At 42.2% G+C, this 127,585-nt stretch overlaps 4 protein-coding genes across 15 annotated transcripts; 1 reads left to right on the forward strand and 3 right to left on the reverse strand.

The window, feature by feature from the left end:
• Positions 1 to 2,955: 2,955 nt before the first annotated feature.
• LOC110494216 (phosphatidylinositol 5-phosphate 4-kinase type-2 gamma) lies at positions 2,956 to 20,448 on the reverse strand. Of its 3 annotated transcripts, XM_021569057.3 has the most exons (11): positions 20,198 to 20,402; positions 19,950 to 20,105; positions 19,761 to 19,858; positions 13,306 to 13,402; positions 12,604 to 12,753; positions 11,711 to 11,857; positions 10,718 to 10,756; positions 10,473 to 10,586; positions 9,982 to 10,255; positions 6,173 to 6,276; positions 2,956 to 5,980 (listed from the first exon to the last, which is right to left on the reverse strand). In XM_021569057.3, the coding sequence occupies exons 2-11, from the start codon at positions 20,097 to 20,099 to the stop codon at positions 5,900 to 5,902; spliced, it is 1,254 nt and encodes a 417-aa protein (XP_021424732.1). In that variant the 5' UTR covers positions 20,100 to 20,105; positions 20,198 to 20,402; the 3' UTR covers positions 2,956 to 5,899. The 3 variants fall into 3 exon arrangements, with proteins under 3 accessions (XP_021424732.1, XP_021424731.1, XP_090061726.1); XM_021569056.3 differs by having other exon boundaries at positions 19,950 to 20,448; XM_090205600.1 differs by lacking the exons at positions 12,604 to 12,753; positions 13,306 to 13,402; positions 19,761 to 19,858; positions 19,950 to 20,105; positions 20,198 to 20,402 and adding an exon at positions 12,012 to 12,113.
• Positions 20,449 to 24,570: 4,122 nt separating this feature from the next.
• LOC110494217 (insulin-like growth factor-binding protein 6) lies at positions 24,571 to 27,856 on the reverse strand. Its single transcript, XM_021569058.3, has 4 exons — positions 27,120 to 27,856; positions 26,372 to 26,406; positions 26,069 to 26,191; positions 24,571 to 25,829 (listed from the first exon to the last, which is right to left on the reverse strand). The coding sequence occupies exons 1-4, from the start codon at positions 27,460 to 27,462 to the stop codon at positions 25,716 to 25,718; spliced, it is 615 nt and encodes a 204-aa protein (XP_021424733.2). The 5' UTR covers positions 27,463 to 27,856; the 3' UTR covers positions 24,571 to 25,715.
• A 784-nt stretch (positions 27,857 to 28,640) lies between these two features.
• On the forward strand, positions 28,641 to 88,093 carry LOC110494218 (SPRY domain-containing protein 3). 2 transcript variants are annotated; one of them, XM_021569059.3, is made up of 11 exons: positions 28,641 to 29,206; positions 29,720 to 29,854; positions 33,013 to 33,088; positions 34,742 to 34,866; positions 38,032 to 38,167; positions 38,490 to 38,675; positions 62,329 to 62,478; positions 83,511 to 83,568; positions 86,369 to 86,488; positions 86,677 to 86,798; positions 87,057 to 88,093. In XM_021569059.3, exons 2-11 carry the CDS (start codon positions 29,727 to 29,729, stop codon positions 87,189 to 87,191), a joined length of 1,236 nt encoding a protein of 411 aa, XP_021424734.1. In that variant the 5' UTR covers positions 28,641 to 29,206; positions 29,720 to 29,726; the 3' UTR covers positions 87,192 to 88,093. The 2 variants fall into 2 exon arrangements, with proteins under 2 accessions (XP_021424734.1, XP_090061727.1); XM_090205601.1 differs by lacking the exon at positions 28,641 to 29,206 and adding an exon at positions 29,265 to 29,495.
• Positions 88,094 to 89,940: 1,847 nt separating this feature from the next.
• LOC110494219 (LIM domain and actin-binding protein 1) lies at positions 89,941 to 119,534 on the reverse strand. 9 transcript variants are annotated; one of them, XM_036950270.2, is made up of 11 exons: positions 119,188 to 119,534; positions 111,511 to 111,644; positions 110,413 to 110,458; positions 100,526 to 100,969; positions 94,827 to 94,881; positions 94,228 to 94,325; positions 93,410 to 93,475; positions 92,978 to 93,029; positions 92,579 to 92,661; positions 92,289 to 92,422; positions 89,941 to 91,965 (listed from the first exon to the last, which is right to left on the reverse strand). In XM_036950270.2, the coding sequence occupies exons 2-11, from the start codon at positions 111,633 to 111,635 to the stop codon at positions 90,888 to 90,890; spliced, it is 2,181 nt and encodes a 726-aa protein (XP_036806165.1). In that variant the 5' UTR covers positions 111,636 to 111,644; positions 119,188 to 119,534; the 3' UTR covers positions 89,941 to 90,887. The 9 variants fall into 9 exon arrangements, with proteins under 9 accessions (XP_036806165.1, XP_036806163.1, XP_021424739.2 ...); XM_036950268.2 differs by having other exon boundaries at positions 111,511 to 111,648; positions 119,188 to 119,457; XM_021569064.3 differs by having other exon boundaries at positions 118,980 to 119,376.
• Between the last annotated feature and the right edge of the window lie 8,051 nt (positions 119,535 to 127,585).

Genomic DNA, 127,585 nt, shown 5'->3' on the forward strand with positions numbered 1-127,585 from the left:
CTTTTATGGCTCAATGTGTGTATTCCATCCATGTGGTGCCTCCCCATTCAACACTATGCGTGGGTGGTTAATGCTTTGGGTAGGAAATGTCTGTCCATCCTTACTATCCCTGTAGTAAATCAGACTGTTACACTGTTAATCAGATTGCACTGTGATTGCCTGCCATGTGGGATTTGGTGGTTTACTGGAAGGCATTAACATGTTAATGACATCCCTAGACGTTCAATACCATTATTTTCCTCCAAACAGAATATTGTCCAGTGTTACCTAGTGTTTATTTTTCAGTATAACATTTCTATTGTTGACTCCGGAGTTAAATCAACTTTGTAAATATGAAATTAACACTCAGTGGTGTAAAATAACCCCAGTGTTGGTGTTAATAACCAGTGTTGAGTGTGAGAGTGTCAGTTTTACTCTGTGGAGAGTATAACGTTCCCATCAAAACCACGTCCACCATTATCAGCATGCTCTACTGCAGGTGGAAATGTTAAGGATTGTTCTTATATTTGTGTTTTTGAATGGACATTGATTGATTGATTAATCTTACGCTATTTTTCTAAACTAATCCAATCAGTTAGATTTATTGCAGGTGATTAAACAATTCCAACTGTCGGATGTCCTAACGCTGGCTGGATTCCAAAAGGAATTACATACAGAACAAAAATATAAACGCAACATATAAAGTCTTGGTCCCATGTTTCATGAGTTGAAATAAAAGATACCAGAATTCTTCCATATGCACAAAAAGCTTATTTCTCTTATTGTGCACAAATTTGTTTACATCCCTGTTAGTGAACATTACTCCTTTGCCAAGATATTCCATCCACCTGACAGGTGTGGCATATCAAGAAGCTGATTAAACAACATCATTACACAGGTGCACCTTGTGCTCAGGACAATAAAAGGACAAAAATGTGCAGTTTTGTCACAAAACCCAATGCCACAGTTTTGAGGGAGCGTGCAATTGGCATGCTGACTGCAGGAATGTCCACCAGAGCTGTTGCCTGAGAATTTAATGTTCATTTATATACCATAATCCGCCTCCAATGTCGTTTTAGAGAATTTGCCAGTACGTTCAACCTGCCTCACAACCTGATAGGTGAAAATTGTCTGTTAATTGAATGATTAGAATATTCCGCCCTGAAACATATAATTGTATGGAATTGATTAGAATGTATAAATCATAATCAATATATGTGTAGTCCTAGTCAGAATTAGGGTAAAACCATGTCTTTATGGTATTTTAAACACAGACTGTCTGAGCTCGGTGCCGACCTGACTAGAGATTTGTGAGAGAACGGGGAGTACGTCTCAAGGACAAGGTCACTAATCTCTGTTGGCTGGGTAGTGAGACAGTGTGTGCGTAGCAGGACATGTGTGTGCGTATGGTTGTGTGTATATGTGTGCGTATGTATGTGTGGGCGTGAGAAGTCAGTATAAAATGAATTGTTTTGTATTCTTAACTTTAGAACGTTCCCGTGAATAAACATTTGACTGTGGTAGACTGGGCCTCCGTCTGTTTTCATTTCTAGCAGTATCTTACAAATCCTGATATAGCAGACTGAGTAATTACAACTGAATTGGGTTATGTACCTGGAGAACATAATTATCTTATCACAACCGCAGACCACGTGGTACCACCTAGGACCTCCACATCCGGCTTCTACACCTGCAGGATTGTCTGAAACCAGTCACTCGGACAGCTGATGAAACTGAGTAGTATTTCTTTCTGTAATAAAGCCCTTTTCTGGGCCTGCCTCCCCAGTGGGTGCACCCATGGCTGCACCCCAGCCCAGTCATGTGAAAGATAGATTAGGACCGAATGAATTCATTTCAATTGATTGATTTCCTTACATGAACTGTAACTCAGTAAAATATTTGAAATGGTTGCATTTACATTTTTGTTCAGTATACATGACTTTGCAAGCCAGCATAATGTGGCTTGTAAGCCTGATGTGGCCTGTAAACCAGAATATTCCTAACGCCACTGTGTTACATGCTGACCAAACCGGCCACGTTACGTGCGCGAGCGTTGCAAAATAAATATACACTGTAGGAGGCTGCTGAGAGAAGAACGGCTCATAATAATGGTTGGAACGGAGGAAATGGAATCAAAACACCTGATGTATTTGATACCATTCCACTCTAGTCATTACCATGAGCCCATTCTCCCCAATTAAGGTGCCACCAACCTCCTGTGATTTACACATATTCAATAATTTCATCCAAACTGCTCGCGGGCAACTGCGTAGCCAGGTGCTAAAATAGAACTTGGTTATATGAGCCCGTTCTATTTTAGACGTTTGACTCGCTGTAAGTACTACCTCTCTTATATACTCATTCGTTTTTACGAGGATATACCTATGGGGGTGATTGAAAGATGAACGAGGTCCACACTCCAGTCCAGTTGGTAGCGGTAATGCACCTTAAATTTGGTTGCCAACCGCCATATAAAATCCAAAGAAGATGAACAAGAGATTAACCAAAGAAAACAAACTAGGTTTCCCTTTTTATCTGTGGATTAATTGTCAAAGTGGAGAACACACAATTTTTCTATGACTCAAAATTACAACGCACCCTATGCATTTTAGGTAAAAAAAATAAAAATAAAAAAAACACCCAGTGTTTCTCCCAGGACAAATTAGCTAGCAACAGCAAGATAGCTAAATGTCTATGAATGTTAATTTAACACTGAAAAGCATGGACCCGTGTAGGCACGGGCCCAGTGTTAAATTTAACACTGTCAGTGTTGATTTAACACTGTCAGTGTTGATTTAACACTGGAGAATTTGCTAGGTCTATGCTTCAAAATTACATTACTAATAAAATATGATAAGAACTTTGGGAATACTGTGACTCACCTTACTGTAGGCCTATTAGGATATCTGGATTTATGGGAGAGACAGAACTTCCGAAAATGTAACACAGATAATTTAGTAGATATCAACTCAAACATAGATTTAAAGAAACATTTAATGTCATTTGTACAAATTATATTAGCGAGTGGTTCCTAATCCGTGACCAGATCGATGGCTCCATATCCGTGAGTGTGCATAAAAAAAATGTAAGGAAGGAATTTTGAAATTATTTATACTTTAACTTTTGATACTTATGTATATTTACTTTTGATATATAAGTATATTTAAAACCAAATACTATTAGGCTTTTATACTGAAGTAATATTTTACTGGGTGACTTTCACCTGAGTCATTTTCTATTAAAAATGTATCTTGACTTTTACCCAAGTTTGACAATTGGGTACTTTTTCCACCACTGCCTGTTTGAGATTACCATGAATTGTTTGAGGTTTAACGTTTGATTTGTTACGTTAAATAATTCAGTAATGTCTCGAAGAAATTATGGTAATCATCTGTTTTATAACCAGAAAGAAACTGCTAGCCATTGGTTGCTAACAGCTGAGAACGGCTAGCTAACTGGCAAGCACAAAAACACTTTGGGAAACACAAAACCTTTGGGAACATAGACCCCTAGAAATCGTCTCTAGTGGCTAAAGTAAGAACTGCCGAAAATGCACAGCAAAGTGGAGAAAAATGATTGTCAAGTTTTTTAAAAAGTTGTATTTATAGTGGAATACTAACACAAAATAAACAAGACACCGTTTGTAAAGATAACACTGGAAGTGAATGCTGGAATTAGACAATTAACTATGCAAATTTGCAAAAACTGTGTGCATTATGGAGATAGATGCCTGGCTCAAATAGAAGCATGTTCTAATAAAAGGCACGTGTGTTCAGTGATTTAAGAAAATAAACACCCCGGCTATTAATTGAAGTTTTATGGTTTCTCATACAATTATATTTTTGTTTTAGTCAATGACAATATATGTTGCAATGTAAATACCTGCGTCATTGCATGCTAGTGCATCAATGTTTTACTTTTTTGCATAGGAAACATCAAGCTTGTGAAGGAGGGATACACAATTATGATAGCTAGTGACTGAGGATGAAAAACCTGCTGACCACGAGATGTCCTTGTATACCTATATTTACATCAAATGCACTTGATTTTTTCATCAGTACTGTGTGAATTACAAGTCCATTCAATCTATTTTGGGGCATCTATAATAATTTTTAATTGTTTATACTCAGCAGGGGCTTACTTCAAATCATTTGTCTTCATGAATGGTTTCATGTGTGCTTGGTTGCATACCCCATCTTAAAATGTTAAAAGGCATTTGATATCACAAAGCAGGCTGTATTTCCATTTGTCCTGGATTGTAATTTCTTATTTAGTTAGCCCCACCTCACCCAAGAAATACAAATCCGTTTACAGAGAAAATACATAGATGTATGTATGTCTAACAGATCCATAAGTGTCCTCCAAAATGTCCCAGATATGTCAATATACAAATCATGTGCAATAGTGATATTTTACACCAGTGCAGCAAGTTAGTGGACTCTATTAAGTACTGTTGAAATCCATTTGATCTGTGGGGATACATTGACACCTAGTAGCGGTCGTATGGTTAATTTCTCCCTAACTATAATTTCACTGTTTGTTTTGATTGGGTAGGTCCCTGAAAACGGTCTCTACTACTTTGTTGTGCAAGAACTACAAGCCAAATGTCAGAAAAATTGTGGACTAAATATGCAATATATTGAGAAATATTTCTTATTGTTATCCGATACCTGTGTATGTGCAGGAATGTTTGCGTCCCATAGGTTGTAATTTGGTTGTAATGTTGACACATCACCAGAGACGATCTACCATCTTGGACAACACTGGTCCTGCCATGCAGGCAAAGCTAGTTAACATAATAACTGGTATACCGTCTTAGCTAACTTAGCTAGCTCTTCAAACAGTATTTTATGTGCACGATGGCATTAGAGCCTTGACTCTCATATGAACCTCACTGTCACTACCGGTCATCTAGCTAGCCATGTAGCCACCAGGGTTGCATCGGTTTCCAATGGACGTGAATACAGCTTGCTAGCTAACACTAGCATGCTAACGTTAGCTAGCTAATGACGATAAACCTTCGTCATGGGTCCGCAAATCAAGCAAATGGTACTGAACTCATGACAAAATCATTGACATTGTAGTGGTTTTGTTTTTCCTTAGTGACATTGCGAATATCATATTTTTGCAATTTAATTCTGATTTAACTAGCCATGTATCTAATCTGGGTTCGGCATGAGAAAATGAATGAGACATACTGCGAGAATTTGCGCACTCACGGATACGGAGCCTCAGAAATAAAAGATCCGCTCATGGATTAGGAGCCACTCCCAATATATTAAAATACATCAGTGATTTCAAAAGACTTAAAGGCATTTCTCCACCTTGTTTTGATTTAAGGAAATCTAGGCAAAGAAGGACATCGATCAGTCTTTCTAAAATACCAGTCCAGTGTGTGTGGCCATAAATTAATAGCCATCGCTACGGTCACTCCTTCCTTTTGTGCCTCCATCCAGTCATAATCAGCTGGAAGAGCATGACACAAAGACAATGTTCTCTCTCTTCCCATCGTCACCGAAGCCATTCAAACGCACTCTGTTGTCAGACTTCCACAGCGAATAGAACTCTGCCAGGTCTCCAAAATTCCAGTCAACCAGAACTCGAGGCATGTGACGTTGTAGTTTCTCTCGTGTTCCACAGGTGGCAAAGCTAGTACCAAGAGTCTTTTTTAACTTCAATTAAATAAATAGCTTTAAAAAACGGTATATTTCTTAGTTAATATACTGTATATTTGCTCTGTAGTTATCTATATACAAAATCATCTACTTGAATTGATTCATGAAATCAAAAAGCAGTGTCGTTAAATATTAGAATCAAATACAGTGTCTGTTAGATAATGAATTGTAACAAGGTACTAAATGGGGAGTTTTTTCGTATTGAGTCGGCCATGGTACTGTAGATGTAGCTGTTTTCTGGTAAGCTAGGCAAAGATCTTAGCAATGAACTCACGGAACCTCTTTGCATACTGCTCAGGGTGAACGGTGGAGATTTCTGCTCCAGACTAGGAATCACAAAAACACAACATGTCAAATACAGATATTGATAAATCAACAACTAACTTTTCAGATAGAAAACATCTTGAAAAACAATTGAAAAATGTGGGTATTTCCTACCCCCTAAAAGGTTCTAAAGTAGAGTTCAGAATTTATACTCAACTCTATTGCAAGCATGCACACATCCGTGTGTCACTCACCCCATGTTTGACGGTCTTGGCAGCATGAGCGGCTTTCTTCTTGGTGTCATAGTGAGTCAGGACGTCAATCAGACCCATGAAGTACACCTCCCTCTGGGGTGCACCTACAGAAGCAAGACACACGGCTATCACACAGTGGATAGACAATCATCACTCCCCCACCGACTGCGAGGTATACATGTACTGTATTGTATATGGCTTAATATAGTATGAGACAAATCCTAACTGTATTTGGATGCATATGATACATTTTCACACAAATCTCTCATTGACACATTGATGCAGTATCAAGTAAGTAAGTCATGGGTATCTCAGGTTAGGATTGTGCACACAAGTTCATTATTTCTCATCATCACTATGTCTAAAGGATAATCAACAGGAGTCTATGCGTTCTATGGAAAATAATGAACGATGTAGAAGGAGCTGCATAGAGCCACAAGTTAGCTAGCAGCATACCACCCTGAATCCTACTGCTGGCTTGCTTCTGAAGCTAAGCAGGGTTAGTCCTGGTCAGTCCCTGGATGGGAGACCAGCTGCTGCTGGAAGTGGTGTTGGGGAGCCAGTAGGCACTCTTTCCTCTGGTCAAAAAAATGCCCCTTGGCATTGACTGCCCTTTGTAGGGTGCTGTCTTTCGGATGGGACGTTAAACGGGTGTCCTGACTCTCTGAGGTCATTAAAGAACCCATGGCACTTATTGTAAGAGTAGGGGTGTTAACCCCAGCGTCCTGGTTAAATTCCCAAGCTGTCCATCATGGTCATCTAATCATCCCCAGCTTACAATTGTTTAATTCATCCCCCTCATGTCCCCTGTAACTATTCCCCAGGTCATTGCTGTAAATGAGAACGTGTTCTCAGTCAACTTACCTGGTAAAATAAAAAAGTTGATTATACTATGGCTATAATATAACACATTTGCCGGGCAATTCCTACAATGCGGTGGCATTTGGACCTCAACTTTAGGAAGAAAGAATACAAAAATATGTATATTTTATCAGAAAAACATATTGGTCAAGCTCAGGCACTTAACGGTGAACATTTGAACAGGATTTTAACTTCTCTATCAAACATATTTTGTCTATAATTTAGCCTAACAGGGTGGACATTTATGAGTGGGACATACAGACTAGTTATCTAGCTTTGCACCATAGTTTTCCCACCCAATAAATTATGACACTTCTTGAATGTGGTGCCATTGTAGGAAGAGGTCGTTTTCTTAAATGGAAAATTACAACAAACTTACAGGGTGATAAGTGATATCAGACACACAGAAAATCTTAAATAAAATAATAAATACAATAATCATGAAAAAACACTAATGACGAAGAAGACTAACTAGGACTATAAAATAATGAAGAAAGATTTGAAACATTTTTCTTGTGGAAGTAAATAACATCTGGAGACATGGCAAAAATGCCTACATTCACTGACAAAAAGTGTTTCAAATGCAGAAAATTGCCTTTCAGGATCCATATTTTGGTGTTAAGGTAAAGGACACCTGATCTTATATTTAAAGCCTTTTGGAATCCAAATTTTATACTAAATAAGAACTGATATTTCCTGGGGACAGAAAAGGAGCCACATATTAGGAATGACCCTGCCGCTAGAAATGTGAAGTAGCTAGCAAGTTTACTAGTTAGCGACAGTAGTTAGTAACCAAACAGACTTGCTAGTTTAGCTAACCGAACCATCACTCCTAGTTTGCTATTATTAAAATCTAAATCAACAAGGCCAGTAATGTTTTCAATTTGACTTTTGCTTTCAAAAGCACCTCAAACATTGAACATAAGAATGAACTACAGTCACTGAATTCTACCGTGCAAATATACTGTGTGTTATTTAAGTGATAATGCCCGAGAAGCCGGTGTTTTTAGGATATATTGGCACAGGTTTTGTTAGGCCCGAGACAAAAATTGGCAATATATCCTCCAAACACCAGCTTCGAGGGCATTATCACTTTTATTCAACGAATTACCAACATATTCAAATAATGATTGCCATATTTTCATTATTTAGATTAATTTATTCATACTCTTTCATCCTTCCACAAGATATAGTCCCAACACAAATCTAGGGTTGCTACCCAAGCCAGCTGGTCGTTTGTTTTATCAGTTCGGTTTCCAGAGACGCGACCCAGTCGTTCAGTCTTTTTGTTCTCCATCTACGGATGCGACCCAGTCGTTCGTTCTAAATGTTCTATTGTCATACTGGCTGGCAACGTTCTTATCCCATGCTTGCTCACTTGTTAACTACGGCTAACTACGGCTAACTTACAGTCACGTCAAACAGTGCAGCCAGAATAACAACAGTAGCTGCATTTGCATTTGTTTAAGCTGTTTTCTAGTGACATTTATTTGGATACATCCATAACAATGAGCTAATGAGGTCTGATTTCACCTGGCATAGAACATGTGCTCTCTCATCAGGACACTGTTGTTCAGAGGAGCTAGCCAACAACACAGTTAACCCAATCACTTCAAACTGAAGCAGGAAAGACTGCAAACTTTGTTTATTTTTACCTTTTTTCAATTGATATTTCTTTGTATACATCCATAAAAATGATGCTAGCTGATTCATTATTTCAACTGGCTCAGAAACGGTGCCTGCCTGTCTGTATCTTCCCAACACGTTCATTACTATGGGATGGCTAGAGATCGAATTTGATTACTGAAACAATGTTGCAAATGTCAGAGAGACAGACAGCAAGGTTTATACAAATGTCCACTGTTGAAAACTAAATGTTAGTCTAAAAGAAATGTGAGATAATGTCTAGATGCGTTTTAAAGTGATGATCTAGTTTAGAAATTGTCTGGCTGGGCTGATGAGACAATGGATTGCGCAGTCAGATGGAACAGAATAAATAGGCATTTAATGTCATAGATGTAGCCAGTGGTAACTCATGGTATAGACACCGGCTAGAATAAGGTTAACCAATCAGCATTAGACCCACTATTTGTATAAAAGGAAATAATGCCTTTCAAGCCAATCAGAAACAAGTATTCAACAATGCCATGGTTTATATCAATGTATCCAATAGTTAGATCATCAATGACCATACAAAACATCCAAGACATCAAAAAAGAAACCATTCCTCTTTGAATCATTGTTCTGATCAGCTACAAAATTCACTTCATCCCTAAAGCCAACACCTCATTTGGCCGCCTTTCGTTCCAGTTCTCTGCTGCCTGTGATTGGAACGAATTGCAAAAATCGCTGAAGTTGGAGACTTTTATCTCCCTCACCAACTTCAAACATCTGCTATCTGAGCAGCTAACCGATCGCTGCAGCTGTACATAGTCTATTGGTAAATAGCCCACCCATTTTCACCTACCTCATCCCCATACTGTTTTTATTTATTTATTTTTCTGCTCTTTTGCACACCAATATCTCTATCTCTACCTTTACATAACCATCTGATCATTTATCACTCCAGTGTTAATCTGCATAATTGTAATTATTTGCCTACCTTCTCATGCCTTTTGCACACAATGTATATATAGACTCCCCTTTTTTCTACTGTGTTATTGACTTGTTAATTGTTTACTCCATGTGTAACTCTGTGTTGTCTGTTCACACTGCTATGCCTTATCTTGGCCAGGTCGCAGTTGCAAATGAGAACTTGTTCTCAACTAGCCTACCTGGTTAAATAAAGGTGAAATAAAAAAATTTTTAAAAAAATTAAAAAACTTGTTGGGGCTCAGAACTAAATAGAACGTAATTTGTCATCCTAGCAATATGCCTAAAAATCTGCCATCTTGGTCAGGAAAACTTTAATTCTAGAAGTTAATTATAGGATCTCTATGGGGACTCACCCACAGCACTCTGAATGGCGTAGACGTCTACATAAGGGTCAAACTCCCCGGGCCCCAGGGGTTTAAAGGAGTTCATGTAGCCAGCTATGCCCTCAGGGGAGGTGCCATAGGAGCCCACAGCAGGAGCAGGAGTCAGGCTGTTCTCCTCGTCCTCCTCGTCCTCAGCATCATAATCATCATACGACTCCTCCTCCATCTCCTCCTCCTCCACCCGGCCCACATCGTGGATCCCCAGCAGCAGGCTGTAGTCCATGATCCTCAGATGCACCAGGAACTGGAGAGAGAAAAAGAGCGAGAGAGAAAGGGAGACAGACACACACAGAAGAAAAGACAAACATAGTACAGTTAGCCAATTACAACAGCTCAGTCACATCTGTTCATCTTTCCTCCCTCTCAACCCACACTGGGGCATCCCTCTCAGCCAGCCACTCTGCACTGATGCATATTGTACTGTAGTGCAACTGATGCTGTGCCATGTCTCGGACACTCACCTCCACGTCTCTATTGAGCTTGTCCATGATCCTCTCCTTCTCCTCCTCACTCACATAAACCTTCTGCATGTTATTCCTGAAGTCCACATCTTTGTACGTGGGCAACTCTTTCTCCTGAAAACACAACGAGAAAGAGGGGAGAGGGAGCAAGTCAATAAGAGAACCAATTTGGATCTACATGTTGATCAATTTCAAAATATCCCACAACTCACTTTTGAAAATAAATCCATTTGCTATGATCTTACCTTTTCCTTTAAACTCGCTTCACGGGACACCAGAGACCCCTGATAAAAGAACACATTCTGTTTACAAACCTGCCTGTTACCAATTATCCTGCAGAGGGCGCTGTAGGACTATTTTCCAGCTTGTGTTACTTGTTTATGTCTGGCTGACACCGCAGAGACTGGCTCGCTGCAATTATTAGTGGCTATTTACTTGTTTCATATTTACTATCTATTTGATACTTGTTACTGTGTTATAACCTTCACCATCTACTGGTCGATTACAGTCGTTGTTGTGCCTTACTTTGTAATAGCCTACTATATCTATTATCATGTACAGTTATTAGCTATGGTTGCTATTGCTCATCACTGCAATGTATTATCATATACAGTCCTTCATATTGAGCTATTCCAGTTCTATGCCATTACAGTGTTGAAGCTCATTCATACCCATTTGTTACTCTGCAATATGTTTATATTCATTATTCCCTTTCTGTACCTTTCAGAACCAACCCCATGTACCTATGTTCTATTGTGTGTAAATTAAGTTTCCCTGTGTGTGTGTGTGTGTGTGTGTAACTTTGTGAGGCTGCCTTATTCTCTAACCAGGGGCGGAGAGCCGGGTTGCTTTCTTTCACTGCAAGTAATTACATCTATGGTGGAACTGAGCAAAACTACTGTGGACAGAATGGGTAACGACACCAGTATACCATCTAGTGGTCCGTCTGTGTGAGAGCATAATCTCAATATAACCACATTATTGTAATTAGACTAACTTTATCCTGAGCCCAAACCAGTAACATACCTCATATCCACTACATGGAACATCATAGAACTGATGATGAGTGACCTGAATATATGGGCTAAATGTTGTTACATCATTTGAAAAAACCCAAATGTGGTTGCACTCAAAATATCCTAAACATGTTGTATTGAAAAAGTGTATAGGGCTTTCTTTATGACTACTGCTGATGCAAAAAGGTATTTTATAAAATAATGTGATTGATTGATTGATACCTTAAGGTCGTACTTCCTGTGAACGTTGAGCCTGTGGCTGAACATGTTCCTCATAACGATGAGGTAGGTGTCCTCACTCTCCACGGTCACCCGGTACATGGCCAGAAACTGAGGCAGCAGCGTGCTGCCGTGACACGTCACTATGTGCTGGCAGAGAGGGAGAAGCAGGGACGATGTGGGTGAGGTGATCAAGAGCTTAATAAAGTATGCAGTTATTTTATTTAAGTGTGATGCTGCATCTGTATATGAGATTGCTTCTCAACTCCAGTACAGGACGTGCAGAGCATTGTTCCAGGACTACCTTGCCTGATGACTCCTTGCTTTCCCCAGTCCAGCTGGCCGTGCTGCTGCTCCAGTTTCAACTGTTCTGCCTGCGGCTTTGGAACCCTGACCTGTTCACCGGACTTGCTACCTGTCCCAGACCTGCTGTTTTCAACTCTCTAGAGACAGCAGGAGCGGTAGAGATACTCTGAATGATCAGCTATGAAAAGACAACTGACATTTACTCCTGAGGTGCTGACCTGTTGCACCCTTGACAACTACTGTGATTATTATTATTTCACCATGCTGGCCATCTATGAACATCTTGGTCATGTTCTGTTATAATCTCCACCCGGCACAGCCAGAAGAGGACTGGCCACCCCTTATAGCCTGGTTCCTCTCTAGGTTTCTTCCTAGGTTCTAGGAAAAAATGGTATCCACGAGTTCATCTAACCGGGGGAGTAGATAAAGGGCCTCATTGCTGAAATCCCGAAGTATCACTTTTAATGCTGAGTTGGAACAAAAGCTTAAAAACACCCGTCTCCAGGACCAGCTTTGCACTCTCACTGTTGCACAGTTGTGTACTAAAGGGAATAGGTTGCCAGATGGGAATAGGGTGTCAGTGTTGTTACCTGGTGATATTCAGATAGGATGTTGTGCATGTCCTCCACTTCCTCACTGGAGATCTGTTTGAGTTTCAGGGTGCGATCATATGATGTCAGCAGCAGCCCCACTCCGTGACCATCCCCGTCCTTCACCGGAGGGCTGCGTGCCAGAGAACCCTTGGTATCAGAGGGGATATGGAGTTAAGAGAAGTGCAACAGCCACCAATAATATCTAAAAACCTTTCCTTTGTTTTTGTTATGGAAAACATTTTAAATCTCGGTACATAAAGGGTATGGTTAACCACAAAATCTAACTTTGACAGATGTTTTCATGACTGAAACATAAATTAATGTGGAGTTTATGTTTTTCTAACACAGCATCAAAACAGATGGTAGATGCATCTCTTAGAAGAAAATTGGGATATGACTGATTAAACGGACATCGGACCAGTAAAATTCCATCACCTTTGAATTGCAACTCTCCCCCAAATCACACGAGTCCCTATTAATGCCACATAACCTGTGACAATGAAAATCGACAGACACCACTATGTGAGAACATGCAGTGAACACACAGACCTTACCTACCAACCAATCCATGCAAATATTATGCCAACCTCATGCAAATTTAAAACTGCCCCATTCAATCCTACCCCCTTTCTAGTAGGCCATCAAAGCCACAGAGCTTATAAAGACTCACCATGTTGGCCTGTGTGTGAGTATTCATACCTGATAATCCAGATCCTCGATTCCAAAGCGCTCTCGGAGATTGCGGAACACCTGTGGACAATACTCTTTGAACTTGAAATGTCCTGGAAGATTCTCTCTGTAGAGAAACAAATAATAGAGATCAAAAGTGTAATTATTGATGTTTATTACAGCTTTATATTATTTTTGGCGATTTCCGATCATACAAGTAGAACGAATGGGGATGCCTCTTCTACTCATTCTAATTCTAAGGGTTTTATAAGGTTAGGCCTATATGAATTCAACATTCACAAACATAAGGACTATAATTATACATCTTGTAGACAAACATGAGAAACACCAGAACCAGACTTCAACTTAATGACCTGATGCATTACACCTATTAACCACGAGGACATGGGTATCATTCTCTATTCTGCATGTTGTTTTGCATCTCCCTCTTTCCCTCTCCTCTCCCTACTCGAGGCAGGAATTTCACACTTCATTGTTCAGAAACGGGACAACACGCTTCTAATCATTCTCCCAAGTGCTTTCAGCTGTGTACTACAACTTAGGGAGGAAAGCAGAGAAGAGAACAGACTGTAAATACAAGGATCGGAATGAGCAACTTGTACAACTGAGCTCAATAACTGATTAATATTATGAATAGTGTATTGAAGAATAATCTGAGGACAAGCTCAAATCAATTATATTGTTGCAACCACCACCGTGCAATAACAATTTTGGATGAGTAGGTTTTGCAGTCCACGGGCTACTGTAAAAATAGCATTGGAATAATAATTGGATTAATAAGAGGATGGCATTTCTGAAGACATCTGATTGATATTACGATATCTGAACCACTGTGCCTATCATTCCAAAATTATTTCAAAGGACTTTCTCATTCTTGTGCAAATTAAAAAGAATCCAAACAAAGTAAAGTGGGAGCAATCCTTCACCAGGGCCTGAATTCCTGACCAGATTAAAGGATTGGAAAACTCTACCAAATCTCATTGAGGTTAATACAGTTTACGGTCTCTGCCTAAGAAACATGCAGGACCCCACTGTACAATAACAACACAAAATGAGACATCAGAGCAGCCAATCTCTGGCATTTGACAAATACAAGAATACACTTTATTTTTATTAGACTCATCACTGTCACTTGTGTGTCTCTCACACACACACACACACACTCTCTCTCTCTCTCTCTCTCTGTGTCCGATTCCTTTCACATTCCTTTCAGTGGACATGTCATCGTGAGTCTAATTGCGCTGTCTACTTAGCCATTGAGCGTCATGGTGTTTGTGTGAGCTGAGCTGCACCGAGAGATTAAACAATCCCTGCTCTGGTCCACACACAGGACATTTCTTTCTCTTTTAGAATAGTATGAGCACTTTACTGTAAATCGTCCTTCTTAAAAACCTGCAAGACTCCAAATCTCTCAATAATGCTTTAGGTAGCAGTGTTTCCCACAAACACTCCCTCTCACATCTCTGCACAGAATGCAGCTTCATAGGTAGTGCTCGCCTTTGACATTCAGATAGACAAACCTATGTTTATCTTCTAATATGCAATTATTGCTAGAACAGAAAGTTGGTTTGTGGCAAAGATCAGGGCCGGTTCCAGGCATAAGCAACATAAACGATCTCTTAATGTTTATGTAAATGTAATTTTTTTTAAACATGTTTTTTTTTTTAGGAACTCAGTCGGGGTCTCATCTTACTAAGAATAGTAGAATAAGCCGTGTGAAATTCCAAAATTTGGTTGTGCATCAGCAGTTTCTCTCTTGTTATGTCAGTCACTAACTGTCACTCAATTAGCCATGTCAGCAAACAATGTTTAGACTGGTAGTTATCTACATTTGTAGTAAATATGACCGAAAACCGACTGGACAAGCAGCACACGTGCTCCGGGGGCTCCAATTGATTTTGTTCGTCATTTTCACTCAGATATCATAATAACATGGCACAAGACTCTCTGTAGAATTGCAGGAAATTAGCTTTAGAAATGCAAAAATGTATCCCACATCATGGCAAAATTGGTATATTTGCAGGAAATTAGCAGTAACTGCAATTGTATGCTCTCTGCCCCTTGGCAAAATGTGTATAATTGGGTAAAAACTTGAGGTCCAATGCTTCTGTTTTAATTTTTTTATCTCACTATCAACTCATTTCAGGGTAACAATTAAGTACCTTACTGTGATTTTTTTTACCATTTTAATTTAAAACATTGAAAATAGCTTAGTAAAAGTCATTGAGAGCATCCTGATTGTTGCATCACTGCCTGGTATGGCAACTGCTCAGCCTCTGACCCGCAAGACTCTACAGAGGGTAGTGCGTACAGCCAAGTACATCACTGGAGCCAAGCTTCCTCCCATCCAGGACCTCTATACCAGGCGGTGTCATTTGAAGGTCCTAAAAATTGTCAAAGACTCCAGCCACCCTAATCATAGACTGTTTTCTCTGCTAACGCACGGAAAGCGGTACCGGAGCGCCAAGTCATTGTCCAAGAGGCTTCTAAACAGCTAAGCCATAAGACTCCTGAACATCTAATCAAATGGCTACACATACTTTACCACCACAGACAGCTGCTGGGACTAAGACCACACTCAGTCAGCTGTATAAGGAAATAAGCCAACAGGAAACCACTCACCCAGAGGCGGCGCTCCTAGTGGCCGGAGACATAATGCAGGGAAACTTAAAATCAGTTCTACCAAATTTCTATCAACATGTTAAATGTGCAACCAGAATAAAAAAAATCTAGATCACCTGTACTCCACACACAGAGATGCGTACAAAGCTCTCCCTCGCCCTCCATTTGGTAAATCCGACCACAATTCTATCCTCCTGATTCCTGTTTACAAGCAAATATTAAGCACCAGTGACTCGGTCTATAAAAAAAGTGGTCAGATGAAGCAGACGCTAAACTACAGGACTGTTTTGCTATCACAGACTGGAACATGTTCCGGGATTCTTCCGATGGCATTGAGGAGTACACAACATCAGTCACTGGCTTTATCAATAAGTGCATCGAGGACATTGTCCCCACAGTGACTGTACGTACATACCCCAACCAGAAGCCATGGATTACAGGCAACATTCACACTGAGCCATGTATAGAGCTTCTGCTTTCAAGGTGCGGGACTCTAACCCGGAAGCTTACAAGAAATCCTGCTATGCCCTGCGACGAACCATCAAACAGGCAAAGCGTCAATACAGGGCTAAGACTGAATCATACTACACCGGCTCCAACGCTCGTCTTATGTGGCAGGGCTTGCAAACTATTACAGACTACAAAGGCCACAAAGACGACAAAGGGAAGCCGCGAGCTGCCCAGTGACATGAGCCTACCAGACGAGCTAAATCACTTCTATGCTCGCTTCGAGGCAAGCAACACTGAGGCATGCATGAGAGCATCAGCTGTTCCGGACGACTGTGTGATCACTCTCTCCGTAGCCAACGTGACTAAGACCTTTAAAACAGGTTACACAAGGCCGCGGGGCCAGAAGGATTACCAGGACGTGTACTCCGGGCATGTGCTGACCAACTGACATTTTTAATTTTCTTTGTGTGTGTGAATTTTTACCCCCTTTTTCTCCCCAATTTCGTGGTATACAACTGTTAGTAGCTACTATCTTGTCTCATCGCTGCAACTCCCGTACGGGCTCGGGAGAGACGAAGGTTGAAAGTCATGCGTCCTCTGATACACAACCCAACCAAGCCGCACAGCTTCTTAACAGAGCGCTCATCCAACCCGGAAGCCAGCCGCACCAATGTGTCAGAGGAAACACCGTGCATCTGGCAACCTTGGTTATCGTGCACTGCGCCCAGCATGCCACAGGAGTCGCTGGTGCGTGATGAGACAAGGGTATCCCTACCGGCCAAACCCTCCCTAACCCGGACGACGCTATGCCAATTGTGCGTCGCCCCACGGACCTCCCGGTCGCAGCCGGTTACGACAGAGCCTGGGCGCGATCCCAGAGTCTCTGATTGAGTCTGTAATACCAACATGTTTCAGGCAGACCACCATAGTCCCTGTGCACAAGAACACAAAGGCAACCTGCCTAAATGACTACAGACCTATAGCACTCACGTCCGTAGCCATGAAGTGCTTTGAAAGGTTGGTCATGGCTCACATCAACACCATTATCCCAGAAACGCTAGACACACTCCAATTTGCATACCGCCCAAACAGATCCACAGATGATGCAATCTCTATTGCGCTCAACACTGCCCTTTCTCACCTGGACAAAAGGAACACTTATGTGAGAATGCTATTCATTGACTACAGTTCAGCGTTCAACACCATAGTGCCCTCAAAGCTCATCACTAAGCTAAGGATCCTGGGACTAAACACCTCCCTCTGCAACTGGATCCTGGACTTCCTGACCGTCCGCCCCCAGCTGGTGAGGGTAGGTAGCAACACATCTGCCATGCTGATCCTTAACACTGGAGCTCCACAGAGGTGCGTGCTCAGTCCCCTCCTGTACTCCCTGTTCACCCACGACTGCATAGCCAGGCACGACTCCAAAACCATCATTAAGTTTGCAGACGACACAACAGTGGTAGGCCTGATCACCGACAACGACGAGACAGCCTATAAGGAGGAGGTCAGAGACCTGGCCAGGTGGTGCCAGAATCTGTCCCTCAACGTAACTAAGACTAAGGAGATGATTGTGGACTACAGGAAAAGGAGGACCGCGCATGCCCCCATTCTCATCGACGGGGCTGTAGTGGAGCAGGTTGAGAGCGTCAAGTCCCTTGGTGTCCACATCAACAACAAACTAGAATGGTCCAAACACACCAAGACAGTCGTGAAGAGGTCACAACAAAGCCTATTCCCCCTCAGGAAATTAAAAAGATTTGGCATGGGTCCCGAGATCCTCAAAAGGTTCTACAGTTGCAACATCGAGAGCATCACTGCCTGGTACCGCAAGACACTACAGAGGGTAGTGCGTACGGCCCAGTACATCACTGGGGCTAAGCTGCCTGGCATCCAGGACCTCTACACCATGCGGTGTCAGAGGACGGCCCTAAATATTGTGAAATATCACAGCCACCCCAGTCATAGACTGTGCTCTCTACTACTGCATGGCAAACGGTACCGGAGTGCCAAGTCTAGGACAAAAAGGCTTCTCAACAGTTTCTACCCCCAAGCCATAAGACTCCTGAACAGGTAATCAAATGGCTACCCGGACTATTTGCATTGTGTGCCTCCCCCCAACCCCTCTTTTTACGCTGCTGCTACTTTTTTTTATCATATATGCATAGTCACTTTAACTATACATTCATGTATATACTACCTCAATTGGGCCTACCAACCAGTGCTCCCGCACATTAGCTAACCGGGCTATCTGCATTGTGTCCCACCACCGTCAACCCCTCTTTTACGCTACTGCTACTGTTCATCATATATGCATAGTCACTTTAACCATATCTACATGTACATACTACCTCAATCAGCCTGACTAACCAGTGTCTGTATGTAGCCTCACTACTTTTATAGCTTCGCTACTGTATATAGTCTGTCTTTTTACTGTTATTTTATTTCTTTACTTACCTATTGTTCACCTAACACCTTTTTTGCACTATTGTTTAGAGCCTGTAAGTAAGCATTTCACTGTAAGGTCTCCCTCCACCTGTTGTATTTGGCGCATGTGACAAATACAATTTGATTCTACCTACATGTTCATATTACCTCGACCCCGGGGCCCCTGCATATTGACACTGTAACGGTGCACCCTGTATATAGCCCCACTATTGTTATTTACTGCTGCTCTTTATTTGTTATTCTCATCTCTTGCTTTTGGGGGGTATTTTCTTAAAACTGCATTGTTGGTTTAGGGCTTGTAAGTAAGCATTTCACTGTAAAGTCTCCTCCACCTGTTGTATTTGGCACATGTCACAAATACAATTTGATTTGATTTGAATTTCTTAAGCATGAATTTTGCTAGGACTGTCTGGGAGTGGTCTGCATGGGGAGGGGAAAACTGAAAATTAGCTATTGTTGTCAGAGAGGTTTGGAACTCTTATTGGTCTATTAACTAATTTACCGCATGGTGCTGTCATAATGGAAGGCCAATAATCCATCCCACCAAAACAGGCTGAAATTTCAGCTGGTCTTTTCAAACAGCTGTTACACTAATAGGCCATTATCATTATGTTCTCAGTTACACAGTGTTATTCCAACCTCAGTGTGTAAAATAAAGTTTTTGATTGAGGTAGGCCTTTAAAACAACACCATTCACTCTACGCCCCATGGAAAAATGTGTACAATTCAAGGAAATGAACTTTAAAACTAAAAGGGACACCAAATCTTGCTTAGGGCCCCCGAAAGGCTAGAGCCTGCCCTGGCAGAGATTGTGTGACAAATTTGGAACAATTGAGTCAAGAAGGGGATTTATAAATCAGATTACATGATTAACTCTCCACTTGAGCAAGGATCAATATATCTATTTTTTACGGAGTTGTATGGAGTCTAGTAAAGTAGCCTACTTGTTGAAGAGATGGTTGTTGACTTTGATCTTGGTATTGGCTTTGAAGTCATCAGGAAGCAGCATGACGGGGACAGGCACCTGGACCAGGTCATTAATCTGCAGATAGTGGATACGTTACACTGTTAGAACACACACAATAATAATAATAATAATAACATCAACAAAAACATTGATTTAATCGACGTACCGAGTGATTGACTCCCCACATAAGGACGCTTAGAATAGGGTCACTGGCTCGGAACACCTCCACTTTCTGCTGTACAAAATGTTTCTTCTTTGTCTTCGTTTTGGGAGCCAGGATACTCAAAGGGCTCGAACTGGCACCCGGAGAAGCCATTGCTCGCTTAAAGTACAATAAACAATAGTCTGAGTTGGCTGCAATGAAGAGCAGCGGACAAAAAAAAAAAGTTGTTGATTTTGTTTACATGAATTCACCTTTGGTTTGGTGTTGTTATTCGGTCCCAAGTTTGTGACGCTGCCACGATAAACTCCTTCAATGACTCCCTGGTTTTATTATTTCCTTTTGCCTTCTTAAGTGACTCTGTTGCCCCAATAGTCGCCGAAAAACAAACTCAGATCACATTAAAGACACTCGCCATCATCTGGCATCACCTACCCAGTGCCCAGTTGACAGGTGCGCAACGATTTCAGCGCTCGCGCACTCCGCCCACAAATGCAGCAACATCAAATCTAATTTTATTATTCGTCACATGCCTCGTAAACAACAGGTGTGGACTAACAGTGAAAAGTTTGTTTTACGGGAACTTCCCAACCATGCAGAGAGAAGGAAACTAGAGAAAGGAAAACAAGCAATAATACATGTAATAATAGATACACCATGAGTAACAACAACTTGGATACAAGGGGTAGCTGTACCGAGTTGATGTGTCAAAACAAGTTATTGCAAAAAGGTTCACTACAGATAGTCCGAGTAGCTATTTGGCTAACTATTTAGCAGTCTTATTGCTTGGGGGTTGAAGCTGTTCAGGGTCCTGTTGGTTCCATACTTGGTGCAGTGTATGACTTGGGCGCTGGAGTTTTTATTTTATTTTTAATTTTGGGTCTTCCTCTGACACCGACTGGCAGGGAGCTCCTTCCCAGTGATGCCAAGTAGTTGCCATACCAAGCGGTGATGCAGCCAGTCATGGTACAGCTATATAACTTTTATTTTGCTTTTTTTATCCATTATTTAATTGTTTGACTTTCTTTTTTGAGGATCTGATGGTACATGCCAAATCTTTTGAGCCTCCTGAGGAGGATGAGGAGTTGTTGTGCCCTCTTCGCGACTGTGTTGGTGTGTTTGGACCATTATAGAGCCTTAGTGATGTGGACACCGAGGAACTTGAAGCTCTCAACCCGCTCCACTGCAGCCCCGATGATGTGAATTGGGGCGTGCTCGGACCTCCATTTCCTGTAGTCCACAATCAGCTCCTTTGTCTTGCTGACGTTGAGGGAGAGGTTGTTGAACATCTTGGCCATGTTCTGTTATAATCTCCACCTGGCACAGCCAGAAGAGGACTGGCCACCCCACATAGCCTGGTTCCTATCTAGGTTTCTTCCTAGGTTTTGGCCTTTCTAGGGAGTTTTTCCTAGCCACCGTGCTTCTCACCTGCATTGCTTGCTGTTTGGGGTTTTAGGCTGGGTTTCTGTACAGCACTTTGAGATATCAGATGATGTACGAAGGGCTATATGAATACATTTGATTTGATTTGATTTGTCCTGGCACCACACTGCCCTCCTCCCTATATGCTTTCTCATCATCAACTGTGAACAGGGAATACAGGATGAGACCAAGCAGGCACCCCTGAGGGGCCCCCTTGTTGAAGGTCAGTGTGGCAGATGTGTTGTTGGCTACCCTCACCACCTGGTGGCTTCCTGTCCAGGATCCAGTTGTAGAGGGAGGTGTTCAGTCCCAAGTTCCTTAGCTTAGTGATGAGCTTGGAGGGCACCATTGTTGTTTAACGCTGAGCTGTAGTCAATGAACAGCATTCTCACATAGGTTTTCCTTTTGTCCAAGTGGGAAAGGGCCGTGTGGAGTGCAATAGAGATTGCGCCATCTGTGGATCTGTTGGTGCTCTATGCAAATTGGAGTGGCTCCAGGGTGTCTGGGATGATGGTGTTGATGTGAGCCATGACCAGAATTTGAAAGCATTTCCGGGCTACAGATGTGGGTGCTACAGGGCGAAGTTACCTTTGCGTTCTTGGGCACAGCGACTGGTGGTCTGCTTGAAACAGACTGGGTAAGGGAGAGGAGGAAAATGTCAGTAAAGGCACTTGCCACCTGGTCAGCACGTGCTCTGAGTACGTGTCCTGGTAATCCGTATGGCCCTGTGGCTTTGTGAATGAGCCGGTGTAGTAGGATTCGATCTCAGTCCTCTATTGAAGCTTTTCCTGTTTGAATGTTTGACAGAGGGTGTCCCGCACAGGAGGTTGGTGGCACCTTAATTGGGTAGGATAAGCTCGTGGTAATAGCTGGAGTGGCATTGTACCAAATACAGCAAAAACATGGTTTACGTGTGTTACATGCCATTCCATACACTCCATCCCAGCCATTATTATGAGCCGCCCTCCCCTCAGCAGCCTCCACTGGTGTCCCGCTCAGCGTGGATGTTGGCTGTAATCCATGACTTCTGTTTGGGGTATATACAGTGGGGAGAACATGTATTTGATACACTGCCGATTTTGCAGGTTTTCCTACTTACAAAGCATGTAGAGGTCTGTAATTTGTATCATATGTACACTTCAACTGTGAGAGACAGAATCTAAAACAAAAATCCAGAAAATCACATTGTATTCCGTCTCTCACAGTTGAAAAATTACAGACCTCTACATGCTTTATAAGTAGGAAAACCTGCAGAATCGGCAGTGTATCAAATACTTGTTCTCCCCACTGTACGTACGATCACTGTGGGGACGTCGTCAACGATGCACTTATTAATGAAGCCGGTGACTGATGTGGTAAATTCCTCGATGCGTCCAAGAATATATGAGTCTGTGCTAGCGAAACAGTCCTGCAGCTTAGCATCTGCTTCATCGGACCACTTCCATATTGAGCGTGCCACTGGTACTTCCTGTTTGAGTTTTTGCTTGTAAGGTGGAATCAGGAGGATAGAGTATGGTCAGATTTGCCAAAAGGATGGCGAGGGAGAGCTTTGTATGCGACTCTGTGTGTGGAGTAATGGTGATCTCACTTTTTTGCCTCTAGTTGCACAGGTGACATGCTGGTAGAAATCAGTTAAAACTGATTTTTAGTTCTCCTGCATTAAAATCCCTGGCCACCAGGAGTGCCGCCTCTGGGTGAGCTATTTCTTATTTAGTTATGGCCCTATACAGCTCGTTGAGTGTGGTCTTAGTGCCAGCATCGGTTTGTGGCAGTAAATAGACAGCTAAGAAAATTATAGATATATTATAGATACTCTCTTGATAAATAGTATGGTCTACAGATTATCATGAGGTATTCTAACGCAGGCGGGCAGAACCTCAAGACTTCCTTAATATTAGAGATTGCGAACCAGCTGTTGTTAACAAAAGAGACACACACCTCCCCCTTGAGCTTACCCGACGCTGCAGTTCTGTCCTGCCGATGTATAGAAAAACCAGCTAGAATATGACCAAGTTTCCGAGAAGCATAGGATATTACAGTTCTTTAGGTCCCATCTTCAGGTCTCCAGTGATTTGTATATTTGCCAATAGAACAGATGGTTGTGGCTGTTTATTTTCTCCTCTGCGTAGTTTCATCAGGGTACCCGCACGTTGGCCTCTATTTCTCTTCCACCTGTCGGGGATTAGGCCCTGGTCTGGGGTGTGCCGCCGACTTGTTGAAATATAAATCTTCATACAAATTGAGGTTAGTGATCGCTGTTCTGATGTCCAGAAGCTTTTTAAGGTTATAGGAAACAATGGGCAGAAACATTATGTACAAGAAGTGTTAAGATCAGCGCAAACAAAACACACAAAACCGCAGAATTGGTCAGGATCCCGAAAAACGGCCTCTATACATTCCAGCGCCATTGAATATCAAAACAATCAACTTCTCATTCAACTACCTTAGATTTCTACATAATGAGTCCGTAACAATTGTTTGATATTGTTGACCTATTTTTAGATTATCATAAAATACTAGAATATGGTTCAAATGTAATTACTCCAATGAGACTTATATACAGTAGATTCCCAAAAATATAAACATTTGTTTTGTGACATTTAATTCTAATTTCCCCTTTATTCCGGAATGGAGTAGAGTTACATGAGTTCAGGTCGTCCTTTTTCAATCTCCTAATAACATTTAAATGACTAAAACAAAGCAGTCTTTGTGTGTACGTGTGTTTGTGTGTGTGTTCCATTTGTATGTAAAGTCACAAATGCCAACTAATTCACTTAACATTCTTGTCTCCTGCTGTTTGAAAAATGTGTATTGTGTATCTTTTTATAAGACTCAGATTGTGCTTTTGGAAGGTGAAGAACGTAAAAATAAAAAAAACACGCTTTAAACTTTTAAGAGCAAACTAACTCCAAAGCTCCTTGGCTTTAGATATTGTCATGGTAACTGAGAGCCAGTCCTGTTCTAAATCTTCCTGGTCATATGAGAACGATTTCTGGATTAAGGGCACACTGGCCAGCCATTACAGCCATAGCAAGGTTATTTTCAATCACAAACAGGTTTTTGTTAAACCGTAGACCACATGCTGTTATTCCAGGCTGTTATGAGGCTCACATGAAACCTCTAAAACATATATTATACAGCAGGTAAGTATCTTCACCAGACATCTGGGAAAGATACCCATCAACATAAATTTGCTTCCAGTGTGTTTCCACTCAGAGGCTTTTATTGATAAAATGTCACATTTACTTAAGTATAAAAGATTGTCAACATAAATAATTACATCAATAAAATAGGTTCAGCAGGTACAGTACAAAATACAATGTTTTGTCATGCCCAATAGAAGACAAAAAAGCACTTAAATAAAATGTACAATTTGTTATAAAAAATACATACTGAGAATTAAATAATACATCAGGTTTTAATTTATATATGTATATAAAAAGACTATATCTTATACTCTAAAAACATGTCTGCTCAGCTATAATGTCAGTAAAAAGATTGGAGGTGCTCCAGTAGTTCTTGGTCCTGGAGTTTGAACATCAGAATGTCAGATTTAAGTGCATAGTTTCAGAACTATAAGAGCGACAGTGGTAACATCATCAGAGACAATCGTCATCACTAGGCCTAGACCCCTCAAACTCAACTCTGGACTTCGAAGCAAGTTCCACTGCATTTTTTTATTGTTCCCCTATAATCAAGGATTGATTTAGACCTGGGACACCAGGTGTGTGCAATTAATTATCAGGTAGAACAGAAAACCAGCAGGCTGTCGACCTCGTAGGGTAAGAGTTGAGTACCCTGGCCTAGACTGTCATGGCACGCAGCGGGTAAATGGGATTGGGGGTGTAGTCTACTACAGGTCTACCCACTTTGAGTTAGGTTATAAAATTAACTCACAACTCTGCATATTTATAACACAGAGTACAGATATTAAAAAGTGCAATAATTCCATACCCATCCAGTCTAAACTCAGGTGAAGCCTACTTAGTAAAAATCTCTGGTTTGAACTGTATCACAACTCATCACTAGAGGGCGCTGTGAGACCAAACTAACAGGGATGGATAAAGCGAATGACCTGCCCGAGAAATACAATTGGAAAAATGTGCTTGTAGGTAGTAGTGTAGTAGGGAATGCATCTGAAATGGCACCCTATTCCCTACAAAAGGGTGCCATTTGGGATGCAGTTGGGTGAATTTTGCATTTATTGGCCATTTAGTGTCCAGCACTTTGGGCAGCTCTTCTGTTCTTCTTCTATCCCCCTCTTTTCTCCTCATCTTGCTTTTCCTCTCGATCCTCACCCATTGGTCAATATTCCAGACTTCAGGGTGTGTTGGACTGGGCAGTGCCCTCTCATACATTGTCACAGATCAGGGTGCCCTCTGGACTTGTGTGTGATGATGTTGACATGCCACTCTCATTCACACACCAGCAGTGACCGCGGTGCATGCCCCGAGACGACCGACACTGCCACACAGAGATAAAGCCTATTAGAGATGTGCAGTTTTGTATAGGACACAACAACGACACTCAAACACATACACACAAACATTTCTGACCAGGCATTGACTATCGAGTCCAGCCTGCAACTCAAGATTGAGTTGGTCCACTGAACTCCTACTTAGGCAAGGTTACTCATCATGCAAGCATAGTTTGGCGAACCACCTCTGCTATACATGCATAAACCAGTCTGCTTCTAAACATACCTGTTTCTTTCTGAAGAAACCACGCTTGTCACAGTTGGGCATATAGATATCGCCACGGTCTGACTGGAAGACCACGGGCTCAAGACCTTTAAGTACAGTGTTCAGCAGCCTACGACACGGAGCCTAGAGAGAGAAGGAGAGAAAGAGAAGGAGAGAGAGAGCGGGTTTTCATTATTAAAACCCCCGCCACTATTTCAGGTGCATGTTTTATTGTCTTTCAATTCTATCGCTCAACACAGTCCTCCACACATTTGGAAGTACAACATGTCCTCATTATGACATGTCTTAAGTAAAGGATTTTACCTTCTCCAGGTCTTCAGTCAGTGTCGGGTGTGTGGCTGGAAAAAATACATGACAACAGCTTTAGCATAGTAATGGATTACATTACCACAGTAACTGATTACTGAAATATCTGATGAATGCAGTGGCAGAGACAAACCAGTAGGTAGAGTCACATATCATGTTCACAGATTGGCATTAACAGGTTGTTGAGTAAAATTTCCAGCTGCTGGTGATTTGAGGTCAACATGACATAATTGGGATTATTTAAGAGAAGAACATTTCCCACACACAAAACAATTTAATTCCTGGTGGAGTCTGAGCATAGATTTATTTGAAAGAAATCCTAAGTCTTGTGGCTGAGTTTGGAGCACTGCATACTGATCTTGGCTCTGTCTCCAATGTAAACTACTGTCAGTGCCAATTGTGTGCTCCATTACGACCTAGCTGTATTTCTTACTTCTGATGAAGCTACACATTTTCCACTTCCACAGGCCAATACAATCTCACAATCGGGACCTTTCTTATCACAACAAAGTCATCAGAGCAACGTTTATTTAATTATCTAAGATATACAGCGCTGGCGTCATATCCATATCCTGACAAGGATCAACTCTGGGCCCTTGTTATACAGCCCATAACTAGGTCAAGTGAGCTATCTGCAAAAGCTCAATTTAGCATTGATTTTAGTTATAGTTTACAGTACCTCCTCCTCCACCCCACCAGATGTAACTGAGTGGCTTCTCCCTCTGTGCTGTAGTAGGTGTCTTACCTTTTGGCTGGGGACTCTCAGAAGGGCTGGGTTCACTGGCGTTGCCGCAGACTCCCCTGCCCTGCAGAAGGGCCTGGAGGGGGCTGGGGTCTCCCAGTGGTGGGGCGCAGCGGAGTCCTCGAGCACAGCTCAGGGTGTAGACCCCACAGGGCTCCCCCAGGAACAGGACAGTGGTGCTGAGCTCCCCAGACTGTTGCCTCTGGTTGGGGGCCCTAGCCCCCTGTAAGCCCTTACTGGAGGGACTCCTTCCTCTGAGAGGGGGCAGCCGGGAGGCTAGCGTCCACGGGCTGGAGAGGGCAAGCTGGAGGAAGAGCAGGGCCAGAAGGTCAGGGTACAGAAGCATGTTTCCCTTAAAATACACGTGGTCCACCAACAAAAGTTAAGTAATAGTCCAGGAGGTTCCTATTTGTTTCAATGCCAGATATTCAATGTCAGGGTAGGCTGTTCTCTGAGGTTTGTTCTTATTCAGCTCAGTTCCAGTTGTTGGTTGGGAGAAGCGAGGCAGAGTGGATAGGAATCCCCTCCAGCTACAACAGAGCGATAATGAAGCAGACACACACCACGGACAGCGGCTTTTAAAGAGCCAAAAGGTGGAGGGAGAGGGAGGGGGAAGGAAAGAGGGAGAGAGGAATATTAGTCTCCCCTCTCATTTCCAGATTGCTGAGCACACCCCCACTTCCCCTTGTCTCTGACACACACACCTTTCCTTTACCAGTGCCTGCTGGTGAAATAGGGATAGCCGTAACCCCATCATGAATGTGTCATTATTGCTGTTTCAAATTCGGCATTATTGTTTTTCCACCGGGAATATATTTGATTTATGTGTTTTACAAGTAAGCATTACTGACACATTTAAAATGACAGGCTGGTGATGAGAACATTTGTTTATAGAAAACATATATGTTTGATTAAGTGTCCTCTTCTGTGTATACAAACTGAGAATAACCCTTGTACATACTTCACCTGTGCTTTGATGGTTATTGATGAAGAAGCCTGATAATGAATTTGGACAGGTTCCAACAGCAATCTTGTTAAACCGTTGCATCAGGCACTGGTCTAAATCCTATTCCTTTACGACTGAACACCTGAGCTGTTTAAAACGTGGGCTAACGTCTTTGAAACTTTGGAATGTACAGTCAAACACCAAAGGAATTCTAATCAAGGCATTAGTCACTCACATCCAAAGTTTAATGACCCCATTAAATGGAATGTTTGCATTTGCAGTTGCCATGGCTTAGTTAAAAATAACAAATAATGAACACAAAAGAGTAGCTTGATGACGTAAAAGTGCACGTTCAGACTTTGATCAGACAGACATTGACGGAGAGGGTGCCGGAGTGCCACTTAACATAGGGGACTTTGGCTGACTAAGCCAAACATGATTAATTCTTCCATGACAGGAAATGCATTCCTCTGTGTGTGTGTGTGTGTGTGTCATGATAATGGACTAGTGAAGAATTTTGTAGGAGGACCACCTCTTTAAAAATGACTTATTTTAGAAAAATTAAGGGGAAAAACACTGCTGTTTAATGCTGAAGCCAATCTGGCAACGAATATGTAAAAGCAAGAAACATTTGCTGTCAGTCCTGTATTCCCAGTTCACGATCCGAACGCTGTTCGGTTCAAATGTTTCACAATCAAGATGTATTTTTATGTTTTTTTTTTAGCTATGGAAGCCCTCCCTTTCCACACCTAACAATTAGTAACCCACCCCAAAACTCAGGATTCATCCTTCTAAAAAAAAAGACACGGCTCCGCCCCATAATTAGGCTCCTTTATTATTTTACTGTCATCTCAAATTCTATCTTGCTCACTCACACACAAGTTTAATTTAAATCCTGTCAAGTGTAGCCAACTCAATTTAAATAATAATGCTCTTTGGAAAATAGCCTATAGCCTAAAATAAACAGCTACAGTAGAGTACTTTATAGATTGCCGGAAACAATGTTATTTGTGTCATGATGTCATTAGAACGCGCCATTTGCACTCAGTGGAATTTGTTTTGATGGAGCTGGAGAGCACGTACGGGAAATTTGTAAACAACAAGGAATTTGGCCACAGATGAAAGACAGTAGCTTAACAATAAGGTGTGCAACTTTTAGTCGGTGTGTGTTTTATAAATAAACAAAAAGTTACCGGGCGTGTGAGAGGATGTCCTGCGTACGGACAGAACTCTTCCTCACTGTATGTGTGGTTGAGAAGTGCTTGATGTGGATAGCTAGCTAACGTTAACCTACAGCTACAGTAGCTAACAGTTTTTATTTCCCTACAGGTGTTGGCAGCTGGAGCTAGATAGCTGGCTAGTTCGCTCTAGACTATTAACATTTGATATGTTCTTAAATTGCTAACTAACTAGGTATATTGTGTATTAATTAGGTAATACGCCGTACATTACATGCTATTATTTGACACCCTCGTACAAGCTACTTTGGGCATTTTAAATATTTTTTAGTTCGACCCAACTGAACCAAACAAATGCAAAACCGACATCCTAGTCCATAACTATTCAGCCTGCTATTCATATGCAGCTGCCATTTCAAAAAATTATATGAGAGTAGGGTAGAGGATCAACACCTCAAGGTTCCTGTTTCTGTCCTCAGGTAAGCGATGGACGACATCAACCTCCATTACCGTTTTCTGAACTGGAGACGGAGGATCCGGGAGATTCGCGAGGTAGGGGCTGTGCGGTACCGTGAGCGGTTCAAGAGGATGCTGAGAGACGGAGACGTGCTAAGGTGGGGATGAAAACCGTCAAATGTAGGATGATGAATGAGGGGTTGAATTTTATTTATTTTCCAGAAGAAATATCAGTTGTGGTAAGTCAGATAAGATCAATATACCTAGTGTATAAACATATAAACAGCAACATTCATACATAATAATATATAATGACACTAGCCAAAACAGTGTTCCTCTATCCTGGTTCTGGGCAGGGAATGTAAAGAGACGGAACAGTCAGAGCCTGGCTTCCCAACAATGGCAGAAGATGTAAAATGCATTTCCAAAAACACCACACAGAGAGAACGGTCGCTAAGTGCGTTGTTGGAGCATGTGTTGATACTGATAGAATCGAAAGAAAGGGAGCGCTGCTCTCGGATCAGCTTTATCCATTAAAATCTTACCTTAACATTCACAATACTGAAAACGGATCAGCTCCTATTACAACTTACAGCTGCAAATATTGAGGCAGCTTATTCTAATGCTTAACCAATGCAAATTCACAAAATCACTGATTTGGCACATCATTGCACACGTTAGGCCAGTGATTCCCAACCAGAGGTACTAGGACCCCTGGGGGTACATGAGAAGACTCGTGACTATAGGCTTACTGGTAAAATGCACATGAGAGGCTACTTTTACCAGAGCGAAATTCAGTTGGTATTACAGCATATATATTGAGACAAATACATATATATATATATATATATATATATATATATATATATATATATATATATCTATATATATATCTATATATATATAGAGAGAGAGAGAGAGAGGAATTACAGACTGTATCCTACAAGTAGTAAATATAATTCGATTGAACATGAAACGTATTTCAATATGATTGAAATAGGCCTATAGCCTACTGTTTAAATGCAGTCATCTTGGTTTTCATTTGAAGCATCTTTTTATACGTCCCTTGTTTGTATCATTTGCAAAGACCTTGGCAGCTGTTTATTTATTGTCAACTTTGTTCTGACGTTAGCAGCGGTCAAAGAGAGATAGAATCACATGGTGTATCAATGTTTAGCGGAGATCGTCTGTGTATAAAGGCAAAAAAGCATGTAGCGACGCACTTAGCTGTTCTACGAGGGGTCTGAGGCAGGCTTTAGATTAAGAGTTATTTCAAGTGCAACGTTAATAACGATGGTTTTGGGAATAAGCTCAGAGATTTAACAATGCTCCTACGAAGGTTCTAACGATTAACTTATCCTGAAGATGCTTTTTGGAAACCGGGCCCAGATCAGTCAGTCAGACACAATTTACCCACAATGAATCACGACCCTAATATTCTCAAACACAGCCACCCTGTGGCCCTGTCCACAGAACCAAGGAATGTAAAGAGAAAGAACAGTCAGATGCGTCATAATATCTCTATTCTTGGTTCTGGGGACCCACAGGCATGGTGGCCTTCTTCGAGAACATCAAATCTTTGATGCAATGTGGGTAAATTGTGACTGACTGATCTGCAAATAATAATAGGTAGTTATTATTCAAGGTGAATTGTAGATCAGGCAGTCGATGACTGCAAGGCAGTCGAAGCCAAACAAGCCCACTGTGAGTGAAGTCTTTTGTTGCAGCCAAGTAGTAACACCGGATTCAAGTCCTCGATGAGCTGACTCAGGTGTGTTTGTTTGTCCTGGGTCCTAGGCTGTATCCTCAAAGCATCTCATAAAATGTCCTAGGAATCCTGTTAAAACCTATTTTAAGACTTAAAAAGCTCCCAGCTTAGGTTGATGTTAAGACACTGCTCAGACATACTCTTAACCAGGAGTAAAATCCACTCATAAAAGTTTATCTCAGCTGGTAATCACAATCACGACAGTTTGAGGTACCGCAAAGGAAAGATAGTGATGACACTTATTGACATGGTTGCAAATGATGGGGAATAACCATGAGGCATCGCCAGCTGTGAATGGGACTGTACATCAAATGTTGAAATGGTAAAACGTTTGATATCATTTTCGCCTGACACGATCACTTTGCCTAGGCCTACTATTAATTATTGCTTAATATATATATATATATATATATATATATATTTTTTTTTAACCAATCCTGATGGTTGTTAAAAGCAGAATTTTAACAATATAATCGTTATATCAACACACTCGCAATCCCGTTTAACATCTCTAAATAGCTTTTGCAAAGTAGGTATCAAGTCACTCGACGATAATGTTGCATACAACATTGTATACTTTTGAAAAGTCTATCATTTTCATTGAAAACAATCAAAGTTAACATAAGCCAGCTCTTCCAACACCTTACACTTGCTTACAGCTGCACTACACATTTCTCATCCCTACACATTTCTCATCCCTGGATTGAGGTACGTTTTCCAAGCCATATCTTGCGCCGGCCCGCAGTTTCTTAATACATTTTTTGGGTTAACTGTAGCCAAGCATAGGGTGTCGGATCAGCTGGCTAAAACCCTAGATGCTTTCAATTGCCAAATTTATATGCGTGCAGAATAGATCTGTTCTATGCGAGCTATTTCTATGCTTCCCATTTAAGATTTGTTTTTGAGTCTTTTACTTTCGGTTTTGTACACCAGCTTCAAACAGCAGAAACAACAATATTTTTGGTTATGGAAAATATATTTCAGAGCTGTTTAGATGGTATAATGGTATACTAGCTTCTTTTGTCACATAAACTGAAATTAGGCGAACTATTAGAGTATTAGCAAACAGGAAATGGCAGAGCGATTTTTGCATAGTGCAACTTTAACAACTGCAATTTCATGTGGTGCAGGAACCACTGACTCACTGCATTTTTCTATTATCAAGACACCTGCTGGTAATTCTTAACTGGTTAGGACAGCTCATGAGGTCTCCTAAATATATGTTGACTAGGAGGGACTAAAGAGGCTTTGGCAATAGTTTTCAATTTTTACCCATAAGAGTAAGAGTAAAATGTATATTCTCAGCACTTATGACTCATTTTCTACTTGCTTTGTGGATACGACCCCTAGATTGTTTACTTTTAGACTCATACTGTCTTTCACACTGTCCTCCTAGCCTCTCACTGTCTTGGATGACCAGTACCATCCACAAGTTAAAAAACTACTGTATGCTGTGTAGCATACGCTTGTATGTTCGTTGCATACTTTCAAATACTTTTGCAAATACGATACGATTAATATAAAGTCATTTCTGAAATTCTTTTACAGTTACCAAGGGAACTCGGATGAGGTTGGCTGCTACGTGGCTCCAAGGCCATTATCCAAAGGAAACTGCTACTTTGAGGTAAGCTCCAATACAGATTTAGTTAGGTATCCCTGACTCAGGCACTGGTGGTCTTGTAGTTAATTTTCGTCCATTTATTTAACATTACCAAGCTATTAATCAAATTTGACAGACATATCACACAAGTTGTCAAGTCAAGATGTCTCTTGCCTCTATTATGTTCCCACACTGTTGTACCCTGTTGTTCCCACACTGTTGCCTACTGTTGTATAGGCGAGTCTTTTGACAGTTCAAGTCAAGAGCATCGTAATTCTGAGCCCATCGCCAGTCACACCCTGTAGATTAACTGCTGTCTGCCCTCAGAGAACTGCACAGCTGCTAAATTTAGCTGACACATTTAAGTAAAAATAGTTTTCAGACCAACCCAAACTGTTATTTTTGGACCCTTCTTTTTTTTTTAAACAAATGATCTGACAAATGGATCAAACATGGTCGTTTTTCCAGTGTAAAAGTATGCAGTGTGTAACATAACTCCCCAGTTATTCACCAGTACCTTTTTTTAATAGGAGTCCCTCCAGACTAAATCATAAAGACAGCAGACTCGTAAAAAAGCATCCTGGGTTTTGGTAAAGCTCAGGAAAGGAGGACTTGGCTGTACATTCTGGGATAGGGAGAGGTCTGGTTCTGGTGTTTAGTGTTGGCTTCCTGAGCCTACTGTATGCTATGCCAGGGCAGTGAGTGGGTAAGTAGAGTGATTCCTGAAGGAGTCCTGCTGGTGTCCATATGTGAGTCCCAAATGGCACACTATTCCCTTTATAATGCACTACTCTTGACTAGTGCCCATAGTAGTCCACTATATAGGGGAATAGCGTGCCATTTGGGATGCACACTATGGCGTTGGAGGATTGACTGGGCAGACATAATGAGTGTCTGACTGAACGCCCGCTCCTGCTTTAACTTTCATGGAAGGGAAATCATATCCCGCTTTTCATTAACGGACACACCTTAGAGTGAATTAAACACAACCTTGTTTATGGAAACAGAAGACTGAAGCCATGTAATTATTTTTCTTATTGTCTTATCTACTTTTTGACACATGCACTGAAATATTCCCGTTTTCAGGATGATCATTGCCAAAACACAGATTTTATTAATCAATCATGTAACTGCAAGACCATTTAGCAGTGGGCAGGGGGTGCTTTCCCAACCACCTATCAGTCAGTTGTCACCTCAGTCGATCATCAGCAGACCTGTGTCCATCTCAGTTCAAGTGTCTTTATGTCCCAAATGGCACCCTATTCCTTTTAGAGTGCACTACTTTTGACTAGGGCCCATAGGTGCCATTTGTGACGCAGCCCATACCAGTATGACTGAGGATTAAGGAGCTCTGAAAGGGATTAAGAATGTGATACAGAGAAACAGACTGCTGCGTATTCCAGGGGCCGTGCTAGTGAGGTCATGGGGAAGGACTTAATGGTTTCCCCTTTTCAGCCCTCTCGATCTTTCAGTGTTCTGATTGCACTTCTTCTACTTAAGCGGCCCTCAGGTATGATGTCATAATTAATTGCTGTTGGTAGGAAAGTGTGTAGTTGCAGGTTGCTCGTGAACAGCTGTCTGACTGCCACCCCCACAGGGAAATATGAACTTTTGAGCATGTTAGGACCTCTTGCTCATGCTATGGTTTTTAAGTGAAGTGGTCTGTGATGTTTTCAGGTGACCATCGTTGACACAGGGGTGAGGGGGATGATTGCTGTTGGCCTGGTGCCTCAATACTACAAGCTGGACCATCAGCCTGGCTGGCTCCCGCACTCAGTGGCCTACCACGCTGATGATGGCAAGTAAGTTAATTGAATTTAACTTTAATTGATGTTCGACAAATCAGACTCACGATGCATGTGGCACGAACAAGAGACTATCACAGACTACAAAGGCAAATCCAGCTGTGTGGTGCCCATCGAAGCCTCCCTACCAGACGAGCTTAACATATTCTACCCTCGATACCACCTCCTCCACACTGACTCTTAACAGAGGGGCCCCCCAGGGGTGTGTCCTCAGGCCTCTTCTATTATTATTATTATTATTATTATTATTATTATTATACCTTTATTTCAACAAGAAACACAGACTGAGACCAATGTCTCTTTTACAGCTGGGCCCTGCGTATACATGTTTACACATACAGTTTAGTTACAATGATAAAAAAACTAAAACAAGACAAACAAAACGATCACAGACAATAAAAAAATACAGCAACAGTTTTCATTTACACACAGGTTATTCTACTAACAGCACAAGAACTTGCATTACCCGAAACAGTTACAAGCAATACAAAAATAAATGCTCCAATAAATATTTAAAATGAGCAAAATGAACTGGCATTGTGGTACCTCTCCCCCAATGGCATCAAAACAAAGGAGCTGATTGTTGACTTCAGGAAGCAGAGGAGGGAACATGCTCCAATCCACAACAACGGGACTGCAGTAGAGAGAGTTAACAGTTAAGTTCCTCGGCGTCCACATCACCGAGGACTTGTCATGGACCAACAACACCACCAGTCTTGTCAAGAGGGTACAACAGCGTCTCTACTTCCTACGGCGGCTGAAGAAATTTGGAATGTCACCCTGGGTCCTCTCCAAATACTAACTCTGCAGCATCGAGAGCGTCCTGACTGGTTGCATCACGGCCTGATATGGGAATTGCATTGTCCACGACTGCAAGACCCTCTTGCGGGTGGTGAAGACGACACAGTACATCACTGGGGCCCTGTTCCCACCCACTGTGCTCCCGGGCTCCCAAGTTGCACAGTGGTCTAAGACACTGCATCTCAGTGCAAGAGGCGTCACTGCAGTACCTGGTTCGAATCCAGGCTGCATCACATCCGACCGTGATTGGGAGTCCCATAGGGCTGCGTACAATTGGCCCTGTGTCGTCCGGGTTTGGCTGGGGTAGGTCGTCATTCTAAATAAGAATTTGTTCTTAACTGACTTGCCTAGTTAAATAAATAAATAATCCAGGACATCTACCCGAAACGGTGCCTGAGGAAGGCCCGCAGCATCATCAAGGACCCCACACACCCCCGCCACGAGCTGATTTCTACCTTACCGTTGGGCAGATGGTATCAGAGCATGAGGTCTGATATCAACAGGCTCAGAGACAGTTTTTATCTACAAGCCATCAGACTGCTGAACACTTGAACTGGACTGACCACCTGCTCTGCTTCTCCGCACCTTAGCAAACATGCACTCACTCACTCACCCCCCCCCCCCCCCCCCACACACACACACACACACATTCAACCTACACACGCATCACTACTGCAGCTACCAGACTCTTATTATGATTGGTAAATACTGCACAATTTCAACACCTTTCCCCAAACCCCCTTCCCCAAAACACGTGTAAATATTGGGCTATAAATTGTACCTTCCTGTATTATACTAACATGTTTATTCTATTCTACTGAGCCATTTACTTTATGTTTGTATTCCTATCTTGTATTATTGTCCCCCATTATGAAACCGGGGAAGGGACTGTGGATCTGTCTTCGTCTGTCCGTTCATTTGTCCGTTAGTCACACTCAATATTTCAGACAGCACTGGGTCGAGTTTGAAGGTCAGAGTTAGATGAAACCTTGGGGGAATGATGTGTCTTGCAAGTTTTTACTGATTGGTCCAAGCCGGGAGCTATAGTAATTAACTGAAATGTGTTAGTTACACGCGATCTCAATTGGCCCAAGTGGGGGTTCTGCATAACTAATTGGGGACAAAATGTTTACTTTTGCCTTGTTTCTTATTGTTATTGCGTTGTCGAGAAGGAACCTACAAGTAAGGAATTCATTGGACGGTGTATACCATGTGTATCCCGTACATACTCTAAAATCTCTTATTTGTAAAGTTTTGAATTAAGGCCTACCTTAACATTCTAGCATCAGTTTGCTTTAGAATGCATAGAGATAATTTCAATGGTATGTTCTAGAAGGGAATAGAGAAATAGGCCTAATGTTCCTCAACAGATTTATTTTGAACGGTCCACAGCACCACTTTACGAACATTCAACCTAAGTTGAGAAACACTGCTTGGTAGAGCTGGGCGGCAATACAGACAAAAATCCAAATCGTGATAAATTGCTTGAATTGATGCGATAACGATAAATAGAACAAAACGTTTGTAACATTAATGTGCACCACTTTTTTTTATCCTTTAAACTACTAATACTATTAATTATGGTTATAACTATCAATTGTCCCATTAACAATCACACATTTAGCTAACTTATTTCATTTCAAACTTCACATTTCTCTAGTGTAGGCTACTTATGGTGATGACAATATCAGCAAAATGCCTGCGATAAGTGATTGGTATGGTCGGTGTCGATCATTTTTGGTTTATCGTCTCAGTTCTACTACTTTGTCTACTGTTGTGAAGGTTGAAGTATGTGAGACCTACAGGTAACTGCCAAAATAAAGGAAGGAAACAAATCATGGATACAAAGTATATTGAAAGCAGGTGCATCCACACAGGTATGGTTCCTGAGTTAATTAAGCAATAAAACATCCCATCGTGCTTAGGGTCATGTATAAAATGCCAGTTGACAATTATTTTGGCTACCATGGCTAGAAGAAGAGATTTCAGTGACATTGAAAGATGGGTTCAAAGGAGCATAGGAAGTTTAAAGTGTGTGTGTGTGTGTGTGTTTCTGTCTCAGTCACCAGATCTCAACCCAATTGAACACTTATGGGAGATTCTGGAATGGCGCCTGAGACAGCATTTTCCACTGCCATCAACAAAACACAAAATTATGGAATTTCTTGTGGAAGAATGGTGTCAAGTACCTCCAGTAGAGCATCAGATACTTGTAGAATTCATGCCAAGGCACATTGAAGCTGTTCTGGCGGCCCGTGGTGGGCCAACCCCCTAGACACTTTATGTTGGTGTTTCCTTTAGTAGTCTGCCAGCTGTTGCTCAGCCAGCACGCTCACATCTCACCTCTCTGCCATTCAACAGGCTGTACAATGGGAACACTGTTGGACAGCAATTTGGGCCCAAATGTAACCGTGGCGATCGTATCGGCTGTGGGATCTACCTAGAGTCGTTGGAGGATGGACGAACAACAGTCCTCTTCACCAAGAACGGAAAAGAAGTAAGCTCTTAGTCTTATTCTTTTCCACACACCTGTAGGCCTACAACATACAATCAAGATATTGCTGTAATTGGAGAAAGATTACCCTACTTTCGTCTGGTATTTATATTTTCTATGATATGTAACGCCTCCATATGCCATGAATGCAGATTGGGCCACAGAGATTGAGTCTTAATTTCGTAGTCTTACTCGTGAGACCTCGTGTGCAGTCAGGATCAATGCTTTGGTCTTAGACTGGGTCTAGTACTCAATGGTCCTGGACTGGTCCAGACGCCATCTATCTGTCACCCATCGGACATAGTAACATTGTATTTGCGTCCAGGTGGGCACGGTCGTGGTCCCAGGGTCTCCAGAGGCACTCTACCCGGCCGTGGGGATGCACTCCTTGGGGGAGGAGGTGCAGCTGGATCTGCAGGCTGAGTGGGGGATGGAGGAGGACGGACTAATGATGGTTGACAGCCACGAGGACGAGTGGGGGCGTCTCCATGACGTCAGGGTCACCGGGACGGTAAGGACCTGGTCTTGCCTGTTGTCTTCTAGGCTACATACTGAATTAATGTTATTCACATGATCTTCTTGTAGTGATTATGTTACACCTCATCTTCTCAACATACATATTATTTAAATTGTGTATGACTATGAATAAACAACCTTTGTATGAAGAAAGAGAGGGTATGATTACGTTCCAATGTCCATACTAGCATACCACTTAGAATTAGTGTTGTCACGGTACCAGAATATTTACTGGTAACAAGGTTTAGTATCATGATACTCGCTACCATCACGGTACCCGATATCATAACGATATCACTTCAAAATGGCACTTGATCCAGACGGATCTTTTGAGTTCAATATCATGACATTTTAAATGTTTGAAGTCCATTTTTCAGAGACAGCCATGTATGCATTAATGATTAAATTATACAATCATGCAATCAATTTGACTTTGCTTTTAGCAATCTAACTACAGTGCCTTCAGAAAGTATTCACACCTCTTTTTCCACATCTGTGAACGACCATCTCGATTCGGTCCTATGTAGCAACGTTTTCAATGGTGTTTTTGACATTGGATAAAAGTAGAGACTCCGAGCTAGAAAATGGTATATCATACACTGCAGTTGAGGAACAACGGGAAAGTAATTCTGCTTTGAAAGTTGCTAAACTTGTAACCCCACTTTTGAGAAAATTGAATTGGCCCTTGAATGTTTTGGTACACCTACTGGAGAGCTCTTCTACACCCATTCAGCATCGTTCACACCCTCTTAAGCCCGACCCATCTTTTTAACGATTCACATGTGAGGCCATGCGCTAAACGGAGTAAGGTAGTGTAGTAAACAACCAAAGATGTCAAGACTAAAAGTGGTGAAAGTAGAAGCAAAAACACACGTTATCTAGTCTTTGGCCTATATCCTAATCTGACTTTGGTGCAGGTCATGTTGTTCATCACATTACCGTCTCTGGTAAACACACACTATATGAAATAAAATCAAAGTTTATTTGTCAGATGCAGGATACAGAAGATGTAAATGGTACAGTGAAATGGTTACTTGCATAGTAGCAATATCACAAATTGAAAGTGTCCAGATAAATATTTTATAAATATTTTATAAATATTAGTTGTCTAAATTGATGGGTCATGTGAAAGAAATGCTATAACCACCTCCCAGCCACATCTAACTAAGTGGGTGGGTCATTATTGTGGATGGGTCACCATGTACACATGTTCATGAAATACAATTGATGACTGTAATCACACCCGGCTAACTTGGTGGGTTTTGTAATCATCTGTCAAATAGTATTTTGTTTAGACCTGTAGCTAGCTAGCTAGCTAAACAATGAACCTAATGGTGCTTTCAAGACAACTGGGAACTTGGAAAAATACAAGGTCAAATCGTGAAATCAGTGGTCTTCGGGTCAGAAAGTCGGGGCTCCCAAATTGGAATTCTGAGTTGTTTGACTGTTCAAAATGATTTTTCAGTTGGAGATAGTTTTTTTTCTCAAGTTTCCAGTTGTCTTAAAAGCACTGGAGTTGGAAGTCAGTTCCCAGTTGTTTTGAATGTGGCAATAATCCCAACCCATACTACTAGCAATACAAAGTGACTGTCATAGCTGGCCATCATGCATGAATCTGTAGGTAGCTAAAGCTAACCAACTAGGTTCAATGTTAGCTAGCTAACATTAGGCAATAACTAGCAATGATTTCTGAGATACAAATAATATTACTACACATTTCATACACAGAAATTTAACTAGCGAGCCAGCTAGTTAGCTAGCTAGCTAACACTACGCTTTAACTTGTTAAAGATATTGGTTCCCATTTGGGACTCAACCCTCCCACGTTCAGCTGAAACGGTGGCGCATGGAACGCAAAAATATTCTTAGAAATATTTAACCTCCACACATTAACAAGTCCAATAGCTCAAATGAAAGATAAACACCTTGTTCATCTAGCCAGCAAGTCAGATTTCTAAAATGTTTTACGGCGAAAACATAGTACATATTTATGTCAAACCACCACCAGACACAGCTCATTTGAATAGCCAAAACATGCTATCAACAAACGCAGGATTAAAAAATAAATAATTCACTAACCTTTTGAAAATCTTCATCAGATGACAGTAATAGGACATGTTACACAGTACATTTTTTTATTTTCAATAATATGCCATTTATATCCATAAATGTCCATTTACATTGAGTTCATGTTCAGAAATTACTCAAAAATGTCCGCAGGAAATCTAGGTAGCGCGGCAAGATAACGTAAATAGACATCATAAACTTTGACTAAATATACATGTTCTACATATAGTTAGAAAGATACACTGCTTCTTTATGCAGTCGCTTTGTTACATTTCTTTTTAACGTTACAGAAATCGCACACTATTCAATATTCTGAGACGGCGCTCAGATACAAGCTACATTTCTCCGTAATGTTGGAGTCAACAGAAACACAGATTTCAGCATAAATATTCCCTTACCTTCGATGGTCTTCGTTCAGAATGTTCTGGAAGGCTTCATACTTACCCAATACATCGTTTGGTTTCAAGTCTTGCGTCTTTGTATTAGCTACTGCTAATAACATCAGCTGAAATGCACCCAAAATGTCCTCTGGTCCGGAAAAGTTGCGCATCAAAACTTCAAAATTACATATTATATGTCGACTAAACAGGTCAAACTAAGTGCAGAAGCAAGCTTTATGATGTTTTAAACACACAAAACAAATTTCAATTCAATCGGTCATCGTCTGTCCTTCTCTTGAGTGCTGGAACAAAGGAATGGCTGGGACCAATTCGCGCCACAACGCACAACATATTTTCTCATGGCACGCACTAATTTCACTCCCATAGGGCCAATTCTCGCGGGATTTGAACGATTAAAAGCTCTACTGAATGAGGACATCTAGTGGAAGACATAGAAAGTCTCCCCAGAATCATAACTGGTTGGGAAGCGATGACGTCAAAGTTGCTCCAACTTTCATGACCACAAAAACTAGTTTGGAAGAATGCCTGCCCTGTGAGTTCTGCTATACTTACAGACATAATTCCAACGGTTTTAGAAGCTTTAGAGTATTTTCTATCCAATAATAATTATTATATGCATATATTAGCAATTTTTGACAGATTTTTTTCCAGTTTACTAGGGGTACCCAATCCCTCCAAAGGGGGCATATGTCTGCCATATCTTACAATGAAAACAACATTCTGACAGAATTCAAAATGTTTAATATCTGAAAATGTAGCTAGCTAGACTCTCTTACCTGTATACATGGATGGACGCTTCTCCCTCTCTTTCACAGATGCCAAGGTTGCCCTTAGTTTGAAGATGTAATCCGTAGATACGTGTTTTATACAACAGCCTTCTTTCTATGTGTTCTCTTTGACTCCCTATGCGTATTTGCCATCAAATGCCAGAATTGTATCCCTCCTTCACTTTCATACTCTGCTTTCATCGGGCATTCCACTGATTTCAAAGCATGGTCAACTTCTTCCGTGACAACAACACTGTTGATCGCTATTTCTGAAGACTCTACAATGTCTGGTTCAATTAAGATGTTTTGACCTAAATCAGGAATTTCCCCATTGTCTGATTCATTTTTGGAGTCGGAGAGAGTCAGCATGGCACGATCGTCCTCCAGAAAGTGGAGAGCATTAGCAACACTTTTGGAGTTCTTCATCTTTCAAAAAAGATGCGGTAGAAATTATTACCTAAACATACTGAGCAGCTCATGTTGTATACAGAAACATACTGCATGGCAGACCAATCCGAACTCATCTTTCAGCATGTCCAGCCCATCCATTATCTCAGCCAATCACGGCTAGCGGGAAGTCCGTCTTTTTCCATGGCTAACCAAATAATTTAACAATTTTTGTCATATTTACAGATGGCATACAAGTGTGTCATTAAGGTACATGAAAGTTCACATGTTCCAGAAGGCATTTGTGTTTACGTTCAAATGCCTCTCCTGTGAAGTAGTGACGTGCAACATACGCCTTGTCCTGAAACGAGTCACATTTTGGTATGTTACAGCCTGAATTTAAAATGGATTAAGTTTGTTGTATCACTGGCCTATACACAATACCCCATAATGTCAAAGTGGAAATATGTTTTTCAACATATTTGCAAATTGATAAAAGCTGAAAAGTCTTGGGTCAATAAGTATTTAAGCCCTTTGTTATGGCAAGCCTAATACATTCAGGAGTAAAAATGTGTTTAACAAGTCACATAAGTTATGTGCAATTATAGTGTTTAACATGATTTTTGAATAACTACCTCATCTCTGTACCCCACACAATTATTTGTAAGGTCCCTTAGTCAAGCAGTGCATTTCAAACACAGATTCAACCACAAAGACCAGGGATGTTTTCCAATGCCTCGCAAAGAAGGGCACCTAATGGTAAATGGATAAAAAAAAGCAGACATTGAATACCCCTTTGAGCATGGTAAAGTGATTAATTAAGCCTTGGGTGTATAAATACACCCAGTTACAACAAAGATACAGGCGTCCTTCCTAACTTAGTTGCAGAGAGGAAGGAAACCGCTCAGGGATTTCACCATGACGGCCAATGGTGACTTTAAAACAGAGTTTAATGGCTGTGATAGGAGAAAACTGAGGATGGATCAACAACATTGTAGTTACTCCCCAATACTAACTTAATTGACAGAGTGAAAATAAGTAAGCCTCTACAGAATATAAATATTCCAAAACATGGAACCTGTTTGCAAAAAGGCATTAAAGTAATATTGCAAAAAAAATGTGTCAAAGCAGTTAACTTGATGTCCTGAATACAAAGTGTTATGTTTGGGGCAAATCCAATACAACATATTGCTGAGTACCACTCGCCATATTTTCAAGCATAGTGGTGGCTGCATCATGTTATGGGTATTAGGCTTGGGCGGTATCCAGATTTTCATATTGCCATATGGGATTTACAGTTTTACCGACATTATAGAATTTGCACAAACTAATAGTGAATCACATAGACGCTTTTAGCTAAATGCCAATGAGCAAAAATTAACATAAATGAATTGCAAAAACAGGAAAATCCAGCTCATAAAGTTTTAGAAGCATAGCTAGTAGCTACCGAATGTAATGTTCTGTGAGTGTGGATATTTATAAATGAAAGTGAATGAGAGAAATTGTGCAAATGAACAAAGTTGTCATGCATGCTTTTCTGAAGGAAGAGCATCATGTGTACATGGGAAACGAACAGAGAAAAAAAACGTTAGTAGAAAGCGCAGGGGGAAAATAACTCATCCAGAGCTTTGACTTCTGGCGGAAAGCCATTATAAGATAACTGATGGCAAACATTTAGTAGTGAATTGTATATAAGTGTAACTTCATCGCCTCATGTGCGCCACACAACAGAGACTCACCGATAGATAATAGAACGCCATGGACTCACCAGCTCCGGTTGTGCTATTTACGAACAAACACGTGACTGGCGTAAATGATGTGACAGGTGAAATGAAAAACACAATCTGCTAAGGTATTACACAAGTTGACTGCAGGGAATAACTAAAACATTTGCAATCAATATTCAAATGTATTGGAAAAACTTGGGGGGGAAAAAAATAGTTTTGATGACATTGAAAAAACATTTTGTGGCTGTTTTCAAATACCTCGGTATATGATATATATGTTAATGGAAAGGAAAACGACCAAAAAATCAATCAAACAACTTTTCTGTTAAAAAAATAAAAACTAACAAGACATCTGATCCCTACACAGGCTCAAGAGGAACCTTGGAGTGTGGGTCTTCCTTTTCGACTTCTTTGAGACTTGTGCCGTACAGTTTATAACTGTGACAATGAACGCAACAAAATCCATCTTTTTAACACACAGGGTATCTTTTGTCTGGCAGCAAACATTTACTACAGGCTGTGGCGTATCCACTACCATATCTTCACTAGCATCACTTATTTTCTCAATTATTTGAATCGCCTCCACATTGGAGATTAGATTTTAAAATAGTATTTATGCGTATTGGGTCCGGGTGGGAAAGACCCAGGTCCATTTCGGAACGGGTCCAACTTTTTGAACCTGTGAAGACCTCTAGGCTAGAGCTAGCAATGAGTAAGTGGAACATGCTCGGTGCTCTCATGCTATAAGGGGACATCAGCTGCTCTGGCAGACAGACTCGATCCGCTCAATCAGTAAAGATCTGAGACACATACTGTATGAAAGAAGTACCAAAAGTTTAAAAAAATTATAGCACTGAACCGTTTTTTTCAGTATCTAAAAAGTACAGAAGTTTCGGTTTAACTTACAACACTACTTAGAAAGCATGCCTAGTTCATTGCTTTATTCAAGTAGTATGCCATTGTTGATATCGGAAGATTTTCCTTATGTGTTTGTATCTGTCTCTGTTTCAGTCTGTGTGTCTCTGTGTGTTTGAGTGTTTATGTGTGTGTTGGTAACTGCTGAGTGGAGACCTGCCTGGTGGTGTTGGCAATGGCATGCTTGCTGGAGGCTGCAGCGTCTCATCTGTCTGGCCCCTCTGGTTCTGTGAAAGCAGCCTTCATACTGTAGCTACACCTGGGATTATGTTAACACACCTGTAGATTACCACAGTCTGTTTAAATAGAAAACTGATGTGGGAGGCCTGGAATGCTTGCTGCTTCAGAAGGAACTTTGACATGAGAGCAAGGAGTTTTCCTCTGTTGACTGAACCCTTTACCATGTCCTTCAGAACCAAGAGAAACGTCATGGGTTGTCAAGGTGTCACCTAATTGTTCACATTGTTTCATCATTGTTTTCTTATCGTTGACACTAATAAGTGATTAATGGTGTTTAGCGTGGTTGTTTAGTGTTCACTTTGGTTGCCTGGTAACAGCAGGGCTGGAAGTTTTGTGGTTAGGTTGACAGACTGTTAAAGATTTCCCTGGAAAACCACAACATTTTCTCATATCATTAGGATGTCTTCCTCATATCATTGGGATGGTTACTTTGCTTTTTGAGAAGAAGTGGAGTGGCTGGCAATAGGTATTTTCCCTTAACTCACGTAAAGGGATAGTTCACTCCAAAATCAGCGTGGACTCCACATTTTGTGGTTTGAAAATGTCAGAAAATGAACTTGAAGCTCTATGACCAGAATAAGAATGTAAAACAAGTCAGTGGAAATCTAATTAGCATAATAACAAAATAGAGAGATTCTGCATTGGATGCGTCACAATCCACTGTATCTGCCAATGTCGCACTTCCGCATTTGCGGTGAAATGCGACAGAGCGGTGTCAAACTATGAGACATGCCAAAAATCGAGATTCTCACGAACACGTACATGTCAGTTGTTTTGTGGTCTAGTGCGCCCACAGGTCTCACAAGACTCGTCTGAAGGTCCCCGGTACCAGTTGAAAGAATGAATGGAAGTACAGTTGAAGTTGGAAGTTTACATACACTTAGGTAGGTTGGAGTCCTTAAAACTCGTTTTTCAACCGCTCCACAAATTTATTGTAAACAACTATAGTTTTAGCAAGTCGGTTAGGACATCTAACTTTTTTCCAACAATTGTTTCCATACAGATTATTTAACTTATCACAATTCCAATTAGTCAGAAGTTTACATACACTAAGTTTATGGGGCCTTTAAACAGTTTGGAAAATTCCAGAAAATTATGTCATGGCTTTAGAAGCTTCTGATGGGCTAATTGACATAATTTGAGTCAATTGGAGGTGTACCTGTGGATGTATTTCAAGGCCTACCTTCAAACTCAGTGCCTCTTTGCTTGACATCATGGAAAATCAAAAGAAATCAGCCAAGACCTCAGAATTTTTTTTTGTAGACCTCCACAAGTCTGGTTCATCCTCGGGAGCAATTTCCAAAGGTACCACGTTCATCTGTATAAACAATAATACGCAAGTATAAACACCATGGGACCACGCAGCCGCCATACCGCTCAGGAAGGAGATGCGTTCTGTCTCCTAGAGATGAATGTACTTTGGTGCGAAAAGTGCAAATCAACCCCAGAACAACAGCAAAGGACCTTGTGAAGATGCTGGAGGTGATCCTAACTGACCTAAGAAAGGACATTTTTACTAGGATTAAATGTCAGGAATCGTGAAAAACTGAGATGTATGTAAACTTCCAACTTCAACTGTATATATGGAGATAGTTTAGACACTTCCTTTAGATTTTTTTGGGGGGACTATCTGTTGTTCCATGTAGTGAATATGTTATTCAATGCATTTGTATGAGCTAATAGCAGTAAGGCCAAATACACATTTTCATCAAATAATACATTTCAAAAAAGTTGTTTGATACTTCAAGGAGTCTTAAAATTCCAAATTAAATAGCATTTATCCTTGGTATGACCTTCTTAAAACAATTCCATATAGCTTAGTGGAACCACCACCCCTGGCTTAGATTGTAATGGGTTAAACAAGACTGATTTCTTTAGCACACTAGTTCAAGGGGAGTCATTCTAATTTGGTGAAACGTATATCAGTTCTCTGAATTGGCCTTCCCTATCCTTTCCTCTCTCATTCTCTCTCTACCTTACTCTTTTCCTGCCATGTCGGACAGGGTTCCAGGAATCAGTAAATCTGACACCAATGCAACAGAGCATGCAGGGATACAGTAACAGTACAGGGGGGCCATTCACTGCAGATTCAGTGTGTTGATAGAACGCAGGGCTGGAAAAGATGCCCTCATTCAACACAGTCTATAAATAGACAAAAAGATCTGAGGATTACCTGTTGACGAACAATAGGGGTTTGCTGTTGTTTTTTTCGCTAAGTTTTACTACAGAGTGAGGAAAATAAAAAATAAAAGTATTTAGTCAGCCACCAATTGTGCAAGTTCTCCCACTTAAAAAGATGAGGCCTGTAATTTTCATCATAGGTACTGCCTAACTATGACAGATGAATGAATTTATTTGCAAATTATGGTGGAAAATAAGTATTTGGTCAATAACAAAAGTTTCTCAATACTTTGTTATATACCCTTTTTTGGCATTGACAGAGGTCAAACATTTTCTGTAAGTCAAAGTAAAGGTTTTCACACACTGTTGCTGGTATTTTGTCCCATTCCTCCATGCAGATCTCCTCTAGAGCAGTGTTGCTTTGGGGCTGTTGCTGGGCAACACGGACTTTCAACTCCCTCCAAAGATTTTCTATGGGGTTGAGATCTGGAGACTGGCTAGGCCACCCCAGGACCTTGAAATGCTTCTTACGAAGCCACTCCTTCGTTGCTCGGGCGGTGTGTTTGGGATCATTGTCATGCTGAAAGACCCAGCCACGTTTCATCTTCAATGCCCTTGCTGATGGAAGGAGGTTTTCACTCAAAATCTCACGATACATGGCCCCATTCATTATTTCCTTTACACGGATCAGTCGTCCTGGTCCCTTTGCAGAAAAACAGCCCCAAAGCATGATGTTTCCACCCCCATGCTTCACAGTAGGTATGGTGTTCTTTGGATGCAACTCAGCATTCTTTGTCCTCCAAACACGACGAGTTGAGTTTATACCAAAAAGTTATATTTTGGTTTCATCTGACCATATGCCATTCTCCTAATCTTCTTCTGGATCATCCAAATGCTCTCTAGCAAACTTCAGACGGGCCTGGACATGTACTGGCTTAAGCAAGGGGACACGTCTGGCACTGCAGGATTTGAGTCCCTGGCGGAGTAGTGTGTTACTGATGGTAGGCTTTGTTACTTTGGTCCCAGCTCTCTGCAGGTCATTCACTAGGTCCCCCTGTGTGGTTCTGGGATTTTTGCTCACCGTTCTTGTGATCATTTTGACCCCACGGGGTGAGATCTTGCGTGGAGCCCCAGATCGAGGGAGATTATCAGTGGTCTTGTATGTCTTCCATTTCCTAATAATTGCTCCCACAGTTGATTTCTTCAAACCAAGCTGCTTACCTATTGCAGATTCGGTCTTCCCAGCCTGGTGCAGGTCTACAATTTTGTTTCTGGTGTCCTTTGACAGCTCTTTGGTCTTGGCCATAGTGGAGTTTGGAGTGTAACTGTTTGAGGTTGTGGACAAGTGTATTTTATACTGATAACAAGTTCAAACAGGTGCCATTAATACAGGTAACGAGTGGAGGACAGAGGAGCCTCTTAAAGAAGAAGTTACAGGTCTGTGAGAGCCAGAAACCTTGCTTGTTTGTAGGTGACCAAATACTCATTTTCCACCATAATTTGCAAATAAATTCATTAAAAAAATCCTACAATGTGATTTTCTGGATTTTTTTCTCCTAATTTTGTCTGTCATAGTTGAAGTGTACCTATGATGAAAATTACAGGCCTCTCTCATCTTTTTAAGTGGGAGAACTTGCACAATTGGTGACTGACTAAATACTTTTTTGCCCCACTGTATTTTTTATGTACATATTCTTCATCCCTTTACACTTCTGTGTATAAGGTAGTTGTTGTGGAATTGTTAGGTTAGATTACTCGTTGGTTATTACTGCATTGTCGGGACTAGAAGCACAAGCATTTCGCAACACTCGCATTAACATCTGCTAACCATGTGTATGCGACAAAATTTGATTTGATTTGAATACTTTTGTCACATGTTCTCCTCTTCTCCGCTCCTGACTGCATGTGCTGCCATAAAAAATCAAACGAAAAGACCCCATTGAAGTCAGTGATGGTATATTTGGTGGATTGGCAGCCATTGCGAGTGTACCCATAGGACTAAAGTAGGAAGTAAAAGCAAGAAGTGTAACCATCAATAAGTGCTGTGATTTGTGGATTCAACACAACTGACATTACAAGCCACATCAGTTAACATCATTTGAATGAACATTCTACATTTCAGCAAGGAACAACAAAGTGTCATCACATTGTTAAGAGTCCATGTTACCGCAGAAACGGACTCAACCACACGAATGCACGCCGTCCCGTCTTTAGGCAACTACACGTAAAAGCTACCAGTCAAAAGTTTGGACACAATCAAGGGTTTTTCTTATTTTTTTACATTTCTACATTGTAGAATAATAGTGAAGACATAAAAACTATGAAATAACACATATGGAATCATGTAGTAACCAAAAAATGTAAATACATTTAATATTTTAGATTCTTCAAATTAGCCACCCTTTATGTGCTGACAGCTTTGAACACTCTTGGCATTCTCTCAACCAGCTTGGCATTTTTTTCCAACATTCTTGAAGGAGTTCCCACATATACTGAGCACTTGTTGTAGGCTTTTCCTTCACTCTGCTGTCCAACTCATCCCAAACCATCTCAATTGGGTTATGGTCAGGTGATTGTGGAGGCCAGGTCATCTGATGCAGCACTCCATCACTCTCCTTCTTGGTCAAATAGCCCTTACACAGCCTGGAGGTGTGTTGGGTCATTGTCCTGTCGAAAGAAAAAAGATAGTCCCACTAAGCGCAAACCAGATGGGATGGTATATTGCTGCAGAATGCTGTGGTGGCCATGCTGGTTAATTCTAAATAAAGGCCATGCCTTGAATTCTAAATAAATCACAGACGGTGTCACCAGCAAGCACCTCCTCCTCCATGCTTTACGGTGGGAACCACACATGCGGAGATCATCAGTTCACCTACTCTGCGTCTCACAAAGACACGACAGTTGGAACCAGAAATCTCAAATTTGCACTCATCAGATGAAAGGACATATTTCCACCGGTCTAATGTCCATTGCTTGTGTTTCTTGGCCCAAGCAGGTCTCTTCTTATTGGTGTACTTTAGTACTGGTTTCTTTGCAGCAATTCGACCATGAAGGCCTAAAACGCACAGTCTCCTCGGAACAGTTGATGTTGAGATATGTCTATTACTTTAACTCTGTGAAACATTACTTTGGGCTGTGATTTCTGAGGCTGGTAACTCTATTGAACTTATCCTCTGTAGCAGAGGTAACTCTGGGTCTTCCTTTCCTGTGGCGGTGCTCATGAGAGCCAGTTTCATCATAGCGCTTGAAGAAACGTTTAAAGTTCTTGACATTTTCCAGATTGACTAACCTTAATGTCTTAAAGTAATGATGGACTGTCGCTTCTTTTTGCTTATTTGAACTTTTCTTACCATAATATGGACTTGATCTTTTACCAAATAGGACCATCTTCTGTATACCACCCCTACCTTGTCACAACACTGATTGGCTCAAACGCATTAAGAAGGAAATAAATTCCACAAATTAACTTTTTACAGGGCACATGCGTTAATTGAAATGCATTCCAGGTGCATACCTCATGAAGCTGGTTGAGAGAATGCCAAGAGTGTGCAAAGCTGTCATCAAGGCAAAGGGTGGCTACATTGAATGATCTCAAATTTAAAATACATTTTGATTTAACACTTTTTTTTGTTACATGATTTCATATGATTTATTTCATAGTTTTGATGTCTTCAGTATTATTCCACAATGTAGAAAATAGTAAAAATAAAGAAAAACCCTTGAATGAGTAAGTGTGTCCAAACTTTTGACTGGTACTGTATATATACAGTGCCTTCGGAAACTATTCAGACCCCTTGACATCTTCCAAATTTTTGTTACGCCACAGCCTTATTCTAAAATTTATTAAATCGTTTGTGTGAAATTCTGCATATTTACTCAGTACTTTGAAGCACCTTCTGCAGCGATTACAGCCTTGGGTATTCTTGGGTATGACGCTACAAGCTTGGGACACCTGTATTTTGGGAGTTTTTCCCCTTCATCTCTACCTCGGCTAACATTTAACCCCGCACATTGACTCGGTACCGCTACCCCCTGTATATAGCCTCATTATTGTAATTTTATTGTGTTACAAAAAAAACTTTTTTTTTTAAATTCATTTAGTAAATATTTTCATAACTATATTTTCTTAACTGCATTGTTGGTTAAGGGCTTGTAAGTAAGCATTTCATGGTCAGGTCTACACCGGTTGTATTTCACGCATGTGACAAATACAATTTGATTTGATCCTCTCAAGCTCTGTCAAGTTGGATGGGGAGCGTCGCTGCCCAGCTATTTCAGGTCTCTCCAGAGATGTCCGATCGGGTTCAAGTCCGGGCTATGTCTCAGCCACTCTAGGACATTCCGAGACTTGTCCCGAAGCCACTCCTGCGTTGTCTTGGCTGTGTGCTTAGGGTCATTGTCCTGTTGGAAGGTGAACTTTGCCCAAGTCTGAGGACCTGAGCGCTCTGGAGTAGGTTTTCATCAAGGATCTCTCAGTACTTTGCTCCATTCAACTTTGCCTCAAAGTTGAATGGGACTAGTCTCCCAGTCCCTGCTGCTAAAAAATACCCCCACAGCATGATGATACCACGACCAGGCTTCGCCGTTGGGATGGTGCCAGGGTTCCTCTATACGTGAGGCTTGGCATTCAGGCCAAAGTGCTCAATCTTGGTTTCATCGTGGTCTGAGTCCTTTAGGTGCCTTTTGACAAACTCCAAGTGGGCTGTCACATGCTTTTTACTTAGGAGTGGCTTCCGTCTGACTACTCTACCATAAAGGCCTGATTGGTGGAGTGCTGCAGAGATGGTTGTCCTTCTGGAAGGTTCTCCCATCTCCACAGAGGATCTCTGGAGCTCTGTCAGAGTGACCTTCGGGTTCTTGGTCACCTCCCTGACCAAGGCCCTTCTCCCACGATTCCTCAGTTTGCCCGGGCGGCCAGCTCTAGGAAGAATCTTGGTGGTTCCAAACTTCTTCCATTTAAGAATGATGGAAGCCACTGTAATGCTGTAGTAATGTTTTGGTTACCCTTCCCCAGATCTGTGCCTAGACGCAATCCTGTGTCAGAGCTCTAAGGACAATTCCTTCGACAACCCATGGCTTGGTTTTTGCTCTGACGTGCACTGTCAACTGTGGGATCTTATATAGACAGGTGTGTCTTTCCAAATCATGTCCAATCAATTTAATTTACCACATGTGGACTCCAATGAAGTTGTAGAAACATCTCAAGGATGATCAATAGAAACAGGATGCATCTGAGCTCAATTTCGAGTCTCATAGCAAAGGGTCTGAATACTTTTGTAAACATTTCTAAAAACCTGTTTTCGCTTTGTCATTATGGGGTATTGTGTGTAGATTGATGAGGATGTTTTATTTATCCATTTTAGAATAAGGCTGTAACGTAACTAAAAGTCAAGAGGTCTGAGTACTTTTCGAATGCACTGTATATATATATATATATATGGTTATTTTTTATTATTTCATTTTCATGGCTGGCTTCATCCATAACCTTAGGTAACATGGTAATACGTAATTGTGCCTGTCCTAGCTAAGAGACGGACATGGCAGGAGTCACGTAGTAGGGACAGACACCTGTATAAGTTGGAGCATGTAGCCAGCCTACTGTATATTAACTGTACAGTACTTGAGTGAGTAAGACTGTGTCAGAAATACTGTAATGTTTAATGGTGTGAATTTCTGTTGTTTTTGGATACTGTTGGTATAAGAAAGAAGGGATGCCATGGGGGTGTGATTTTCGCTTCGTGGTAATTTTTCATGTCTCATACACACTCAACAAGCTACTTCTCTCGGCAGCCCTGTTTCTCCCCTTTTTCTGTCTGTCTGTCTGTCTGTCTGTCTGTCTGTCTGTCTGTCTGTCTGTCTGTCTGTCTCTCTCCCGCTCTCCCTTTCCTGTCTTGATCTCTCACCCTCTTTAGGTCTCTTTGTCTTTTGTTCTGATGGAGATTTATGTTGGGGGTTGTCTGTCTGGCAGTATCCGTCGTGAGGCAGGCTGTAGGGTTGGTGTCTGACTCAGTAGGGAGACACACCATACCTGCTTTAGCATGGGTAGGGGTGGTTGTGCAGGGTTAGGGCGTGCAGCTGAAAGGCCCTGGGACAGGCAAGGCAAACCTACATACCTCTTTCACTTTTAATTATAACCCACATCCCCAAATACGCCCCAATACTGCATCACTCGGGCTGTGACAATACCAGTATTGCACATTTTTTTTCCATGGCAAAAATGAAAACACGAAGCAGATCAAACTCTTTGGTCTTTTAAAATCCTGCTGTTAAATATTGTGTGCTATAGCTTGGAAAGTAAATAAATGTGACTCTGGATGACATGACATCATAATGATGTTTGTTTCCAACATTAGGGCCGTTTTCCTAAAGAAGTCAAATCCGCTTTGTGTTTTGTTTCCTTGCCACAATACTAACGCATATCGCAATACAGGTATTAACCCAACACTACGTGTCACAGCAACACCCCAAAAACCATCCGTGCATCCAGTTGCTGTCCCAAACCCCTTATCCACTCCACATTGACCCTGGCAAGGGGCAATCCCAGCCACACCACTCACACACTTCAAAAATGTGGAGACAGCAGCCAGGGCCTTTTTTGGCAGGCTAAATCCAAAGCCAGGACAGGAAAAGGGTGATTCCATGCCAGTATAGCCCAAAACATTTTGGGTAACTCAGATTGTTCTGGCAATTCTCACATAGAAAATGAATTGGGAGGAAGGAGGTTTTACATACTTTTTACATTTGGATCACAAAAAATTTGTGAGATAATCATTATGAAAGTGGCCATTTTAGGCCCTTTTTTAATACAGGCCCTTTGATCCATGAACAGTACATGATACAGACAACATATTATATCATTATACTCCTTATTGTGTGCTCAAACATATGAAGTATATCTAGATTCTGAAATACAATTTTTCACATACATAAACAATATGAATATCTCAGAAGTACCCTTTTTGATTTGGCCTGTTTTCAGACATATTTTTTGGAACAATATACTCTTTAAACATGTTTTTTAAAAGCCTCTAAACCTGGCATGTGCCAGATTTCCCACAACGTTTGGTATTTAACAAATTTGAACTTGACGGGAAAGTGTGAGTATCTCCACACACGTCTCTGACCATGCGTACACACACCTTGTAGTGGTTGAAGAATGGTATTGCAAGCAAATATGGTTATTTTGTGGAAATGGAGGTGTTTGTTGACGGGATTGATTCATAACAATGGTAATGAAAACTATGCGTTTGCAGTTGTTGAGGAGATCGCATAACTGGGCATGCAGGCCTAATATGTTTTTCATACGTTTCCTGTAGTTCTTGACCATGTTTGCACACACTGCAGCAGGGATTTTGGCCCACTCCTCCATACAGACCTTCTCCAGATTCTTCAGGTTTCGGGGCTGTCGCTGGGCAATACGGACTTTCAGCTCCCTCCAAAGATTTTCTATTGGGTTCGGGTCTGGAGACTGGCTAGGCCACTCCAGGACCTTGAGATGCATCTTACGAAGCCACTCCTTAGTTGCCTTGGCTGTGTGTTTTGGGTCATTGTCATGCTGAAAGACCCAGCCACGACCCATCTTCAATGCTCTTACTGAGAGAAGGTGGTTGTTGGCCAAGATCTCGCGATACATTGCCCCATCCATCCTCCCCTCAATACGGTGCAGTCGACCTGTCCCCTTTGCAGAAAAGCATCCCCAAATAATGATGTTTCCACCTCCATGCTTCACGGTTGGGATGGTGTTCTTCGGGTTGTACTCATCCTTCTTCTTCCTCCAAACACGGCGAGTAGAGATTAGACCAAAAAGCTCTATTTTTGTCTCATCAGACCACATGATCTTCTCCCATTCCTCCTCTGGATCATCCAAATGGTCATTGGCAAACTTCAGACGGGCCTGGACATGCGCTGGCTTGAGCAGGGGGACCTTGCGTGCGCTGCAGGATTTTAATCCATAGTGTGTTACTAATGGTTTTCTTTGAAACTGTGGTCCCAGCTTTCTTCAGGTCATTGACCAGGTCCTGCCGTGTAGTTCTGGGCTGATCCCTCACATCAATGATGCCCCACGAGGTGAGATCTTGCATGGAGCCCCAGACCGAGGGTGATTGACCGTCATCTTGAACTTCTTCCATTTTCTAATAATTGCGCCAACAGTTGCCTTCTCACCAAGCTGCTTGCCTATTGTCCTGTAGCCCATCCCAGCCTTGTGCAGGTCTACAATTTTATGCCTATGTCCTTACACAGCTCTCTGGTCTTGGCCATTGTGGAGAGGTTGGAGTCTGTTTGATTGAGTGTGTGGACAGGTGTCTTTTATACAGGTAACGAGTTCAAACAGGTGCAGTTAATACAGGTAATGAGTGGAGAACAGGAGGGATTCTTAAAGAAAAACTAACAGGTCTGTGAGAGCCGGAATTCTTACTGGTTGGTAGGTGATCAAATACTTATGTCATGCAATAAAATGCAAATGAATTACTTACAAATCATACAATGTGATTTTCTGGATTTTTGTTTTAGATTTTGTCTCTCACAGATGACAGATGAAGTGTACCTATGATAAAAATTACAGACCTCTACATGCTTTGTAAGTAGGAAAACCTGCAAAATCGGCAGTGTATCAAATACTTGTTCTCCCCACTCTATTTGGACGTCACTGTAACTTCATAATTGTCAGAGAGCCCACTCTGGTAATGTTATGTACAGTCAGGTACAAATTTTGAGCAAAAAATACTGTATAAAATAAATAATACAAATACTGAGCAATTAAAGTGCCTTCAGAAATTATTCACACCCCTTGACTTTTTCCACATTTAGTTGTGTTACAGCCTGAATTTAAAATGGATTACATTGAGATGTATTTGTCACTGGCCTACACACAATACTCCATAATGTCAACATTTGAATTACAAGTTGAAATGTCTTGAGTCAATAAGTATTCAACCCCTTTCTTATGGCAAACCTAAATAAGTTCAGGAGTAAAAATGGGCGTAACAAGTCACAAAATAAGTTGCATGGACCCAATGTGTGCAATAATAGTGTTAAACATGATTTTTGAAGGACTACCTCATCTCCGTACCCCACACATACAATTATCTGTAAGGTCCTTTAGTCAAGCAATACATTTAAAACAGATTCAACCACAAAGACCAGGGAGGTTTTCACCTATTGGTAGATGGGTAAAAAATTTAAAGTTGTCAATACATTTTTTGTCTTGAATACAAAGTGTTAGGTTATGACAAATCCAATACAACACATTACTCAGTACCATGCTCCATATTTTCAAGCATAGTGGAGGCTGCATCATGTTATGGATATGCTTGTAATCGTTTTGTAAACAGAACTTCCAGGAGGCAGTCAGATGTTGCGTACTTTAGTAGCTCAAGTAGCTATCTTGCTTGCTCATTTGCAAAGCATCATCATAACACTTGCGAATTCAATGTTTTCGGGTGGCAACAATATTTTTGGGGAAGCCTGGCTTCCCTTGGCATTCATAAGTACACGGCACTGTTCGGCATGCAACATTAGATCAATGACTGTCAACACAATTACATGCTTAGTTTGACATTGAAGGAGAGGACGTAGTTGTCACAAAATATGAGGTATTTTCGTAAGGTAGAAAGAAATTTGAGCAACAACAAAACTATTTTTGGCAAGACTTTTTGGCTATTGAATTCAATGCTTCGGGTGGCAACAATGTCATACTCTTTTTGTCCAGACAGCATCAGATAGATGGGCTACACATACTGAGACAGGGGGTTCTGTTGCGCTCACTCGGATGCTTTCTCCGGTGAGATACATTCAGCCACTTGCGAATTGAAGGATAATTATGAAACAGAGAGACGAAAGATACATTATTTTATGCGTTGTTTTATTTATATGTATTTTGGGGGGGGGGCTGGCTTCCCTTGGCATCCATAAATACACGCCACTGTTCGGCATTCAAAATTAGATCAATGACTGTCAACACAATTACATGCTTAGTTTGACACTGAAGGTGAGTTGTCACAAAAGATGAGAGGTATTTTCGGAATGTAGGAAGAAAGTAATTTGAGCAACAATAAAACGTTTAACAGGCGATTCGTAACGTTTGAATCAATTTCCTAAACGATGCGTTCTAAAGTTGGATCGGGCCCTGTGGTCCGATGAACTTATATCTCAAGCATTTGAATCGTTACGTCCCTAATAACTCACTATATGGATAAATTTATTTTATACAGTCATTTTTGCTAATCTTTATTAAGGATGTCAATCATTTCTGGCTCCACTGTATAGGTATAAAAATAGCCTAAAAATACAATTTTCATCATGGTAAAAAAGGAAATGGGTGATACAAATGTAAAAAGCATGTCAAACGTCCTTCCTTCCAATTAAGTTTCGATATGATAACTGACAGAACAATCTGTGATACCAAAAATATTTAAGGCTATCCTGGTGTGGAATCGCTCTAAAAATTGATCCTGGCATCTGATCTTAAAGCAGGATCTCACACCTTGTGAAGTATAGTGGAGACCATGATTAGATTTTTCTGGAAATATTCTAGCCATATTCATGCTAGGGTTGGAACTCTGTGACTGTTTGCAGTACTTGCCCGTGTGACTGTGGGTATTTGGCTGGATGGCTGCCTATTCTGCATCAAGCCTATGTGTAATGTGTATTGCATATGTGTGTACGTGTTGGCTCCAGCGTAGCAAAGTACTGGGGTTAAGGCTAAAACCTGCCTAGAGCGTTTTAAAACAATTATTGTATTAAGAGGTGTTGACTTACCCGAGGAATGAAGGTGTCGACACAGGGCTGCATGGTTATGTTTTGCTCAGATGATGAAACCGTCTCCCGCGTAACATTTCTGCTGTGGCAGCCTGCAAAGGTAGGCTAGATGGTGGCTTGACATGAACTTTTTTTTAGCTACTCGTCCTTTGGACAAGTAGGATCAATTTTGTACTTGTCCTATAAAAGAAAAGGTGTGTAACACCATGGGCCAAAAAGGTGACTGTAAATTGTGTTGTATGATTCAAGGAACCACTTCACGGCAGGTAACCTAGCGGTTCAGGGTGTTGGGCCAGTAACTGAAAGGTCGCTGGTTCGAATCCCCAAGACAACTATGTGACAGATCTGTGTCCTTGAGCAAGCCACTTAACCCTAACATCCTGTAAGTCACTCTGCTAAATGACTAAAATGTAAAACAATTAGTATTGAATAGAGGAGAATCTCAGCTTTCCAACTGTGTTAGAATTATTTCTCAACACCCAATTTTGAGTGGTTGAGATACGGTTTTACAACCGGAGTATGTAGCATCGGTTTCATCAACTGCGCACCCCTATCAACTCAGTGTCGGCTATTTGCAGTTTTACACGAGTGCCGGTGGAAAGTTATTTTAGAAAATCGTACTTGACAATGCATTAATACATGCTATTAGGTAAACAGTTAACTAGCGAGATAACCTGCCAAACTACACTGTTTTGGATTGGCAATCTAGTTAATCTGTTGTAGGCTATATCATTATTTTACCTGCTGCGCAATGCCTCTCTCTCTCCTCTGACAACTGCCCACTCACACTGGCTATAACTGGGCAAATAACTCAATTAGACATCAATATCCAGAAATGTGTACATGCAGCTAGGCTCGCGTTGATCTAAAAAAAAAAACGCATTTCGCGACTGCATGATTGAAAGACGGATTGTGCCTGTCAATGCAGGCCTACAATAAGATATTGGGAAGACTGTGTGTAACACATTGCACAGTGGAAACGGATCAATTTCTGATCAGGTTCTGAGCCGAATTGTTTGATTGTGTGATTGTCCATTCGGACAACTTAAATCTATAATCTGCTTGTCCGCCAATTTTCTTTCTTTTCCCTGGGCAAGCGGACATGCGTTAATGTCGAGTCCTGCCTGCCATCTCCATCTCCATCTCTTCATTGTCTCCAACCCCACACCTACCCTCAGGATGAGCTTATTTGCTCTGGTAATGACTGGGTGTTCACTACGGACTGGAGTGATCAGTCAAGCTGACGTGCTAAGAGACATATTTATGGGAACTCCTTAGAAACCTGGACAGAGCAGGTGTTACAGGCACGACATGTACCTACACTCGGCGAGAGAGAGAGAGAGAAATAGCATGGAGGAAAACAAAAATCAGATTCCACTCTGCAGAGCCATGGGTAAACTTGCAGCATTTCTTGGTCATTCTCTAATGTTAGAGATGCTTCTACCCGTCATGATGCCTATGGCCTTAGGGGGATCTAAAGGATTGTAAACTGCTCTAATCTTTGCTCATTGTTTCAACAGCAATGTTATTTTCCATAAAAAAATGTAATCTGAAAGCTGTGCCCGTACCAGGTTCATAGTGCTTTATTCTTATTTTTTTATACATGTGTGGTTGGTTCAATTTAAATGTGCATTGGAATAACTATTGAAATTACACAAAATGTTGGATAAGCTATTTGCAGTGAGTCATGATTAAAGTTTACCAAGGTCAGCCCTGCCACTGCAGACAAAATGACACAGATAGATGAGTAAACGGCCGTCTCACTGCACCTGTTGCTGGGGCAGCGAGCAGGTCCAAAAAAGAATCACTTTACCTTGCCTTACCGACATCCCTTTATATACACACACGCACACACACATCATGAGGATCAGAGAGAGAGAGAGAGAGAGATTTAGGGATGTCATCACACCCACCGGATCCTGCTGACTGCCACAGGGAGGGCCAGCTACGGTAAATCAGTGACCACACACACTCTATTACTCAGCATCAGGAAGGTGTCATTAGACTGTACCTAGGAGCCCTATTTGGTCTTCAAAGACGCAGGCATGATAGATGGAAAAAACCATCACAACCATCAATATTGTATTTTTCTTTTTTATTTAAAGTTCAGGAGGTCAAGGTGAAAGTGGGAGGAATAGGAAGAGAAGTGAAAGGCCGAAAGAGAGCTATCTGGTAAGCCGGTAATTGCTCTACAGAGAGGAAAGAGAAAAGGGTGGCGTTGACAGATTGTCGTAAAGTAATAATAATGATAATTATTTTTTCCCTGCGTTTTATTTACAGTGCTTGTCTGCTCTCTTTGCTAGTCAGGGCAGAGGGAAAGGGTCACACAGTGTTTCCTGGCACAAATCACACACACACACACACACACACCATGTACGTTAATCCTTTTACACCTCACAAGCACACATGTCACGGCTGTTCTTGTCAAATTGTTATTTTTCCTCCCTCTTGATATGAAGTATTTGTTTGAGGTGGGAACCATGGTTCTCTGGCAGACCTAAAGCATGTCTAGAGAGTCGGGCCTACCCATGACTGATTCAGGTCACATTGGAGTAATTATCAGTTATATATGCTGAATGTAGTTAGCGAATGACAAGGAAACTAAGCTATGACAGGATATGAGGTCATGAAGCAGATAGACTACCTGATTGAATTGTGTTGACATGACCGGGACCTCAGTGTGACCTCGGATAAATGTTTGTTTATGCTTGTTTTGTACTCTATCAATGAGATGAGTACCTCGGTCACCTTTGACCTCATAGCTCCTCTGTTTTGTCATCTGGACTGGTAAGTGGTTGTTTTCTTTATGGCCACCACATGTTCGCTAGTCGACCATTTAATTCGTCACATTAGCTTTAACCTGCGAACACTTTCCTGGACAATTACAGTACTCTACTTTCTACGCTGATGTGTTCCTGTCAGCCCTACAGATTCTGATCAAGTCACGCCAGAGGGCTCCAGGCCCACAAGTCTGGTTGCAATCAGAGAGTCTTTCTTATGTTTGAGAGGGTTTTACCTGGTGGGCCTTATGCCTGTTCCAATTGGATTGTCTTTATGATAAATGGTTATAAAAAGCACTTTAGGATGAGTCAAGCGGAACTGTTAAATTTAGTAGACAGTCGAAAAGATTCTCATGTCTCTCACCCTCATGACCTGGCCCCTACTAAAAGCCTTCAAGAGCCCATGGCCCCATCAACCTCTCCTGCTGAAATATTCCTATGTGATAAAATTAAATCAAATGTTATTTGTCACATGCGCCGAATACAACCGGTGTAGACCTTACAGTGGTGTTTGTTTACTTACAAGTCCTTAACAAACAATTCAGTTTTAAGAAAAATAAGTGTGAAGTAAAAAATAGAGAAATAAAAAATACAAGTTTAAAAAAATTCAAGAGCAGCAATCAGAGTCAATGTGTACCGGTACAGAGTCAATGTGCTAACTAACGACCGGTTAGTCGAGGGCATATGTGAGGGTATATGTGTGAGTGTGTCTGTACATGTCTGTCTGATTCTGTGGTTTTATAAGCACCACAGAGAGAAGATCTATTGTTACCTAAATCCTAAACTCGGCCAAGGTACAAATGTTACATTCACCCTGAAAACTGTTTTGATGTATTGTCTTCATTATAACTGAGCATAGTTTAAGGTAATTATTACAACTCTATATCCTGGTTGTTTTTCTTTCTTCCTCAGATTAAATGAGAATAAACACAGATTGCAGACCAATATTTAGAAGTGTGTAGTTTTGATGCTGAGTCAAGAGTGTGTTTTTACCTTTCAGCAGGAAAGGACAGAGGGAAAGGGTCACACACACTGCATCCTGGCACAAATCACACACACACACATACCCATACCAGGGCGGCAGGTTGGGCCAGTAACCGAAAGGTTTCTAGATCGAATCCCCGAGCTGTAAGGTAAAAATCTGTCGTTCTGTCCCTGAACAAGGCAGTTAACCCACTGTTCCTAGGCCGTCACTGTCAATAAGATTTTTTTTCTTAACAGACTTTGTTAAATAAAGGTTCAATTAAAACTTTTTAAAATTAAAATATCATAAATTGTATATTGTTCTTGTCCTGGGGTTTTGTGTGTTGAGGAGAACGTGCTTATTCTCTTCATCCCGGGCCTTGTATCATTAATTATGTTAAATGGTACTGAGTGTACTTTGTTGAGCTAGTGGGTTTGTGCAATGTTAATTTCAATGAGTTTATTTATTTGTAGATACAGTATTTGCCTTATTGTGATGTGCGATGCCATCCTCCTCCTCAGTTGCTGGAGTACGTGGGTAAAGGGAAGAGCATTGTGGATGTGGGTTTGGCCCAATCCCGTCTACCCCTCAACACACGCTGCCACTACTACGAACTGGAGATCACCGATGCAGGAGAGAAGTGCTACATCGCCCTGGGACTGGCGCGCAGGGTATGTATCCTTATCATAGTTTTATTTATGTCTTTTTTTCGGCAGTAAAGAGCAAAAGGGAAGTAAGGAAGAGAAATGGTGTGCTAGAACGGCGGACATCATCTGGATTCGAACCCATTCCAGAGTACTGGCATACATGTGTGCTCTGAAGGCAGCGGCAGTAACCGCTAGATCACCTCAGGCCACTTCCTCATACATTATCATCATCGTCATCATTCATTGCTATTATCACTAGTCATTATCTCCAGCATAATGAACATCAAGAACACTATTATTATCATCATTATCCAGCCTATAATGAGTCTATCAGAGTTTGTGAAACATGTTATACTTCCATAGCATTCTACGGTTCTTAATACAGAAATATCTACTTTACGTAAGTATTCACACCCTTGAGTCAATACATGTTAAAATCACCTTTGGCAGCGATTACAGCTTTCTGGGTAAGTCTAAGAGCTTTGCACACCAGGATTGTACAATATTTATACAAAAACTCTTCAAGCTCTGTCAAGTTGTTTTTTGATCAGTCATTTTCAAGTCTTGCCATAGATTTTGAAGTCGATTTAAGTCAGAACTGTAACTAGGCCTCTCAAGAACATTCAATGTTTTCTTGGTAAACAACTCCAGTGTATATTTGGTCTTGTATTTGAGTTTATTGTCCTGCTGAAAGGTAAATTCATCTCTCAGTGTCTGGTGGAATGTAGACTGAACTAGGTTTTCCTCTAGGATTTTGCCTGTGCTTAGTTCCATTCAGTTTCTTTTTTATCCTGAAAAACAAACATAACACTTTGTATTCAGAACAAAAAGTGAATTGTTTTGCAACATTATTTGCAGTATTACTTTAGTGCTTGTTGCAAACAGGATGCCTTGGAATATTTTTTATTCTGTATAGGCTTCCTTTTTTTTTACTCTATTAGGTTAGTATTGTGGAGTACCTACAATGGTGTTGAGACATCATCAGTTTTCTCCTATAACAGCCATTAAACTCTTAACTGTTTTAAAGTCACCATTGGCTTCATGGTGAAATCCTTTAGCGGTTTCCTTCCTCGCCGGCAACTGAGTTAGGAAGGACACCTGTATATGTGTAGTGACTGGGTGTACCATCCAAGGCTTAATTAATAACTTTACCATGCTCAAAGGGATATTCAATGTCTGCTTTTTTGTCTACCAATCTATCTACCGATAGGTGACCTTCTTTGCGAGGCATTGGAACACCTCCCTGGTCTTTGTGGTTGAAGCTGTGTTTGAAAAGTACTGCTCGACTGAGGGAACTTATAGATAATTGTATGTGTGGGGTACAGAGAGATAAGGTAGTCATTCAAAAAGTCATGTTAGACACTATAATTGCACACAGAGTCCATGCAATTTATTATGTGACTTATTAGGCACATTTTTACTTCTTATTTAGGCTTGCCATGAAAAAGGGGTTGAATACTTATTGACATTTCAGCCTTTCATTTTTAATAAATTTGTGAACATTTATAAAACAGAATTCCACTTTGACATCATGGGGTATTGTGTGTAGGCCAGTGACACAAAATCTAAATTCAAACAAAATGTGGAGAAAGTCCTTAAGGCACTGTGTGAGCCCCCCCCATCTGTTGTACAAATTCTGGATGTGCATTTGAAGATATTTGCAGGCCTCAATCCCGAAGGAATGGGTACCAACGGAAAAGATGGAATTAGGCTAGATGCCAATTAAACCTTAATTTTGGAGTGAAAATGAGGTTAAAGGAAACTGAGGTAGGCTAGTTGTTTAACCAGTCAGTGTCTTTGGTCAAATGTTGCTGTCATGTTGCTTATCTCGTTAGCCCAGCCATGATGATCCTATCCTCTTTCAACTATTTCTCCTCCGCTTCAGTACCTACAGTGGGGCAAAAAAGTATTTAGTCAGCCACCAATTGTGCAAGTTCTCCCACTTAAAAAGATGAGGCCTGTAATTTATCATAGGTACACTTCAACTATGACAGACAAAATGACAAGAAAAAAAATCCAGAAAATCACATTGTAGGATTTTTGAATTTATTTGCAAATTATGGTGGAAAATAAACATTTGGTCACCTACAAACAAGCAAGATTTCTGGCTCTCACAGACCTGAATCTGAAACATCCAAATGCTCTCTAGCAAACTTCAGACGGTCCTGGACATGTACTGGCTTAAGCAGGGGATTTTTGCTCACCGTTCTTGTGATCATTTTGACCCCACGGGGTGAGATCTTGCGTGGAGCCCCAGATCGAGGGAGATTATCAGTAGTCTTGTATGTCTTCCATTTCCTAATAATTGCTCCCACAGTTGATTTCTTCAAACCAAGCTGCTGAGGGAGCACGTGATGCCGTGGAGCTGAGCAGACGTTGACAAACCGAGCTCTTCCAAGTTATTCTATTTTTACCTAAATAACAACGTTGAAACAATATTCTAACATCGGCTGATAAATTGTCAAGTACTTACCTTCCCAAAGAGCCATGGACCTCCGACCGAGAAGCAAGAAGGACGACCAAAACGTCGTTGATTCCCAAGATAACGATAGCCCTACAGCTAGCAAGATTAGCATTAGCCCTCATAACTCAGACGACAGTTCCAGACTGTTGCTCTCAGCAGCCTCTTGCGAGCCTGCCAACATACTGGCTACTCTCCCTTGGGAAATTCAGGATGATAACAGAGGTCTTTCTCTGAAAATTGATAAGAAATCGGCTGAACTCCATTCTTCCATTGACGACCTGAAATCCTCCATGAATGATCTCCTTTTGAGAACGACTGAGGCAGAGTTGCACATTAGCACAGTTGAAGATACCGTCGCTAGACATGACCAGGTCTTGATACACCTGCAAAAGGACAATGCCTACCTCAAAAACAAGGTAGATCAGATGGAGAACCAGAGTAGACGTAGTAATATCCGTGTGGTGGGATTGAAAGAGGACAGCGAGGGCCGTGACCCGGTCCGTTTCTTCACTCAATGGATCCCGGAGGTCCTAGGCATAATCAACTTCACCAAGCCGCTGGAAATCGAACGCGCCCACAGAACATCAGCGCCGAAACCCCGGCCAGATGAGCCCCCACGAGCCGTCCTGATCAGGTTCCTCCGTTTCCAAGACAGAGAGAAGATACTGCAACTCGCAAGAGCCAAAGGGGACATCACCATCAATGGAAAGAGGGTCAGCCTTTTCCCAGATATGAGCGCGGATCTCGCCAGACGTCGCAAGCAGTTCAGACCTGCCGCCAAAGCACTGAAGGAGAAGAACATCACCGGCTACCTCATCCACCCTGTGCGGATGAAAGTTCAGTACAAAGGCCGAAGCCATCTCTTCAACACACCGGGAGAAGTGCACACTTTTCTCAAAGAACTGAGCAACGTCTGAGCCAGGACGGTCTCTCTGGGGGATAAAATGCCGTTCGTTTGTTTTCTCTTATCCGGATTGAACTGCTGGTATCTCCCGGTCACTATAATTGATTTGTACATTTTCAACTAACCGTATCTTCCCGGGGTGAGTTCTATTACATTTACAGGAGAGTATATTTTGGTTTAGTCCATATCTACTGGGCGAAGCAATAAGTGGGCTTAGGCCCACTGCTTTCCCCCTCATTTATGTTAATCTTTCGAAAAGAGACTCAAGCATCCCTTACCGTGGGCAGTAAATATTCAGCCATAAATATCTATTCGCAACATTTGTTTTCAATTTAGAGAGCTCGCAGGTTTTAGTTTACGGCAAGGTTTAGCTAGTAAGAGCAAGATGGAAAGCGAGCAGCAACGTATCTCTACAAGTGTATTGATGTTTGATTGTTGGGATTGTTGTTTTAGTCTGACAATCGGGGTGGGTGGGATTTTTCTTATTTTTTTCTGTTTATTGTTTCCTTCCTAAAGAGACACACAGGTCACTTTTGTGCTCAAACCAAAGTTGAAACACTTCCTAATTATCTGCATATGATAGATTTCTATTCAGTTACATATTTGAAACCCAACCTATGCTTAATCCACTAAAATATGTCACATTCAACGTAAAAGGTCTTAACAGCCCGATTAAAAGGAAAAGAGTCTATACATACCTTAAGAAATTAAAGGCTGACATTGTGTTTTTACAAGAAACACATCTTACAGCCAGTGAACACAAGAAATTGAAGAGGGAATGGGTAGGACAAGTTTTTGCATCCTCTTTTAACTCCAAAGCAAGAGGAACTGCAATTTTGATAAGTAGACACATCCCCTTCTGCGTCAACAACACCATCTCTGATCCCTCTGGCAGGTTTGTTTTGGTGCAGGGGCATATGTTTTCAGAGTCTTGGACCCTATTGAATATTTATGCTCCTAACTTCGATGACCATATGTTTATTCAGAATGTCTTCCTTCAGGTTGCTCAAGCACCACCAGGATGGCTACTGGTTGGAGGAGATTTTTATTTTTGCTTAGATACAGTTCTTGATAGGTCTTCTGATAAACCCTCACTTCTTACCAAACCCGGCAAGCTCACCATGTCATTCATGAAAGATCTCAATTTACTAGACATCTGGAGACAGTTGCACCCACAGGATAGGGACTACTCTTTTTATTCACACCCACACAAGACACACACGCATAGATAACTTTTTACTTTCGACACAACTGTATTATAGAGTGTTAGATGTCGAGCATCTCCCCAGATTGCTTAGTGACCATTCTCCTCTGGTATTATCAATCTCCATTCCTACCAAGGTAAATGGAGCATATAGATGGAGACTAAATTCTACACTCCTAAAGCAACCTGCATTTTGTGCATTCATCAAAGAGCAGATCAATATTTTTACTTTGACAAACAAACCCTCTGCTCCTGACAGCTTCGTTCTTTGGGACACATTGAAGGTCTATCTGAGGGGACAGATTATTTCCTATACTAAAGGGCTGAAGAAAAAACACAGTGCGGAACTGAGTGCACTTGAATCTGAAATCTCCGAGCTAGAGAGAACCTACCAAAGAGGCCCGACTAAAGATCTATACAGGCTTTTGGTAAATAAAAAACTGAAATATAATATTCTAAAAACATATCAAGCTGAGAGGGCCATCACTAAATCAAAACAGCGTTATTACGAGCTTGGAGAGAAAGCTCACAAAGTATTGGCATGGCAACTGAAAGCAGAGGAAAGTAAGAGGACAATTAATGCCATAGAAACTCTTACTAATGAGATATCTTTCGACCCTACTGAAATGAATAATACTTTTAAGAAATACTATGAAGACCTCTACACTTCCCAATCAAGCGATGATCTATCAGAGATCGACTCCTTTCTCTCCTCTCTCAACCTCCCATGCCTGTCAGGGGAAGACAGCGAGCGCCTGAGTGAACACTTCTCAGTTCCTGAATTGTTGGAAGCCATTAAAGCCTTACCTTCTAATAAATCTCCTGGGGAGGATGGCTTCCCTCCAGAGTTCTATAAAGAATTTAGAGCTGTTGGTCCCCTACCTTATGGAGGTACTTAAAAAAGCCAGAGAAGACAACTGCTTTCCAGAGTCCTTCTCTCAAGCAGTGATTATTGTAATCCACAAGAAAGGGAAAAACCTGCTAAAGTGCGCCTCCTATAGACCAATCTCTCTCCTTAACACAGATTGTAAACTGGTCACCAAGATGCTATCTAAGAGACTGGAGTCATGTCTTCCCCTGTTGGTCAACCCAGATCAGACTGGCTTCATAATTAATAGATTGTCCTCCAATAATCTCAGAATGTTCTTTGATATAATTCACCTTGCTAACAAAAATAAAATACCTAGTGTCGCAGTCTCCCTCGATGCTGAAAAGGCCTTTGATAGGGTTGAATGGCCATACCTCTTTCGCGTCTTGGAAAAGTTCGGTTTAGGTACCGTGTTTGTAAATTTGATAAAATCACTCTACAAATCTCCTAAAGCTAGGATTGCTACCAATGGGATTACTTCCTCCTCTTTATAGGGGGAACAGACAAGGTTGCCCAATTAGCCCCCACCTCTTTGCCCTCGCCATCGAACCGTTGGCTGAGGCTATTAGAACATGCCCTGATATACATGGCTTTGAGGTGGGCCCCCATACCCATAAATTATCACTCTTTGCGGACGACCTTATCTTATTTCTAACAAACCCAGAACACTCCCTCTCTCACTTGCAGATCCTACTACAGTGTTTATAGTTCTTTCTCTGGATATAAGGTCAATTTTGATAAAAGCGAAATCTTACCGTTGTCTGTCTTTGACCATCATACCATCAAGCACAAGTTTCCTTTTAGATGGTCGCCTATGGGCTTCACATATTTGGGTGGTGGATGGTGGATGGTAATCTGAACAACCTCTATAAACTCAATCTGGCCAGTTTGTTGCAAAAGGTGGAGGTTGACCTTTGTAAATGGATGGACTTACCTCTCAATCTACTGGGTAGAATCAATGTAATTAAAATGAATGTCCTGCCCAGATTTCTATATCTGTTTCAATCTCTCCCTATCCCTGTTCCCGCAGCATTTTTTTTTCCTCTCTCGACAAGCTGACCAGACGGTTTATCTGGCACGGCAAAACCCCTAGGGTTGGTCTGGATAAACTGACCCTTGATTACAGTCAATGGGGGCTTAAACCTCCCCAATTTTAGAATGTACTACTGGGCTGCACAGTCTAGGTTTCTGGCTAAGAGGTTTGACAATGGTCCCTCTCCCTCATGGTTGAACATTGAAAAGCTTGAGGTAAATGATGACACTGGGGCAGATTTGTTTTACAAATGGGACAGAAAATCTATAAAAACCATCACAGACAACCCTTTAATCATACATTCTGTCCTGGCATGGTGCAAACTGCATGAGCTGTTTGGACGAGGGGGATTCCTTTCCCCATAAACCCCTTTATGGAACAATAGATTGATCCCTGTGTTTTTCCAGAATAGTAACTTTAGACCATGGTCTGATAAGGGGATCACTCTTCTGGAACATTGTTACGAGGAGGGAGTTCTTATGTCTTTTGATCAGCTGAAACAGAAATACCACTTGCCTAACAGGGACTTCTTTAGCTACCTACAACTACAAAACTTTATTAGGGTGACTCTCAAGGGACAATGGAACCTACCTAAGATGTCACCTATTGAACAACTCTGCCACGCAGACCAACCACTGTTCAAGACCATTTCCTGTGTATACGATGCTCTTATGTCAGGACTAACACTGCCTGGGCTAGATAAACCCCGACTTATATGGGAAAAAGATCTGGGTATTGATCTTGATGAGGATCTATGGCGTGACCTATGCAGGGATGGTGTTACATCCACATTGAACTCCAGATACAGACTGATCCAGTTTAATTTCCCCCATCAGCTCTATATCACCCCATCTAGACTGCACAAGTTCAACCCAGATATCTCCTCCCTATGTTTTAGATGTGGCTCAGATGAAGGAACATTCCTCCATCCCACTTGGCAGTGTTCAAAACTACACGGTTTCTGGCAGGGGGTATGCGATACCATATCCTCAATTCACGGGGTTGCATTCCCTTTAGACCCGGAGGTCTGTCTACTGGGTAACTTTACTAACACCAATCTTAGGCAAAGCCATACTATAAAGCTAACAGAAATATTGCTAGCGATCGCCAAGAAATGTATTGCCTTGAAATGGAAATTGGATTCCTCCCTGCCAGTTGCAATGTGGCTATCGGAAGTTAATAGTTGTATCCCTTTGGAGAAAATCAGTTACTGCTTGAGGAATAAGTTAAAGACATTTTACAGAATTTGGCAAACTTTTATTGACTATATGGAGAATCTCCCCCCACATCTCATTGATTGAATCTATATATAATCCTCACATAATGTTTCACACGTAATGTATAATATGTAGCCTACGGCAGGTGATCCAATGTCTCGTTATTTTCTTTTTGTATGTTTGTTTATATAATTATAATTATTATTTATTTTTGTTACGCTCATCTGTTACTGTCACTTCGTCCTATCGTTGTCTAATATCTTTTCACTTTTGTTTTGAATGTTCTTAATTGGAAAATGCAAAAATAAAATATTTTTAAAATATTTTAAAAAACAAGCTGCTTACCTTTTGAAGATTCAGTCTTCCCAGCCTGGTGCAGGTCTACAATTTTGTTTCTGGTGTCCTTTGACAGCTCTTTGGTCTTGGCCATAGTGGAGTTTGGAGTGTGACTGTTTGAGGTTGTGGACAGGTGTCTTTTATACTGATAACAAGTTCAAACAGGTGCCATTAATACAGGTAACGAGTGGAGGACAGAGGAGCCTCTTAAAGAAGAAGTTACAGGTCTGTGAGAGCCAGAAATCTTGCTTGTTTGTAGGTGACCAAATACTTATTTTCCACCATAATTTGTAAATAAATTCATAAAAAAATCCTACAATGTGATTTTCTGGATTTTTTTTCTCATTTTGTCTGTCATAAAGTGTACCTATGATGAAAATTACAGGCCTCTCTCATCTTTTTAAGTGGGAGAACTTGCACAATTGGTGGCTGACTAAATACTTTTTTTTGCCCCACTGTACTTCCACCCCATTCCGAGTGATGGATGATGGAAAGGGGAAAAGTGAACAACAAACAAATAATGTGTCATTTGAACCCCTCATTTGGTTTTCCACAGAAAACACAGGCTGTTCCATTTACATGCTAACCCACCGTGCTAACATGACAGCAACACTGATTGAAGTGGAGTGTGGGAAATGTGCTGTATCGGACCAGGTCTCCACCTCACAAGATTAGACACTTATCTACCCTTCTTTTTCTTTTTTCTTTCTCTTTTTCTCTGTTCTCTCTAATTGTCCATGTATCTTAGCTTTTTTCTTCTTCTGTTACTCAAGGCATGCATTGTTTATTTCACTATTTCCAACTGAATGACAACTTTCACGGTGTGACAGTTTTCTAACCATGGCTAGTTAGCCGCTAGGTAGCTGGGCATTTTTGTCTGTTGAGGTGGTTACCACAGAGTTTCACCATAAAAAGCAAAGTATGCAGCAAGTGTTTGCGTCCTCTGGGTTAGAAAGATCAAGTTGATAATATCATAGAAAATTCTAAAGTTAATATCCTAAATTAATTAATTCGGTCCCTTTCCAACGGTGTGTCTCTCTTTGTAATTTTATTACAGCGTTTATCTCCATATTGTGGAAATATCATCTGCCAGGCCGTTAAGAGTGGTCTTGTGTAATGGCTGTCTGCTCAACACAGAGATACCTGAACTTGTTATGACATCAGAGATTTAATCAACATGGAATCTTCACATCCTGTTTAATGTAAATTAATGTCCTCCTACTTCAGATATGTCAGTTATTTGATCAGATAAGAGAACCTGGAAATAAGAGCCCTTAGATACTGCTGGATTCTTGTGGAACTTTTTTGACTGCATCTGGAGCTCCCATTCTTGCAACATCATGAAGAGTTTCAAATACGTCACAGTTCAAATATCCCTCCCCGTTTCAGAAAACGAAGGAGAGTAGGGCTGCTCAACAACAAATGTCAGGAATTCCATAATAGGGCCTACCCAGGAAAAAACACAAATGACTTACTCAGAGTAGAAACGTCAGGGTATCTGTGCTTCATCAGAATATGGAACAAAGCCTGAGGGTAAGAAGTAAATCTCAGCCTGTTTTTTTGAGTGCTCCAACTCCTGTTTGTCATGAATTAGTTTTTTGGGAAGTTTGTTCCATGTGTGTTGTAAGGATGTGTTGTACCCAGACAATGACTGTAAATCATCCATTGGGTGTTGCGGCAAAACCATCCTGATGTTACGTTTGGCATCTCATCTACCTTTGATCAAGTCCACACCCTGAGAAATGCCAGAGCAATGTTCATGTGGACGAGGGCAAAAGAATAGAACTCTGTGATGTCACTGATTAGTTTTCCTAGGAAATGTTTTCTGCCGCAGTTTGCTGTTCTGGTGGGGGATCTTAAATCTATCAGTCTGACAGAGGTGGACGTCATCCCCGTTCAGAAACCATTTACATTTTAGTAATTTAGCAGACTTTCATTTCCAGGACAACTTGCGGTAGTGCATTCGGAAAGTATTCAGACCCCTTGACTTTTTCCACATTTGGATACATTATAGCTTTATTCTACAATTGATTAAATAAATCAAAAATCCTCATCAATATACACACAAACCCCATAATGACATAGTGAAAACAGGTTTTTACACATTTTTGCAAATTTACTAAAAACAGAAATACCTTATTTAAATACAGTAAGTATTCAGACCCTTTGCTATGAGACTCGAAATTGAGCTCGGAAGCATCCTGTTTCCATTGATCATCCTTGAGATGATTCTAGAACTCGATTGGAGAGTCCAGCATTGGTAAATTCAATTGATTGGACATGATTTGGAAAGGCACACACACGTCTATATAAGGTCCCACAGTTGACAGTGCATGTCAGAGCAAAACCAAGCCGAAGGAATTGTCCGTAGAGCTCAGAGACAGGATTGTGTCGAGACACAGATCTGGGGAAGGGTACTAAAACATTTCTGCAGCATTGAATGTTTGGAACCACCACGACTCTTCCTAGAGTTGGCCGCTTGGCCAAACTGAGCAATAGGGGGAGAAGGGCCTTGGTCAGGGAGGTGACCAAGGCTCTGACAGAGATCTAGAGTTCCTCTGTGGAGATGGTTGTCCTTCTGGAAGTTTCTCCCATCTCTGTATCACTCCACCAATCAGGCCACTCCTCAGTAAAAGGCACATGAAATCCCACTTGGAGTTTGCCAAAAGGCACCTAAAGGAGGTGTGATGGTGTGGGGGTTCTTTGCTGGTGACATTATCATTGATTTATTTAGAATTCAATGCACACTTAACCAGCATGGCTACCAAAGTTTTCTGCAGCGATACGCCATCCCATCTGCTTTGCACTTAGTGGGACTATCATTTGATTTTCAACTTGACAATGACCCAACACACCTCCAGACTGTGTAAGGGCTATTTGAACGAGAAGGAGACTGATGGAGTGCTGAATCACATTACCTGGCCTCTACAATCACCCGACCTCAACCCAGTTGAGATGGTTTGGGATGAGTTGGACTGCAGAGTGAAGGAAAAGCTTCCAACAAGTGCTCAGCATATGTGGGAACTCCTTCAAGACTGTTGGAAAAGTATTCCAGGTGAAGCTGGTTGAGAGAATGCCAAGAGTGTACAAAGCTGTCATCAAGGCAAATGGTGGCTACTTTGAAGAATCTAAAATCTAAAATATATTTTGATTTGTTTAACAATTTTTTTTGTTAACCACATGGTTCCATATGTGCTATTTCATAGTTTTGAAGTCTTCACTATTATTCTACAATTTAGAAAATAGTAAAAACAAATAAAAACCCTTGAATGTGTCACGCCCTGACCATAGAGAGCCCTTGGTGTTGTAGGTCAAGGCGTGACTAGGGGGGAGTTCTAGTTTTCCTATTTCTATGTTGGTGTACTTGTATGGTTCCCAATTAGAGGCAGCTGATTATCTTTGTCTCTAATTGGGGATCATACTTAAGTTCTCCATTGTTCCCACCTGGGTTGTGGGATATTGTTTGTGCTTGTGGCACTACGTAAGTCACGTTTTGTTGCTTGTTTATGGTTTTTGTTTGAAAGTGTCACTTAAATTAAAGCTATGGAACTCAACACACGCTGCGCCTTGGTCTGACCTTTTTGACAACCGTGACAGAATGAGTAGGCGTGTCCAAACTTTGACTGGTACTGTATTTGTAATAAATTAGCCAACATGTCTAAAAACCAGTTTTTGCTTTGTCATTATGGAGTACTGTGTGTAGCTTGATGAGGGGGAAAAAACAATTTAATACGTTTTAGAATAAGGCTGTAATGTAAGAAAATGTGGAAGAATTGTACATTTTTTTTAAATATTGGTCCCCTGTAGTAATCGAACCCACAACCCTGGCGTTGCAAGCACCATTCTTTGTCAACTGAGTCATATGGGACCACTTGTGGTAAAGGCAGATCATTTACAACTTTGCCGCCTCTTTTTATTAGAGAATGACGGGATGGTGTGATACGCATTCCTGTGTCACTCTCTCTGTCCCTCTGATTCTCTGTGAAAATTCTGTTGATTTGCACTTGAGCAAGGATAAGAGTGTCTGCTAGCTAAAAAATATATATTTTTTAATCCCTTGATCATAATCTCACTCAATCTTCTCTTCCTCCCATCTCTCCATTTCTCTCTTTTTCCCTCAACCTTCCATTGCCTCACCTGTCCATCTCCATACGTCTCCACTATTTTACCCTCTCTTTATCAACTGTCCTCTCCCCCCTGTGTCTCTATCTTTCCATCTCTACCAGTAAAGCCCTTGGCACAAAAGCAGCTCTCTTCTCATTCTTCGCAATAAGAGTTAGCATTAGTCATTACCTAGTGGCTCCACAGTACGTCTTTGTTAGTGTGTGTTACAGTGAACAATACCAGCATAGAGGATAAGGCTGTTAGCTCCGGTGTCGCCATCCCCAGGTGAGGTTACCCACTGTGTTAAAGATTAGCATCTGAGTGTTTTGAGAAAGCTGTTTTATCAATGGATAGTGGTTTCTATTAACGCTTATACAAAAAAAAAGTGTCTTCAGAGTCGCAGTGACTCATCAAAGTGTTTTATGGCTGCAAATCCAGACCCTTTTAATGGCTATCTGTATCAAAATATATTGCAGAGATAGAGGTGGAGTAGAGTGGGATGGGGGAAAAACTATAAAGAATGAAGTGTTTCAACGTAATCTTAATGTTCTTATCGGTCCTGTATGAGGACATCCTTTGTATGGGCTGATGGACAGGGTGCACCCTGGGACTGGGAAAGACTGCCCCATTAAGTGTGACTCATCCTCAGATCTTATCAGAAACAACACTTAGCCTCTGTAGGGATTTCTGTTATATCACCTGGGGGCTCAATGGAGCATTTGCAGGAAACTGAATCAATGAATCACACACACACACTATTAATCAGTATCAGGAAGGTGTCATTAGACATACAGTACGCATACATCGTATGAGGGTCGTTCCACCTCAAAAAGCACAGATTTCAACACCCACCATCTCAGATTGTTCTGAAATTGTTTCTGTAGTTAGTAACATATGATTAGCATTCTTGAAACATTTTGTTTACATTTTATTTTCTGAGAAATTAAGCTAATCAATGGCATCCATTTTAATATATTGGATACAGATAATTGTTACTCCCTGACCTTAGAGGGCTTTTTATGTTTATTTTGATTTGGTCAGGGTGTGATTTGGGTGGGCATTCTATGTTCATTTTTCTATGTTTTTGCCGGGTATGGTTCTCCATCAGGGACAGCTGTCTATCGTTGTCTCTGATTGGGAACCATACTTAGGTAGCCTTTTCCCACCTGTGTTTTGTGGGTAGTTTTGTGTCTGCACCAGACAGAACTGTTTCGTTTTTGTTCCATTTTGTCTGTGTTCAGTTTAAATTATGAACACATACCACGCGGCTCTTTGGTCCACTCCTTCTTCATGCAACGACGAGCGTGACAATATTCAATAAATATAGTACCCAAGATCCTACCAATGAATAGGACATAAGGAATCCCCCCAACAATTCAAAATCCACCTACGGAATCCCCACACCCCATGCCAATCCCACCCCAACAAACAATATATAATATCAGTTCTCTGTTTTGACAAGTAGTATGAAGCTGTGGCTTGGAGTATTGCTTCGCCATACTATGTCATGTATCCCCTATGAATCTGGAGAAATGTTTTTCCCCAGCTCAGAGAAATTAGTAATTGAAGTCACTTGCATTATTTACCATAAAGTAGTGTGAATGTACCAGGTTTTGACCACTAAATGCCACTGATCTTACTATACCGCCACACTCTTTTATCCATTTTGCTGGTCTCTTATGTTTATGAAATAGATCACAACATTTCCTTTGCAACTTGGGCAGAAAACCAATAGATTTGTCTAATTATTGAAAGAACTTGTGGTCATCCTCACAATTCAAGCCAGTCTTCCATTCAAGCAAATCAGTTTGTCTTTCTTTTACGCTTTATCTGTGTCCAGGAAATGGCCCCTTGGGTGTGTTTAGTTTATAACAGAATACACCCCTGATCACATGCAAACACAGTTCACTTTCATAGCAGCCACATACAAACAGCACAATCCCTTTGCTTGTTGTAATTCCTTCTTGCATCTACGTGCTCTCCTTCTCTCTTTGCTTGTGGGCTTCAGTGCAGAACACATCAACAAATAAACCTTTCCAAGCCAAACCTTCATATCATAACCGCTACACACAGCCTACATCGTTTTCATCATATCTTACATCATAGTCAACATAGCTAATATAACTAATGGATTAGTAAACCAGCTACAATCATGTAGTACAGTGTACAGACGAGCACTTTAGAAGTTACACCGACGGTTCCTGGTGGCAATAAATTCATTAAACCAAAAGCTGTATTTAAGCTGGCGCCGAAGAGGATGGCTGATGTTTTACATGCTCCTAACCAACTGTGCTATTTTGTTAGTGTTTTTGCATCGTTATGATGCATTGTTAGGATGAAACAGTACAGGAGTGTTTTGCTAGCACAGACTGGAATATGTTCCAGGATTCATCCAATGGCATTGAGGTGTATACCACCTCAGTCATCGGCTTCATCAATAAGTGCATCAACGACGTCCCCAACCAGAAGCCATGGATTACAGGCAACATCTGCATCGAGCTAAAGGCTAGAGCTGCCGCTTTCAAGGAGCGGGACACTAATCCGGATGCTTACAAGAAATCCCGCTATGCCCTCAGACAAACCATCAAACAAGCAAGGCGTCAATACAGGATTACGATTGAATCCTACTACACCGGCACTGATGCTCGTTTGATGTGGCAGGGCTTAAACTATTACGGACTACAAAGGGAAACCCAGATGTGAGCTGCCCAGTGACGCGAGCCTACCAGATGAGCTAAATGCCTTATATGCTCGCTTCGAGGAAAGCAACACTGGTTCATGCACGAGAGCACCAGCTGTTCTGGATGACTGTGTGATAACGCTCTCGGTAACCGATGTGAGCAAGACCTCTAAACAGGTTAACATTCACAAACGGATTACCAGGACGTGTACTCAAAGCATGGTGACAACACAACAGTGGTAGGCCTGATCACCGACAATGATGATACAGCCTATAGGGAGGAGGTCAGAACTGGCAATGTGGTGTCAGGACAACAACCTCTCCCTCAATGAGAGGCGCAGGAGAGCAGAGATGAGTGAAACAACACACTTTACTCGACAGCAGAAGGTAAACAATTTACAAAGTGCAAAAAAGAACTGTGCCACAAAGCATGGGTGATAAACAGCACCCTGTACAAACCAGCCGGAACAACCCGACCTGAACAAATAACAATCACACACAAAGACATGGGGGAAACAGAGGGTTAAATACATGACCAGTAATTGGGAAATGAAAACCAGGTGTGTGGGAAAACGAGACAAAACAAATGGAATATGACTAATGGATCAGCAATGGCTAGAAGACCGGTGACGTCGACCGCCGAACACCACCTGAACAAGGTGAGGCATCGACTTCGGCCGAAGTCAGTTTGATAGCCGTAGTCAGCTAGCTAACTTAGCAGCCATCTCTGTTTGAGTAGGCTAAACTAGCTAGCTAGCTAATTAAGTACAAGTGAAAAAATACTATGAAATATAGCTAGCTCTCTCTTTTCTCTCTCCCTCTCTCTTGATTCTCCTTCATTTTTTAAGAAATGTAATCTCACTGTCTACTGCATTTATTTTCAGCAAACTTAACATGTGTAAATATTTCTATGACCATAGCAAGATACAACAGCTGAGACATAAACTGAACAAGTTCCACAGAAATGTGACTTACAGAAATGGAATAATGGTCCTTGAACAAAGGGGGGGTCAAAATCAAAAGTAACAGTCAGTATCTGGTGTGGCTGCCAGCTACATTAAGTACTGCAGTGCATCCTCCTCATGGACTGCACTAGATTTGCCAGTTATTGCTGTGAGATGTTACCCCACTCTTCCACCAAGGCACCTGCAAGTTCCTGGACATTTCTGGGGGAATGGCCCTAGCCCTCACCATCCGATCCAACAGGTCCCAGACGTGCTCAATGGGATTGAGATCCGGGTTCTTCGCTGGCCATGGCAGAACACTGACATTCCTGTCTTGCAGGAAATCACGCATAGAACGAGCAGTATGCCTGGTGGCATTGTCATGCTGGAGAGTCGTCAGGATGAGCCTGCAGGAAGGGTACCACGTGAGAGAGGAGGATGTCTTCCCTGTAACGCACAGCTCAGTCCGATGATGCTGTGACACACCGCTCCAGATATGACAGACCCTCCACCTCCAAATCGATCCCGCTCCAGAGTACATGCCTCGGTGTAACGCTCATTCCTTCGACAATAAATGCCAATCCGACCATCACCCCTGGTGAGACAAAACCGCGATTCATCAGTGAAGAGCACTTTCGTCCTGTCGCCGGTGATGTCCGGTGAGGACCTGCCTTAGAACAGGCCTACAACCCCTCAGTCCAGCCTCTCACAGCCTATTGCGGACAGTCTGAGCACTGATGGAGGGATTGTGCGTTCCTTGTGTAATTCGGGCAGTTGTTGTTGCCATCCAGTACCTGTCCCGTAGGTGTGATGCTCGGATGTACCGATCCTGTGCAGGTGTCGTTACACATGGTCTGCCACTGCGAGGATGATCAGCTGTCCGTCCTGCCTCCCTGTAGCGTTGTCTTAGTTGTCTCACAGTATGGACATTGCAATTTATTGCCCTGGCCACATCTGCAGTCCTCATGCCTCCTTGCAGTATGCCTAAGGCACGTTCAGGAGCAGGGACCCTGGGCATCTTTCTTTTGGTGTTTTTCAGAGTCAGTAGAAAGTCCTCTTTAGTGTCCAAAGTTTTCATAACTGTGACCTTAATTGCCTGTAAGCTGTTAGTGTCTTAACCTTTCTGATCTCCCCATCCCGGATCCGGGATCGTGAATACAGACTCAAGCTCATTACCATAACGCAACGTTAACTATTCATGAAAATCGCAAATGAAATGAAATAAATATGCTAGCTCTCAAGCTTAGCCTTTTGTTAACAACACTGTCATCTCAGATTTTCAAAATATGCTTCTCAACCATTGCAAAACAAGCATTTGTGTAACAGTATTGATGGCTAACGTAGCATTTAGCGTAGCATTTAGCATTAGCATTCAGCTGGCAACATTTACACAAAAAAACAGAAAAGCATTCAAATAAAATAATTTACCTTTGAAGAACTTCAGATGTTTTCAATGAGGAGACTCTCAGATAGCAAATGTTCAGTTTTTCCTGAAAGATTATTTGTTTAGGACAAATCGCTCCGTTTTCTGCGTCAAGTCTAGCTATGAAAAAACCCCTGTATCCAGGATTGTGTAAATCTATCAGCAAGCTCATTAGCATAACACAACGTTAACTATTCATGAAAATCGCAAATGAAATGAAATAAATATGCCATCTCTCAAGCTTAGCCTTTTGTAAACAACACTGTCATCTCAGATTTTCAAAATATGCTTCTCAGCCATAGGAAAACAATCATTTGTGTAAAAGTAGCTAGCTAGCGTAGCATTTAGCATTAGCGTTAGCATCCAGCACGCAACATTTCAACATAAACATAAAAGCCTTCAAATAAAATCATTTACCTTTGAAGAACTTCAGATGTTTTCAATGAGGAGACTCTCAGTTAGATAGCAGATGCTCCGTTTTTCCAAAAAGATTATTTGTGTATTAGAAATAGCTCCGTTTTGTACATCACATTTGGCTACCAAAAAAACCCGAAAATTCAGTCCTCAAAACGCGAACTTTTTTCCAAATTAACTCCATAATATCGACTGAAAACATGGCAAACGTTGTTTAGAATCAATCCTCAAGGTGTTTTTCACATATCTCTTCGATGATATATCGTTCGTGGAAGCATGGTTTCCCTTCTCAATCAAATGGAAAAATACTTGCACATGGCTTTACGCACCAGTTTCGACGCAGGACACCAGGCACTTGGAAAATGTAGTCTCTTATGGTCAATCTTCCAATGATATGCCTACAAATACATCACAATGCTGCCGACATCTTGGGGAAACGGCAGAAGGTCTAAGCTTATTCCTGTCGCATTCACAGCCATATAAGGAGACATTAGAAAACAGAGCTTCAGAAATTCTGCTCATTTCCTGTTTAACGTATCATCTTGGTTTCGCCTGTAGAATGAGTTCTTGGGCACTTACAGACAAAATCTTTGCAGATTCTGAAACTTCAGAGTGTTTTCTTTCCAAAACTGTCAAGCCTCTCACAGCCTATTGCGGACAGTCTGAGCACTGATGGAGGGATTGTGCGTTCCTTGTGTAATTCGGGCAGTTGTTGTTGCCATCCAGTACCTGTCCCGTAGGTGTGATGCTCGGATGTACCGATCCTGTGCAGGTGTTGTTACACATGGTCTGCCACTGCGAGGATGATCAGCTGTCCGTCCTGCCTCCCTGTAGCGTTGTCTTAGTTGTCTCACAGTATGGACATTGCAATTTATTGCCCTGGCCACATCTGCAGTCCTCATGCCTCCTTGCAGTATGCCTAAGGCACGTTCAGGAGCAGGGACCCTGGGCATCTTTCTTTTGGTGTTTTTCAGAGTCAGTAGAAAGTCCTCTTTAGTGTCCAAAGTTTTCATAACTGTGACCTTAATTGCCTGTAAGCTGTTAGTGTCTTAACCTTTCTGATCTCCCCATCCCGGATCCGGGATCGTGAATACAGACTCAAGCTCATTACCATAACGCAACGTTAACTATTCATGAAAATCGCAAATGAAATGAAATAAATATGCTAGCTCTCAAGCTTAGCCTTTTGTTAACAACACTGTCATCTCAGATTTTCAAAATATGCTTCTCAACCATTGCAAAACAAGCATTTGTGTAACAGTATTGATGGCTAACGTAGCATTTAGCGTAGCATTTAGCATTAGCATTCAGCTGGCAACATTTACACAAAAAAACAGAAAAGCATTCAAATAAAATAATTTACCTTTGAAGAACTTCAGATGTTTTCAATGAGGAGACTCTCAGATAGCAAATGTTCAGTTTTTCCTGAAAGATTATTTGTTTAGGACAAATCGCTCCGTTTTCTGCGTCACGTCTAGCTATGAAAAAACCCCTGTATCCAGGATTGTGTAAATCTATCAGCAAGCTCATTAGCATAACACAACGTTAACTATTCATGAAAATCGCAAATGAAATGAAATAAATATGCCATCTCTCAAGCTTAGCCTTTTGTAAACAACACTGTCATCTCAGATTTTCAAAATATGCTTCTCAGCCATAGGAAAACAATCATTTGTGTAAAAGTAGCTAGCTAGCGTAGCATTTAGCGTTAGCATTAGTGTTAGCATCCAGCACGCAACATTTCAACATAAACATAAAAGCCTTCAAATAAAATCATTTACCTTTGAAGAACTTCAGATGTTTTCAATGAGGAGACTCTCAGTTAGATAGCAGATGCTCCGTTTTTCCAAAAAGATTATTTGTGTATTAGAAATAGCTCCGTTTTGTACATCACATTTGGCTACCAAAAAAACCCGAAAATTCAGTCCTCAAAACGCGAACTTTTTTCCAAATTAACTCCATAATATCGACTGAAAACATGGCAAACGTTGTTTAGAATCAATCCTCAAGGTGTTTTTCACATATCTCTTCGATGATATATCGTTCGTGGAAGTATGGTTTCCCCTCTCAATCAAATGGAAAAATACTTGCACATGGCTTTACGCACCAGTTTCGACGAAGGACACCAGGCACTTGGAAAATGTAGTCTCTTATGGTCAATCTTCCAATGATATGCCTACAAATACATCACAATGCTGCCGACATCTTGGGGAAACGGCAGAAGGTCTAAGCTTATTCCTGTCGCATTCACAGCCATATAAGGAGACATTAGAAAACAGAGCTTCAGAAATTCTGCTCATTTCCTGTTTAACGTATCATCTTGGTTTCGCCTGTAGAATGAGTTCTTGGGCACTTACAGACAAAATCTTTGCAGATTCTGAAACTTCAGAGTGTTTTCTTTCCAAAACTGTCAAGAATATTCATAGTCGAGCATCTTTTCGTGACAAAATATCGCGCTTAAAACGGGAACGTTTTTTATCCAAAAATGAAATAGCGCCCCTAGAGATGCAACTGGTTAACGACCGTTCCACAGGTGCATGTTCATTAATTGTTTATGGTTCATTGAACAAGCATGGGAAACAGTGTTTAAACTCTTTACAATGAACATCTGTGAAGTTTTTGGGATTTTTACGAATTACCTTTGAAAGACAGGGTCCTGGGTTCTTTTTTTGCTGAGTTTAGTTGTTCAAAACTGTTCAACTATTGTCTTTATCTCTTTGAGTCAACTACCCACAACATTTTATGCACTGTAGTGCTAGCTAGCTGTAGCTTATGCTTTCAGTACTATAATAATTATCTGATCCTTTGATTGGGTGGACAAAATGTCAGTTCGAGAGCTCTGATTTGTATTGAAGTCAATGCATCCAGAGGAGGACGGAAACAAGCTGTCCTCCGGCTACACCATGGTGCTACCCTACAGAGTGCTGTTGAGGCTACTGTAGACCTTCATTGCAAAACAGTGTGTTTTAATCAATTATTTGGTGACGTGAATATATTTAGTATAGTTTTATCAAAACATAGCTTTTTTAATGTTTCACTATTTTTATTTTTTATGAAATTCCCTGAGGAGGATGGTCCTCCCCTTCCTTCTCTGAGGAGCCTCCACTGGTTGTTGGGCTGGGTTTGGCATGGGTGTATGGAGGGTCCGTGGCTGGCTTTTTACCATTTTCCAGGGTTCCTCTTGTTTTACTCATTGGTAGGAAAAAGTTTGGTCCACATCAGCTCTTGGGTACGATATTTATTTAATATTATCTGAATCCTATCAATTAAAATGCCCATTTTGGGTGCAATCAATTAGCTTAATTTCCCAGAGATAAAATGAATGCCAGTCTTACCATCTCAGATTGTTCTGAAATTGTTTCTGTAGTTAGAAATAGTTGAGTGTCATGGCTTGCTGAAATGACGATTCATGAGTAAAATGAGACCTCCTTGACTTTGTATTGACGTGTTATATTAATTTCACAGAATTATCCCAAAAACAGACACCCTGGCTGGAGCAGGGGTTCCATAGCCTATCATGCAGGTGAGTGTCCTGAGTCATGTAGCGTGTATTTGTCTGTCCTTCTGCAAGTGTTCCTGCATGATGGCTTGGTTGGTTGTTTGTTTGAATGCGTCTGTCTCTGTACCTGCTTGCCATACACTAAACATGTGACTACTGTAGTTTAGCATGATTCTAATTATTGGTCTGACAGACTCCTGCCTTGAGACATGTGCACATAAGTCAAACTGTCATACAAATATCCCATAAACCAAATTGTGACACAAATCTCCCATTGATGTCAATGTATGTCGTCTCTAAAGCTATCTTATCCTGGTTTATCTCAAGTTAGAATTCGGCCCACAGTGCCATAGTAGTAGGAAATCTTTCAGTTTATAGGGAGGAAGCAGTCAACCTCATACTGTATAGAACAGAATGTATCCTTCCCAAACTGTATGAAAGGCCTGTGTGGTGTATCCCTTGGCTAACCTATAGAGGGAGGCGGAAAGACAAAGAGACAAAATATATCCTACAGTACATAGTGCACTACTTTTGACCAGAGCCCTATGAAGGGAATAAGGTGCCATGTGTGGCTCAGCCAGAGACTGAGAGAGAAGCTGAGAGAGGAGTTGTTCAGCATGTATGGTAGGATACCCCGATCAGTGTGTTTCTCTTATGATAAGCCTGTGTGTTTATCACTGCTTCTCTGCCAAAGTGGTGATTAGGTGAAACCCCACCTAGTGATCTCTTCATGTTTCATGTGTTCCATGTCATTGTTTCCATGGGGATACGCCCTTTCTCTTCCTATAATCCACCCTAAGGATGAGACACATTCCCCCTGACCTCTGGTTGATAGTCATCCATTCCACTGGCCAGGGAGGTTGAGATGAGGACAAGTGGAGTTTAAGTACATGTTTTGAGGCCAGGCACACCACCCTAATAAGTCATTTTTTTCTCTTAATCATATCACAATCAACTTTTACCAGTTGAATGTACACACAAATATAATACTTTTTTGTATTAAAATTGTTCTGAAATATTGTATAAAATATGCAAATACGGTCATATCTCATTAATAATGCACATACTGTATTTGCATACACCACAAATACGTGTTTCAAATAATGTTTCTCGACACTGGATGAAGTCAGCCTTAAATATTTGGGTATAAATTTGGTTAAGAAACTCCATGACCGGACTTACTCAGAAAAGATTATGGATAAATACTTTTAAAATCTTTATCTGTAAAATACTTTTTTGGCACATTCTACAAGAACAATTGCTCTATAATCTTTGGAGAACAACATATCAACAATTCCCTTTGAATAATTATGGAGAACATATCTAAGGATAACACACAAACTTTTGTCAATGTGTAAATGCTTCTGAAGTTTTTGTTGGCATGTGGGAAGAGTGATTTTCGGGAAATGGCAGTTAAAGACAAGTACACTGAATTTAGCCTACCAATCATCAAACATCTGTTTTGACCCAAAACCATATTTTCAAAGTAAGTTACTAAATATAGTCCAGTTTGTAACATTCTCTATTAAATGGGCTTTACAATTATGTGTGAAATTATGGATGTGTTATACTGATTATACAAAATATTAAAAACACCAACTCTTTCAATGACACAGACTGACCAGGTGAATCCAGCTGAAAGCTATGATCCCTTATTGATTTCACTTGTGAAATCCATTTCAATCAGAAATGGAGATAATTAAAGAAGGATTTTGAAGCCTTGAGACATGGATTGTGTATATGTGCCATTCAGGGTCAATAGGCAAGACAAAATATTTAACGGGGTATGGTAGTAGGTGCCAGGCATACCGGTTTGTGTCAAGAACTGCAACGCTGCTGGGTTTTTCACACTTAACAGTTTCTCATGTGTATCAAGAATGGTCCAAGATCCAAAGGACATCCAGCCAACTTGACACAACTGTGGGAAGCATTGGAGTCAACATGGGCCGACATCCCTGTGGAACGCTTTCGACACCTTGTAGAGTCCATGCCCCAACCAACGAATTGAGGCTGTTCTGAGAGCAAAAGGTGTTCCCAATGTAACAGTACAAGTTTAGACCGCCCCTCGCCCATACCCGGGCGCGAACCAGGGACCTTCTGCACACATCAACAGTCACCCTCGAAGCATCGTTACCCATCGCTCCACAAAAGCCGCGGCCCTTGCAGAGCAAGGGGAACTACTACTTCAAGGTCTCAGAGCAAGTGACGTCACTGATTGAAACGCTATTTAGCGCCCACGCTAACTAAGCTAGCCGTTTCACATCCGTTACACTCACCCCCCTTTTGACCTTCCTCCTTTTTCCGCAGCAACCAGTAATCCGGGTCAACAGCATCAATGTAACAGTACAAATTTAAACCGTCCCCTCGCCCATATCCGGGCGCGCACACATCAACAACTGACACCTACGAAGCGTCGTTACCCATCGCGCCACAAAAGCCGCGGCCCTTGCAGAGCAAGGGGAACTACTACTTCAAGGTCTCAGAGCAAGTGACGTCACTGATTGAAACGCTATTTAGCGCCCACGCTAACTAAGCTAGCCGTTTCACATCCGTTACACTAACGTTTGGTATACTCAGTGTATGTCCATTTAAAAGTGGTTAAAATTCATGAACACAGGAGTCTCACTCATTGTCAAGTTCTGGGTTGGACTCACTTCCTTGTCAATGCAGGTGATTCATAGAAATAGGACTTTTCTTTTTGCCCTGAACTGACTGAATTGGCATGGAAATGCAGAATGACGGCTCACTCACACACATGCTCTCTCATTCACACACACACGCTCACCCTTTGCTCATAGATCTCTCATTCCTTCCTCTCTCTCAGATGATGGGAAGCTTTTCCAGGGTAGTGGGGTGGGAGACGCCTTTGGCCCTCGCTGTTTTGAGGGGGACGTCATGGGCTGTGGCATCATGTTCCCGCGGGACTACATCCTGGACAGTGGAGGTGAGTTGAACAATAGGCTGCTGCCATCTTATACCGTAAAAACTCCACACTCACATTTGCTGCTTTCTTTTATTCTCCAAAGACATTGTTTTTTTTCATGGTTGTCTGTCTCCTAAGTTGTGTCTCCTCATCTCCAAGTCTATCAATCTGTCTGTGTCTGTCTGACCATATCGGTGTGGTTCCCTCAGATGACAGTGACGACGGGGACTTGGAGGTCTGGCCCAAGCAGCGGCGTGTCCAGAACGAACTCTACATGAACGATGAAGACGAGGAGGAGGATGGGGAAGAGCAGGAGGGGAGTAAAGTCATGGTGAGAGACGTATATTTTGTCTACATTAGCAAACCTTCAAACAGGGCCAGGTCATTAGCTCAGTGGGAAGCAGGGGAGAGGAGTTATGACAAATTAGTTATGGGGTTTTAATGTGATACTTGGTTTGATATGGGAGTTGTCAAACAGTAGGCACTGAAGTGGAAATTGGCGATTTGTGTTGCACTCCTCAATTGATTGAAATGTAGCCCGACCCTGGTGTGAATATTAACTCACTGTCGCCCCCTTGTGTTGTGCCAGGTGTTCTTCACTAGGAATGGGAAGGTGGTGGGCCGTAGGGAGGTGGCAGTGCCAGCAGGAGGGTTCTACCCTACCATCGGCATGATGAGCACCGGGGAGAAAATCAGGGTTGACCTGCACCCCCTCAGCGGCTGAGAGAGGGTAGCGACATGATGATGATCGACCAATCCCAAGTCTGCTGTAGGGGAGTGTTTGGAGTTATCACTCCAGTGCAGTATCCCTTCGCTTCACATCACTCCTGGATCCAGCATGTTGCCTGGGATGTCCTACCTCGGTTTAGTTTACTCTGGTTGACTCCTAACATAAAATGAAACTCATGCTACTATATGGTAGGAAGATGGATATTATAATATAATACTGCATGGGTGCCTCAAGAAAGTGCTTACTGTTATCATGGCAATAGAACATATTATAAATGGTTCAAAGGGAGATAATTGGACCAATCCCAGGTCTTTAAGCAGCAATCAGTCAAATCTTATTATCTTAACTCTATTTTGAGATTATTAGAGGAATTCATTCAAAATGCTGTAGCATAAAATCCGCAGCCAAGAAATGCAACTCTCAGGTATGCCAAAATCCAAATGACTGTAACGACTATGACGCTGTGTTATGTTTATTTTTTTCTAAGACTCATGATGCCATATCCTTTTATCAAAAGCACTTTATTCTAGATATAGTGGATTATGATGCACTACTTTTTGTTTGGCATTTCTCTGTTCTTTCGCTTTTGGGTTATTTTATTGACTAATGACAGGTTAAATGAAATACTTGATCAACAACATTTTGTATTTGTTTTGATTCATCATCTGTAATAACAGAACTGTACTCAAGAAAGCAATATGCTAAATGATTGCAAAAGGGAAGACCATGCACTGTTCTCACAACTGTTCCTTAGAGTACCATTTCATTTCGTATTAATCACCAATTAGGTTCATTTAATCTTACAGATCATAGATATGAATGCGTCACCTAGAAATTGTGCAATTGAATGCAATGTTTAAATACCTAACTAAAGATGAGAATCTATTTCTATACAACGGCCCGCTTTGTGTGATTTTTATAACATGTAATTTGGCTAATTGAGCCTCAAGAAAGTTTGAATCGGGATTGAATCGGGACTGTTAGATCCTTACTGTGATTATGTTTGACTATTTCAATTGAAAACAAACAAATATGTCGCTTCTAAGCAAAGAGCAATTTCTCAAGCAAGAATTTTGCTAGGACTGTCGGAGTGGTCAGGGTAAAACTGAAAACTAGCTGTTATTGGTAGAAAGGTTTGGAACTCTATCTTATTGGTCTATTAACTAATTTACCGCCCGATGATGTCCCCAGGCAGGCCAAAACTCCATCCCACCAAAACGTCAAGCAGTCTTTTCAAACAGCTCTTACACTGAAAGAGCATTATCATTTTCACAATATTATTTCAAAAGTTTGGACTGGTACTGTTTGGGTTTTTCTTTATTTTTTAAAACTATTTTCAACATTGTAGAATAATAGTTAAGACATCAAAACTATGAGAACACACATGGAATCATGTAGTAACTGAAAAAGTGTTAAATCAAAATATATTTTATATTTGAGATACTTCAAAGTAGCCACCCTTTGCATGGTTGACAGCTTTGCACACTCTTGGCATTCTCTCAACCAGCTTCATGAGGTAGTCACCTTGAATGCATTTCAATTAACAGGTGTGCCTTGATGAAGTTGTTTCAGCCAATCAGTTGTGTTGTGACAAGGTAGGGGTGGTATACAGAAGATGGCCCTATTTGGTAAAAGACCAAGTCCATATTATGGCAAGAACAGCTCAAATAAGCAGAGAAATGACAGTCCAATACTTTAAGACACAAAGGTCAGTCAATCTGGAAAATGTCAAGAACCTTGAATGTTTATTCAAGTGCTATCATGAGGACCGCCACAGGAAAGGAAGACCCAGAGTTACCGCTGCTGCAGAGGATAAGTTCATTAGTTACCAGCCTCAGAAATTGCAGCTCAAATAAATGCTTTACAGAGTTCAAGTAAACAGACACATTTCAACTGTTCAGAGGAGACTGCATGAAATCAGGCCTTCATGGTCGAATTGCTGCAAAGAAACCACGAAAAGGACACCAATAAGAAGAGACTTGCTTGGGCCAAGAAACACGAGGACATTAGACCGGTGGAAATCTGTCCTTTGGTCTGACGAGTCCAGATTTTTGGTTCCAACCGCCATGTCTGTGACACAAAGTAGGTGAACGGATGATCTCCGCATGTGTGGTTCCCAGTTTGAAGCATGGAGGTGGTGGTGCTTTGCTGGTGACGCCGTCTAGCGCAGTGATACGCCATCCCAGCTGGTTTGCGCTTACTGGGACTATCATATGTTTTTCAACAGGACAATGACCCAACACACCTCCTGGCTGTGTAAGGGCAATTTGACCAAGGACAGTGATGCATCAGATGACCTGGCCGCCACAATGACCCGAACTCAACCCAATTGAGATGGTTTGGGATGAGTTGGACAGCAGAGTGAAGGAAAAGCAGCCAACAAGTGCTCAGCATACATGGGAACTCCTTCAAGACTGTTGGTGGAGCTGGTTGAGAGAATGCAAAGAGTGTGCAAATCTCGCGTCAAGGCAAAGAGTGGCTACTTTGAAGAATATAAAATATATTTAGATTTGTTTTTTGATGTCTTCACTGTTATTCTACAATATAGATAGTCAAAATTAAAAATGTAAAAAAAACTCTTGAATGAGGGGTGTCCAAACTTTTGATTGGTAATGTATATAAAAAAAAAACAGGAAAATCAAGTTGACAACTGCACTGGGCCTTTAAAAAGCTGCACCGTCTACAAGGTATATCGGATTGAATCCCAGCCTTAGGTCATGTACTGAAACAAGACAACAGATGTATGATAGACCATTTATTTCAAACATACTTTGATTTAAAATTCCAAGATACGAAAAAGGTTTGGTCCTCCTTAAAGTAAGGTATAAAACATAATGTAAGTTTAACAATTGTGCATTTATCCAATTTTCAAAATTCATTATAAAACATGCACTGTGTCAAAAGGACAACTAAAAACATAAATCCAGAAAGGTAAAGGACCCAAAGACTCAAAGTACACTGTTGGTTTACTCGGCCAAGATCAATTTACCACATTCTATCACAAGCCTTTTTTGATTCTCAAGTATTATCAAAGAGATGAAGCGACTGCTTGTGATCATTTTAGAACGTCTCTTCTCCATCTGGCAGTGGTATGGACTAGTCCACTTAAGTACCTGTGAAGCAAAGGCTATATAAGCATCTGATTTGCAAATACAAACATGTATATTTATTTGACAGGCTTTCCTGTCAAAGGTCCTTAGTCTTTCTTCATCAACAAAAAAAATTAAATGTTGACAAATGATCATTTCCAGTTTAGAGAATGATATGGCCGATGTAACCTTTCCTAGATTATATAAAAGATGTCATATATATATCGTAACTGTACTTACTTCCAGTTTTAAAAAAGACAGACCAGCCTGAACCAGTGTAAAAAAAAAATGGCTACAATCTACCGCTCCCTTCTATCAGGCTCCCTCAGAAAACAAAAGAATCAGGCTATTTGGTTTTATGTAGTGTAGTAAGACTGATTTATTGCTAACTTTCCTATTGTGAATGAAACAAACAAACAAATCAAAATGATCACAGATTGCACCCAAGCAGAGAAAAATTCAACAAGTGGGTCCCCATGTTTTTATCCCTGCACTTTTAAAAACTCCCTGGGTTATATATGGTGGACGGGGAGTACTGGGGACAGAATGCGTTGGTGTGTATCCAGTCTAAATCCAGCCAGATTCAGAGTGGAGTGTCTGTTCAGACATCATCTTCCTCCTCCTCTTCCTCATAGTAGCGGTTCCTCTTGATCATCTCCTCTACGGTGAGCTGCTCCCCCTCGCCCCCCTCCTCCTCGCCCTCCCAGAAGCCCACGTCCTGGGAGCTGCGGTTGTGTTTGGGCTGCGGGGACGGAGAGGGAGATGCTGAGATATCCGGAGAGGCACTTTGGCATTTCAGAGAAGCCCCTTCTATTTCCTTTCCTCTCTCCATCGGCTCTTCTCTCTCCTCCTGTGCCGCCGGCAGACTCTCTACCTCCTCCTCGGAGCTGGTCTCTCCATTCACCACACTGCCGCTGGGCGGGGCGGGCTTGCACTCTTTTTTGTCCTCCTGCCTTACTTCTCGCTCCCTCTGGGGTTTGGGTTCTGGTTCCTTAGGCATGGAGTGGCTGTCCTCCAGTGACCCCCTCCTATCCAGCAGGGATTTGAGGGGCCGGCGGGGCTCCCGTGGCCCGAGGGCATTGGTGGTGAGGCTGGGGGCCACCGAGAAAGGCCGACTTCGCTCCTTCAGAGACGAGCTCCTCCTCAGGCTCTTCAGCTCGGACCGGTCGTGGCTCAGGGTGGACGATGACGCCTCGCCCTCTGGGGGCCACTTGGCTCTCCAGGGCCGGCTCACACCACTACCAGCCTCCAGAATTTGAGAGGTACCAGCATCGCTGTCAGCAGGAGGGGGCCAGGCAACCCTCAGCTTGCGGGCCTCTGGGACTTTCTCTGCGCTGGAGAGTTTCTCAGTGGAGGTGGTGTGGCTGCGTGTCTCCAGAGAGGCAGTCAGGTCTGTCACCTTGGCCAGGGGAGACTCCTCCACTGTGGGGCAGGGCTGCTTGTCTGACGAGGCTGGACGGGACACCACCGCCACTCTTTCTGCCTGCTCCTTTGGCTTCTTCTCCACCTCCCGGTCTACTCCCTCTTCCTCCTCCTCCTCTCCCTCGGCACGGGGTGTCCACAGTTCCTTGTGGGGCCGGTGGCCGAAGCCTTCGTCGTAGTTGCCTTTGGCCTTGAACAGCTGGCTGAAGTGGGGCTTGCAGTAGACATTGCCGTGCAGAGAGGCGTAGTTTCCCAGACTGAACAGCAGAGGGCAGCAAAGAACCAGACAAATATACTTTAGATACATGCAGACAAGACACCGGTTACTGAAAGCAGTACTGGATTTACTTTACTTTTGAATGTACATTTGTATGAAATGTCATGTTCCTCCAATTGATACGGCTTGTGATAATTTTTATTAAATAGCATTTTGTAAATATACTGTATTATGATGCATGATACACAATACTGTTTTTGCATGTTCTTTCTCCTATGGTTTCTAAATGTTTTATGACATTTGTATAATGTTATTATATAATGTTATTTGAAGTGTCCCGTGGGGTGAGAGTGTCACAAGTACCTGAGCTTGGTGTTGCAGTGCAGACAGCGGAAGCAGGAGGTGTGGAAGATCTGGGTGTTAGCCACCAGCCTCTCCAACGGGTACACCGTCTTCAGGCATGCAATGCACGTCTCCCTCACGGGCAGGCAGAACTTCTACACACAGACACTTTAAGAATGTACCTTTCATACACTGCATTGTGTTTGTCAGTAACGAGTCTTGTCGTCAGATTTTATAGCGGTCCTATCGATTTCCTTGATGGAAGACATGTTGTACGTGTCATTGTGATGGAGGTGATGGAGGGGACTCACCCTGGCTGCCTTGGGTGGGTCACTGTGGGCTGAGGATGGAGAAGAGGTACTATCCTTAGAGGTAGGTGTGTCCATGCCATCACCTGAAAAAGACCAAACACACAACATACCAGTGAGACTACAGGGACTCCATCTTGGCTGCAGAGGAAGTCAGTATCACAGTTGGGCAGAGCAATATAACAAAAAAAGGGAGCCTGGCTTTTCACAAAAAAATTATTGAGACGAGCGAGATGCCTAGACAGAGAGCAGTAACTCAGGGTAACAAGCCAGTCGGGGTTCCACTCCGCTCTGCCCTTTAACACAGAGGACCAATCAGAGCAGCTGGGTGCGGTTCTGTCCTCAGCATCCCCAGCCGAGAGCTGTGGGGGATGACATCATGGGAGATTAAAGCTGACTCACCATTGGTCTCTTCTACAGCAACCTTTCTGCTGTAGGACTCTAAAGCCTGGCTCTGAGAGAAAAAGAGAGAAAACCCATCAGCAAATCAAATATACAGTACATAGCTTGTTCACCCATGTACAATTGTACATAAAAAGCTATATGAAAGAGTTTACTGCCACTGTGTATTCATGTTTTAAAGCAGGATCTTTAGGGCACTTCTAGGAGTTTATTTACTTACTGCACACCAGGTTTCATTGGTTTACAGTTTTTATCAGTTTAAACGCTGCTCCCTTATCCAATTAACTAATCTTCACACACAGTGTATCATTTATTTCACAGACTCACACTGCATGTCCCCTCTGTCGCTCTCTCGCTACACACCTCAACACCAAATTTCTCAGACGCGCCGCACGCACACACACACACACAGACACGCGCGTAGGTACTGACCACAGCCACACCACTAGGGGGCACATTCTCCTTGAGGCTGCCGTCCTCTCCCTCTGACTGACTGGCCTGCAGACGAACAGAGGTCGATCAGTAAAAGAACAGTGACAAAATGATGTTTTAGGATATAGAAAACATATTTAGCAAAATATGTGAACTAAGATCTGTCTTTCTTTGACATTACACTTTTCCCATGTACACTATCCTTACATTAGCCTTTGATGTGGTGAGACCAAAACTTCTGGACTATTAAACAAGAGGATCACTTTCTAAAAAATAATTTTTAGGTCTGGTGACTGAGTCCACAGTGTCTCTAGCTTCTCCTAAACAAAGGAGACTAGACAATGTAAGGAGAGAGGAGTGTTTAAAAGACAACCGACCAAAATCACACTATTTTACCATGCCTGCTTTTTTATACCAGCTTTCTGGTATACATCTGAAAGGGGTAAGGGTCAAAAACAGTCAATTAACACCCACCTAAAGACCTAGTCATGATTCCTGCATTTGCACAGACCCTGTAACCAAAGTACAGATATTGGGTCTGTGTGAATGGTTCTCTGCTTTTTTGCACTTGTTTAACAATGCAATTGTTTAACACCTCCCTAATTTGACATCTAAACAGCCTCCATTTAAGGTTTAACACTCCCCACACCTTCCAATGTGCCAGTTACCCACTGGTATGTTTAAAAGGGAAAAGTGGTAAATAAGGCTGTTTGAAAGGGGGCCATATAAAACATTGCCATATATATATTTTTTACAGGTAATATACCACATCTTCTGTACGAAATGGGTATAATAAATACAAACACACACAAACTCACAGTGCGTGCTAGTGGGCCCTTTTTGGTAACGGCTGACTGGTACTTGGCCATTCTTTCCTTCAGGGAGGTGGTCTCCAGAACTCGGTCAGGGGATAACACTGCGGGGGAAAACAAAACAAAAATCACACACACACACACAGGTTAGCATCTAGAAGGTTTCTTGATCCGGATCCTCCACCTAGCTCTGCTGCAATGTCAGAAGTCACTAGCCTACATTAAATCAAAATCAAATCAAATCAAATCATTAGCTGCTATGAAGAAGAAAAACAGGGGTACGATATATAAACGCTGCCAAAAGTTGACTTGAGTAAATAAAGCTGGTCTTTTTAGATGAAGCAGTGTAGGCACTATGAATTGACACACTGTTCTGCCTCAATTCAAGCACGGCCGTTATCATGCACCCGTGAATGTACACATTGTGTTCTCATCTGTAACCTTCGTGGCTATTACAACTGCAGTGGGCACCTCTCTGCATGGGATCCTTTTGTCAGTTTAGTGCCTAGTAGTGATAGACACTGTGCCCTCAGAATGTGATTGCACTATATGGGTCTAGTGCAAATGTGTGTGTGTGTGTGTGTGTGCCCGTGCTCATGTATTACCTCCTATTCTCTGGTCCATGTCCTCGGAGGAGCTGCTGTGTAGTCCCGTGCTCACCTGGATGATAACACAGGGGTCAAGGGTCAGGGTTCAGTTTATTACACAACCTCAGACAAGGACTGTCCAATGTCCTCACCGCCACCCCAACAACCTCTCCTCCTGCTTTCTCTACAACTGCCTCTCTATGCCTTTGTAGTTAGTCAGCCTCTGCTTTTATTTTTTTTAGCCCATCTCTACACTCAGACAACCCCATCATTGGTCACATTTGACCACCCCCACGACTCATCACAACTTCCCCCTATTTCACAATGGTTTGGCTCATCGACATCAAAACCAGTTCCTGCATATCCTTTACATTACAATGAGCCATTGATGGTTGCTTACACACACACCCTATTCACACGGGCACAAACACACCCATTGGGGCATCTGCCATTTCCGCCGACACCTTACTCTAGACCTAATCAAATAACAAGCATTCCCATCAGTGATGAATGTAATTTGCCCAGAGAGACTCTGAAAGCAGTAAGGAACACTTTACTGTTAAACACCAAAACAAATTCACCAAATATATCTCTGGTGTCCAGGTTTCAGAAGAAGCTCAATTGTCTCAAGTTGCTGAAACGTTTCTAACTTGAACAAGATGGTGAATTTACTGCAGTCGGATAATCTTGGACAGCAGATGCAATGAAATCCTACAGCTAAAATCAACCCGTCTGTTTTAAAGAAAGCATTAAGCAAAATACGTAGTTCATCATGGAAAAAAAAACAAATATGACAAGAAAAAACAACTTCAGATGTATTCCAGCTGAAATACTTCCAGCACCACCCAACGGGTCTGTTAACCATGTAACCAACCACATCATGACTCACCATATGGTAAAGGGAGACACACAACCCTACACACTACTGCAGGGATCATCAACTAGATTCAGCCGCGGGCCAATTTTTTTCTTGAGCGGATGGTCAGGGTGCCGGAACATAATTACACTTCATTTGTAGACTGCAAATTGACTGCAGGAAGCCCAAAACGGATCCATTAGACTAAAACGTCATCATTTCAAACCTTGCTTATATTTGTATAGGATCACACATATAGTATCTCTCTAATATGTGTGAGAATACTTTGGAACAGATTGAAGCTAATTTGCTGGTGTTTTTACAGTCTTGCGTCCATCAACAAATATATTTTTTAAATAAACAGTTGCACAGAAAACTTGGGGGGCCAAATAAAATCCCATATGGGCCAAATTCAGACCGCAGCCTGCCAGTTGGGGAACCCTGCACTACTGTATGTACACATTAGCGTGCGGACACATGTACACAGCATTAATCCCCTAATAAGCTCAAGAGGCAGAGCCATTGTCAGACAGGACCGTCTGTCCCCCCACCAACTCCACCATGACACAGCCATTTTACTCATCAATACACATACACACAACTGAAAACACATAACAAGTAGGCTATACACATACTTAACACACTCCCCTCTCACCTTAACCTACAAAACACTGAAGATGCCCTATTATAATGTACAGGCTAGTCACCACAGGGGAGAAGGGACACTGTTCAAACACAGACAAACGGCCCAGTGAGGGGATCAAGGTTAAAGGGATACTTCAGGATTTTGGCAATGATGTCCTTTCTCAACTTCCCCAGAATCAGATGAACTTGTGGATACATATTCCAGTCATTGCATTAACGCTAGTTAGCATCGGCTTGTGAAACTACCTCTAACTTCCTTCATACTGGACACAGAGACATTCAAATGGTATCCACGAGTTCATCTGACTCTGGGGAAGTAGATAAGGGGCCTCATTGCTAAAATCCCGAAGTATCCCTTAGAGTCGAAGTTACACAACAAAACCCCATCCAAATCCGTCAGTTTAAGGTAGAGATGTTTTTTGTTGCATTGGATGCATCTCAATCCACCACATCCACCCACCTGTGTTGCACTTCTGCATCCGAGGTGAAAGGTGGCAGAACTAGAGCGGTGTTTGTCAGACCATGAGACATCCCGAAAATCCATCTAACACAAACGTCTGTAGCGTCCGAACGGTTTAACGTACAAACTACTACTCTATGGACTAACTACTACTCTACTCTATGGAAAGGGGAGGCTCTCACAATGATGTTCTCCGTTTTGCTCTACGACCCCCACAAGTGTCACGGGACTCGTCTGAAGATAACCGGTATTGGATTACATTTTTAAAGTAGAAGGTTGTTTTGTGCCTACCCCCAAAAAAGTGGTTAAATGTGTAAAAAAAAAAAAATGTGTTTTTTAATTATCGCCTAGATTTCGGACAGGCACTTCAAAATCTTGTTTCTTATGATTTGTTTTTTGACATTTATGGATGTTATTCAATGCGTTTCCATGGGCTTTAGGTCAAAATCATTTGTATTGTTTTTTGATACCTAAAAAGGGTACTAAAATTCTAAATAAAACATCTAAAAGATCCATCTTAAACCAACTCCATCTGTCAGTTTAGCCCCCCCCCCCCCCCCCCTTACACTCTACAGAATTAACAAACACGAGCGTGTGTGTGTGTTTATTACAGCCCACTGATGTGTAAACCAGATGGTCAGGCTTAAGCAGTAATCCTGGATACAGATGAGTGGAGGAGGGATCTGGCCAATTAAAACAGACGGGGCCTTCTGGAGTCAGCCATAGCCCAAGTCAATAACTTTTTACATTGTACTTGCGGATTGAAGCTACAAGGTGTCCATAATGTTTTGTATTGAAAGGCCATTTCCTAGTTCACTCAAAATATTGCTCATACAAAATGTTTTACAAGAGAGTTTGATGTTATGTTAGAGCAGAGGACAGCGATACTGCCTGTAGTTCACCGAGGACAGGTTGAGACAGGACCAACTGATTCCACTGCAAATCTAACTGTGTGCCAGCAGCTAAATGTTGGGCTAAATCGACCAAAACAGCAGCCAAGCAGAGAGGCATGACTCATTTTAAAGAGAGGACAAGCATGTAATATACACAATTGATCAAACAGGCTAAAGCTCCTACCTTTTTCAAGCAAGCGTGAATTGAATGTGTAGTCTACACAATGTGCTGTAGTCTCAAACTGTTCTTTGCATGTGCAAATGGTCTGCGTCTAACCAAGTAACTATGGTAACTAGAATAATTTAAAAAAAACACCAAGCCATGTTTTGAATATTGTGGTAGTAGAGAAGGCTAATGCCAGTGACAAGCAGTACAGGGTGTAGTTGATTTGGGTGACAGCCAGGTAGAGAAACAGAGCCTTATCTGCCCCATCTAAACCTTTTGTGCCCAGGACCCATTACAGCTCATACAGTTACAAACGAGGGCTATCGAAAAACAGGAGAGACAGAGAAAAGGTGGAATACAGAGAGTAAAAGAGACATAGAAACAAGGAGTGTGTGAGAGGTTATAAAGAGACAGAAACAAGGAGTGTGTGAGAGGTTATAAAGAGACAGAAACAAGGAGTGTGTGAGAGGTTATAAAGAGACAGAAACAAGGAGTGTGTGAGAGGTTATAAAGAGACAGAAACAAGGAGTGTGTGAGAGGTTATAAAGAGACAGAAACAAGGAGTGTGTGAGAGGTTATAAAGAGAAAGAACGACAGAAAAAGAGGCGTAGAACTAAGGGAGAGGGAAGGAGAGAGAGAGAGAGAACGTACTACGAGTCTTTTGATTGGAGAGAGAAAGGAGTTTGTGTTCTGTAGGAGCAGGGTTTGTTGGCCTCTAGTGATTTGGTTGGGGGGGGGGGGGGGGGGGGGGGGGGGGGGGTGCATACCACTTCCATGACATCACTGCTGTAAGATGGTATCAGCCCAGAGCATGCACTGAGCTAAAGCTGGGGCAGGGCAGGGGGGACACACTAATGTGTGTGTGTGTGTGTGTGTGTGAGTGAGAGATGGAGCATGTGTGTGTGTACACCTGGAGACGCAGCTCCTCCACCCACGCACAGCCCCACCTCCGCTCTAGTCAGCTGAAATGCACTGGCGTAGCGATAAGGGCTTTTGTGAGCATGTATAGAGGAAACACACCGAGTAGTGAGCACAGCTCTCAGACCAAGACGAATCGAGGTCGACCTCCTACTGTCTGTCACTCCCCTCTTAAAACCCTGTCAGTAAATTCAGCAGAAGTCCAGAAGCATGGCCATTGTGGCAGGCCTCGTCTGAGGACAAAGAGGACAAAGACTACAACACTACCACTGTTCTCAGACCAGTCTCCCTGAGGAGACACTGGGGGAATTTCCAACATGTAGAACTAAGTATTGCTAGTGGTCATCATGAACACACTTAACAAAGAGATGAACACCAAGGCGTGGTGGCAAACTCACTCCAGTCTGAGTCGGACTCCAGTCTTGCTTTTCCACCTGGACCATGCATCAACACCGGGCTGGCTAAGGTAGCCTACACCAGAGACCACCAGGAATATATAAAGTATTATGGTCTCAGAGTCACACATTTTTACTCAACTTTTACCAGATGAGAAAACTGAGGAAACTGAAAAATAGGAGAAGCAGAAGTGCACAGAGGAGAGCAATCTTGTGTGATGCTGAGAGAAGAGGTGGGGTGGGGGCCACGAGGGGTGAATACCTAACTGAAGAGGTGGGGTGGGGGCCATGAGGGGTGAATATCTAACTGAAGGAGAATGACAGGACAGAGTGGGAGGGATAATTCCTAAGGTGGGTCTTTGAAGAGAGACGAGGAATGCGGGTACATTCGTGACCCTGGGGTATTATGGTATGTGTGTACACTAAAGAGGAGAAGGTTGTTTAAGAGCAGATAAGGGCAGTGTGGAGAACTGAAACATAGAAACTTTTTGAGGGGACAGAAAGAGTGTGACTGAAGGGTTGAGTTAATTAGACAGTAATGGGACAGAGAGCCGGGTCGTTAATATGGCCACTTAATGGCTGACTTCTCTCTGCTAATATCGGAGGAGCCACAGGAGACCCTCCCTCAGTGTCTGGTGCAAAGTATTTCACTTCTCAACTGGGGCGGCGTCTTCGTCAGTTCAGTGCATGTATGCATGTTTTGAGTTTCTTGGCCTCTAATATGAGTAGGTAAGCTAGTTTTAGCAAGTATCCTCTACACATGTGTGTGTCTGAGTGAATGGGTGTTCTGTCTGTACTTAGTGATGCGCACTGAGACACACAGTAGTCCTCGGGGTGCCTTTATGAAGTCAGACGGGGCTTGTTGAAAGGCACGAATGCATCAGGTACCAAGGCATGTGACTGCTAGCATGACTACACTCCAAAGGAAGGTACCATGAAACTGTCTGGCTGTGCAACAGACCAGGAGTTCAGCTGCATCCCAGCTGGATATGGGGGGGACGGGGGAGCTAACCAATCACACACAGTCAGATGACTGACCTGACCCCACAAGCATAATGAGCAGCTAGCTACATGTTGAGGAAGATGCCAAGAGATGGGGTGAGAGAGAATCCATAGAGCAGAGAGGGAGAGATACTGTGTAGAGCAGTGGTTCCCAAACATTCACACTCAGGGCTCTCCCCCTTCCATCATTGAGGAAAACTGCCGATGTACTAGCCAATTTCGAGGTTGCACCTTGTGCATTCTACTATTACCCCCCAACCCAGGAGAAACACCCCACAGTTTGGGAACCACTTTTGTAGAGGGATACATACCCACAGTGTGTGTCTGCCTGAATGAGAACGTTTTTGAGTAAAATGTGTGTGTGAGTCTCTATCAGTCTTACCCTTCTCTTGGCGCCCTCTCCCTTCTCAAACATCATCTTCAGGCTGTTGAGAGGCACGCTGGGTTTCTCAACGGGGCTGCAGGGGCTGGTTGGCGCCACCTTATCTTCCACCTGCATCAGCCCTTCCTCCTCCTCCTCTCCCTCACTTGGCCGCTGATCTTTTCTCTCCATCCTTCTCTCCGCTCCTTCCTTGGCTATAGCTGCTGAAGGATACTGGATACTGTCTTGACTACCCTGAGTGCCCGGGGATCCTGGGGATTTGGCTGGGGGGCGGTGCTCAGTCGGTGGCACTGGTTTGGGTACAGCTGGGGGGATAAGGCGGGCGCGGGGTGGGCCGGCTGGTAGCAGGGAGGGTTTGTCTTGGCGAGGTGCCGGCTGCTCCCAGCGCTTCTTCAGAACACTCAGGTTCCCTGAACGCAGAGTGGGAGGCAGGCTCTCCACCGACTGCCAGGAAGACAAGAGAAGATTAGAGAACGGTCAACTGGAAGAATGTCTTGAAGTTACTGACTGACTGACTGATGCAACGTCCTGAAATTGGTTACATCGACCGAAAAGTTAACCACCATGTAACCTGTACCGAGGTAAGTGTGTGTAAGAGTAGCCTTGTATGAGAAACTGGAAGAATACCAAAATACAGTACCATTTCTAACAGTTCGCAATAATACAAATAGTCACAGTCTAATCTTTCAACCGTGTGGAATGAAACTATTATCAACAAAATAGTCATCACCAGTTGCTTCCAACATTCTACTTCTACCAGTCAATCATGTCCAGTATTATGTCACCCAACTTCAAGCACCCAGACTGCAACCAAATTAAACAGGGAAAAAAATATAGGAAAAATCTCAAGTTCATAACTCTGTCAGAGTTTTCTTCCCGAGGCCACAGTGGGAAAAGACTGCGGACAGTGGTAGTTACTGACGTGGAAGGAAAGCGAGATTAGATGAGCAGCTGTTCAACCAGCCACGAGAGTAGCTGGCTGGTGGCTGAAGTCAGAGCAGGCAACTATCAGCTGCTGCACAGTCCACTCCACAGTGGCATACAAAGTCTTGGCTCAAGATGGAGACAGAGCAGGACTGAACACGAGATCTCGTTCTCAACCATATTCCATTCTGTGGAAACCTACCTCAACTTTTCCTGAAAGTACAGGAAGTGTTCTCTGCTCTGCTAGGCTTAACCGTCCATTAAGCTCCCAACTCGTAACTTACGGCGAGCAGCTAGCTGAACTACTGTGGGACAACAATACTCCACTATGTGATGTCATTCGCTGATCTTCATTAGAAGATATGGAAATGAATGTAAAATGGACTGTTTAATATGGGGAACTTCTGAAAGGTATATGAAACAATACGGCCCTTTGAAAGCAGAACAGAGACAACTAATGAAATTAGTTTACATGGGGTACTCAATGTTCCTTTCAAGGAACCGCACTGGGCTATGGTACACAGAGCTCAACTCAGTAAAAAGTATCTAGTCACACCCATGAAGAAGAGTAACAATATGTCATCTATATGGTCAAAACGACATCCATGAGACGAGCTCCAATCAGTAGGTAACCATCAACATTCACAACGCCCCTAACGAAGAACAAACCTGATTTTTCCCTTCAACGTGATAATGAGGTGGTCAACCATATAGCAGTGGACATCCATGCAAACTTAACACAGCAATAAAAATAAAAAAACTGACTCCACTTCCTACTGTCATCACATTGACCACACTTCAACCAAGCAGCAACTCAGAAAAACCTAGCCTGCACATCAAGCCGTGCTTCACCAACAAAATATGTGACAGAAACAAGATGGAAACACACATGGAAAAGGAGGAGATCAGAATATGGGAGGAACAAACAAAGAGAAAGGAGGAAGAGAAACCCAAAGCTGAAAGAACTCAGACAGTAGAAAAAAAGAAAAAAAAATAGTTATCTGTATGAAAGCAGCTGGAGTACAAGAAGTATGTTCAAGAAGTACAAGGAAAAACGAGCAACAGGCAATGAAAAGTTGGTTCCCTGTTTTTCTAAAAGAAGTGGTGAAACCTGTGAGAGCGAGGCGAGGCGTAGTGGGGAGTCTAGGTTGTAGACAGGGAGAGTCCTGTAGCTGGAATCAGTCTGCCGTCCTTCCCTCTGGTCTCTGTGCTGAGTAAGGGTGATCAAGCTCTCCCAGATGTTAGCAGTTAGAAAAACTCTGGAAGTAAGAACCAGCCCACCCCCCATCAAGACCAGGAGAAAGAGAGAGAGATGGAGGCAGAGGGGGGAAAAAAAAACATCCCAGGAAACAAGAAAGCAGGAAATGATACATTTGGGAAATGTTTAACTCTTCGCTGACTGAGTCTGGGGTTCTTTACTTGTCACTTCTCAAAGTTTATCCCCAAATAAATATTGTAAATATGTGGTTATTTGTGTGTGTGAATCTAGCAGACACATGGCTGAAGTTTCAAGTATTCCGTTGTTGTGTGAGCCAATGTCAGAGCCATACCAATGCACTGAAGTCATGGCATCACCTAACATGTACCATGTGTCATGTTACGGAGCCTCATGCTGTCAGTGTTGAGATCTGTGATCGCCAATCACATCATGACATTCAAATTGCAGACAGTGTTGTACAAAACCAAACTCCCTTTTAAAGTTATTTCCCTTGAAAACTGGATTATTAAAAGTAAGGAGTCAAATCGACAATGTCACTGCTCCTCCCATTTTACCCTATGTCCTCAAGACACAGCGTAACCTACAACACATGAAGTCCCGTTTAACCTATTGAGACATCTCAGCCATTCACCACTATTGAACGAGAACACACACACACACACAGAACACTTCTAGCTTCTACCACCAAGCAATAAGACTACTGAGAAATTCAGAAAATCGCCACCGGACAATTTACATTGACCCCACCCCCTTTTTTTGTACACTCGCTGCTCGTTTTTTACTTCCCCCCCACCTACATGTACACACTACCTCAACTAGCCTGTACCCCCACACACTGACTTGGTACCGGTGACCCCTGTATATAGCCTCGTCATTGTTAGTGTTTCTTTTATTATTACTTTTTATATTTTAGTCTACTTCGTAAATATTTTCTTCTTGAACCGCACTGTTGGTTATGGGCTTGTAAAGTCTACACCTGTTGTATTCGGCGCATGTGACAAATCAAATTTGATTAGATTCCTGATTAGAACACTGAAGGTGACTCAGCAGCAGTAAGAGGGAGGACCTCATGTTGAAAGTTAAGGAGTGGCCATTTATTCCCCTATAAAAACTGTCATTAACTTTTGCATGTCTTTTGCGGTTAGAGAACATAATAGATGTGATTAAGTAGGAATACTCATACCTGTAATTATATACAGAACCATTACTGATAATGGTCACAGTTGAAGGGGGAATTATACTGAACAAAAATATAAACGCAACATGCACCAATTTCAAAGAGTTACAGTTCATAAGGAAATCAGTCAATTGAAATAAATACATTAGGCCCTAATCTGTGGATTTCACCTGACTGGGAATACAGATATGCATCTGTTGGTCACAGATACCTTCAAAAAATATATATATTAAAAAAACAAATGCATCAGAAAACCAGTCAGTATCTGGTGTGACCACAATATCCCTCATGCAGCACGACATCTCCTTCGCATAGAGTTGATCAGGCTGTTGATTATGGCCTGTGGAATGTTGTCCCACTCCTCTTCGATGGTTGTGCAGAGTAGCTGGATGTTGGCAGAAACCGGAACACGCTGCCTTACACGTCGATCCAGAGCATCCCAAACATGCTCAATGGGTGACATGTCTGGTGAGTATGCAGGCCATGGAAGAGCTGGGAAATGTTCAGCTTCCAGGAATTGTGTACAGATCCTTGCGACATGGGGCTGTGCATTATCATCCTGAAACATTATGATGAAAATGATGATGAAACATGAGGTGATGGTGGTGAATGAATGGCACGACAATGGGCCTCAGGTTCTCGTCACGTTATCGCTGTGCATTCAAATTGCCAATCAATAAAATGCAATTTTGTTTGTTGTCCGTAGCTTATTTCTGGCCATATCATAACCCCACCATGTGGCCCTCTCTTCACAACGTTGACATCAGCAAACTGCTTGCCTACACAATGCCATACACGTGGTCTGCGGTTGTGAGGCCGGTTGGAAGTATTGCCATATTCTCTATAACGACATTGGAGGCGGATTATGATATATACAGTGCCTTGCGAAAGTATTCGGCCCCCTTGAACTTTGCGACCTTTTCCCACATTTCAGGCTGCAAACATAAAGATATAAAACTGTATTTTTTTGTGAAGAATCAACAACAAGTGGGACACAATCATGAAGTGGAACGACATTTATTGGATATTTCAAACTTTTTGAACAAATCAAAAACTGAAAAATTGGGCGTGCAAAATTATTCAGCCCCCTTAAGTTAATACTTTGTAGCGTCACCTTTTGCTGCGATTACAGCTGTAAGTCGCTTGGGGTATGTCTTTATCAGTTTTGCACATCGAGAGACTGACATTTTTTCCCATTCCTCCTTGCAAAACAGCTCGAGCTCAGTGAGGTTGGATGGAGAGCATATGTGAACAGCAGTTTTCAGTTCTTTCCACAGATTCTCGATTGGATTCAGGTCTGGACTTTGACTTGGCCATTCTAACACCTGGATATGTTTATTATTGAACCATTCCATTGTAGATTTTGCTTTATGTTTTGGATCATTGTCTTGTTGGAAGACAAATCTCCGTCCCAGTCTCAGGTCTTTTGCAGACTCCATCAGGTTTTCTTCCAGAATGGTCCTGTATTTGGCTCCATCCATCTTCCCATCAATTTGAGCCATCTTCCCTGTCCCTGCTGAAGAAAAGCAGGCCCAAACCATGATGCTGCCACCACCATGTTTGACAGTGGGGATGGTGTGTTCAGCTGTGTTGCTTTTACGCCAAACATAACGTTTTGCATTGTTGCCAAAAAGTTCCATTTTGGTTTCATCTGACCAGAGCACCTTCTTCCACATGTTTGGTGTGTCTCCCAGGTGGCTTTTGGCAAACTTTAAACAACACTTTTTATGGATATCTTTAAGAAATGGCTTTCTTCTTGCCACTCTTCCATAAAGGCCAGATTTGTGCTATATACGACTGATTGTTGTCCTATGGACAGAGTCTCCCACCTCAGCTGTAGATCTCTGCAGTTCATCCAGAGTGATCATGGGCCTCTTGGCTGCATCTCTGATCAGTCTTCTCCTTGTATGAGCTGAAAGTTTATAGGGACGGCCAGGTCTTGGTAGATTTGCAGTGGTCTGATACTCCTTCCATTTCAATATTATCGCTTGCACAGTGCTCCTTGGGATGTTTAAAGCTTGGGAAATCTTTTTGTATCCAAATCCGGCTTTAAACTTCTTCACAACAGTATCTCGGACCTGCCTGGTGTGTACCTTGTTCTTCATGATGCTCTCTGCGCTTTTAACGGACCTCTGAGACTATCACAGTGCAGGTGCATTTATACGGAGACTTGATTACACACAGGTGGATTGTATTTATCATCATTAGTCATTTAGGTCAACATTGGATCATTCAGAGATCCTCACTGAACTTCTGGAGAGAGTTTGCTGCACTGAAAGTAAAGGGGCTGAATAATTTTGCACGCCCAATTTTTCAGTTTTTGAATTGTTAAAAAAGTTTGAAATATCCAATAAATGTTGTTGCACTTCATGATTGTGTCCCACTTGTTGTTGATTCTTCACAAAAAAATACAGTTTTATATCTTTATGTTTGAAGCCTGAAATGTGGCAAAAGGTCGCAAAGTTCAAGGGGGCCGAATACTTTCGCAAGGCACTGTAAATGAACATTACATTCTCTGGCAACAGCTCTGATGGTCATTCCTGCATTCAGCATGCCAATTGCATACTCCCTCAAAACTTGAGACATATGTGGCATTGTGTTGTGTGACAAAACTTCACATTGTAGAGTGGCCTTTTTATTGTCCCCAGCACAAGGTGTACCTGTGTAATGGCCATGCTGTTGAATCAGTTTCTTGATATTCCACACGTGACAGGTGGATGGATTACCTTGACAAAGAAGAAATGCTCACTAACAGGGATGTAAAATAATATTTTTGTGCATATGGAACATTTCTGGGATCTTTTATTTCAGCTCAGGAAACATGGGACCAACACTTTACATGTTCCATTTATATTCTTGTTCAGTGTAGATTCCACACAATCAACACAATGTTAAGTAAGACTGCAGGAGCCTCCTTAGCGCTCATTTGTGGACCATCATGTAATCATTCATTATGACAATGCTGCTGGTTAACCTGACCAGGAAAAAATCAGGGACCAAAATAAACCTGAAAAAAAACCTAGTTAAAACTCCTGGCCCTGATTCTCATACCGCAACACAGAGGATTGCATCTCAGAAAGCTGAGACCTCTTTTCCTCCTATGACCCAAATTTACAGCCCACCCTTTAGGACTAGTGCTGCCTGTGGATCCACGCATACACACAGCATTGCGCTGACTAGACATTGTGCCGACTGTTTAACTCAGCACAAACAGGAAGACTGGAGGAACAGCATGCACCACACACAAATACAACCAGCGTGTGTGTGTGTGTGTGTGTGTGTGCGCACGTCTTCTCCTCGCTCTGAATGACCTTAAGGACCTTGTGTGTAAACAATGTTTGTCTACAACTACTTGAGCCTCTCCATAATTCCACAATGTCAAGTCACGCAGAGCAAGTATTGTGCTACAATCTCGGTCCAGATTCACTGGCAGCAAGGTACCCAATGATCAAAATACATTCCCCATCGATGAGCCATTGGAAATGTTAGGTAGTTACCTTGTACTCCTGCATGACATCGGCCGATCACTTATTCCCTATTCCCTTGTCCACTTCTCCAGCACTTCCCAACAAACAAAGACCATAACCAACAGAGAAGACAACTATCCCAACAGACAGAGACAACTATCCCAACAGAGGGAATTACTTTGGGATTAGTCGACTGAGTCAGGATTATGGGGCTGACCGCCTGCCCATCACAATAAGTGGCAGGCAGAACAAGGCATGGAATTGTTCGGTGTGCTCCTCAGACGAGATGAGGATTATAATGGGTGTGTGGGAGGTGGAAGTTTTCGAAAGGCTGTCATTTTACCATGTGAATGACAAAATGCTTTATCTCATCTAGTCACTGTCAAAAATTAGTAGCCTGAGCAGAGAAGAGAGCACAAAACCACTTAGGCATACAGACGGAGCGGCCTACTGGTCAGACTTCGAAGGCGAGCACACCAGACACCGCTTCCGAGCATATTACTCGCCAATGTCCAATCTCTAGATAACAAGGTGGACGAAATTAGGGAACGAGTTGCCTTCCAGAGAGACATCAGAGATTGGAACATTCTCTGTTTTACGGAAACATGGCTCACTCGAGATATGTTGTCAGAGTCGGTACAGCCACCCGGTTTCTTCACGCATCGCGCCGACAGAAACAAACGACTCTCTGGTAAGGAGGGTGTGGTTGTATGCCTTATGATTAACGACTCCTGGTGTGATCATAACAACATACAGGAACTTAAGTCCGTTTTGTTCACCTGACCTAGAATCAAATGCCGACCGCATTATCTACCAAGAGAATTCTCTTTGATTATAGTCTTAGCCATGTATATTATTAGCAAGTGCATCAGTGATGTTGTACCCACTGTGACTATTAAAAACTTCCCTCATCAGAAACCGTGGATTGATGGCAGCATTCGCGCAAAACTGAAAGCGCTTTTAATCGTGGCAAGGCAACTGGAAACATGACTGAATACAAACAGCGTAGCTATTCCCTCCGCAAGGCAATCAAACAAGCTAAGCGTTAGTATAGAGACCAGATAGAGTCACAATTCATCGGCTCAAACACGAGACGTATGTGGCAGGATCTACAGTCAATCACTGACTACAAAAAGAAAACCAGCCCCGTCGCGGACATCGACATCTTGCTCCCAGACAAATTAAAATACATTTTTTGCCCGCTTTGAGGACAATACAGTGCCACTTACACGGCCCGCTACAAAAGCCTGTGGGCTCTCCTTCACCGTGGCCAACGTGAGTAAAACATTTAAACATGTTAACCCTCGCAAGGCTGCAGGACCAGACGGCATCCCCAGCCGCATCCTCAGAGCATGCGCAGACCAGCTGGCTGGTGTGTTTACGGACATATTCAATCAATCCCTATCCCAGTCTGCTGTTCCCACATGCTTCAAAATGGCCACCATTGTTCCTGCTCCCATGAAAGCTAAGGAAACTGAGCTAAATGACTATCACCCAGTAGCACTCACTTCTGTCATCATGAAGAACTTTGAGAGACTAGTCAAGGATCATATCACCTCTACCCTACCTGATACCCTAGACTCACTCCAATTTGCTTACCGCCCCAATAGGTCCACAGACAACCCAATCATCATCACACTGCTCTATCCTATCTGGACAAGAGGAATACCTATGTAAGAATGCTGTTCATTGACTACTGCTCATCATTTAACACCATAGTACCCTCCAAAGTGGTCATTAAGCTCGAGACCCTGGGTCTCGACCCCGCCCTGTGCGACTGGGTCCTGGACTTTCTGACAGGCCGCCCCCAGTTGGTGAGGGTAGGAAACAACATCTCCACCCCGCTGATCCTCAACACTGGGGCGTTCTCAGCCCCCTCCTGTACTCCCTGTTCACCCATGACTGTGTGGCCATGCACGTCTCCAACTCAATCATCAAGTTTGCAGACAACACTACAGTGGTAGGCTTGATTACCAACAACGACGAGACGGCCTACAGGGAGGAGGTGAGGGCCCTCGGAGTGTGGTGTCAGGAAAGTAACCTCTCACAAGACATCAACGAAACAAAAGGAGATGATCATGGCTTCAGGAAATAGCAGAGGGAGCACCCCTCCCATTCACATCGATGGGACAGTAGTGGAGAAGGTGGACAGTTTTAAGTTCCGCGGCGTACATATCACTGGCAAACTGAAATGGTTCACCCACACAGATAAGAGGCGCTGTTGTCCCATCTTCGCCACTCTCAACCTCAGGCGGCTGAAGAAATTTGGCTTGTCACCTAAAACACTCAAACTTTTACAGATGCACAATCGAGAGCATCCTGTTGGACTGCATCACCGCCTGGTACGGCAACTGCTCCGCCCACAACCGCATGGCTCTCTAGATGGTAGTGCGGTCTGCACAACGCATCACCGGGGGCAAACTACCTGCCCTCCAGGATACCTACAGCACCCGATATCACTGCCTGTTCACCCCATTATCATCCAGAAGGCGCGGTCAGTACAGCTGCATCAAAGCTGGGACCGAGATACTGAAAAACAGCTTCAATCTCAAGGCCATCAGACTGTTAAACAGCCATCACTAACAGAGTGGCTGCTGCCAACATACAGACTAAAATATCTGGCCACTTTAATAAAGCTATCACTAGTCACTTTAAATAACGGCACTTTAATAATGTCTACATATCCTACATTACTCAACTCATATGTATACACTGTATTTCAAACCATCTACTGCATCTCGCCTATGGCACACAGCCATCGCTCATCCATATATTTATGTGTACATATTCTTATTCATCCCTTTATATTTGTGTATAAGATAGTCGTTGTAAATTTGTTAGATTACTTGTTAGATATTACTGCATTGTCGGAACTAGAAGCACAAGCATTTCGCTACACTCGCATTAACATCTGCTAACCATGTGTATGTGACTAATACAATTTGATTTGATATAGTTCAATGGTGACAGAGTCAAAGACTTGACCAAGAGGGCAGCTTCACAAACGTATCATTGAACTGGTGACTGTGTCTGAGGTGATGTCACGTCCTATAGTTCCATGAGTGGGTCTCCTGTTGGGGAGCTGAATGGAGATACTCACTGCTTTCTTCTTCTCAGCATTGGCCTCCTCAGCAGCTCTCTGGTACCTATGGAACAGAGAAGCAACACTGACCTCTGCTGATCAAGAACAGAGGTGCACGCAGTAAAGTAGACCAAAGCATTACACTGGGAATGGAAGTTTGCACTGCTATTAAATCAATAATATCTGAACATGTTTTGAAGGTCTGAAGAGATCAGGGAAGTGTAAGCAATATAAAAAAAGGGTTTGGGGCTATTTCTGACACCGATCTGGTTTCCTCTGGATCTGCAGACACTACGCTGCTTTTCGACTAACACCACTGTTACACTGGTTTTATACACCCTTGTGTTATACTAGGGAAATTGTGATTCCATAGCTAGGGCTGGCAGAGAGGACTTGTGAAGAGCAGAATCAACAACCTCTGCATAGTCAAAACAGTTGCTTTGTGAGGTGTTAAAGTTCACAGTTAGTCATAGCTATGTAAATGCCAGCTGAAATGTACTAGCGGCACGGTAGGTCAGGATTGTTGTAAGGTAACAGCTACTTTACATAGCAACAGAAGAAAATGACCTGTACATGCAAGGTGTATGAGGAAATAGGTCACGGTTGATACTGCCTAAGATTACAGTTACGACAATGTGATGAAGAGGTGACTTTTCAACCAGAATTTTCAGACCCACAGCGCTTCTTAAAGAGTGGTAACTATTAACAGTCAGAATGATCTCTTTCCAGTTCTGCTGCAACCTCTGTAGGCAGACACGAGGGTAACCCAATGACCTGCAGAACAGGATTGATATACAGCCAACATCTCTGTTACCTCCCTCCCTCAATGATGTACATTTGGGATGGGAGCTCTTGTATAAAGCCTTTAAGCCTGAAGTGTTTGGGTTGACTTTCATTTTGGCTCCCCACTGACACAGACTTGACTGACTGTATGTACATACTGGAGCACCAAAGGGATAAGTGTGATTGGTACAGTATGTAAGTAGAGCTGGGCGATATGGAGGATTCCCTACAGATAGATGCGTGTTTGGTATGATGCATTTGGAAGAGAAGTGTCCACGGTAGTACACTCATACAGACAGAAGTGTCTAGTAGAGAGCTGTGCGTGTCACTCACTTGGAGAAGCGCTCTGCAATGGCGTTGGTCTTGCCTCGCGTGCTGACCAATGAGAGCTCCCTGGCGGTGACCCGTAAAGACTGCGACGCCCACGACTTTCTGCTGAACGAACTTCCGCCTTCCATCTCCACCTCCTAACTAACACACACACACACACACACTAATTAATGACAGAATCAAAATGTTTACTTTTTTAAACTACATTACCTGTTTTACATGAAATACAAGTCCCAAAATTCTCCAACACCCATCTTATAGAAATGACCTAATACAGTGTATAATACACACAGCCTGTAGAGCTTGGATTCAACAACCAACACTGGCACTGTTGGGTGACATCATCCAGCTGTTTGTCCATGGTGTGCACAGTGCACTACCTCACCGCTCATTCATCATGAATCAATCAAACCACGACATAGACAATACAGGGTGACACCTTAATTGAAGGGTAATGAATAACATGTTAATAACAATGACAACTTGTGTAAATTGAAACAAACACATTTGTATTTTTGTTTGGGGTGTAATGGCCCAGGAGTTATCCCATTAAAACATTACCCTACCAGGTAGCCTACAGCCCATTGATTATTACCAATATAGGCATTTTGTATGCTTTTATTGCTTCATATATACACTAAAGTTATGCCAGTAAAGTGTTCTCTTTAATAGGTTCATAGTCTATTTCACCCAGAACCCCCAGAATAATAGCAGAGTGTTGACAGACAGGGGGGATCAATGCAGCACTGTCTCTGTACAAAGAGGTACTGTCTATCCCTCAGCTTCCCCAATGGTGAGGTCATTGATCTGTATGTCAATCACCTGCTCTGCTCTTTGTCTAGGAGTCGGTCCGCCCCCGAGATATCATCTACAGCACATACCCTCCCCTGCTGCTATGAGCTCACACACTCAAACATTGCATGGTTACAGGAGCAAGCAGACAAAATTCTGCCATCATGATTGAGCGGGAAAGTTCAGACACTTGACTGTGGGACAGGTACACAACTGAGATCAGCAGCAATGTTGTCATTGTGCGAATCCGAACATATCATAATCTGTTCCGAGACAGTCAGGAGGCCTGTTCCGAGACAGTCAGGAGGCCTGTTCCGAGACAGTCAGGAGGCCTGTTCCGAGACATTCAGGAGGCCTGTTCCGAGACATTCAGGAGGCCTGTTCCGAGACAGTCAGGAGGCCTGTTCCGAGACAGTCAGGAGGCCTGTTCCGAGACAGTCAGGAGGCCTGTTCCGAGACATTCAGGAGGCCTGTTCCGAGACATTCAGGAGGCCTGTTCCGTTCGGAGGAGAAAAACAGCACTCCGACTGCCACTTATCTCAGCCTGATCTTCATAATCAACAATTATAGAGGGCCAGAGTATAACATACACCCACATGCCTAAATGCACACAGGAAGTTAGTTACTATAGTTACTGTGTTTTCCGATAGACACGTACACTAACAAAAAAAACGGTCTCATAACACAGCTGATAAGCCAGTAAAATAGTCATTTGTCTGGAAGGGAGGGAATGATGAGAATCGACAAAAGCATTTATCAGTTTATACATGGACCCACCTTTGGTATACTGCAAGGTGTGTATTTGTAGTCATTTTCAGATAAATTCATATCAATAGGCTGTCTTGGGCCAGCCGGAAGGGTGTATGGACCATGCCCTTTCATCTGGTCATTTTCATTAAGGTGTGCTTTGCAGGTATTACATCATTACCCGACAAAGAGACTGAATTGAATTAAGCATTGTCAGAGCAGCTGGTTTTGTGTTGACTCAGACATGACCAAGCACACGCATAAACATAGTAGAGGCAATTCCATGATAATGGAATTAGACTCAGATTTTTCACTTTATAATGTAGACCAAACAAAAAACATCCATTTCAAAGCTTAACAAACCACAGAACTCTATGCACAGGTACTAGTTTTAACCATTTCCACTGACAAATTTACAAAAACACATTTACAGGAAGAACTGTGCAGATGAAGTTCAGTAACAATAAAATTGAGGGAGATTTTACCATAATTCCTGACCAAACTTAGCATCTGCACAGTTTTTCAAGTACATTTTTATATATATTTTTTTGGTGTAAATTATTCAAAGTAGCCACTGTGCATAGAGTTAAACTTTGAAATCAATGATTTTGTTTGGCATACATTTTAAAGTGAAAAATCTGTCTCAGCGTAATTCCACTACCATGGAATTGCTCATAAGCTACACAAGCAAACCAGCACTACGAGTGTGACCACGACGACAACCATAACAAATGACCAATTCCAAAAGAATCTCCAACACTTCCTGTCTACAAACCATGGGATCCAGGAAAATAATAATCTAATCCACAGAGAGAGACATCACATGGACTTCTCATAAAGACCGTGTTTAGCATGGCCACAGGGGTGGTTTAAAACTCGGGCCTTGCATCTCTGTCATATTTCATGAGAAAAACTTTGGAAAATAGGTCAAAGCTTAAACCTTAGCTTAAGAAGTGCATATTGGTTGAAAGCCTGTGCAACCCTGGAGGTATGTGTTCAGTGGAAAAGGGATAAAGTGTAATGCGTGTGTGTCAGAGGCAACGCATCATATTCATGTGCATCAGCACAGCAGGCCAGATCAGGAAGCCAAAAGGCAGAAATCCAGTGGAATTCCTCAAAAAAAATCATCCTCAGCCTTTCCTCCAAGCTGCTTCTCCAAGCTAAGCACAGGGGAAAGAAACTACCTCATAGTAGAAACCAAGATGCAGGGATTGAAGAACAAACTGGATGAGCAGGAAATAAAAATCAGTCCCTCTTGGAGGAGAATGGAAGTTGAATATAAAACACTTTATTTGGAGTGCTTGTCTATTCAACTTCCATTGTACTCTTATCACCTGCAAGCTCAGCCATCTCCTGCAGTTGTGCCTTTGAGCAAGTTGCTTAACCCCTATAATTTCTCCAGGGACGCTGCACTCTACCCCATCCAGGGCATGTTTTATCTGTCCTTCTGAGGGGTTGGGATAGAACAGACAAATTGCTGATGGACATGTGTGCATATTGGACAATAAAAAGGAATCATCTTCCTCTAAGCTTGCAGAAGTAGTGGAGGTAGCAGCCTAGCTGTAGTAAGTGGTCATGATATGTAGAGGAACAAGTAGCCGAACCAAACAGAGACGAGGCTTCCTTTTCATTTGGCATTCCACTTCATGGAAGCAAACTGCAACAGAACAAGTTTAGTTGATCTGGCCCAGTCTAGTCTACTCTCTCACCATATCTGAATAGCACTTGTATGTAGTGATGGGGGATATTATTTCAGATGATATATCATATTGACAATATCGTAATATTATTTTTGGCGCTAGTTTGCTATGCCTGCACCAAAACTCCTCTATTTGTACTACTTTTACTGCACTTTTTATTTTATTTACTTATTTACTTATTTTTAAATAGGGAGCTAATTTGTTTTCAGCACTTTTATTTATATGACTGATCAAAACTTGTTTTCTCATGGCTCTCTTGTTCCTCTGCAGCAGACATTTGGTGAGCAATATGTTTGGAACATCGAATCGCAATAAAAAAAAAATCACAGTATCAAATCGCGATACATAAGTATCGTGATAATATCTTAGCGCGAGTTCCCTAGTAATTCCCAGCCCTACCTGTATGGTGAGCAAGTATATTGATAAGAAATCAAATCTTCACTTCAACATACTTGATTGTGACTGTAAACTTGACATGATGTGGGGACCGGATGTTGGGAATAACTTTTGAAAATAAGTGACATTGCCAGATCCTGCGGACGCGCCTTTCCTGAGGCAATCATTATCGTGTTTCAGTCAACGAGGCCGCTGTGTCAATTTCACTAAAGCACAAAGCGGAACAGCCTTTGAACCTTCACTTTCATCTCATTGCAATGCTGTATCCACAACAAACCCAGATATGGAACACAACACAGGATCAGTCTGTATTGCGAAATATAGCCATTTTATCATCATCAGTGCCTTGAGTGACATGGAGGTACATCAGTCCTGAACAGCTCAAATGTAGGAAGGGGTTTATAATTTGCGCTTGGAAAAAAATACAACTATCACAGGGTTAGGTTTTCAGAAGAATGTGGTGGATTTCTCTCTAACCTTTTACCTGGGCTTTGCTCCTTTCATATTTATTTGGATCTTAAACTCCTCAGTCCCTGGTGGTGACAAGCATACCCATAGCATGATGCTGCCACCATAATATAAAAGGGATCAACAACATAGTTTTTACTCCCAAATTACTGGCCTGTATGACAAAGTGAAAAGAAAGAAGCCCATGTTAAAAATTCCACTCCAAATCATATATTCTGTTTTCAACAAGGCTGTTAAATAATACTGCAAAGACAACACAACAAATAAACAGACTTTTTGGAGTAAATTAAACTACAGGGTTGGGTCAAATCCCAAAGTAAAACCCTCTCTATTTTCAAGTATTGTGGTGGCAGCATCATGTTATGGGTATACTTGTCAAAAATCTATTTGAATCCCTTTTTAGATCATTTAAGGGGGTGCAGAAATTCTATTGGCACGGTAGCCTAATTTAAACTGTGCTCTTTACGTCATACCATTACCAACCATATGAGACTGGTAACACTTGTGACAAACTCGATTTGCTTGTTACTCTACAATTTGATTTGCAGGTAATGACACTATGTAATTAAATTGAACCATAGCAAAACAAGTACCATGTGGGTTAAAAGCTACTTGAAGTCCGTCTCTAAAACAGACTTTGAAAAAATAAAAATCAATAGTCAATTCTGCCTGGCTCTGAACAAAGAATCATTAAACACAAAATCATTCAAGCTAAACTAGCAGATTGAGTCAGAAACTGAAACGCAGGACTCTCCCTCAGACTCTCCCTGACTTGGCACCACTCAGCTCATGGGACTGATCAGATGTCACAAAGCCGCCATCCTTGGTTTAACCCGTGATCAGACAATTGGTAGGAAAAAGTCACATCCATGACATGGATACTGTTGGACTAGCCTTACTACAGTAACACTGGGAGTTATGGTCAATACTCTCAGTGAGAACAGCGATAATGATTTTTGAAACGCTATATACACACACACAGTTACAAAAACAATGGCACAAGGGAAGCGGTAACTTCACTTCTCCCCAAAGAGTTCAAGTTAACCGTGACACACCTTAAACGTACCTTTTTTGAAAGGATTATTTTTCTGTTTTCTTCTCGATATAAAGTTACTGTCTTATCTATATTATTTTATAGCACTCCAGTTTCGGTCCAGCCTTTACTTTAAGCACTTCCGGTTTGTCACACTCCCCTGGTGAAACCTTGCGACACCCGACACAATGCGTATGTGCAGGTCTCTAGTGTGTAAGAGTGTAAGGGGCGGAGTGAGGAGAAAGGTGTCATGAGAGTGGAGGAAGCAGGTCACATGATTTCCTGTACCAATGACCTTAGAGATTGGATTCCACCTGCCAGGTACATAGGGTGTGTTTGTGTGTCTTCAGCAGAATTTCTAGGAAATAGTCTATACAACTGCTCTACAGTTAAGTGTTTTAACAACCTGGTGAAGAACTCAACTGATCTAAATTGTGTGATTCTATGGCACAACTTGATCCCCTTCATGAGAGTGGTAAAGAAGGGGAGGTGGGTGGTTGCGGCAAAGGACAGCTAGAGGAGAGAGGTGAAGAGAAAGGAGGAGGGGGGACAGAGGGGAGAGGAGACGAACAGAGCGAGAAGCTCAGGTTTCTCTGCCCTGTTTGAAAGGTTGAAGCGTGTGGTTGGGCCTGCGTGGTGCTGCGGCAGGGAGAGAAAACCCTGGCTCTCAATACACTCAACCCATTGCGACTTCACAGGCCCTGTCTAACCAGTACCAATCCTTGCCTCACACCTGGAGGTGTGCACTCACACGCGGAGGTGTGCACTCACACGCAGTCGCGCGCACACACACACGCAGTCGCGCCTTACACAGCTTTGTCTGCACCAAGACTTCAATACCCATACAATTGTACACATTTTTCACAAGAGCAGTTTACCTATATCAATTTCTGTAGCAATCCATTGGCTTGGCAGAGAAATTGACAACTGAATCAAAATGTTGCCCATTTCTGTCTGTGTCTCATTAATAAATCAACTTTAGGAGCATGTCAGAGTTGAGAAAATGTATAGTTTCTGTCATGGTTTTTTTTCTGCCCAGCATCTGAACCAGTGTAGCATATTTTCTATTTTATTTACACAGGAAAGTCCCCTAATTGGCATTGTGAAAATGGCTGACGAACCAAATGATCTGACATGGGTGGCATCATCAACGCATTCCACTGAGTCATCTTCACTGGGACATCACCACCTGCCTCCTCTGTGGGCTATCCTTTTCTTTTCACAGAGAGAGGATGAAAAGGCGACATGGTTTGGCAGCGTTTTCTAAGTCTCAGCTGTGCAACTTCCAAGACAGAGAACTGCATAAATAGCACCGTTAAATAAGCATGGAGCTGCATTCAAATGGCCTGTTCAAATGGCCACACGGTGCGGTTAAGGTACAAAGCTGGACAGTCGGCATTGTGTGACAACTGCTGGCACTGAGGTGAATACCAAAGTAGACTACTCATTTCTCCAGGGACAGCCACTGAATACCTAGCTCGTAATACTCAGCAGGAGTTTGAATAGAATATATCCTGGCTATCAAGCCAACAACAAGTAACCTACTTTGAGTAGCCCAAGTCACCAAAATGGCTGTGGTGGTATCAGCTGAGTTTTAAAGTAATAGTTCACACCAAAATGCCCATTTGTTCAGATGTTTTCAAAAGTGGTCTAATGTCAAGATGAGTCCATGTCTCGCACGCCATCTGTTGTGCAGATCTAACTATATTCCTCAACCCCATAGGAAAGAAAGCCTAAGCACCATTTAAAATGATTAAATTAGATGGTGTCTATCTTTCCCCTTAATTTGGGTTTGTGATAGCTGGATCTACACAACAGATGGGATTGTGGGGAGTACACTTATTTTGAAAATGCTCCACTTTTGAGTTTTGAAAATATTTACAAACTTTGGAATCATTTTGTAACATATGGTCATGCAGGCCTACTCATAAAAAGTGTCATAAGCAGGAAGACATCTTCCTTGGTAGATGGATTATTATAACAATAAACAAGTAGCCTATAAACCTGCTGTACTATCAAAATGAATGCACTGCATCTCACTCCAGTCCTTCATACCCTGAAATAGGTTGGCCAACTGCCATAACTTCCCATGCAACCTCCACCACCAGTAATAATGGTGCAAGATTGGAAGTACCTGTCAAATTGGCAACATTAACCAGCAAACATTTGATTTAGCCTTGGCTAGAGCAAATTCACCATGTGCACACTCACACCAGAGCCTAAACTAGCATACTAAAACGCACACATTAAGGCTAGAAATTAACATAGCATTATAATAACTGTACATATCAACACAAGTTTATGACAAAACTCCTGTAACCTTGCTTTGGCCTTACGTTTATGATGTTGCCTACCGCAGTTCCCCCGACAGTCCCACAGGTGCACAATAGAAAGAGAGACGTTGGTTTGAGTCGATTAATCTGCTAGTATCTGAGATTTTAATTACATTGTTAAACGAACATACTTGACTTGTTTTAATCTCTTGCTGCTAAACCAGATACGTTTTCTATAGCTAATGTAAATGGCTTTGGTAATTACACTCACAGCAATGAGTTTTTCGTCTTCGTGCGCTCCTCAAAGTATGTGCATCTCACGGGGCGGGACAAATCTGTCACCAAATCAAGAGTTCTTTTCCATCTCTTAAAGTTGCAGTTCGCAGGGAATAAACATAAAATACTTTTATTCTTCTTCCAAAAAAATGTCTCCGCTCAACATCACAGACATACACTGAGTGTATAAAACATTAAGGACACCTTCGTGACCCCCCCCCCCCCTCCCCCCCTTTGCCCCTTAGAACAGCCTCAATTCGTCGGGGCATGTACTCCGCTGACACATGAAGTTAGCTGGATGTTCTTTGGGTGGTGGACCATTCTTGATACACAATGGAAACTGTTGAGCATGAAGAACACAGCAGCATTGCAATTCTTGATACAAACCGGTGTGCCTGGCACCTACTAGCATATCCTGATCGAAGGCATTTAAATATTTGGTCTTGCCCTTTCATCCTCTGAATGGCACACATACACAATGTCTCAATTGTCTCATGGCTTTAAAATCCTTCTTTAATCTGTCTCCTCCCCTTCATCTACACTGATTGAAGTGCATTTAACAAGTGACATCAATAAGGGATCATAGCTTTCACCAGGATTCATCTGGTCAGTAACAGGGGCACCATCGAGAGCATCCTGACAGGTTGCCTCACTGCCTGGTATGGCAACTGCTCGGCCTCCGACCGCAAGGCACTACAGAGGGTAGTACGTACAGCCCAGTACATCACTGGGGCCAAGCTTCCTGCCATCCAGGACCTCTATAACAGGCGGTGTCAGAGGAAGGACCTAAAAATGGTCAGACTCCAGCCACCCTAGTTATGGACTGTTCTCTCTGCTACCGCACGACAAGCGGTACCGGAGCACCAAGTCTAGGTCTAAAAGGCTTCTTAACAGCTTCTACCCCCAAGCCATGGTCTAAAAAAATATTAAAAAGTCAAAAAAAAATATCCCAATGCCCCAGGTCAGTGATTGGGGACACTGCCCTATGTAGGGTGCCGTCTTTCGGATGGGACGTGAAACGGGTGTCCTGACTCTCTGATGTCATTAAAGATCCCATGGCACTTATCGTAAGAGTAGGGTTGTTAACCCCGGTGTCCTGGCTAAATTCCCAATCTGGCCCTCTAACCATCACGGTCACCTAATAATCCCCAGTTTACAATTGGCTCATTCATCCCCCTCCTCTCCCCTGTAACTATTCCCCAGGTCGTTGCTGCAAATGAGAACGTGTTCTCAGTCAACTTACCTGGTAAAATAACGGATAAATAAATAAGACTGCTAAACAGCTAATCAAATGGCTACTCAGACTACTTGCATTGTCGTCCCCCCTTACTGACATGCTTACTTTTACACTGCTGCTACTTTCTGTTTATTATCTATGCATAGTCACTTTAACTCTACCTGCATGTACATATTAGCTCAATTACCTCGACTAACCTGTGCCCCCGCACATTGACTCTGTACCGGTACCCCCTGTATATAGCCTTGGTACTGTGATTTTACTGCTGCTCTTTAATCATTCTTTATTTTTATGTTTTACTTAACACTTATTTTTCTGAATTTATGGTTAAGGGCTTGTAAGTAAGTCTTTCACCTGTTGTATTCAGCGCATGTGACAAATACAATTTTATTTTATTTTATTTTATTTGAAAGAGCAGGTGTCCTGAATGTTTTGTACACTCAGTGTATATCTAGTAGTGAGTCTACACTACAGATGTAGAAAAGATTTCCATCTGCATCCCCGAGCCTTGCAATGAGAGTGTTATTTTATGTTGGCCCTTGTTGCACCGGGTAACACATAATCGAGCTAAAGCCGGGAGGGAGGAGCACCTTCTCAAATCCAACAGTAATCGCAAATCAAATCAAATTTAATTTGTCACATGCGTCCTGGCACGGTGGTCTAAGGCACTGCATCGAGGTGTGAGCTGTGCCACTAGAGATTCTGGGTTCAAGTCCAGGCTCTGACACAGCCGGCCACGACCGGGAGACCCATGGGGAGGTGCACAATTGGCCCAGCGTCGTCCGGGTTAGGGGAGAATTTGGCCGGCAGGGATGTCCATGACCCATCGCGCACTAGCGACTCCTGGCGCAATACATGCTGACACGGTCGCCAGGTGTACGGTGTTTCCTCCGACATATTGGTGCGGCTGGCTTCTGGGTTAAGTGGGCATTGTGTTGAGAAGCAGTGCGGCTTGGTTGGGGTGTGTTTCGGAGGACGCACGGCTCTCGACCTTCGCCTCTCCCGAGTCCGTACGGGAGTTGCAGCAATGAGACAAGACTGTAACTACCAATTGGATACTACGAAATTGAGGAGAATAGGGGGGGTAAAAAAAAGCGGGTGTTGACAAACAGTGACATGCTTACTTACGGGCCCTTCCCTACAATGCAGAGAGATAGAAATAATAGAAAAGTAAGAAAAGTAATAATAAAAAAAGTTAGTGCGAAAAGAGGCAATGTAGATAGCTATTTGGTTAACTACTTAACTAACTGTTTAGCAGTATTTTGGCATAGAAGCTGTTGAGGGTCCTGTTGGTTGCAGACTTGCTGTGCGGTAGCACAGTCCACCACAGCCACATCGATGTGAATGGGAGGGTGCTCGGACCTCCGTTTCCGGTAGTCCACAATCAGCTCCTTTGTCTTGCTGATGTTGAGGGAGAAGTTGTTGTCCTGGCACCACACTGCCAGGTCTCTGACCCCCTCCCTGTAGGCTGTCTCATTGTCGTTGTGTCGTCAGCAAATTTGATGGTGTTGGAGTTGTGTTTGGCCAGGCAGTCGTGGGTGAACAGGGAGTACAGGAGGGGACTAAGCCTGCACCCCTGAGGGATCCCCGTGTTGAGGGTCAGCGTGGCGGATATGTTGTTGCCTACCCTCACCACCTAGGGGTGACCCGTCAGGAAGTCCAGGATCCAGTTGCAGAGGGAGGTGTTCAGTCCCAGGGTCTTTAGCTCAGTGATGAGCTTTGATGGCATTGTGGTGTTAAACACTGAGCTGTATTCAATGAACAGCATTCTCACATAGGTGTTCCTCTAGTCCAGGTGGGAGAGGGCAGTGTGGAATTCAATAGAGATTGTGTCATCTGTGGATCTATTAGGGCGGTTTGCAAATTGAAGTGGGTCCAGGTTGTCTGGGATGATGGTGTTGATGTGAGTCATGACCAGTCTTTGAAAGCTTTTCATGAAAACAGATGTGAATGCTATGGGGCGATACTCATTTAGGCAGGTTACCTTGGCATTCATGGGCACAGGGACTATGGTGGTTTGCTTGAAACATGTGAGCATTACAGATTGGGTCAGGGCAAGGTTGAAAATGTCAGTGAAGACACTTGCCTGCTCTGAGTACGCATCCTGGTAATCTGTCTGACCCTGTGAATTTGTGAATATTAACCTGTTTCAAAGTCTTAATCACATCGGCTACAGATAGTGTGATCACACAGTTGTCCAGAACTGCTGGTGTTCTCATGCATGGTTCAGTGTTGCTTGCCTCAAAACGAGCATAGAAGACGTTTAGCTCGTCTGGTAGGCTCACGTCACTGGGCAATTCACGGCTGGGTTTCCTTTTGTAATCCGTGATAGTTTGCAAGCCCTGCCACATGCGATGAGCATCAGAGACAGCGTTGTAGGATTCAATCTTTTGTCTGTTTGATGGCCGTCAGAGTTCGCAGTGGGACTTCTTATAAGCGTCCGGATTAGTGTCCCACTCCTTGAAAGCGGCAGCTCTAGCCTTTAGCATGCTGCAGATGTTGCCTGTAATCTATGGCTTCTGGTTGGGATATGTACAATTGAAGTCGGAAGTTTACATAACCATAGCCAAATACATTTAAACTCAGTTTTTCACAATTCCTGACATTTAATCCAAGTAAAAATTACCTTCTCTAAGGTCAGTTAGGATCACCACTTTGTTTTAAGAATGTTGAATGTCAGAATAATAGTAGAGAAAAGTATTTATTTCAGCATTAATTTTTTTCATCACATTCCCAGTGGGTCAGAAGTTTGCATGCACTCAATTAGTATTTGGTAGCATTGCCTTTAAATTGTTTAACTTTTGTCAAACTTTTTGGATAGCCTTCCACAAGCTTCCCACAATAAGTTGGGTGAATTTTGGCCCATACCTACCTGAAAGAGCTGCTGTAACTGAGTCAGGTTTTGTAGGCCCCTTGCTCGCACACGTTTTTTCAGTTCTGCCCACACATTTTCTATATGATTGAGGTCAGGGCTTTGTGATGGCCACTCCAATACCTTGACTTTGTTGTCCTTAAGCCATTTTACCACAACTTTGGAAGTATGCTTGGGGTCATTGTCCATTTGGAAGTCCCATTTGCGACCAAGCTTTAACTTCCTGACTGATGTTTTGAGATGTTGCTTCAATATATCCACATAATTTTCCCTCCCTCATGATGCCATCTATTTTTGAAGTACACCAGTCCCTCCTTCAGCAAAGCACCCACAACATGATACTGCCACCCCGTGCTTCACGATTGGGATGGTGTTCTTCGGCTTGCAAGCCTCCCCCTTTTTCCTCCAAAAATAACGATGGTCATTATGGACAAACAGTTCTATATTTGTTTCATCAGACCAAAAAGTACGATCTTTGTCCCTATGTGCAGTTGCAAACCGTAGTCTGGCTTTTTTATGGGGGTTTTGGAGCAGTGTCTTGTGCCTTGCTGAGCGGCATTTCGGGTTATGTCGATATAGGCCTTGTTTTACTGTGGATATAGATACTTTTGTACCTGTTTCCTCCAGCATCTTCACAAGGTCATTTGCTGTTGTTCTGGGATTGATTTGCACTTTTCGCACCAAAGTACCTTCTTCTCTAGGAGACAGAACGCGTCTCCTTCTTGAGCAAAATGACGGCTGCGTGGTCCCATGGTGTTTATACTTGCGTACTATTGTTTGTACAGATGAACGTGGAACCTCCAGGTGTTTGGAAATTGCTCCCAAGGATGAACCAGACTTGTGGAAGTCTACAAAAAAAAAATCTGAAGTCTTGGCTGATTTATTTTGATTTTCCTATGTCAAGCAAAGAGGCACTGAGTTTGAAGGTAGGCCTTGAAATACACCCACAGGTACACCTCAAATTGACTCAAATTATGTCAATCAGCCCATCAGAAGCTTTTAAAGCCATGACATAATTTTCTGGAATTTTCCAAGCTGTTTAAAGGCACCGTCAACTTATATATATAAACTTCTGACCCACTGGAATTGTGATACAGTGAATTATAAGTGAAATAATCTGTTTGTAAACAATTGTTGGAAAAATTACTTGTGTCATGCACAAAGTAGATGTCCTAACCGACTTGCCAAAACTATAGTTTGTTAGCAAGAAATTTGAGGAGTGGTTGAAAAACTAGTTTTAATGACTCCAACCTAAGTGTATGTCAACTTACGACTTCAACTGTATGTTCAGTCACTGTGGGGACAACACTGTCAATGCACTTATTAATGAAGCCAGTGACTGATGTAGTAAAGACCTCAGTGTCATCGGATGAATCCCGGAACATATTCCAGTCTCTTCTAGCAAAACAGTCCTGTAGCTTAGCATCCGCTTCATCGAACCACTTCCATATTGGTACTTCCTGTTTGAGCTTTTACTTGGAGGGCGAGGGAGAGCTTTGTATGCGTTTCTGTGTGTGGACACAGGTGACATGTTGGTAGAAATTAGGTTAAGGATTTCAGTTTTTCTGCATTAATATCAGCAGCCCTATGCAACTCTTTGAGTACGGTTTTAGTGCCAGCATCAGTTTGTGGTGGTAAATAGACAGCTATGAAAAATATAGATGAAAACTCTCTGTAGTTAAAAATCTGAGCTGCTCTGTCATGTTGTCAACAAGGCAGAATGGTGCATTGTCCAGAAACATACAACATCTCTTTTCCATAAAATAATTGTTCGAATTTTCAAACTAGTTTTCGTTAGAAAGGCAGAAAAAGCATTTTTAGCAAAAGCAATCACTTTTCCATGGGAAAACACAGAATCCTACTGATTACTACATGCTTAATTATGTCACTTTTGTTTTGATTTTGCCGTTGGACAGCCATGCTTTCTTGCCTGTCCAACATAGCCTCATCTCCCACCCCTTCTAATGCGACTTGCCCCAATGCGCCTCCTTCTTTTCCCCCTGCCACACTACAAAGTTTCAAGGTGTCCAAGTCCAAGGTGCTAAAGGAGCTCCTTAAACTTGATCCCCAAAAAACATCTGGGTCAGATGGTTTAGACCCTTTTTTTTTTAAGTTTACTGCCCCTATAATCGACAAGCCCATCTCTGACCTTTTCAATCTGTCTCTCCTCTCTGGGGAGGTTCCCATTGCTTGGAAGGCAGCCACGTTTAGTCCTTTATTTAAAGGGGAAGATCAAGCTGATCCTAACTGTTATGGGCACATTTCTATTTTGCCCCGTTTATCAAAAGTGTTGGAAAAACTTGACAATATCAACTGACTGGCTTTCTTGATGTCTATAGTATTTTATCTGATATGCAATCTGGTTTCCGCTCAGGTTATGGATGTGTCACTGCAACCTTAAAGGTCCTCAATGATGTCACCATTGCCCTTGATTCTGTGCTGCTATTTTTATTTATTTATTTTAGCCCTTTTTCTCCCCAATTTCATGGTATCCAATTGTTTTAGTAGCTACTTCATCGCTACAACTCCCAAACGGGCTCGGGAGAGACAAAGGTTGAAAGTCATGCGTCCGATACACAACCCAACCAAGCTGCACTGCTTCTTAACACAGCGTGCATCCAACCCGGAAGCCAGCCGCACCAATGTGTTGGAGGAAACACTGTGCAACCTTGGTTAGCGTGCACTGCGCCCGGCCCGCCACAGGAGTCGCTGGTGCGAGATGAGACAAGGACATCCCTAACCCGGACGACGCTAGACCAATTGTGCATCGCCCCACGGACCTCCCGTTCGCGGCCGGTTACGACAGAGTCTGGGCGCGAACCCAGAGTCTCTGATGGCACAGCTGGCGCTGCAGTACAGCACCCTTAACCACTGCGCCACCCAGGAGGCCCCTGTGCTGCTATTTTTATTGACTTGGCCAAAGCTTTTGATATGGTAGACCATTCCATTCTTGTGTGCCAGCTAAGGAGTATTGGTGTCTCCGAGGTGTTTTTGGCCTGGTTTGCTAACTACCTCTCTCAGAGTGCAGTGTATGAAGTCAGAACATCTGCTGTCTCAGCCACTGCCTGTCACCAATGGTGTACCCTACGGCTCGATCCTAGGCCCCACACTCTTCTCAATTTCCTTTAAAAAATGTTTTAACCCTATTTCTCCTCAATTTGTAGTTACAGTTTTGTCCCATCGCTGCAACTCCCTTACGGACCAGGGAGAGGCGAAGGTCAAAAGCTGTGCGTCCTCTGAAACAGGACCCAGCCAAGCCGCACTGCTTCTTGACACAATGCCCGCTTAACCCGGAAGGAAACACCGTACAGCTGGTGACCGTATCAGCGTGCATGCGCCCGGCCCGCCACAGGGGTCGCTACAGCGCGATGGGACAAGGACATCCCGGCCGGCCAAACCCTCCCCTAACCCTCCCTGGTCGCGGCTGGCTGCGGCAGAGCCTGGACTCAAACCAGGATCTCTAGTGGCACAGCTAGCACTGCAATGCAGTGCCTTAGACCACTGTGCCACTCGAGAGGCCCTCTTCTCAATTTACATCAACAACATAGCTCAGGCAGTAGGAAGCTCTATTGTGCATTTATATACAGATGATACAGTCTTATACTCAACTGGCCCCACCACGGGTTTTGTGTTAAACGCTCTACAACAAAGCTTTCATAGTGTCCAACAAGCTTTCTCTGCCCTCAACCTTGTTCTGAACACCTCCAAAACAAAGGTAATGTGGTTTGGTAAGAAGAATGCACCCCTCTGAGGGTTTAAAGCTTGAGGCAGTCACCTCATACAAGTACTTGGGAGAAAGGCTAGATGGTACACTGTCCTTATCTCAGCACATATCAAAGCTACAGGCTAAAGTTAAAACTAGACTTGTCGTAATCGCTCCTCTTTCACCCCAGCTGCCAAACTAACCATGATTCAGATGACCATCCGACCCATGCTAGATTACAGAGACATAATTTATAGATCGGCAGGTAAGGGTGCTCTCGAGCGGCTAGATGTTCTTTGCCATTCGGTCATCAGATTTGCCACCAATGCTCCTTATAAGACAAATCACTGCACTCTATACTCTTCTGTAAACTGATCATCTCTGTTTACCCGTCACAAAACCCACTGGTTGTTGCTTATTTATAAAACCCTCTTAGGCCTCACTCCCTCACACCTGAGTGGCAGCCTGGTTCCAAATCAAATGCAATCAACTTTCAGCCAGTGCAAAACACACCTACACGGGCACCCGTGCGAGATTAATCAAACCACCTCAATCCCAAACTCTCAGGCAAAAAAGATCTT

This window comes from Oncorhynchus mykiss, chromosome 17, assembly GCF_057628025.1.
Source record: "Oncorhynchus mykiss isolate SJ-2025 chromosome 17, ASM5762802v1, whole genome shotgun sequence".
Taxonomy (NCBI): domain Eukaryota; kingdom Metazoa; phylum Chordata; class Actinopteri; order Salmoniformes; family Salmonidae; genus Oncorhynchus; species Oncorhynchus mykiss.

Excerpts from the sequence above, each read along its gene's own strand:
- LOC110494216 (XM_021569056.3), bottom strand. The coding sequence starts at position 20,099 with ATGGCTTCTCCGGGTGCCAGTTCGAGCCCTTTGAGTATCCTGGCTCCC. Across the intron at positions 10,587-10,717 it reads AAGCGAGTTTAAAGGAAAAG|GAGAAAGAGTTGCCCACGTA; the intron begins GTAAGATCATAG and ends TTGTGTTTTCAG. Across the intron at positions 5,981-6,172 it reads CCAAGACCGTCAAACATGGG|TCTGGAGCAGAAATCTCCAC; the intron begins GTGAGTGACACA and ends TGTGATTCCTAG.
- LOC110494217 (XM_021569058.3), bottom strand. The coding sequence starts at position 27,462 with ATGCTTCTGTACCCTGACCTTCTGGCCCTGCTCTTCCTCCAGCTTGCC. Across the intron at positions 26,192-26,371 it reads TGACTGAAGACCTGGAGAAG|GCTCCGTGTCGTAGGCTGCT; the intron begins GTAAAATCCTTT and ends TTCTCTCTCTAG. Across the intron at positions 25,830-26,068 it reads GTTTCTTCAGAAAGAAACAG|TGTCGGTCGTCTCGGGGCAT; the intron begins GTATGTTTAGAA and ends TCTGTGTGGCAG.
- LOC110494218 (XM_021569059.3), top strand. The coding sequence starts at position 29,727 with ATGGACGACATCAACCTCCATTACCGTTTTCTGAACTGGAGACGGAGG. Across the intron at positions 33,089-34,741 it reads AAGGAAACTGCTACTTTGAG|GTGACCATCGTTGACACAGG; the intron begins GTAAGCTCCAAT and ends TGATGTTTTCAG. Across the intron at positions 62,479-83,510 it reads CCCTGGGACTGGCGCGCAGG|AATTATCCCAAAAACAGACA; the intron begins GTATGTATCCTT and ends TTAATTTCACAG.
- LOC110494219 (XM_021569061.3), bottom strand. The coding sequence starts at position 102,737 with ATGGGGGGTGGGCTGGTTCTTACTTCCAGAGTTTTTCTAACTGCTAAC. Across the intron at positions 100,970-102,560 it reads GCCTCGCCTCGCTCTCACAG|TCGGTGGAGAGCCTGCCTCC; the intron begins GTTTCACCACTT and ends TCTTCCTGGCAG. Across the intron at positions 92,662-92,977 it reads TGCTGTAGAAGAGACCAATG|GTGATGGCATGGACACACCT; the intron begins GTGAGTCAGCTT and ends GGTCTTTTTCAG.